Source organism: Schistosoma haematobium, chromosome 1, assembly GCF_000699445.3.
Source record: "Schistosoma haematobium chromosome 1, whole genome shotgun sequence".
In the NCBI taxonomy this organism is placed as follows: Eukaryota; Metazoa; Platyhelminthes; class Trematoda; order Strigeidida; family Schistosomatidae; genus Schistosoma; species Schistosoma haematobium.
Genome location: NC_067196.1, coordinates 12,490,031 through 12,634,209, shown reverse-complemented (window position 1 = coordinate 12,634,209; position 144,179 = coordinate 12,490,031). Strand labels below are relative to the sequence as shown.

At 35.8% G+C, this 144,179-nt stretch overlaps 8 protein-coding genes across 11 annotated transcripts in view; 4 read left to right on the top strand and 4 right to left on the bottom strand.

Annotated features, from left to right (window-relative positions):
* The window catches only part of IFT20_1 (Intraflagellar transport protein 20), a gene marked incomplete at its 5' end in the record, with an annotated part of 7,572 nt that extends 1,150 nt beyond the window's left edge, over positions 1–6,422 (bottom strand). The window contains 5 exons of one of the 2 annotated variants that reach the window (XM_051210389.1): positions 2,809–2,912; positions 2,958–3,043; positions 5,847–6,118; positions 6,176–6,352; positions 6,390–6,422. In XM_051210389.1, coding sequence (XP_051073165.1) covers positions 2,809–2,912; positions 2,958–3,043; positions 5,847–5,970 — 314 coding nt within the window. The other variant, XM_012937187.3, reaches the window with a different exon arrangement.
* Positions 6,423–8,688: 2,266 nt separating this feature from the next.
* On the top strand, positions 8,689–12,585 carry MS3_00001101 (uncharacterized protein). The gene is made up of 3 exons (XM_051208608.1): positions 8,689–9,183; positions 10,583–10,718; positions 10,760–12,585. Exons 2-3 carry the CDS (start codon positions 10,697–10,699, stop codon positions 11,614–11,616), a joined length of 879 nt encoding a protein of 292 aa, XP_051073164.1. The 5' UTR covers positions 8,689–9,183; positions 10,583–10,696; the 3' UTR covers positions 11,617–12,585.
* Positions 12,586–14,766: 2,181 nt separating this feature from the next.
* On the bottom strand, positions 14,767–22,919 carry SERPINI2 (Serpin I2; the record flags this gene model as incomplete). Its single annotated transcript, XM_012937168.2, has 6 exons — positions 14,767–15,142; positions 15,337–15,571; positions 16,425–16,585; positions 19,493–19,637; positions 20,862–21,169; positions 22,850–22,919. 6 exons carry the CDS (start codon positions 22,917–22,919, stop codon positions 14,895–14,897), a joined length of 1,167 nt encoding a protein of 388 aa, XP_012792622.2. The 3' UTR covers positions 14,767–14,894.
* Positions 22,920–29,284: 6,365 nt separating this feature from the next.
* Positions 29,285–40,286, top strand: MS3_00002743 (uncharacterized protein). 2 transcript variants are annotated; one of them, XM_051210368.1, is made up of 5 exons: positions 29,285–29,796; positions 34,935–35,064; positions 37,209–37,369; positions 38,624–38,655; positions 40,144–40,286. In XM_051210368.1, the coding sequence occupies exons 1-5, from the start codon at positions 29,591–29,593 to the stop codon at positions 40,149–40,151; spliced, it is 537 nt and encodes a 178-aa protein (XP_051073162.1). In that variant the 5' UTR covers positions 29,285–29,590; the 3' UTR covers positions 40,152–40,286. The 2 variants fall into 2 exon arrangements, with proteins under 2 accessions (XP_051073162.1, XP_051073163.1); XM_051210369.1 differs by lacking the exon at positions 38,624–38,655 and having other exon boundaries at positions 40,144–40,277.
* A 13,893-nt stretch (positions 40,287–54,179) lies between these two features.
* MED21_1 (Mediator of RNA polymerase II transcription subunit 21) lies at positions 54,180–76,197 on the bottom strand. Of its 2 annotated transcripts, XM_051210353.1 has the most exons (6): positions 76,101–76,197; positions 73,613–73,655; positions 71,045–71,234; positions 69,282–69,538; positions 59,598–60,003; positions 54,180–55,328 (listed from the first exon to the last, which is right to left on the bottom strand). In XM_051210353.1, exons 5-6 carry the CDS (start codon positions 59,985–59,987, stop codon positions 54,951–54,953), a joined length of 768 nt encoding a protein of 255 aa, XP_051073161.1. In that variant the 5' UTR covers positions 59,988–60,003; positions 69,282–69,538; positions 71,045–71,234; positions 73,613–73,655; positions 76,101–76,197; the 3' UTR covers positions 54,180–54,950. The 2 variants fall into 2 exon arrangements, with proteins under 2 accessions (XP_051073161.1, XP_051073160.1); XM_051210354.1 differs by lacking the exon at positions 54,180–55,328 and having other exon boundaries at positions 55,772–59,820; positions 71,045–73,565.
* A 5,261-nt stretch (positions 76,198–81,458) lies between these two features.
* Positions 81,459–85,108, top strand: TY3BI_9 (Transposon Ty3-I Gag-Pol polyprotein). The gene has a single exon (XM_051210339.1). It carries the CDS (start codon positions 81,559–81,561, stop codon positions 84,433–84,435), a length of 2,877 nt encoding a protein of 958 aa, XP_051073159.1. The 5' UTR covers positions 81,459–81,558; the 3' UTR covers positions 84,436–85,108.
* A 9,757-nt stretch (positions 85,109–94,865) lies between these two features.
* Positions 94,866–103,652, top strand: SSNA1_1 (Sjoegren syndrome nuclear autoantigen 1). Its single transcript, XM_051210320.1, has 4 exons — positions 94,866–95,076; positions 95,113–95,312; positions 95,348–96,151; positions 103,426–103,652. Exons 1-3 carry the CDS (start codon positions 95,025–95,027, stop codon positions 95,435–95,437), a joined length of 342 nt encoding a protein of 113 aa, XP_051073158.1. The 5' UTR covers positions 94,866–95,024; the 3' UTR covers positions 95,438–96,151; positions 103,426–103,652.
* Positions 97,989–141,427, bottom strand: EMC1 (DUF1620 super). The gene is made up of 22 exons (XM_051210307.1): positions 141,303–141,427; positions 141,140–141,267; positions 141,049–141,108; positions 140,909–141,014; positions 140,762–140,872; positions 138,970–139,200; positions 136,463–136,601; positions 134,922–135,053; positions 131,120–131,191; positions 129,506–129,616; positions 123,193–123,289; positions 121,474–121,590; positions 119,564–119,619; positions 117,921–118,334; positions 116,005–116,160; positions 111,736–111,915; positions 109,516–109,750; positions 108,644–108,870; positions 107,024–107,399; positions 104,325–104,409; positions 102,110–102,258; positions 97,989–101,022 (listed from the first exon to the last, which is right to left on the bottom strand). Exons 1-22 carry the CDS (start codon positions 141,383–141,385, stop codon positions 100,862–100,864), a joined length of 3,426 nt encoding a protein of 1,141 aa, XP_051073157.1. The 5' UTR covers positions 141,386–141,427; the 3' UTR covers positions 97,989–100,861.
* Between the last annotated feature and the right edge of the window lie 2,752 nt (positions 141,428–144,179).

The window sequence follows — 144,179 nt, the reverse complement described above, 5'->3', positions numbered from 1 at the left end:
AGTTACTTATTTCATGTATGAAGTGCAAATTAGTGTATTTAACTTTGAAATAAACCAAAAGTGTGTGGATTAGTGATGTAACTGAGTTGTGCAAGTCAAAGTAAATGGGGGAGGGCTATCAAATCTATCACAAAGTCAATAAGTTCCATTAACAATTTAATTGAGTTGATATAGTAGATAAAAAACTTGTTATTATCCGATGATCGGTACAATCCTTGCCATCATAGATCTAAATATAGTAAGCATTCGTTTAGTTTTAATGAAATGTCGTTCTTATTGATGCGACAAAACGAAGAGTGAATAAATGGTAACTTTCGAAACTGTTTTATGGAGTCTTACTGTGTATATTCTTGCCAAATAATTACACAATAACCGGAATATTGTTTCTATTTTCCGTTTATTGCAAGATTCCATTTGGAAAACTAACTACTATTACTACAGGTATTATTATTCCTAATTTATGGCTAGTCAGTTATTCACAACATTTCTGGTTTCACTTCCACTATCAGCATGTCTGTGTATCATCATAGTTTTCTACTTTATGATATCATGCAGTGAGGTATGTTTGTTCATAAACCTAAGTACGCTTGTAATATAATAGTAGGTTTGCGCTGTCTCTTACTTTATGATTGATAATTGGGAACAGAAGAAGGCGTGGGTATCGGAGGATCAGTAGGACTTAAGCTTACATTAGTTCAAGTTTTGTCGGGTCGGTTGGATTGTATCACTAGTCAAGGCTAAGAACTCTAGATCATAGAAGGAATAGATTACGATTGCAGTTATGATTGGTGGATCAAACAAGTGGGGTCGATTAATGTCTCAGACATAACACTTATAACAATATTTTCCTTTATATTGTTCTGATCAAGACTACATATAATAGCACAAATATTACTTTGCAAACAAACAGTTACAAAATCAAAGATAATTTGGGTGTCATATAGTAGAGATCCTTAGAACAGTGTTTCATATCGTTTTGCTCTTTTCATCACAATGTATTTGCAATCTTGACAGAACTGATGCTCACCGTGGAATGCATCACCCAATCTCAATTGCTTCCTATTTACCACCTCAAACTAACTAATATCAGAAAAAAATAAAGCACGCGATATCGATTAATTCACAGTAATGACTATATTCCAACTTGATGAATAAAATCCAACTAACAGTAAGGACTGGACAAGAATGTTATTAGCTTTCACCCGGTAATCAATGAATGAAAATCTAAAATTACACTATTTTTTACAAATTATACGAATTAGAATTGCACGTAGTGGGGTGGTTGAAACGACCAAGAGATATAATAGTTCAGATTATCCCGTTTTTAATATTGACTTAATTCTGACCAGTCTTAATCGATATATGTGCATTCTGCGCAGATCGCACATATCTAGCCATGATATCATAATTTTTATAGAATGAATATGATGTGGCTAACATTGGAATTCAAGACGCAGGTTTTGTCGTAAAACTGATCAAAACTCAGTAAAAATATCACCAACGGGAAAATTCAAACCACTAAAATTTAGTTAAAATTCATATCTGTTGCATGAGTGACTAGGTATCTGGACTCAAGGCTAAGTGGATAACATGACTGGTGTTTGAAGTAAAGCGTACTGAGTTTAAAAACCGGAGTGAACATCAACTCTGAGATGCAAGTGCATGAAGCTGACGACTCCTGAGTAAGACGAAACATGGGTCCTGGATTTCACTGTTAACCATATATTATTTGTTTTATAAAATCAACAAGCAATGTCTGCCACTATCTTTCTCCAAAGCCCATTATGGTACCATTTATGGATTGTAAAAGGTTGTTGAAATTATTCATATTTCATCATAGCAATCCAGAGATATTCGTTAATTGCCTTTCTCTAGTTCTTGTTATTAACCTTTTTATGATTTTAGTTTGTTCGTTTCATTATTTCCCCACATATTTTGGCATGAAGTTTTCCTGTAACAGTTTTACACTGCTTTTATTTATCTGTCAATAATATCTAAAAGCAGTTTTTCTTAAGGTAAAAACATTTAAACACTACTGAATACTTTTTTGTTAAGGATGTATAAGACATTGTATAATCATTAGTCAAGTATAAAATTTTAGGGTCAGGTGTAAGATTTAAGTACGTAGAAAATGTACGATTTAAAAGTCATCATCACGAAGATCCGCTTAACATCCACATACGTCATTTTTGACTGATCAGTTAAAGCGACTGTACAAACCCTTAGAAATAAATTCATACCTGTTGAACAAGTTAATAATTGTCTGGATTAAGTAGCAGATATAACGGCAGAAATAGGAATTATTTTCTGTTCCCACGATGTACTGCTACTACATGATAATATAAAAGGTCAGTGACCGAGATTTCTACCACCACTGGACTGGATGCTCTATTGATATGTTATCCACAGACTTAATCGTGTTAAGTCAGATATGTTTTTCATGTCCAAAAACAGAGAACTAGAATAAGGGCTAAACAATACTCTATTGAAAACAATTACAAGCAGTCTATAATCCGTGAATCCAGAGTCGAAATCAATAAAAGAAAAAAAATTAAATACTTAATAGCAAGTAAGCTGAGTCTGTTTGTTCATTCTCAGTGACCAATCACATTTTACTCTCACTAGCCACACATCAGTAGCATAATGGATAGAATATCGCATTGTGAGGTGATCAGTAATAGGTTCAAGTCTCAGTGTGAATAATAATGCAATTGTGGTTACATGCACCTAACTGGTTACAAATAGAAAAAAACGGTCATCCGAGATTCCATTGGTATCCACAATCTAAGTATAGTAAGAATAACTCACCTATCTATATCTTTCTTTTTGGCCAATATCTGGGATTCCAAGTGTTTTTGTTGTAAGTCTCTTTGCTTTTCCATAGAGGTAAGTAGGTTTCTTGAACCAATCGCCTAAATAAATGTGTATGTAAATAGTTATTTTTTATTAAAACAAACTTTTAGCTTTTGTGATTCAACTTTTTCAGCTACAGAGCTGATCAGGTTGAAAAGTTCTCCAATAATCACCTTAAAGTCGTTCATTTCTAGGAAAGAAAGAAATTCAACATGAAGTAAGAGTTCAGCATTGAGTACACTAAAATAATTTTATTCTATATTATCATCTATCAGTACTGAACTTGAGATTGAAGTAAGGAACAAGTGGAAATATAAAAGGAGTTTTGGAGTTGGTTTTCATCAAAGACGAATGTTACCTTTGAAAATATTACGGACTATAAAAAAACCGGAAATACGCTTTGTTCCAGGTTTAAACTTATTAGCGTTGCGCTTGAATCATACAGCGAATGTAACTCAGGACATATATGTTTCGTGGCTGGTATTACACAATTAGGTTAATGAGTGAGAGGTGAGTGTTTCACCTTTTCAGCCTTAGCTGATTCACATTATTACCCAATAATCGTGCATTATTGTCAATGATATCAGTCTTACTGTCAATATATTGATCATGAATCGCAATCATAAATCCAAAATTCCATCTCATATCTCCTCACTAGTAGCCACACAGTCAATAACGCATTAGGGGATTGTGGATGCTTTTTGGGTTTTAACATTAATGAAGTAAGTATTGTCGAAGAGTTTCAGAAAAGAAACAAATGTTTATAATTCTTAAGTTTCCAAAATGCTCTTGGGGTGATATTAGTCTGTTAAGAGAACGTGATTACAAACTAAATAACCCTTATCTCAAAACAAACATACTGGTGTTAAATACTAGATCGTTAAAGTACTTTCTAATTTCAAGTTATCATAGGGCTTACAAACAATGAATAATCAACATATATTTTAACTGACTTTGAAGCTGCTTTTAGAATAAGTTTACTCCAGTGAATATAGTGATATCGTATATGGTATTAAGTGTATACATGAAGTCGATTTGTCTTTTGGCAAGGAATTGTACAGATTGAACACTGACAAATCAACCGTTATCTATATCTTCATAAAGTCGATTGCAATACTATAAAATAAGTGCTGTCATCGTAACCTTTACATTTTAAATTGTTCTGGTTTTGACACGATCTTAAAACCGTGCCAATATATATATATATATATATATATATATATATATATATATATATATATATATATATATATATATATAAGTTCCGAAACATAATACATGTTTCTAAAAAGTTAGTGACTGAAAAGGCAATTCCAAAAATATTCTGAATGAAATAAAAAATTATCAGACACAAACACATTTCATAGAGTGTTTTTCTTGACAAATGTAGCTTACAACTAAATATAGACCTTAAAAGAATATCGAATGCATTTTTCTACGAACATAAAAACTTTATTTGAAACAATATTTGGTTAAACCAAGATCAAATGGAGGCTGATATATGGGGCACAATTAAGATTTTGAATTCAAGACATTGTCTTTCTATATTTTTGAGATGAAAAACGTTTTTCTGTGATTTGGCAACACATGATGAAAGATCTTCATATCATTGTCAATACGGAACAACTCAAATGAAGTTGGTATAACCCTGAACTAATTAACGAAACTTTATAAAACGTCTATAAAAATTCCAAAACACAAATTATTTGTTTATACTTATTTGTAATACAGATTCAAAACTTTGAACCAAATCTGATCTTTAAATTTAGAGATTTTCAACAACAAAATAAGTACATCTATGCAATCAAAGAGAACGTACTTTACTCATTGTTGGGTATTCGTTTAAAAGCTTGGATCTGTCACTGGCACACGCTCATCAAACGCTTGATAAAATGTCATAACAGTTTAATTTTTAGGAATACTTTTACCATTTTCTTAAAACCGTAATCTCACATATCTAATTGACCGAGCCATCCTGAGGAAAATGGATATTAGCATTTAGGGAACTTGGTGATATTTCAAGAACGTTTTATTGGTATAAGAGTAGCGGTATAACATTGGAGATCCCAACTTGCCTATAGATGTCACTCGTTATTATCAGTAATTAACCCGCCTGATATCTCGAAATTTTCTCACAAGACTATAAAAATGGGGGTAATTTTTTGAAAATAATAACTACGTTCCGCGTAGTAACATATACCATACATTTTGGTACTACTATGACAGAAAATAATACTGAAAAATAAATGATCCCGATGGTTTGTTACGCTTGAAAGCAGCATCGTTTGTTTTATTTAACTAAAGTACTTAAAAATTAAAGGTCCATCATCAACACTAATTAGTATGCTGTAACGCATATTTCTCTGTTGAAATATTAGTTTTATCTGTTCACTTGAGCGATTTTGTATTGAAGCCGTTGTATGGATTACCCCATATCTTTTTGAAGCCAATGCTAACGACGCATCTACCAATGTAAAGATATATGCATTCAAGAATATGAAGGAAAGACCAGGGTACAAGTTTTAAGATCAGGTGAGTGACTTTAAGTGTCTTAAATAATAAATAGAAATCGTTGCTTTTTACGTTACTATTGTACCAGATCATAGTATTCTGAGCCTATTCCTCCTGCATTTGAAGCCATAATATTGTTAAGTAGCGATAAAAGGACAAAAAAGACTTTCCAAGCTCCCAATTTCGGGGAGGCCGCTATAGTAAACTTTGATGAAATGGCATCAAAACCTCGAAATTTCCCCGAACCTGGGGAAATTCCCCAATATTTCCCTTTAACCTTAGTGAAACCTATTTGACTATGGAGTTTTCCCAAAATACCCTGAAATTTCCGCAAATTTGGGAGATTGTGTTCCTATCACCATCATGAGCAATATGAGTTAAGAAACGTCCCCTATAGTGCATTTCGGTTTCACATACTAATTAATGAAGAAATAAGTTAAATTATAATGATTAGAGTTTGACAGAATTAGTACAGTTCATACTTGAAAGATACTTTTCACATTCTTCCTTAAGTTCGTTTGTTTCTTGTGCGACTCTAGGATCAACTATTCGAAGTTTATAAAAATCGTCAATATATAATCCAGCTTGAGCTAACGATTCAGCCATTGAATGTATAATGTTCAACTCAGTCGGATCGTTAAAATAGCTCCAGAAGTATATCTTTTTATGAGATACAAACACGTGGCGGTTTGCTCCTACCCTGAGAGTACGTAGTGCGCTGAGGGAACGTGAAGAATAACGTGTGTACAGAAATCTGAAAGGACGAGAAAATTTTTTGTGAAGATGCGGTAGGCACATATGATCTACTTACGTTAAATGATAACAGCAACCTACAACAATTAGCAGCAAGACTGGAGTGAGGTTAAGGCAATCTAGTAGTTGTGGAGTACAATTTCAAACACGTTGTATGTATTTGCCATCTGTAACTATGCCGACCAACTATTCAATTCTTAGTTTTCCAATGTACAATACTCAATATATCCACTATCTGTATAAGGAACTAGTATAAGTCAACTGGTTTTCACCTTCATGTTTTGACGTTACGGCATGATTGAGGGTCTTCGTGATCGTACTATATAAATAGCCTAGACACTTGGACAAGTTCCTTCGTGAAGTGCAACGTTGGATTGTAAGATGTTTTATTTTAATAACTTTGAATAATCAGCATCTCGCATTTCGTTAATACATTATCCCATACTTTCCTGAACTATAGAGATTACGATCCCGGATGATGGATGTAGTGTATTTAGGATTTGTTCTCTGCTCTGATACTCAATTTATTCCATGCACCCGTACCTACTCTAAAAGATTCATACTCCCTTTATTTAAAGATGATCCAGTTATGTTGCGAGTTTCGAAAATGCAACTAGCATGAATCTTATTTGGCAGACTACAGAACCAACAGGATAGTACAGGTGAAGAGCCTTCGGTGGACTTGAAGACTGAGGTTCGGATTTCTTTGATTTGATCATTGGATTTCTATTAAACACAAGGCACAGGCAGCACAACCACAAGGATGAGTGAATAAACACAAAACAACAGTTATGCTGTGTTATTATACTGTTGGAACGTCAGTAGTCCTAGTTACAATACAAATTGCATTTTAATTGAGTCCCTGGTCATAACTAATGAAGAATACGTGATACGGTCATCATTTATGTCACTTCCTCTCCCAGAAGTAGAGTACTGAGTTTAAAATCAGTCGTTCTGTTTTCATTTAGTTGGTTACGTGTGTACCTGGAAACGGAAATCTGCATGAATGTATGACCATTGTTGTCCGATGCGGGGCCCTCATTCAGTGTTTGAATCATGTGACTGGTACTATGTTCAGATATGATTTTCGAAAAATTGGTTCTGAGTTTTAAACGAAGCTATGGAGCCTATGGAATCCGAAGAACCGTCCTTATCTCATGTTGTAGGAATCGGTGGGAGCACTAGTGATGTGCATCTTGTTTAATGAACAGAACGGCGTAAAACGATGTTTATAAAAGGATTAGTGAACACAGATTACACACGACTAGGGCCTCAGAAAAATTTAGGACGATGACCCTATCTACAAATGTTACAACAAGCGACTTCCTGATGGTTAGAGAAGCAGTTTCGCAAGTCCTTTGCTTGTAAGTGTTATAGCAAATGGATGCAAGAGTCTCTGAAACTACCAAGGGATTCACTTACGAGTCAACTAAACCTACCACATAATGATTTACTCTTGACATGATAATTGTTAAAAAGTTCGAAATTTCACTTGATATGCAGGCATGGGGAACAAAATAATTGTTTATGCTACAGTTGAATATTGGGTAGCCGGTAAGCTTTAGTTGTTAGCTAGTAACAGAGGTCATCTCAAACTAAAAGAGCTCTCGTTTGAAGAAGTCACTCGTATTTCAAATTCACTGCAGTAAAAATCCGTTCTTTATCCTATTGTATTTTCAAAAGATAAAAGTGAAGTGTTATATCTCAAGTTTAAGACCCTGCGATGATTGAGGTATAAACACTTGACAGATTGACGCTCCCCAATCAAACGACAAGTGAATGGTACAACCGAATAAGAACGTATTGATTAAGGCCGAGGATCTCCGAAAATATTGTTATTTCTACGATTGTGGAAAAAGTCCCCAGCAAAACTTCAATAATAAGGTTTTTTGAAGCCCAGTGTTCACAATTTAACCGGCGGAACAGATCGAGACTAAAACATGGGGGTCGAAATGATTAAAAAATCTGCGTTCAAGGCCAAAACAGAGCGAATGCATCAAATATCACTTTCAAGTATCTATAAAGACAATAGTTTTTAGTAACATAAGAGGCTCTGTTCACTCCAAAAACAATTCTGACGAAAGTAACATTGCTTCCTTCAACCTCATCTGTTTTCTTAACCACCCTAGAAACCATCGCTGTTAGGAGTTCAAAAGGCACTTCTTCTTTTCTATCGTCTCCGACATATGAGATAGGGACACGCTTCAACGTTAATAATTAGCCATAATGCTTAAGGTTTTCATATGAAATGCGAACTATTCCCCATGACTTAACATCACCGTTCCTGAACTTTGTGTCTGTTCACAAAGCTTGCTGCATTCACATATTTCCACAGATTTAAATCAGTAAAACTACGGGTCGTTGAAACTTTGTTCTCTCCAAGTGCTATCCATCGACTGTTTTCGTTTCCGATTACGGAAAATTGTAGAATTCATCAAAAATTTCTTATCCGTAAACTTCGCGTAGAATGGTTAACAAGCTTCGATTTATGTCCGACTATGAACATTCGCAGGTTTAAGAAATGCCTTTTTCTAGCTTCTCCTTTGTGCTTAATAACCTTAATCAGTCGACAGATGAGCACGAACGTCTTCGTCGAACCATGGAGAGTATTATCTTGAATTTAACGGTATCGATCACTCGGGCCAATACAGAATTAAAAAGTTAAAACATCATGGTTACTGTTACCTAGAGTTGGTATGTCACTAAGGTTCAGAATGTCTTCATTTTAATGAGTTAATATGGAATCAAAGAATGGTGATCATGAGTTCGAGTACCTGTTACAGGAGCTCGTAAATTGCAAGTAGATCAACATACCGTGCTTCAGTGACACGAGAGCAGAAACTTGTACGTAACGCGAAGTTCTTCGATTCCGGTTTATTTTTTTATTCCTTATACTTTTTATTTCTTTGAACGTTCACTCTGAACCAACCATTAATTCTTTTAACCGATTTACTTGGATTCCTTTCGGAATAATTTAAGTTTGACTTAATATACTTGACTTTATGGAACGAAGATACACATTGGAAACTAGAATTAAAAGGTCGAAGAAAAATACGGAAATGGAAGGTGAGATTCTTAAAGCTGTTTGTGATATGTACGCTGTTAATGATGAAATGAGTGCTACTGGTGTGGGTTCTGATCGACTTAGTTCTTTCAAACTCAAGTTAGGTATAGCGTTACTAAGGAAGAAGAAATAAGAAAAAGACTTGAATTAGAAAAGTAGCCTAAGATGTTGGATTTTGAAGAGGAAGTTGATATTGTTGAATAGCATAACGACTATGAATGATACTACTACCTGAAAATGTCTAGAAGTAAATTCAGAGATATTTTCCTTGGATGAGAAGGGATCTTTACAGATCACTAGGGCTTATACGACTAAGAGATTTCCAATCGATTATGCAGAACCCCTAACCGAACAGCAGCTGAGACTGTGAAAGCGTTTGAAAGATATAACTTTTCTAAGGTTGCAAAATAATGTGGTAGAAGTCTTGATTAGGTGCGATGCTCCGAACACACACTGGGTTCTAGAACAACGTCTGGAAGATAGGCAGGTCTTGTTCCATGCATAGTGATATGGTGAGCTACTACGAGCAGAATGATGTGTATGCACTTCAGAGTATACTTAAATTAATCGACAGAAATGCTTCATCTAAACGTAAGTATTTTATGAATATAGAAAATAAAGCTCTTTGTAGTAAAAGCCCAGAATTATCAATACTTCGGCTTTTTAAATCCCGTGTAAAGTCAAATTCCCTTGGCACGACTAAATTCTTCATAGTTAACGGAAGCATTGTTAACGACCCGAATACTATATGCGAACAATTCAGCAAGCACTTCTCGCAGTGCTACAAAACTGGAACTGAAAACTCCATCATTACATTTCCAATGCTGACATCCAGACATCTGTCGAAAATTGATTTTACACCCTTCAACATCAAGCAGGCCATAGCTGCCCTGAAAAAGTCTTATGATGGTGGACCTGACGGGATACCTTCATCATTTGTGAAATATGGAAGTAGAGAATTTCCACTATTTTATTTTAAACTTTTCAATCAATTTATGGAATATGGGACCTATCCATCTGTATGGAAAACATCCCTTATCACCCCTAGATTAAAAACAAGACCACGTGGTGATATTATTAACTATAAGCTAATTAATTTGACATCCGTGCTCTCAAGAATCATGGAAAAAATCATCCACAAACCGCTACTATCATTTTTACTTCCGGCTAGTCTGATCAGCCCATCCCAACACGGGTTTATAACTAAACGCTCATGTTTCACATCGCACCTGGAGTTTTTTGATCAAATTACCGAGAAAAGAGATGTTGGTCAGTCAGTGATAATTCTTTACTTCAATTTTAGTAAGGCTTTCGACAGTGTCTTACACAAACTTCTTCTTTTAAAACTCTCTTCACTTGGCATACAGAATCCCCTTTTATCTTGGCTCAAATCTTTTTTAGAAGAACGTAGCCAAATCATTCGCTTTGGATCTTGCTACTCTCAACCTGTGAATGTAACCAGTGGGGTTATACAAGGAAGTGTGGTTGGTCCATTACTCTTTCTCCTTTTTATCAATGACGTGTGTTCCCTCTTTCAGTATGGTAAGCCTTTCCTTTTTTCTGATGACCTGAAAGTAGTTTATTCATACTCTTCTACCACGAAAGAAAGCTATATTTCGGCGGTAATCCAAGAGGAAATAAACAAGTTGTACGAATGGACTGTTTCGTGGAATTTGCCACTTAATGTTGGCAAAAGTGGATTTATTCACATTGGTCGCTGCCTTAACTTAAATCTGACTGTACACACACATACACTCAAACCTCTCAACACTGTTCTTGACTCGGGTTTAAGATATAGCAACAGTCTGAACTTTTCTGAGCACATTATATCTCAAGTATCCAAAGCTAGAAAGCTGATGGGATTGATAATGATAAAATTTAATAATATCGAATCGAGATTGTTATTATACAGAAAATGTGTCTTACCCATTCTTGAATATGGTATTTTAGTTCACAGTAATTGCAGACATAATGACCTGATTAAAATTGAAGGTGTTCAAAGGAAGTTCACCAAAGTTGTTCTGCGGTATTCCGATAACAAAGATCATCACCAAAGATGTCAACAACTCAACTTAGAACCTCTTTGGATCAGACGTATCAAATTAAATCTTGCCTTTATCTACCGGCCTATTAACGGTATTTCCTACTCTCCGGTATCCACCCCTTCATACCTTATGATATCATCCCACAATCTACGCGATAAGGAGAATATTCTAGCGATTCCAAGAACCCACACAAACTTACGTCAGAATTTTTTCCTTATTCGCTACTCAACCATGTGGAACAGACTGCCAGTGAACCTCCGTTGCAGTGAAACTACAACCCGGTTCGAAAGTCTCCTTGATGATTTTCTTTCCGAAAGTGGATTATTTCACCTATTGAATATCAATGTATTCAACAATGATTTATACAAACAAGGTCCGTCATCCATTTAATTGCCTGAAAAGCAAAATAAAACCTTTAAATCTTTTCACGTCTATTTTATTTCTATTCATCTTAATATATGAAGTCTGCTTATGTTCGTATCTATAATTACTACTGTTATCAATATCATTATTGTTCCCCCGACACATTAGATATTCCTTTTATATCTTCTTATCCTTCTTAACATATTTAATTCCTGACTGTCCTTTGAAATTAATTGTGACTTTCATAGCATCATTCTTAATTATTATTGCACATATGTTTATACTAATATCCGGTTTCACACTGTATATTATTACATAAATCTACATGGTATTTATCCGAGTGCATTAAAGGATTTTTATTTTATTTTTCTAAATTGTTGGTTTCCTTCTGAGGTTGATATTCATTACGCAATTATTATTCTTATCATGGATGAAATTTTTCACTAGGTGTTCACTTCTTTTCTCTCTTCTTTCCCTCTAAATAAATATTCTTAAGATTACGAAGTTTGTAATTAAGACAATAACTTGTGTTACACTTAAATTAACTTCTCAGACCCGTTTTATCTTCACTATGCATATATGACTCATACATATTGATATTTTATTATCCTTTTCATTAAATTGTAACTTTCATAGCATCACTCCAAACTATGACTGCACAAACATTTATTCTAGCGTCATATCTTACTACAATAATAAGTTGTTTTTACTGAATTATTTTTTGTTACTAATTTGACGCTATATACATAGTCGTTTGTTCTTGTTTTATGTTCATAAGTACGCCAATTAAACTGTTTGCGTATTTCACGTCTCCTTTATTTCTATTCCCTTATTTTATCCATTTCCTTCTTTAAACTCAATTCAATATTCTTCTCGATTACACAGACCCGATTTATTATTATTAATATTCTACTATTATTACTCTAATTTTTTTTTAAATATGGCAAGTATAATGCTAACATTATTGAAAATTGTGTATTATTGCATTTTTTGAAGAAACCCGAAATGGTTTCTTCACAACACTTATGTACCCATAAGATGTTTGTGAATAATGATAATAATAATAACAATAACAATAATAATAATAATAATAAGTAGCCCAGTGAGAAGGCCAATTGATGGCAGTCAGAAGTGACCTGATGGATAGGTGTATTTCGTTGGCTAAGTAATGGATTAACTTGATAAGGTGTGAATTCGTATATATATACATGAATATTTGTGGATTTTGTTCGATAGCCCAATATGCTCTCCTGCTTACTCTTGTGTTCTTCCTCAACTAGTCAGTCGAGAGGTTAGCACGTAGCACATCATGGATCAGTATCATATTTCGGACATCGCACGTCACAACTATGTGTTTTACACATCCTACTTTCATGAGATTTGTTGTCAGTAATAGTTAAAGTGGTGCTGATTTTCATGAATGATGATACTCTCGGTATACGATCATGGGTTAGTTCAGGTCCTACTAAGGTTTTCAAAACTGAGCTTGACTCACTTATTCACTCTGATATCACAGTAGCTTAGTCCGGTCTGGCTGAGCTTGTCTGCACGTTGACCTCCGACTACTTGCTGCGGAAGTCTCAAGGATTTATGCAACACATCCAAAAACCACTGTGTTGTTTTCGCTACTTGATAAGCGCAAAATATGGTATACAACTACGGAAGTCAAAAGTGTAGGACCCCACAGTCTCACAAACAGAGGACAGAGGTAAGCTGGAGAAGAGTTTTTTGGATAAGAATCAAAATGTACATAAAATCATGGGTATTTATAGATATTAGCGTTAGTTATAACACCATTATAATCCAGCCAATTTTCAAAAAGGCAAGTTTTGCTGCTGTCCAACCGTAGCATGCCTCGTCGGTATTCTAGAAGGCTCCATCACGTTCTCATTGGATGGAAACCCTTCCGCTCCTTTAAGGCCTCTTTAGGCTTAGTCGTAATTCTTGGAAGCTGTCCCGACATATTTAAATTGCTTACTGTCTCACCTAAAGTGACTTTAGCTCAATTATCTTCCGAAGAACAACTAATATCGCAAGATTCCTCCCTGCGGATTCTATTCTTAGCCTCATTTCTTTTCCGCCTTCTTGCCATTCAATACTATCAAAGATCAATAAATATTTGAGGAGAAAACTTTGATATATTTAGTAAATTTGTACGGCTTGTCAATAAATCTCTTTAATTGTTGAGTTTAAATATCATTTTATGTAGAAGTTTGATCCTCTTTTGTACTCACTACCCTGCTCCTTAGCGAATAAACTTTTAGAAGGGTAGCTCGAAACTAATGATGAGGCTAACTCTCTTCTATTATTTTCGGGATCGTTGTTTATCTAACGAGTTCATAATCAGGTCACAAAATAATGTAAAAGTAACATTTAGGTTATTTAAAAGTGTTAAATTAAGTTTTTCATCCTGAAAGATTTAAAAGCTTGCAAATTTTGTCCTAAGGTATTTCGGTTGAACATAAATTTACAGATAGAATCAAATCAAAAATTAATATCGATAAAAGACAGTTTTCTCATTATACTGGATTTCTGATGAAATCGGCGTATTTGTATTTTGACAGATAAATGCATAACTATATAGCTTTTGTCAGAGAAGTTAATTATCTTCCATCTCGTGGTATAGATTACATAAGAATCAGTGATCATCAACCTGTACATTAAAACTATCCACCGATTCTTAGTTAAATTTCAACTTAATCATAGTCTGTGCACTCTTTTCATCACGATATTGTACTTTTATAAGATCCTTAGTTTATGTATGTATTTGCATGCATGTAAAAACCCCTCATATATGCACTTCATTACCAATAAATCACTGTTCCACAGTGAAGGTACCGTTACACTGTTCGAACCCTTTATTTCTATGACTCATGTTAATGTTCGGTTCAAATGAAAATGTCACCTCATTTTATTGACGATTTTGACTTAATAATCATACCTTTGTTGTTTTGTTTTTACGAACCATCTTAATTTTCTTTCACATAACCCTATATCTTGTGGGTTATTGTTTTTACATGCCTTTATTTCAGAGATACATGGATTACATCCTTTTCCACTCATAAGGGGATGTAATAGTCAGTTACATGAAACAATTATTTTCCTTATAAACTACATACACTTTGTTCAACAATTTGATACACAACTGAATAAGACTAAGAATGAAAAAAACCGAAGTACATATGTTAAAACTGATATATTTGTAGCTATGTAGCGAAAAAATTATTTGTAAATCATCAGAGCAAGTGTACAATAGTTGCTACCGTAATGGATGTTTCGTATTTTGACTACACTTCAGATTTCGTTTATTTATTGTTCGTTAAAGGTATGGGTTTAATTATGCGACCGGCAAACAAACTAGTTTTCAGTATTTTATCATAAACATAACAAACAAATGATTCACTAACGTCAAAACGAACACTAGGGGGAGGTCTAGCGCTTCTGAAACCAATACCCATTACTGTAGCAGCTGCTGCTTCCACACCATCTTCATTTACTTTTAAAGCAACACTTTGTTGAAGAACTTGTACATGTATTCTGGCATTCGTAATTCCTACAAATTAACAACAGTCAAATAAGAAAAAAACTTTTATAAATTATCACAGCATTTAACACAGTACACAGGTTGTGATAATTGAATAATGTTTGTAAGAATACTTCTTAAAAGATTGCTTACTAAAAAACAAAACCAACAAACTTCATTTTGTGTGGCATTGAATAGATATTAAAATTGTACACATTACTCACCTCCAAGATTTGCTTCATTAGAGTCAAACAAATCAGTGATATACATGTTTTTCAACGTTTCAATAAGATCAATTGAGAAATCCAATCGAAATCTCGGTAAAGATAAAGCAACTTGTTTACTTTCAAGTCTACTCACTAAATGAGGCAGTTTGATGTCACCACGTAACACTTTATCGACATATTTGAGTTTTCCCGGTTCAGTTGGCAATATCACAACAAACGAAAATCGTGAATTCTAAAATGTTCAAAACAAAATGATAAAGCCATCGTAAACTTTTGCAAACCTGAAAGGTACGTGATAAAGAACAGAGTAAATTGAGAGTATGGTATTTTTTTCAAAAAACAATAATTAATGCGTTGTTTCCTAATACTGGAACTAAATAGCATTGTGTGTGATGATTTACAGTGGAACATAAAAGAGGTCTGTCGTTTGATACGTTATCAGTATAAAGAAAAAAACTGGCTCTAGTTGAACGAGAACATTTGTATATAGATAAACGACGAGAGAAGGATGTGCAACCATCGGTAAAATTATACAAAGGTGCATGACGAATCCATGATAAAGCTAATTCAGACTGGTGTAAGTCTCTATCGAAAAGACTCCGGTTTGATAAAGGAAAAACAGTTTGCTGACTTTGAAATATTCACTAATCATATAAAGACGATGTATATATATATAATTTTTTCCGGAAAACAAGATTTTAGTTTAACCTGTTTGTGTCCTGACTGGTCATTGAGTAGTATAAAGTACATAAGGGACTTGGAACGATGGTAAATTTCCACATAATAACATACATGAGTTCAAAATCTAAGTATTATTATATTTTTATTTCAACTTGTATTAAAAATGAGTCTACATTGATTAGGCTCATTAGGAGACGTGAAGATTATTTGTACAAGTACTTTACAAGCATCAAATTCGAAAAATTTAGCAGTACATAATACCTACGAATAAACTATCACAGCTCAGTTAGCCTCCAACTCAGATTTTACAATTTTTCAAACCTACTGGACCCTTAAGTTTGTATGTTCAGTATTTACTGTTCGTAATATCACATGAGAAATATAAGCGATTTCGGCATTCTTACCATGAATGATTTACTAATCATATGAATTTTGTATTTTGGGAATGTACCATAATCAATGCTGTCGGTAATGTGCATCATCGGTATTTTTATTATGGATTGATTGTTGGGCTTAAATTTACCTTCTGTAGTCGAATAGTTGGAAAACGGTTTTTTCCATTTTCCTACAATGAATAAATTACGGAAGTAATATACATAATGTCAATACATACAATTCACATTGTCCGTTTGTTATAATAAAATGAAAATCACTGCCTGAACATTAATATACAAGATTATCTAACGATACGTATTCAAACGGATGAAATTTATAAAATGTAAAGAGACCGTTTGACTACAGGTTATTTACTCTGGTTCCATTTTTTCTGTTGTCTAATAAAGGCAGCAATGGACGCAACTGCTAGTAGAAACAATAACGACCTCTGGAGTTTGTCTGCTGGAAAAATATAAAGTTTTATGATTTCACAAAATATCGGTTAATTTGTAGATAAATTAAACTTCGACAAGATCATTAAATGATTCGTAAATCTATGATTTCCTCATGATATATAAATATAAGTGTAGGAGCTTACAGTCAGCTGTGCACAAATGGTCATTGGTATTGATTTTAAAATGCTTACATTTGTTGGATCTAGGTGATTTACATATAAATATGATTTCGTTAATAAAATAAAAAGACAAAATTTATGAACAATAATCTAAATTTCTGAACTCTTTTAATCGTAATTCAAGAATTTTCGGCTGATATCTTACATTTACTCAGACAGAGAATTGTCGAATTGTATATCGACAGTACGAATTAACACAATAAATAAACTGTATAGCATAATACACATTAATTTCATTCATGAAATCTAGCTAAATGAGTTTTTTTTCAGTCTACGTAGAATTTGTTTTGATCATCAGTTATGAACGCTAGTAAGAGGACCTGCTTGTTGAAAACTGGCACTTATCAAGCTCGAACAATTTATATTCGATTTAAATGATCTTTAAGAATGAAAGTCACTTTAAGCTCGGAGAGATCAGTGATTTATTGGAAACATGATGATATTGATATTTTAAATTGGTCATGAAAGACATTCGAATTCAACACTGGAATCAAATGTTTCTCGGTAAGTAATGCAGCTTGCTTTTAAGAAGCTTTTTTGGTTCTTACAAATATACGCTTACTAGTCCTCATGGTGAGTGAAGGTCACTCTGATAGATGAATAATAAGATGATTATGTTCACTATCAACATCAGAGTAATGGTATTTTCTGTAAGATGAATTATCAGAATTCAGAATAATTAGTAGTTAACAAAATCCATTCCTGATTATCATGTTTCCAGGAATTTTTCTCCAGTTGAGAGAAGTCGGGTTTTGTATAGTTAGGGATTTGGTTCAATACAAAAATTGATAATTGTTTAAATAAGTAGTATAGGAAGAACGAAGCGACATTGAAACCATCGCGTTACGCCTTCATTTGAAATTCACTAGTCACCATATTGTGAAGTTTGTTCATTATAATTTGCACCAATAGTAACCTAAAGTTGTGGGTTTGATTTTTAAGGTTTTTAAAATGTTATTAATATTTGTTAACATATCCTTGGTATTTTGGCAAGTGACATGTGAGCTTGTTACTACTTGCATTACTGTCATTTTAGCGAAGTGATTTCAAATGACCCATAGACCAGCTGACCTAAACAGATTTAGTGAGTTGTTATTGTTCATAAATACATTAAAAGGTTCTATTTCAATGACCAATTGTTGTGTTTGTTAAAAGTCATTACTTATTGAATCTATATAGGTGTTATATTTGAGAACCTTCTTCCAGTATTGATTAAACAACAATTCACATTTGACATTCATTCAACAACTTAATTGAAATACAACCTCACATCCACAACTTTAATTTGAAATAAATATTCACTAAATAAAGTTATAGTTCATTACTCAATAATTAAATTACAGTAATTTCAATAGCTAATATCATGAGTTAATTGAAGTTAGACCACTATAGAAAACCTGGGAGTATTGGATGGTCATTTCGTCCTATTGTGGGACACATCAGCAGTTCGCTTCCACGATCCCGCCTTGCGAGATTCGAACCCAGGACATATCGGTCTAGCGCGCGAACACTTAACCACGTCTGTCGTGAGATGGTAACTCACTGAAGACAATAATGAATTTGTCGCTCAATTTCGTGGATTAGTTGAAGTGAGATATTAACACCAATGGGTGCCGGCTCAGTGACCTAGAGATTAGGCGCTCGCACGCGAAACTGATAGGTCTTGGGTTCGGACCTCGCGGGTGGCGGGATCGTGGATGAAATCGCCCTCCAGTGCTACCAGGTTTTCCGTGGTCTAGCTTCAACTGACTCATAACATCAACTATTGAAATTACTATAATATCTACAAAAACCCCTTCTGAAATTAAACTATACTTTGTAAATAATTCGTGAACTATTAATCTAGAAATAATCAGGATAATTGATTCTTACTTTCACAACACAAAATATAGTTCAAAATCGACTAAGGAATTTGCTGAACAACTTGGCATGTTACGACAACCATCTTTTTTACAATGTTTAGCATCTAGTATTTTGGACCATTTTTCCTGTTCACACTTAGTATGTCAGTGCTGCGTATAGGTTTTATTTTCACTGAAGATTTCATTTTAATCATATCAGGTTATGCTTTCTATGAACAGGGCATCTCAACTTGTCAGATGAAAACAATAAATAAAGTGATAGAACTTGAAATGACGTTCCCAGTGAAAATTATACTTTTTTTAGACTACGATGAATCAATTAATAAACGGAAAAGTGCTAGATAGTTGTACACACATTGAACACTGGGAATCGGGTACGTTACAAATCCAAGGACATATAACCTATCCCCGTTTCTCTACAAATTGAACTTAAAATTGCTACTGATAGACATTGAAAGTTAACTACAAACAAGAAACTAGATTTGCTAAACAAGAATTCGATTACATTAAAAAAAAGCCATGACTAGAACTCATGAAGTAGTTAACAGTCATTTAGAATCATATTAGATTTCAGGAATATTCATAACAATTATTAACTTACCTTTAAAGTGTAAGGTATTGATTAAAGCAAGAACAGTAGTCGCTGGTAGTGGTTTCTCCAAAACAGTGGGAATCAATCGGCATGTTTTGTTACTAACCCATTCATTAATATTTTTTCTAGCATCTTCCACTTTGGTAAAATCTACCTAGATTTATGTTCAAAATGTTCAACATCGAGATGATGTGTCTATTAAATGTCAGTTATGTATAAGGTTACTGAATGAAGCCAATTACAGATATATATATATATATATATATATATATATATATATATATATACTCCCCGTGTATCTGTAATGAATTCCATAGTTTGAAATGTGTATCAATAGGCAAACAGTTATTTAAATAGACGATATAACAGATTCCAACCACAAAAAAGATGGGGCTATTTTGAACACATTCTCATAATGCCCATAAGTATTTACATAGTAAGTAAAACAACGTTTTATTTACTTGAAAGATTTTATGTCTGTTTTATGAGATGTATCGTTCAAAATATCTATCATTTATAGTTTGTGAAATTAAAGAAATAAACTGGACGAGTTTTGAATTAAAAAAAACTCAAATAGAACTCCATATTTAATGTAATATAACTATCATTTAAAAGAACGTAACCACATTCACGTTTCCCATGTATTTGGTGGTAAATAGTTATCCATAGTTTATAAATCCTGTTATTAGTGTGAATAGAAAGTGATCCCTGAAATACCAGTTAAATGAGTCAATTTCTTCTTCGATCACAATTTTTTTTACAAATAATCTTTGATTTAAATGTTTGCTTAAACTCGTCATTGGCACAATAGTCGCTAATAGTAAAATTTTCTGTAAAAGTCACTTGTTACTGTAATACATTTGGTTCATTTTCATAATCAAACACAATTAATGATGAAATTATTTTCAAAGTTGTCATTTATCATTTTAAAGTTGACTAATAATGTGAAAAAGCAACAGCATTCTGTAGGAGAGGACAAACCAGTTTCCAGATGAACAGGAAATTAGGAAAAGACAATGGAAGTTGATAGGATATATATTACAGAAATCACCGAACTGTATCATGAGGCAAACCCTAACTTGGAATCCTGAAGGGAAGAGGAAAAGAGGAAGGCTACAGAATACACTACTTCAGGAAATGAAAGCAGATATGAAAAAGATGAATAGCAACTGGAAACAACTGGAAAGAACTGTTCAAGACAGGAAGGGATGGAGAGTGCTGGTGGGCGGCCTGTGCTCCTCCACTAAGCGTAACAGACGTAAGTAATAACGTGAAAAAAATTATTTTATTTACAGTATGTATTGGTTTCTTGTTTTCACTCAGTCTAGTGTTGTACTTTTCAGTGTATGAATATTTTAGAATAGCTATAACTGCTTACGTTTAATACATCATTGTAGAATATATTACTCATCCTGGTCAAGAAATTCAGTTTTATATTGGTTTTATTCTGCAAAAACATTCCATTTCCTATTGAAACAATTTGTTTTCCTTCTATTTTTTCGTCTGTCAAATTATGATATAGTAAAGCGAAAATTCGTGAAGCAAATTTTTGATCTTCTTTGACGTCATCAAGTCCTAAGGCTTCAGCAATCTGAACTTTTGTATTACCCTTGGGTCCTCCTGAACCGAGAAGTGTTGTTAAAAGCAAGAACACACTTATTGGAGATGATAAATAGTCATTCGTTCCTAAAATGATGAAAATTTCCAATCGTATTAAAACATATATAGAAATGAAGAATATTTTTCACAATAAATTTTCAGAAGGGATCTTCGTGGATATTATAGTAATTTCAATTGTTAAGTTCATGAGTCAATTGAAGTTGGACCGTTATGGAAAACCTGGAATTTGCTGGAAGGCCATTTCGTCCTATTGTGGGACTCCTCAGGCGTGGCTGTGGATGCGCACTACTGAGGAATCCCACAACAAGACGAAACGGCCATCCAGTGCTTCCAGGTTTTCCATGACGATCCAGCTGCAATTGATTCATGAACTTAACAATTGAAATTACTATAATATCCACAAAAACCCCTTTCTGACATTTTAAAATCACGATTATATGACCGAAGAATATTGTTTTCAATAATTTCTCATCAGGTTCTACAATTATCAAATCCAACTTAATAATCCATATAGTTGACCAGGTCTATGGCAGAGTACATCATCTAAAATTGTAACATATGAACTAAGGATTGTTGTTTATCATATAGAATCAAATCTTCAATGTTGGGATGATGTGTTAAGTTGAATCAGTTTATAAGTGAAATGAAATTGTGAGATAAGTAATGATCAGAATAAATATGACCAACATGGAGTGTGTGAGAGAGAATAATGTAATTACAAATCGAAAATTACATAATATGTAGAATAATATGAATTAGGTACAAATTAGTAGATAGGGGTGGATGCTGAATAAATTTCTCAAAATGGTTAGCAAGGGTTATAATAATAATAATAATAATAATAATGACAATGCTAAGATATGTGGATAAGTTTGGGACATAAAACTGAACATTAACCAAATTACGTCACCATATTATAAAACTGATTATTAACTAGTTAAGCCCGAATTTGGTCAGGGTAAACGGACCGTCTGAATATATTTCTTTTGGATGCAAAACTCTGGCTTTTTGATCCGATTAGCAATTGCTTCAGTCATGTTTTAATATAATTAGATTATTTCAGTGAATAACATGTTTGAATATTTGAAACACAGATCAAAAGATAAGAGAAGAATTCAAACATTTATTGTCTATAACAAGTAAAAAGCCCTGTATTCTAACTTTTTTTTAAAAAAAATCAGTGCTCACTTGCTCATTATAATTATTGCAGAATTTTCACTTTCACGTAATCTCAATAGTTGAGTTCATGAGTCAATTAAAGCTAGACCACCATGGAAACCCTAGAAGCACTGGATGGTCGTTTCGTCCTATTGTGGGACTCTTCAACAGTGCACATCCACGGTCCAGACCATGAGACTCGATCCCTGGACCTATCAGTCTCGCGTACGAACGCTTAACCTCTAGACCACTGAGCCGGCATCCAATGGTGTTAATGTCTAACTTCAACTAATCCACGCAACTGAGTGACACAACCACCATTGTCTTCAGTGTGTTACTATCTCACAACAGACCTGGTTCAACTCCACCGGTAATTACTTCTCACTAGAACTTCAGGAAATACCTCTTGATGCCAGTCACCAGTGATCATATATTGATTAATATCAGAAGAGATTTTTTGTGGATATTATAGTAATTTCAATAGTTAAGGCAATAAGTCAATTGAAGCTGGACCACATAATGAATTTTATAATAGATGATACATTATTGTATTGTATAACAATATTATAATAAACAACTAGAACTTACCAGTTGCTGATATGTCCAATAGATCACGTGCAAATACATTATATCTTGGTTCATTAGTTGTGAAACCCATCTTATTATGAATATAATTTCTATTAGATAATGAACTTCCTTTATATAAAATAAATTTTTATAATTTCAATCAATAATTGACAGACAATTAGTTCCAAAATGAAAATCAATAACCGATGACAGGTAATTATTGACTATAGAATATTATGTATATATTTGACTAGTTCAATTTCCTGTTATTATTACTATTATTAGTTTATTTTGTTAATTGTTAACTGGGAATCTATATGACAGATGTATTCCCATTTTTTGAATATTTATAATAGAATTCAATTATTGATAATTAAAATGTATTAATCTATAGAAGTCATTAATGTTGTATTAGTAACCGTAGATATTACATAACAATGACATTGTTGTAATCAAATATCATCTAAAACATTTTGTTTAGAGGTGTAATCTAAATTTACCTAAGTACCTTTAATAATAATAAATAACATTTACAGATTGGAATCATGAATCAATTGAAGCTAGACCACCATGGAAAACCTGGAAGCACTGGACGGCTGTTTTGTTCTAGTGTAGTTTTCCATGGTGGTCTAGCTTCAATTGACTCATGATTTCAATCTCTGAAATTTCTAGAATCTCCAGAAACTCCTTCTGATAATAATAATCACCTGCTCACTAATGACTGACTTCAAGAGATACTCCTGGAGTTCTAGTGAGAAGCCGTGACCAGTGGAGTTCAACCAGGTCTGTTGTGAGATATCAGCTCACTGAAGACAATGGTGTACGGTGGCGCAACTTCGTAGATTGGTTGGAGTTAGACATTAACACCGTTGGATACCGGCCGGCTCAGTGGTCTAGTTGGTCAGGCGCCTGGCGTGAGACTGATGGGTCATGGGTTCGAATCCCGCGTGGTGCGGGATCGTGGATGCGCATACTAGAACGAGACTGCCGTTCAGTGCTTCCAGATTTTCCATAGTGGTCTAGCTTCAATTGACTCATGATTTCAATCTGTAAAATTTCTGAAATCTCCACATACCCCTTCTGAAAATAACATTTATTTATAATATTCTACATATGTTGGTAACACTTTTTTCTTGTGCATACAAAAATGACTACAAGTTAGTTAAAACGTCAGTTTAAATCAATATTGATTGATATAAATGATATTTATATATGTAAGGGGATTTATGGAGATTGTAGTAATTTCAACAGTTGAATGGATGAGTCAATGTATGATCGTTTCTTCATAGTATGGGATTCCTAGGTAGTGTACACTCACTATCCTGTATACAGGACTTGAAATCAGGAACGTCATGTACATACTATTATGACTAAATAGATGATAAGTGCATACTATATTTCGATGTTAGCAACAAACACAATAAGAGAGATGAGAACTGTTTTTATCAATAAATATTGTACTCATTTATTTGTGAAACTCATTCAAGTGACTGCACACATTTCTGATGTGAACACAAATTGATCTCAGTGGTGAATAATATCAATCATTGTTGAAATGTAAACAAACAAGAGAACAAAGATATTTTGTCTAGTTAGCTCGGTGGTAAAGTTTAAATGTCATAATATGAAGAGGAGTGTTAACATAGATGATTTTGTTTGTGAAAGATTAATTCAATAGTTCAGTTCATTTGTCATTTGAAGTCAGATAACCATGGAAAATCTGGTAGCACTGGATGGTGGTTTCATAGTCTCGTGCTCGAACGCTTAACCTGTACACTAGTGAGTTGACCGATAGTTCCTGGGTTCGAATCCCGAGAGAGGATTTTAGATGTGCACTGTTGAGCAGTCCCATACAAGGACGAAACGGCCGTCCAGTGTTTCCAGGCTTCCCATGGTGGTCTAGCTGTAACTGACTCATGAATTCAACTATTAAACTACTAATTTCTCCACAAAACCTGCTTCTGAAAATAATATTAATTTGATGAATCACTAGTTCATGGAATTCACATTTTCCTAAATGAAACTCAATTTAACCTTAGAGTTCAACAATATCAGAGTTCCTAGAGTTAAATCTTATCTTAGTATCCATTTCAATCTGAATAAACCATTTATATACTTTATTTATAGTAAAATTCAGAGAAATGATTTAGCTGCTGGTGATGTAGTTAAGTGATACTAATCTCTTAGGTTCAGATCAATATTTTAACATCAGCCAGAGATTATTCAAATGCACTTCTAACTAAATCTTTTAATCAAATTACAGAAGTGATTTATTCTTTTGAAATTGTCGTTTCCTTTGTTCGTCAAATGAAAAAACAAACTAACAGTTTAAACACTAACATAATAAGTAAAGTAAATTATAACCAATTGGGAATTGCGTGGAAATAGGGGAAATTCATCTATTTATTAATTATATATATATTCATATTGTTCATATAATGATTAAAACTAATAGAGGACTTACAATAGAAATTAACTGAGATATTAAATGTAGAGGTTTGTCAATTTTCGTGTGGCAATATCACAGTAAATGATAACAACGTTTAAATATCAGGTTTTTAATTCTGACTTCAATCTGATATAATATAACTGGTTTCCTTAATGGTAAACTGGACAAATTAAATAATGTAAGCAGTGATGGATAGTCGCTACCAGTAGAATTCAGGACGCGCCTTTCGTTCTATTTGCGACTCAGCTGGATGTACCTGCATCTGAGTTGATGTTCACTCTGGGACTCGAACCCAGTACCATTCACTTCAAACGCCATCGTGTTATCCACTCAGCTACTGAGTCCTGATAGCCACTGCTAGCCACTATCCATCATTGCTTACAAAAAGCTTATGAATTAAGGCAATATCGAGGCATACGCACAGTATGCACATATACCAATAACAGACTGATCAATTGCAGTCTTAAACCTCAATGGGTAGATACAATCCAAACAATACCATGTGAAATTAAATAATGGTTCCAGAGTTTGTACTCTTGTTATAAAAATGATGTGAAACGAGTATAACAAGTATACCAATTATGTCTTGTCAAAAGTATGAAAAGATTTCATTTTTAATAAAACCGTTTAGTTCCTTAACAAAATGTCTACAGAAACTTTATTATATTTCAGTACTGATTGAAGTTATTTGAAGTTATCTAAACAAGATGTTTTCTGTTCTTCTGTCATTTAATTAAATCTCTATACGAATGCTCTAATCTTGGTTTTCTCTAGTTTGTTTTAATTGAATTGTCCTATTCTTACATTTGATATACAATCAGCAGTTAGTTATATTTCGGATAAAGATCTGTCATTATTTCTTTAAAATGTGTCCGTAAAATGTCAACAATAATACAAGCATAGTAAATGAAAGTAATATAAGTTGAAATAAGGTTTGGTTGGAAATATGATGACACTATTCTGTTCAAAAATAGGCTAATGTCATTTTGCAACAAAGTAATTGAAAACTTGTATGAACACTACTTGGGATGTTTTTTTAATAAGGATGATTGTATTATGAAGGAAATCAATGGTTTACCAAGTTTATCACCGAAAAGCATATTCATAACTATTCAACTATAAGAAGGTATATGTTATGAAGGAGTAAATATATAACTTAGAAAATCAACTGTATTTGTAAATTAAATTAGTTTATCAGATAGGGGGTTTTGTGGAGATTTTAATAGTTTCAGTAGTTGAAATTATGAGTCAATTGAAGCTAAACCATCATAGAAAACCTGGAAGCACTGAACGGCTGTTTCGTCCTAGTATGGGATTCCCCAGCAGTGCGCATCCCGATCCCACCACCCGCGAGATCCGAACCAAGGACCTATAAGTCTCGTGCGTGAGCGCTTAACCATTAGATCACTGGGGCGGTATGCAACGGTGTTAATGTCTAACTCCAACCAATCCACAAAATTGCACCACCGTACACTATTGTCTTCAGTGAGCTGATATCTCACAACAGACCTGGTTGAACTCCACCGGTCACGGCTTCTCACTAGAACTCCAGGAAATGGCTCTTGAAGTCAGTCACTAGGAGTCCCATACTAGGGCGAAACGGCCGTCCAGTGCCTCCAGGTTTTCCATGGTGATCTAGCTTCAATTGACACATGATTTCAACTATTTAAATTAGTTTAATCTTAAAATGTTTGTGAATTTGATTCATACAGAGAGTTGTTGATTAATTAATGAACAAGTACTAATCAGATGAACCCATTTATAATCTGACTATTTATCAATATCTGATTATTTGAGGAAATGTCAAACTCATGGCAACACAATCATCCTATTGAAATTTTCGATCTTTTTATAGTGACAAAATGTCTTCAAGTATACTTAACTAATAAATAATACTATTTATATTTTAAGAAAAAAAGACAGTTAACGTTAAACCGTTTAGTTACCAGTTTTAAATATGGTCTAATGTTCAGAATTGTTCAATATAATCACCAGAAAGATTGACTAAAAATAGTAAAATATAGTTTGATTGGTAAATTGTTTACATTTTTCTGTAAGTAAATGTTAAAAAGCTGCGGTTGTTTGGTCTCTATCATAGTTTACTAAAAAAAACTAGTGATATAGAATGTCTTAATGTGTTGTGTAAATCAAAGAAACAGATTTTATCATTGGTCGTCTACGATTAAGTTATACACAGTTACACAATATACTCTTATAGGCCAGGGTAATTTTACATTGGTTTTCAGGAGAACCAGACACCATCTGGACTTTCACGTGACAACCCAAACAGTACAGCTCAATCCCGTTTAACAGGAGAGCCAGATACCGCCCAGGCTTATATTTTATAACCCGAGCAGTACAGCCCAATCTCGCTTCACAGGAGAACCAGACACCATATAGGCTTTAATGCTACAATCTGAACAGTACAGCTCAATCCTGTGGCGCAACCACATAGGTACCAAGCACCCTGGTGGACCATTCGCACGATCTATGATTAAACGTAACATTTAAAATTTCAAATTCATTTTACAAATTAAAATAAAATACGTAAAATTAATGTTTGTCTATTCACGGATTAACACTATGAGAGATTCGTTCCCTAGTTTCGCATGAAAAAGATCAGTGAGGATATGACCTAGAAGTGACTCCATCATTATAACATCAATTTGTTTACAATGTTTTATTAATGACAAAATAGACATTTATTGTACATTTCAGAAGTAATTCTTTGAGACTAACTGAGGTTAGTCCTTACTGATTTTATTTACAGATTAGCATAGTATTTACGGTGAATAAATCTCTTAATAATTGAGATAACTGAAGCTAGACCACCATGGGAAACCTGGAACCACAAATCAAAATGGTTACGTTTTTTAATAATTTTAAACGTCAGAAATGTTTTTATCTTACCATTATAGATACTGAACTTTGTTTTAATACCCTTCTTTATTCAAGAGTTCTTGACAAAACCTGATTATGGTTCCATGTTTTGTAAACATAACTATAACTGAACATTAATGAGTTTAAAGTACAGAAATGTTTACTATATATTCGAACGACCTTTTTAAAGGTGTTTTAATTTTGTTTTGAAGAATGTAAGTAATAAAAATGATAGAATGTTTTATATCATAATTTATTCTCATTGAATGATAGACTATAAAATAGCTCTCTTTACTGATTAGAGTGATCTTTCTATTGAGTGTAAACAAAATGAACTAAGCAAAGATGGATGGTGGTTAGTAGTGCAATACAAGACTCGTGTTTTGTCCTATTTAAGACTCGTCAGTTGGATGTACCTCCATACCACTGTTGAATGATCAATTACAGTCCTAAACATCAATGAGAACATTCAAATAATCAATACAAAAAGAATTAAAACTTCACCCTATTGCACAAGCTATTGGTTATCTGAACTCAATAGCTAAGTGGATTTCTCGATAGCGTTTGAAGTGAACCGTACTGGATTAGAGTCCCAGAATGAATATCAACTCTGGAATACAGATACATTCAGCTGAAGAGTCCCAAAATAGGATGAAACGCTCCTCCTGGATTTCACTGTTAATAACCATACATCTTCGTTTACAATGCTTATGGTTTAAGGTAATATCGAGGCAATCCTCATAGGATGCATATATGCCAATATGAGACTGTCCAATTTCAGTCCTAACACATCAGTGGACAGATTCAAACAACCAATACATAAATGAATCAAAATAAAATAATTTTCAAGATCATTTTGAGAAAAAATAATTACTAGAATCCTAATTTGTTTATTATTATTATTATTATTATTATTTCACTTGTTGAAATCATGAGTCAGTTGAAGCTAGACCACCATAAAAAACCTGGAAGCACTGGGCGGCTGTTTTGTCCTAGTATGGGACTCCTCAGAAGTGCGCATCCACGATCCTGCACCCCGCAGGATTCGAACTCAGGACCTATCAGTCCCGCGCCAGGAGCTTAACCAACTGGACCACTGAAGACGATGGTGTCCGGCGGTGCAATTTTGTGGATTGGTTGGAGTTAGACATTAACACCGTTGCATACCGCCCCAGTGATCTAATGGTTAAGCGCTCGCGCACGAGACTGATAGGTCATGGGTTCGGATCTCGTGGGTGGTGGGATCGTGGACGCGCACTGCTGGGGAATCCCATACTAGGACGAAACAGCCGTTCAGTGCTTCCAGGTTTTCTATGATGGTTTAGTTTCAAATTACTCATAATTTCAACTACTGAAACTATTAAATTCTCCACAAAACCCATTCTGATATTATTATTATTTTTAATTATTGTATAGAATACAATTAAATACTCATGAAACAATTATATTTCACAGTGTTATTTATACTATACGGAATAATCTATTCTGTGAAATCTACTAATGTGACAATACTTACACAACTTAAATCATTTTATTATCCATCAAGAACTACAGTTTATCATAGATGGTGTAATGAACAATATCCATATGATTACTGTTCACCACTCTTTGTTATTTGTTTAACAAAAACATCTTTGAGGTAAATTCCAAAGAAGTATTCACCATTGAATAGATTGTATAATTCAATTTATACGGTATACTTAAATGATATTTATACAATGTAAAATATTTTCCCTGTTAAGATTCTGAAATATAATTGTGGTTTTTTTGGTGCATTTGTAAATAGTGTTTAGAATTGAGTTGATTGTAGACCTCTGATTATGACCCATGATCTCAACTGTTAAAATTAATATAATATCCACAAAAACACCTTCTGATACTAATCAACATATGCTCACTAGTGACTGGCTTTAAGAGGTATTTCCTGGAGTTCTAGTGAGGAGCAGTGACCAGTCGAGTTCAACCGTGTCTGTTGTAGAGGCAGTCACTCACTGAAGACAATTATAGATGTGCCGCTCAATTTCATGGATTAATTGAAGTTAGACATTAACACCAATGGATTATGATTCAGCGGTTTAGAGATTAACCGTTCGCGCGCGAGACCGACATGTCCTGGGTTGGAATCTCGCGAGGCGGGATCGTGGATACTCACTGTTGAAGAGTCCCACAATAAGATGAAATGCTCGTCCAGTGCTTCCAGGTTTTCCACGGTGATCTAGCTTCAATTGACTCATGATCTCAACTATTGAAATTACTATAATATCCACAAAAACCCCTTCTGATCCTAATTAAATCAGGGTCAAGATAAACTAATGAACAAAATTCTTATGTTTGAAAGATGTTTCATTAAAAAAAATCAGTATTATCGTATTTTAAACATAAGCTGTAAATATTCAGAAAGTAACTGATAGGTAACCATATGCTTATTTTCGTGGTATCAATCAGTAAACATTTAATCATTACAAATGATTATCGACAGCGATAGTTTGTTTGTCATAATAAATTTTGAAGGTTTGTAAATGTTAAGTAAATTGACCAGTTATGCTTTTTTTGGTTACCAATATAAAGGGTGTTATTCACTGATCATCATAGTTTAGAATATACTCTAGAACTTCACCAGAAGTCTCACTCTTTAGATTCTAAAATTATATGAGAACTACCATTATTACTATCGACGATAATAATAATAACATTAATAAAAGTAATATATTCAATATATTCAATTTATAATAGTGTAAACGTTTATCATGCTGGGACTAGAGTACAGGTCATAAAGTGCATTTCCATTTGATCTTATTCAAATTTTCAGGATTATTCATGAACGTGAAAGTATTATTGAAAGGGAACTATCCCGTACTCTGGCTAAGGCAAGTGATCAGAAATATCGTGAGCTCTTGTGGTTCATAAGTAATCGATCATTAAGTAGTAACTACTGTCATGTTTTGAAGTCTTTATTACTCCTACTTGAATTTTATCGACCAAGTTGCAAAGTGAATAATAGTTTGAGTGACCCGATATCGCGTGTGATCTGTGGTAGTCTACAAGAAATGCTGGATACAGGTTTCGTCAGTAAAGTGTACTTTATTCTTGCGGTAATTGATGCTTACTTACTTACTTACTTACTTACTTACTTAAGCCTGTTACTCCCAATGGAGCATAGGCCGCCGACCAGCATTCTCCAACCCACTCTGTCCTGGACCTTCTTTTCTAGTTCCACCCAATTCTTGTTCATTTTTCTCATGTCTATTTCCATTTCTCGGCGTATTATGTTCTTTGGTCTTCCTCTTTTCCTTTGGCCTTCAGGATTCCATGTGAGGGCTTGTCTTGTAACGCAGTTCGGTGCTTTCCTCAATGTGTGTCCTATCCACTTCCAGCGCTTCTTCCTGATTTCTTCCTCCGCTGGGATCTGGTTTGTTCTCTCCCACAGTACGTTGTGGCTAATAGTGTCCGGCCAATGGATCTGAAGTATTTTGCGTAGACAACTGTTAATAAACACCTGTATTTTCTGGATGATGGCTTTCGTAGTTCTCCAGGTTTCTGCCCCATACAGTAGAATTGTCTTGACATTTGTATTGAAAATCCTGATCTTGGTGTTGGTTGACAGTTGCTTTGAGTTCCAGATGTTCCTCAGTTGTAAATACACTGCTCTTGCTTCGCCGATCCGCACCTTCACATCTGCATCAGATCCACCCTGTTCATCAATGATGCTGCCCAAATACGTAAAGGTTTTTACATCTTCCAAATCTTCTCCGTCAATTGTGATTGGATTGGTGCATTCTGTGTTGTATCGGAGAATCCTGCTTTTCCCTTTGTGCATATTGAGACCTACTGCTGCTTAGGCTGCTGCCACATTGGTCGTCTTCTCCTGCATTTGTTGTTGCGTTTGGGATAGAAGGGTCAGATCATCTGCGAAGTCCAGATCGTCCGACTGCATCCTAGATGTCCATTGTATCCCGTGTTTTCCTTCAGACGTTGACGTCTTCATGATCCAGTCGATCACCAGGAGAAAGAGAAAGGGTGAGAGTAAGCAACCTTGCCTGACACCGGTCTTTACTTCGAACGACTTTGTCAACTGTCCTCCATGCAAGATTTTGCAGTTTAATCCATCATATGAACTCTGTATGATATTGACTATCTTCTGAGGTACGCCATAGTGTCGAAGAAGCTTCCATAGTGCTGTTCTGTCCACGCTGTCAAATGCCTTTTCGTAGTCAATGAAGTTGATGTAGAGTGATGAATTCCATTCAATTGATTGTTCCACAATGATCCGTAGAGTTGCGATTTGGTCTGTACACGATCTATCCTTACGGAATCCTGCCTGTTGGTCACGAAGTTAGGCGTCTACGCAGTCCTTCATCTTGTTTAACAATATCCTGTTGAAGACTTTTCCCGGTATTGAGAGAAGAGTGATGCCCCTGTAGTTATCACAGTTGCTGAGATCGCCTTTCTTCGGTATTTTGACCAGAAGTCCTTCTCTCCAGTCTTTTGGTACTTGTCCTTCATCCCAAATCTTATTGAAGAGAATGTGGAGTATCCTTGCAGTTACCGCTACGTCTGCTTTTAGTGCCTCTGCTGGGATGTTGTCCGGTCCTGCTGCTTTGCCACTCTTGATTTGTCTGATAGCCATGCTGATTTCTTCAATTGTTGGTGGGCCAACATCGACTGGGAGGTCCGTGGGTGCTGCTTCGATGTTGGGTGGGTTCAGTGGAGCTGGTCGATTCAAGAGTTCTTTGAAGTGTTCTACCCACTTGTTTTGTTGCTCTTCAATGTTGGTGATTACCTCGCCTTCCTTGCTTTTCACTGGTCGTTCTGGTTTGCGGCGATTTTCCAGAGAGTTTCTTTGTCGTGTCATACAATTGTCTCATGTTTCCTTCTCTTGCAGCCTTTTCCGCCGTCGTTGCTAAATCTTTCACATATTTACGTTTGTCGGTTCGGATGCTCCGCTTCACTTGTTTGTTTACTTCTGTGTATTCAGCTTGTGCCTTGGCTTTTTCTGCTCTTGTTCGACTGGTATTGATTGCTGCCTTCTTGTTCCTCCCTTCTTGAATCTTATCCAGTGTATCAAAAGTGATCCATTCCTTGTGATCGTGCTTCTTGTGACCCAGGACCTCATGACATGTTGAAGTGATTGCTTCTTTGATCCCCTTCCAGTTGCTCTCCACAGTAGTTCCTTCTCCATTGAGTAGATCATGAAAGGCCTGGAACTTGTTGCTGAGGACTATCTTGAATTTGTTGAGTTTGGTAATACCCTGAAGAAAGGCCGTATTGAACTTTTGTGATATTGTCCGCCCGATCGTCCAGTGCTTCTTGAGTTTCAATTTCATCTTGGCGACCAGCAAGTGATGATCTGAGGCTATATCAGCTCCTCTCTTAGTTCTCATGTCCTCCATCGTCCTCCTGAACGTTTTGTTGATGCAAATATGGTCGATTTGGTTTTGCGTGGTGTGATCCGGTGAAGTCCATGCGGTTTTGTGTATGCGTTTATGTGGGAATATGGTGCCACCTATGACCAGTTTATTGAACGCACATAGGTTTGCAAATCTCTCACCATTTTCGTTCCTTTCTCCCAGTCCGTGTCGTCCCATGATGTCTTCATATCCAGTGTTGTCCGTTCCAACCTTGGCGTTGAAATCTCCCATCAGAATAGTCAGGTCCTTTGTTGGGCACTTCTCGACGATTGACTGGAGCCTATTGTAGAATTGATCTTTAGCGTCTTCATTGTAGTCGTTGGTAGGCGCATAGCATTGGATGATGTTCATTGAAATACCCTCTTTCTTTGTTTTGAACGAGGCTTTGATGATCCTTGGTCCATGAGATTCCCATCCTATAAGCGCATTTTGCGCTTGTTTGGACAGCATCAATGCAACTCCTTGTGTATGTGGTGCATTTTCATCTTCATGGCCGGAGTATAACAGGAGCTCTCCTGTAGTTAGTCGTTGTTGTCCAACTTGTGTCCAATGTGTTTCACTGATCCCAAGTACCTCCAGGTTGTATCTTCTCATTTCTTCAGCAATTTGGGAGGCTCTCCCGGTGTCCCACATTGTACGAACATTCCATGTACCTAAATAAATGGTCGCTCTGGTTGTCAGAAGGGGCATCGGCCTTGTAGCTCCTGGAGGGACTCCAGGCGGAGTTGGTAATTGATACTACTTGACAGATTCTATCCCGTCTCACCCTGCTTCACAGTTAGAGACTTAACCACTGAACTATTCAAGAAGTAACTGACTCCTGTATGGCGATAGGATCAGTTCCCTGAAGATTACAGGTAAACGTAACTGATAAGTGTCAAATATCACTAAACCTAGGTCCAGGGTTTCTTACAACCACTTTATACATGAATGAACCGTTGTAATGAATATTTTACAGTAGTGTAGTGTCAGTCAGAAATGATTAAATAAAATATGTGGTAATGTAGGATTGTGGTTAACAGTGGAATACAGAACACACTCAATCCATCATATTTACGACTGGTCATTTGAATATATCTACATTTCTGTATAAATATTCGCACTGAGATTCAAACCCGTTATCAACCTCTCAAAACGCCGCCATATAATTCAATAATTCACTGAGTCTAACCAGTCATTAACTTGTTCAACGAAAATAGATTTATTTGTCTAGGACCTTGTATCAACAACAGACAATTACAAACTCTTAAATATGATGACATAAATATTTGAAAACTTTAAATGTTATTTATATATTTAATAGTTTGTCATACTATTTATTATAAATTTATATGTTTTCATTTATTATGTTATTTGAATCTAATTGAAGACGTTGTATACAAAAGTATGAATTTGGTGGATCAGGTACGGAATATGAACATAAAAAGTTCATCACATTTCATGAAAAACTGAATGAAAATATAACTAATCCACTTGTATTTACCGTGTCAAATTGGACTGTAAGTGATTCAATTTACTGTTATATATAGTTAAGACTTAATGTAATATATAAACCTTGATATATTTCTCATACAGGCAACTGATGTTTATTGAATAAGGTTTTGTTAACTATTTATGAATCCTCGTCAGTTGAAATTAGTTCACTGTAAACTATCAGCTTACAAATTACCACTTAATAAAGAATCATTTAAGTCAGCATGAATTTAGTAAATCAGTTTACTGAATTATTGTTTATCTGATAAGAAAGAAAGTAAAAGAAACTATTTTCAATGCTGTTTATGAAGTGGGAGATTATTTATGAATTATACACATTTAGCATTGAGCTTAAGATGTAAACAAAACTTCAGTTCACATTTATCATCTACGTTGAACGGTTTAAAGAAATATTCACCATAAAAAACATCCTACATCAAATTAAGCCTTTAATTCCTTGAATAAATCCATTGAATCTTTTAAATCAAATTATGTACTTCAGCGGAAAGAAAAAAATCATGACTGATTAAATTGTATCTTTGATATTCAGACAAACGTTATGAGTTATGTATTTGTGGAAATGGCACAAATGAATATCAAAAGTCAATGACTCTGTTACTAAGTCGAATGATCTCATTATCTAAAAAGATTTAGGTATTTCTTGCTGGTGCTTGAGATTAGTGAATTGATGCCCAGATATTAAGTGAACTAATATTTTATATTTTTGTTAATGATTAATAGTGAAATCAAGGATATACGTTTGTTACGGAGTATCTTACTCGCTATAAAAAATTAGCTATTCCTTCATCTTTGAAACACTATTTTGCCATTCATTTTACTACTAATGGTCAGAATATCACTTGATTGTTGGTTAGTGATTTTCTGTACTAAGATGAAAAAACTTTACTATTAAATCAGATGGTGGTTGGAGGTAGTCAACAGGAAACCGTAGACCCGCGTTTCGTGCTACTTGGCGCTCATCAGCAAGGTGTACCTGTAATCTTGAGGGAGCACCAGTTCCCGGGTTTCCTGTTGACTACCTCCAACCACCATCTTATCTCAACATAGTCCACGCAATGTCGAGTCACCTAGACTAGTGGCTACAATGCATTTTGGTCGATAGCATTCGATCTGCACCAAGAAGGACTTGACACACATGACATTGATCACCATCCAGTGATCACTCAATTGTGCTTATTATTAAATCATTGATACTGATCAATCACGTTTGTAAGATTTATACTGTTTATTAAAACATCTCATAGGTTAATATTGCTACCAATCATCTGCTTTAAAAGCGATTGCTAGATTTCAAGTTGATCAAATACATTCAATATTTACCGTAATTCTGTTATATTCAGATGATGAGAAAACATATTTATTTACGAAGTCTAATCAAAATTCAAGTCCCAGAATAAACATCAACTCTGGGATTCAGGTACATCTAGTTAATGAGTCCAGAATAGGACGAAACGCGAGTACTGGATTCTACTGTCAGTCATCATCCACCTTTGCTTATAAATGCAAAAATTATTCATTCACGTAAACTTTGACTGTAATCAATAATTTCACAAAAACGCAGTAATAACATTGGAATCATCCTTAGTATCCTATGAATTAACTCCTTATCTTATATAAACTCTTGAATCAAACCCTTTTTACAAATACTGCTAATACAAACTCACTAACAGCTAGTTATTGAAAAATAATTCATTTACAAATATTTATTTCAATCAATCTATGAAGTTTATCCATTAGGTTAAGATGTCAGTTAGTTTATTAGTTTTACTTTCCTTAAAAATAAATTCACTTGGTGTTGTTTGCTTATATCTTCACATTGTTGTTTTGGACTGCAATTGATCAGTCTCTTTTTAGCATATGTGCATCCTGTGCAGATCACTCCGATATTGCCTGAAGCCACTAGCTTTATAAGCAAAGTCGTGAAGTGGACATCAACTCTGGGACGTAGGTACATTCAGCTGACGAGTCCCAACTACGACGAAACGCGCGTCCTGGATTCCACTGCTAGCCACTAGTCATCTCTGCTTAAAAATGAACTGATTAATGAAATTAGAAATTCTAATTTATTTATTGACGAACTTTTGTTAAGTAATTTTGAAAAAACTTTTTTATAACTTTATATTTTACCTGGAAAAAAATAAATTATTAGAATGATCTAATGTTACATGCAGCTGTATTCAATAAAGAACTTACTGTTACTTCATTAATGGGTCGATCAAGTATTGTAATAGATTGGATAAAAACACCAGGTACAAATCAAACTGAAACATGGAAACAAATTACCTTTACAGCATTTGACAGTTTAATGGAGTAAGTAATAATAATTAATGTTATTTAAAGTTTTATATCAACTCAAAGGTATACATATTTTCATAGTTTCAACTATGAGCTGACCATAGTTCAGATACCATCGAAAACCAACAACTTGACAGGTCTTTAGTCATGGTGAGGAATTTCTAAACAACGTGTATCCATGACCGTGCCACACGTAATCAAACTTGAGGCCTTCGATTTGGCGGCTGAAGGTTTAACCCCTAGATTACTTACCCAGCATTCAGCAGTGTGTATATCTTACCTCAATAAATTCATGATATTGCGCTAGCATATTTTATAACCCGTGATAGATAACTATCTCATATCCAACATTAAAAGGCCCCACTGTTCACGGCTTCCTACTAGAACTCCGGAAATTCCACCTTGAGAATGGTCACTAGTATATATATTTGTATCAAAATGTCAAGAATGTAATAAGTTCTCTTGATATCAAACAATGATTTTACTAAAAACAGTACGAACAAGATTTTACTGCATTGGTTTGCCGATAACATACATGATGTGCTCAATAAATACACAAAATGAGCTACGTAGAAAATAATAAATTTAAAGGAAATACATTAGACATAACTAAATTAGTGTGCCAACTTTAAATCCACATTAGGTATATTAGTAATGAAGTATATGATATGAATATGAATACTGGAAATTAATTAGCATTTTTTCCTTCCATTTGAATATATATCAACAATGCTTTTCGGCAAGACTATAATTAATGGACAAACCAATCAGGTATAAGATAACAGGTCTTGGATTTTGGTGAGAAATACACTACTCCATTTGGCTAAATAGAGTTTTAGCATTATAGTTTATGTCAGTTCGTGATGAAAACCCTAAATCCAATTCCTAACATTAACCATCAACTGTAGATCATAATTCGAATTCCTCACAATAATTTATAACCCTCATTTGATCCTAGTTATCAGGTGGACACTCTCAAAGTCAGTCTAGCGTCGCTCAATGGTCGTCCATAAATTATAATCCCACCTGCTTTTCTACTTCTTGTTTTTCGACAACTTTGTGGTTGTACTGGAAACAGTAAATCGTCTGTGATTCGTCATAAACACTAAAGTAGGTGATGCCTGTTGACAAGGAAAATTGCGGATAAACTATGTTAATCAGTTAAATATAGCTTAAAATATTAGAAAAATTCCTTCTTAAATGTTTTGAACTTAAAAGGTTTGCCTTTTACATTGTAACGAATACTGGAAACTCATTTCTTTTTTTCAGACTAACTGCATGGGTTAAAGTTTTTAGCTCAGGTAAGTACAACTGAATCATTATGTGTGAGGTGATTCCGATAATAATTTTATTCTAGTTCCCAAACAAAACTCAAGGAATTTCTATATGTCCTATGATTTAGTAATTACAAGTTTTGGAGTTGATGTTTAATAGGAAGTATTAAAAATCTTGTATATGTGTTCGTTTTATGAGGTTCCACCTTCATCATAATCAAACCGCTAATTTTCGTGAACAATACGTTCTGATTTTAGAATGCAAATCGAGTTGTTGTTATAAACTAGGTTAATTTTACCATCTATTTAAATCTGCTATTTATCCATTTGCAATGATGAGTAATTAAATATTAAGCCCATCCAATGTGGATTATACTGATGACAAACCAATATAAAATGTTCAGCTAGATCTTATATTAAGTTATTATAAGTTAGTGATCTAATTAAAGTCATATCAACATGAAGCACTGAGTGCATACTTAATTAGTAATGCTACAAATTTCTAAACGGTTAGTATATTTAACGAAATATCTCAAATAAAACAATACAAATCCTAGATTTCCCTGACAGTCTCCAACGAATAATTTCAGATCAAAGATTAAAAAAGCTATATAAAGGTCAATTAAGCATTTATCAGTTTAATAATTGAGCTAGATCACCATGGAAAACTTAGAAGCACTGGAAGACCGTTTCGTTTTATTGTGGGACTCCTCAACAGTGCGCATCCACGATCCCGTCTCGCGAGATTCCAACCCAGGACCTATCGGTCTAGCACGCAAACGCCTAACCTTTAGACCACTGAATCGGCATCCAAAGGTATTAATGCCTAACTTCAACTAGTCCATGAAATCGAGAGATCCATCCACCACAGTTTTAAGTGAGTTCTGGGTTTGAATCTCGCGAGGCAGGGCCGTAGATGCGCACTGCCGAGGAGTCCCACAATAGGATGAAACGACCGCCCAGTGCTTTCATGTTTTGCATGTTGGTCTAGCTTTAATTGACTCATAAATTCAATTGTCAAATTATTACAATCTCCACAAAACTCCTCTCTGATTTAGCAGTTTATTAACTGACATGGGTTTGTAGGTACTGTTGCTAAAACTGAATTTTTTACTGAATACTTGGTATAATCCTTCATTTGATTGAATATCAAGTGAATAAATACTAGAGATATTCATTCGTGTTCCCAAAATATCTAGGTATTAAAAGCAAATAACAGCTGCATTACTTACAGACATATTTCGTGTGAATTCTTGACAGGAAAAAAATTCAATTGCTCGCAATATGATAATTAGGTGAATAAAGTGACATTTTTGTGGTTAAAGAGTATGCTTAGTTTTCTATTTAAATTGATATGTTGACACATATACTTGGATCTATTTATCAAATCATTATGTCGACTATTATCTAGGGTTTAGTATAAATTTTTTGTGATTAAACTATTCACATTTTTGTGATCGTAACGTCATCAATACTTATTTTAATGTATTCTGTTGTCTACATATTCATTTTTAGAATCTTGAGAAAAGTAACAGTTCATGAAATAGATTGGCACAGTTTCATATAAAATATACATGGCACGTCAATTTACTTGGGAACTTCAATTACTCGTGTGTTTTTCTAAATAAAATCATTTTTCCCATCTACTATCTCAGTCCTCTTTATTTATTCTTTTATAAGCTGGAAGAATTAAGATCAGTTATGAGTGGTTTTATCTAATTTAATGATTAAATATTTTCTAGATTGACTGAATACATCGTGGTAACTAGATTCGAGCTATTTAATCCTTGATACTGAACTCATTTTCTCGACTTAATTAAAGTTTAGGAACTAGTCTATGATGGTACAAATATAAGGCTATCTTCTAATGTTAGCTAGTTGGAAACAAGCAACAACAAGCATTGATGTTCACTAATAGTCCACTTGCATCTAAAATTTCGGCATTTGATTTCTTCTAACATCGACGCAATGAAAAATATTTAAGCTTTTGAACAAGGTCTTACTACTGAATTAACGTTAAATATACACGTTACTGATCGTAGAGGGGTATCAAAACAAACTGAACTAAAAACTACTTGATTACGATACACAACTATTCGTGAGTTTCTTATACAGCAATTTATTGAATAATCGTAAATACCTGTCAAGTACCACAAATTTAAATGATGTTTATATACTACATAAATCATTAGCGGCATTGGAAAATTAATTAGTAAATCTCGACCTTATTTTGTTGTTGTGGGACAGCTGAGACTTATAACCCGTGAACTAACAGAAACAAGGTAAACGTAATGATCGTTATTTTTACTGTGCTAACAAATGAAGTCAATCATTTAAACAAAATAAAGCTCTAGAAGTCTTCGTTAAGTCAGGGGGAAGGGACAACCTCAAATACTGGAATAACTTACTCCATTTGAAAATGACAGAAATAGGGCAAAGTCAATCCATACAAACCCGGAAATCTCGAACAGATAGTTTGGCTTCTACAAACTGAAAGAGTGTTCAGATAAAGACTAGTAATTACAGTTGGAGTATACTCTAGCGTATATCAGGTTTGTACCAAGCAGCGTCAACTGCTGCCTAGATTCGTAAAATCTACTATGGAAAAGACTATCAGAGTCAAAAAAATGAACGGAAGAAATTTCTTAAGTTTTAATAGTATCTTGCTACTACAAAATAAGTACAATTTCGAATCTGTTTTACAGCCGGTCTCAATCTAAATGGTTTTACTCAGTAAACAACAACAAAACATAAAGAGAAATTTGTACTTGAAATATTTCAGTATTGTTTAGGTTACTAACTAGACGACCATAAAACCTCGAAGGTGTGGATGAGAAAGTGTCAAATGGAAGCAACTATCCACGAAGCAAAATGACAAAGTTTTTCAGTACCTTATATTCCTCAAAACTTCACACGTCATACCTCTAGAGATAAACAAGAAAATTTTATCTAACTTTGTAAACTACACCGATAATGTCTTTGTTCATAAGCCTCTTCTCCACGAGAGATTTTCTTTAGAAGTAGTATTAAGGAATATATCATTGACTGTTGAAAAAAACCGTGACTATTTACTGAGAGTAACATAACCTTCCAGATACAAGAAAATGAAGAGGACCAGATAAAATAAACCCTCTAGCTGTGTAAAAACTAACTTTATTATCCGCATTGTCAACTAATCTGCTGCAATCTGAAAAACTTCTATTTCCATTTCTGACCAAAAGCCAAGACCGAGAAGGAGCTCTCCGAACTGTATACGAAGTAACTAGGTGGGCATAATCGGGTAGATCTTGGTAATAATCATCCAGGGAAAACTGCTTATCCCTTTAAGAGGAAACGTCTGGCAAATGGTTAACAATCCGGCCTTCGAAATTGTCTATCATGGACTAAAACTCATCAATGCAAGTGATTACTGAGCAGTGTCCCTAGGCAACAGCCAATTATGGTATGTCAAGCCTTTTGATTTTGAAAAAGCAAACACAATTTCTACAAGTAACACATTTCCGAAACTGGAGAGTTTATGAATGGAGCTGTAGCGGTAAATAAATCCCCAAAATAAATAACCCTGTAAGTTTTCGACATTGGATGCTGACCACATTGGTCTCAATGGACTCACTTAGCTGAAGGCGCTCGGTCATGCATCCGCAACAGATCACGAGTGGGAATGCCGTGCTCAACAACCCCTACAATCGCTATCCAGATTAGATCAAACGATCCTCGATATATTGATAGCCTATCAAATATATCTTCGAACATCCCCGCTTCTGTCTTTTTATTTCACTTGGTGGGTACGATTCATATTGGAAGATGTAACTGATTGAATCGTTGTCAAACTCCGAATACATCTGGCATTTTCAGCTTGATACATTACAGTGTTTTAAAAAACATATGAACAAATGCTGAAGTACATTCTTGGAAACCAAACGATACACGGACGGCCAATAATTGGCTTCAGAGTACTATTCCACAAACTTTATTCAATCAAGGAGACTAAAGGAACAGTCAAGGATAAAGCAAACAGTTTTATTCTCAACAACCAAGTGACAGGATTACTTACAAAAAACATTAATCGCTTTCAGCATTAGTTACAGAAAAATTAGCGGATTATTGACAATAACAAATGAATTTATTAATTCGTATTTGTAACCCCTATTGTCTTCGCTTCGGCCAAGACAGACGAATTTAATCTTCATCTGAAAGCAAATGAATAAAATGAGATGAAAAAGATCGTCAGAACCCAACTTTCGTGCATACTTTATTGGCTCTTACACTTACGAAGCCCTAAATAACCTTCAAACAGCTGGTAAATAAAACGTTCAGCATTATATGCCAACAAATCATAGGACCATGCAGTAACAAAACGAATTGAGAGCAAAGAAATCATCCAGTTCACACCCGCACGTAACAAAGTTATTTGAACGACAGCTAAACATGATTGACGTTGATAACGTAATATAAATAATTGATGATCCCTGGGATTAAAACTGATCCTATAACTTTGCTTGCTGGTCGAACAATTGATGTTGTACATCTGGACATACTTCGTGTATTTCAATTTACGTATATGTTCGACATACACATGCGCGCCATGTTAAAGTGGTCAAATAAGATACCGTGTCAGTGTCCACACTGTTTGAATTTTCTCCATGAAAAGTATTGTTATGCAGTCCGCAATAGAACAATAATGAACGACTACACGGATCATTTGTTTGTGTGAAATTTCAGTCATCTGTCCACTTTTTTTAGGTCTGAAGTGAAATTTCCAAAACGCACATCATTGAAGGATGGTAGGATACCTAATAGATCAACGGTTAGTAAAAAAATGAAAAAAAATTACGTAGACTAGCAGATACGTACCAACTCTAGCAAACAGAGACACGGGTCCTTTTTTCCGCTTTATTTTGCAGCAGTTTCTGACTTCCATTTTGAGTTGTAATTAAGCTAAAATGACATTGATTTCAAACTCATTACCCTGCCTTCAAAATCCAACATAGGAAAAGGATGTAAGCAATTGCTATGTTTGATACCATTCAGACCCATGGAATAAGGAGATAGTTTAATATTTCTATAACCTGTCCAATTCATTTAATATTTAAAATGTTCGTTTCTCATAGGTCGCCCATGTACAGAACTTTTTCCATAGTATTTTTTAAGCCTTTCCAATTGTAGTAGATTTCATCTTGAACCATCAACCCTTGTCTCGTACTCATATAACCTTACGAAATCAACCTAATTTTTGTGGAGCTTAATAACAGCTCTGTCGCAAGATTTATCTTACATCATGCAGAAGTCCATTGTAATATCATAAGCGTGTCTGCGATGACGGATTTGATGGTCCTGGATCAATATGACTGTTATTTCACCAGCGACGATAAAGCTGGATACAGCCGTACAGATGGAAAACTTACATATATACAGAATTTGACAACCCAGCTATCCGAAATCTCTTTACTTAGCAATCTCAAAACCAATAAATCCAAGAGCCCACTATGAAAAGGTATGAGTGGATATTCAAATCAAAGTTCGATAGGCCAAAGTGTAAGTAACCTAAGCTAACCAGTTATCATAGGAAATGTGCAGTATAAAGCACCCAGACCTAATCTGAGACAGATGCTGAACCAGCAACCATAAATGTCCCCAGTAAAACCATTATGGTCAGGATCAGCGTCGAAGGCTAACAAAGCTATTTAATTTCGGGATTTACTTGTTAATACATATTTCAAGGCTGGTGTAAGTTAAGTTCCATTTTAAAATGGTGACATACAATCTTCTACTGTGTTATTAAAGTTCCATAAATTCATCAAACTTTGATGAATTACGGGAGAAAATTCAGTCATTCTTCACGATTATGTCTAATCTGTTTTCAGAAGCCCTGCTTAGTATGTCACATATTAGACTCTACTTTTGAGGATATGCAAGGTCGTTTTACACAAATTTACCCCTTGTAACAAGAAATCGCGACATACTACCACTTCAGACGTATTGGTGTATTTATTTAAGCACCGGTAAATATAATTCAGCTAAAACGAAGTTGCCATGATAAAGTATGTGCTTTTTAAATTGGACTGATGCTAACTTGTTTGGTTGCCAGTTTTATTTCGAAAATCTTACTACTGAGAATCAAGAACAAGTGATGGTTTAGAATATAGGCTTTATTGACCTTAGAGAAAATTGAGTGACTTTGACGATTGAGGCCTACAAAGCAGACAATTAACATTAGTAATACTCAATCCATGTAATCTGGTTTAGGAATTTCGCACATTTGTTTTTATAGTGGACATGTATGAATTATCGCATGGAGCCCCATATGATGTGATATTTCTTTTAAATATTCTATATAGTCCTTTCCTTAGATTATGTTGTCGAGGTACTAAAACGTTTTGAGCTATCAACGCACTTTCGTGAGTGACATAAACATTTACAAAAGAATAATCAATCGCTTAATAGAAGTTAAGACCTATTAATATTGATCCGCTAAAAGAAGGGATGCAATAGTTCAGCAATGACAAGGTTATAAGTAAATATTAAATGATACAGAGTTACCGAACTAAATGGAAAAAGTTTTGGAATTATTCATTTGTACCATAATTTAATTCTGAAATCGACTAAATTGTTACTGTTCAACATTTGAAAAAATGATTTGACTTCAGACATTTACCTAAGCTCAATAAAGTAACATAAAATTTCTTGATCAAATGTGCCTTTATCTTTATTTTACTACAAAACGTGAAGTTTTATAAAATAATTCATGATTTATAGACATCTAACAGTCCTAAGGGATTGACGCCAGGCCTTTAGGAACTGTACATAAGAATTAGGTTACCAGTTTAGGTCACTTGTAATACATATCGGTGTCCTGAGAAAAACAGAGACCGTTCTAACAGTGTAAGATGTTTTTGACTTTATGATGAAACTAAGACATTTTCAAAACAAATACCTAATAGGCTCTTCGCTCTTATTTCGAAAAATTCCAATGGCCAGTGAAATCAATAAATTTAATTCAGGATAATACATCTAAATGCATATTTTACAAATGATGAATGGCTAGTTTAGAATCAAAGGTTTCCACTTGCTTATAACTTTAGATATCACGTTTAGTTGCGTACGTTCACAAGATCAGTCATAGTGTAATCAGATGTTTATTTTTTATGTAGTTTTAAAGTGAACAAAATAACAGGTAGTTTAATTCAACTGAAGCATATGTTTGCTTTAATCGCCAAATATTTATGGAATATCAGATTACTTGTACCGCTCAAAATAAGATGTTTGCATCACTTCTAGAACATACATCAAAAACTAGGTAACATCGAAGGCCTGGCTGTATGAAAGCCAGAAGCAAAAAGCTTCCAGTTCTACATTATAACATAAAAACGAATGACCATATGTTATCTAACAACTTCCTTTTGAAGCCTGATGTTACTTAACTCACTAGGATATATGGTCTGGGGAGGCTGTCATAAAATCGATGGTGTTGACTTACTTTATCTATCATATGTAAGAAAGTAATACCTCATGACATTGGCTACCACTTGATAGTCATTTGAGTTACTCAGTCCACTAATGAAGCAATCAGTAAGAGTATTCAAATGGAGTTCAGAATAACTCTTGTGTAAACAGTACACACTGAAAGAACTGTATGGAAAATTTCGAGACGCCTTAATAAGTATAACATTTGAGTAAAATTTTATTAATCACTTCTGCAATAAGACCTTGAAAGCTTTGAGTTAATACGCATACGACGATACTTCCTAAGACGTTGGAACTTATGATGAACCTTATAAAGTTTTCAAAGTTCATTATAAGTATTAGTCAGTTGATAAATATGAACTGACACCATGAAAGCATATTGTCGTTGCTTACAACAATTCTTATGGTTAACTGTTTGTTAGCGATCAGATAACGCCTAGGATATTATTGAGTAATATATCTACAGTTTACTGTATTGTCCAAGAAATGTTTATGATGAAAATAATGCCAATTCTATACGCTTTCTTTTATAAACTCTGATAATTCCTCAATATATGAAAACATAAGTGGTAATTTTATTTATGAAAAAAATCAAAATGTTCCAGAAATCTACACATTCTGAGAGGTATCCAGGTTGTAAGTCAGCACATTAGTTTTAGAAGTTGGTCGCAGTTATTATAAATTCCACAAACGGTACTAATTATATTGAAAGGGAGACTTACGATAACCAATCCGTAGTTTCATTATCTATATTAATAGAGCAGATAATTTACCAACATATTTTTGGAGAAATATGATGAAAAATGTAAAATAGGACGAATCAGAATGTTTGCTGAGAGAATAAAAAAATAATAAGGTTATCTCATACTATAAAGAGACATCAGAAGAAACAGAAATAGTTTCAACTAAATAGGTTGGGAGTCTATATTCGAGTTAGTGATACCAGTAAATAGGAAGGAATAAGACAGGATACTAAAACAGGAATAATGTGACCATTTAGAAAACTAAATGTCATCAATGTAATATGGTGTGTGAGGAAGGAATGTTCAGAGAGTTGAATGTCATGGTTAAGGAACATATACAGTATTTTAAACATGTTTTTAAATCATTTGAACTTTTAAAGCTTGAAAATAGGCCAGTAATATTATCAGAAAGACTAAAAACCGGGCATAGAAATTGTTTGAAGAGATGAAAGTACTTCAGGAATTTTTTAGCTTTTTTAATGAAGAACCACCAGTTGAGGATTTGTATGTATGGGGCTCATATTTCGGTTGATATATTTTATTCATATGTACCTTCAAATCTATGAAAGACATGAACAACTAATTGTCCGTGGATGGTTACAAGGATATTTTCTACCAAATTTTTAAACAATAATAACATACAGATAGGTATGGATGCACATATGTACACTTTTTAAATAGCGAAAATTTTTTCACATGGAATTATCTCTTGATCTTAATATAGACAAAATAAATGCAATTCGACAAGCTTTTAAGCAACCTTATGAAATATATTCTTTGATAATGTTAGTTTCGTTCAGGTAACACTGATTAGTCCTGAGTTCGAGTCCCACGTTAGGCATCGCAGATGCGCACTGCTGAGGAATCCTGTACCAGGACGAAACGGCCTTCCAGGTTTTAAATGGTGTTCTAACATTGACCGATTCATGATATCAATCTAAACTTAACAAATTTAGTTTCAACTTTTTTATATAGTTAATGTTAAGTACATAAACTTATTAAATATTTGACATATCATATAAATATTGAAGATATGTCATAATGTTCTACCGTCAATAGTTAACACGGTCTAGATCCAACATCAGTCTCAATATTTATTCCTACCTAACATTATTTCAAAAATTAAATATGAAACGATTCATTTCGATGCTGAAGTGATTATTATTCTTTGTGGACTGACTAGTTACACTTCTTTATTATATCTAATTTTAAGACACTTTTCAATTTTTTTTCATTTGTAGAACATAACATATCTTCAACAGTGGTAACAACGATCAGACGATGATCTACCGTTTCCAGCGTTTTACAGACAACAGAATTTCACTTTTAAAAACAACTGTTGATTACATAATCTTTTTTCGGAAGACTTCACTTATGCCATATTTTCAATTACATTTTATGCACTATGTATGTCAAAACTTAAGGAAAATTATTGGATAAAATGCAATGAAATCAAACTATTTCCCATTTTTAAAGTTTATTCACTGTGCTAAATATTTTGTGTTAACAATGTTGTTTTTTTGCCAAGCGAACTTCCATTTTACGCAGAAACATAAAATACTGTAAACTATAGACAAATCAATAACATGGTAGATTTTGGAAATTTTGAATAGATTTTTGTTTTTAAGATAATAACTACTGACGCGTAACAAATACAGCTATATATGTGACAGTAAAAAGCGGACGAACGCCCCAAAATGGATCTCATATTAAGATGACAATCTTCTGAGTTTTACATCTAGACAATAAATAAGTATGAAACAATCCTAAATTATATAGTTGAAAACCAACTGGACTGAAAATATAAGACGTGAAGGCTCATGGTTCAGTCGCTCTTGTTTTCGTGTTCCCAAAATGCTAAGGAGACTCAGACACAGAAAAGTCTAATATATGGTGCTCTCCCTCCTAAATTATCTCTTAAATTTGTCACTCCATGGTGGAAACTCTTCGAAGTCAACTTATCCTCATACACGATGTAAATAGATGAATTTGTACTGGGTCTTCTTAACACATAATAAATGTTTCAGTGTTTTCTTATTATTTAGTTGACTGGTAGCCTTTCATATTAAATTATTTTGGAAATCTAATTGAGGTAAATATTTTGAGGATTATAAAAAAAACAATAGTAGTGATTTACTGTATTGATGGTAACCCGATCAAATCTTGTTTGTATCAAAAGTGATTGTTATCAAATGCTTACATTTCGTTAGCTTATTTTCCGACAAATACACAATACTGTCCATTTCCTCATTACTAGCCAATTCCAATTATTTTACCCTAGTATTATTTTCTGTATGTGCATTGTTTTTTTTTCTTCAAATGTATTCTTCCTTAATGTTCTACCTATTATTTTTAAGGCTATGTTACTAAATTTGTATGAACATCTGTGGCCAAATTCACATTCCCATCAGGATCAGCCACAATCATGTTAAATAAATATTGATTATTAGCGTTTGATTAAGGTGGGTGGTACAGTCCTGCAATCATCGAAGTACTTTAACAGTTTCAAAGTAACATCTGAGATTTTTTCTCAAACCGAAGTAATACTAAATGTGAGAATAGGTTTGGAGATGTTAGTTAATACAGCATATTGTGACTATATTACCTCAGATTTTGTTAAATACTTCATTCTAAACTCACCATTAAACACTATTCCAACAGACAAAAGTCTTTTTATTGGTAAATGTGCTTGCACACGATATAACTAACATTTTAACGCCAAGATCTGAAAAATACACATCCTCGGTTTCACTGTAGGCCACTATCCAAATCTACCTCATATCAAGTTCATAACATTCCTTAAACAAAATCCAGGAATAAAGACTAACCAAAAGTGAATCTTTTCTAGACATCAGTTAATTCAATACAATGTGATTTTATAAGGTCAATAATTAAAGTACTACTTCCTGTACTTTTTATAAGAACTTAGTTTTCAATATCTCTACCTTAAGTACACTGAATTAGTTTGTTTGTTTTTGAGTTGCTACTAATCATTTTTAGAAAGTACGTATCATAATGTAATGTCGCATGACTGCAGTTGTACTTTATCTTACGGAGATTTTTTATCCCAAACCCGATTAGCTGGATGTACCTGCATCCAAGAGTTGATGTTCACCTAAAGAGAACGAAATGCACGTCCTGGATTCCACTGCTAACCACTATCCATCTTCTTTTATAATGCTTGTAACTAAAGGCAATATCGAGGCAATCCGTACAGGATGCACATATGCCAATATAAACCTGATCAATTGCAGTACTGAAGTGTTATATCCTAGTGAAGATTACATCACGAGTAACGTCTGAGACCTATTAATGGACTAATATTATTTATATGTTCTTACGGTATAAATATTCAGTAACTAGATTATGCATATCTATATTCCCCTTGTTATAAGCTTTATTTTGACCTGTATATGATTATTGCACGATTTACTGTTCTTAAGCTATGTTCAGTTTATTGACTACTTCCTCCCACGTTCACAGCCACTTTTTGGCTTTATTGTGTATGAATGTTATTTCCCATTTTATGCTGCGTTGCGGTGTTTGTTTGGTATATAAACCCAGTATGTTTGAAATAAATGATTCGCATAGTGGAGGCTTTTATTGGTATTCTGGACTCAGCTGGACGGGCTAGGCAAGCAACGGACCAATAGGACGCTAGGCTGATCAGACCGGTCGAACGTCATTGGTTTAGTACAGTATGAGAACGAATGTCGTATTTTGATTGGCGAATAGATTACGTGATAACAAGCGGCTCATAAAGTCACAACAGAAAGATTCAAACAAACAATACAAAATGAACCAGTATTGATTGTCATATTGTTATAAATATACGTTGATCGATAGCTCGGGAGAGCAATTCGGTCAATCAAAATCATGGTTATTATTTACCTACTCTATCTTATACTAATCGCTAATTGTCGACCGGTAAGCTTAATATTAAGTTAAGCCGAAAACAACTCTAACTCCATTTGGTCCTTACTTCTTTTCCTGGTCTTGATTGCGAATAATACAAGACAGCAGCAAAGCTCCTACTACCATATTTCCAGCACACGATATATCGCAAACACTCATTAATTTATGTACATGAACAGAACGCAAAGCATACCAAACATGAAATCGTACTTTGCACATAATCATGAATCTTTTCCGCCACTAAATTCATTATTTATTTTTGTTGTTTTCTCACCTAACTTTTCCGCATTCATCTTCCGTTTTCTAACTTTAATCGCCATGATTACGCCAATATTTCAAATTGTTTAAAATAAACAAAATGACAAATTGATATACAAGGCTTGTAACAATAGGTTGTACATGAATCATAAATGTTATATTAAATAAATGTACCGAGTATTTACTTTCGTCAGTGTACTATTTGTATTTACCAAAACGTTTTCTGTAAACTACATGATATATATTTTTAGACTAATTAATAATTCGAAACTATTGTATGTGGTTTAACTGATTACAGGATAAAATACATGACAGATCTTAAGACTGAAACACAATTTCAAGCATAGTTAATAACTACTACATCAATGAAAATTTTAATACAGATAAGTGGTAAACTCAGTACATATGGTCACATGAATGCCTACGTTGAATGCTGGAGAACAGAAACTACCATTAAATGCAACATGAAATAAACCAATTTATTCATCAGTCCTAATCAGGTATTTAATTCGTATATGTTTAACATTTACTCGAAGATTGACTAATTCCAGTATAGAAATTTTGAGTAAAGGTATGAGAAGTAGGATGCAGGTTATCATTCTTACAAAAAATATTTAGTATTCCGACACAATTATAAAAACATAGAATTCCGGGTTTTATTAGAGCCACTGTGCTGAAGTCGTAATTAAAGAAGTAGTATGATGTAGTCTGATTATTTCTCCGAGAAGTATATCCCACAAATAGCCAGAAGCAGACAACTCAAGAGTATATATACAGAATAAAAATGTCCTTGAGAAAGGTCACAAAACAACATACTAAAAGAGACAACTAGCAGATGACATTTAGGGTCCTTCCAAGTTGGAAATACAATGTGAAGGCAAAAATGGGCACCTTTTGGCACGAAAACGAGAAATCCAAATTTATAGAATGAAATTGCAAAAACAAGGCGTACACCAAGTGAGCTGTAAGGATCCTCAACAATGACTTTCAGTAATTAATGTTGGATAAATCAGCTTTATGATAGACCGTTAAGTTTTATGACGACAAAATCGTTTCCGTGACCCTATTGAGTTTACCATCGTTATAATGTGAATGTAATAAGATCCCTCATCTGTAATAGGACTCTCTTCCAATTTATTTACTCCACTTGCTAAGTAGGCTACTACATATTATCCTTTAGCAACGTCCCCTAATTATTATGATCTTAGCGTTTTATATTTCTTCAGATCAGTCAAGTGGACATTATCGCTCTTACTTCTGATCGGTAAGTTACTCTCATTTCTCCATTCTCTTCTGACCCCTCGGTCAAGAAACAAGCTCCTTGTTATTCGAAATCCCGGATCACTTTATGATGTAATCTTTTCTATTCTAGTATAATTTTATTTTGGGTACCATTTCTTTCAAAGGAAGTTAAATTTACACTGCTACCTACTCCTTTAAATCTCTGAAATAAAAATTCACTTGCCTAACATCGCGTAGCACATCAAGGACTGTATCTGAATAGGCATTTGATCTATACCATCACTTATATTAATGGAATGAATTTTAATATATGAAATTTGAATGCACTGATAATATATGATTGTGTTAATGGGGATTGTAATTGATACAATAGTGGTGTAACCGACATCTCTAATAGTCAAAATGTCTGAACGCTTGATTTGAGGCGATCAAGTCAATCCTACCTCATTATATTTAGTGATAATAGTAAATCGGTAGTTTTCTCAACTTTCTAATCTGTATCTAATTTGTCGTACCAATCTCTTGGTTTTTAAAAAAGATTACACGTGGCAGTAAAACACATTAGATCCTCAAAAGATACTTGTTAAACTCTGTAAAGTAAAAATACATTTTCCTCTCAGAACAGTTATCGTCTCATGAGTTACGATAAAAGGAATGGAACTGAACCATAATGAAAACATTAGGCGATTCTAAGAGTGGACTTCAGATTAGTAAGTCAAACATACGATGAAACTTTGTAAAGGAAATGGATATTTCGAAAAAAAACTAGATGGAGAGTTTTGAAATACTAACATTGTAACTCCCCGACCGTTGTTGCTACCTTGACGTGGTGGTCGGGCTTGCCTATCGTGATGAAGCAACCGAGCTACACTGGCTAGAACAACCGTTCCTCAAGGTCCTACTATGTCAGACAGGTCGGTTGAAGAGCGGTAAGACTAAAAGCAACAAACCCAAGGTTCGAAGTCGTACCGCTGACTGTACACTGGTGTGACAACAGTAAGGTGTTTCCTCCAGACAACCAGCATGACAGCGATGGTGCCTTCCCACAAGGAGGGGTGGGATATCCGTCTCCGGCGGTAAGGTCTCAGCAAGTATAGAGCTAACACAAAAATTACCCATAAAAAAGTCGTGTGACTGACCTCAAGCAGTTGTCCCTTGGGCACTGCGGTCACTAAGACCTCCCCTAACCCCATTTCCTTTTCAGGTACCTCCAGAACAATCCTTCCATGGTGAGGTCAACCAGAAATTGAAAACGTCCTCATACCTCTAACAGCACTCAAGATCACTGCATTCATAATCAATCTCCCTCTTCAATTCCTATTATTCCTCCCATCTCGATTTTCAACTCTAAATTTCCTCTCTCAAATTCCTCCTCAATTGTTACCACAGCCAACGATTCTGGTGCGCGAAACACTATCCCAGGTCTACTGAAACCTCGCTCCAAACTATACATTGGAGACTTTAACGTACGCACCCTATGTCAAACCGGCCAGCAGGACTTCCTGGCTAAAACCCTGGAATTTCGTACCATTGATGTATGCTGTGTCTCTGAAACACGCATACAGGATCCTAATGTAGTCATTCACTTGACCTCACCTCGCCAAAACGAAGAGCAGACGAGACACCCTCTGTTTATTTGGTGACCTGATGGTTAGTTCTCGCGGACTGGCAGAAGTAGGGATAGCACTAAGCATGAGGGCGGAACAAGCACTGTTAGAGTGGATCCCCGTTAACAGTCGTTTATGTACTATTCGGTTGGAAGAAAGTTAGGGGCGGCCAAACCAAAACGTGGCATCAGTGCTTGAAGTCATTAACTTCCAGTCTGAGCTATGTTGGTAGATGCAGATTACTTGGTTGGGGTCCGCGTGACTGTCGTAACCAATGGTTGGAGACTTGGTGACATGGCTCAGAATCGATCACAATGGCGTCGGTGTATACACTCTCTATCTTCTCTTAAACTAAGCGATTAAAATTGCTTCAAATCTTTCTTTCTATGAACTAATTCTTTCTTCCTGTACTATATCCTTATTGCAATCTTTCTTTTACATATTACCACCTTTGAATTAGCTACTTCTATGAATCCGGTGTCCATCTTGTTGTGTTAATGAGGTATGGCAACTTAGACCAATGCACAAATGTGCCTAGTCCTACGTTGTAGCTGACTGACTGACATTGTAACTCTGTTGTTATGGACGTAACGCATCTAACCCTAAACATTCTAAACCTAAAACTCTTGGCATTCCTCTAAACAAAATACTCCTAAAACCTTATCTTTAAATTCCGTGCCTTTTCTGTATGTCATTCCCTGATCACAGCCACACAAGATTAATAGTCCAATATTCTGTAGATGTTATAAAGTTACATGATTAACCAACCTAACGAAATGCGAAATCTCACCCAAAAACATGATTGTTTTAAAAATCGCGCTTAAATTCAACAATCGCCGTCTTCGTTCTGATTGATCAATCTCATTCGTTTTAAAGCTGTCAGCAACGTTTATTTCTACCACATATAAAAAGATATATATACTATTCAACGAGTATACAAAACAATGCCAGAAAATAAATCCACCACTCATAAAACGTTAATAAACACAAATGGAATGAATAATCCTTGTTTTGTTTTGCTTTATAAGTTAACAAAAAAGAGGACTTCTATCTGCATATTTACTGAATATCAATGCTAACATTGTCAGTGATCTCAGGATGATGTATTGGGCACAGAAGTAGTGGGTACAGTAGTTGTTGTACTGTTAGTAAAATTAACACTTGAGTGTTGATTTGATTGTTGATTTTGAGACTGTTGTTGTCGTTGTAATTTATTTCCCAATTTAGATACTGCTGGTCCAATAGTTAACCGACATAAAATAATCCAACATATCACTAAAATTTTTACAGGTATATATGATATTACTTGACAGATAAAAATAGTAATATCTTTCATTGAATGATTATTTATCATGAGAGATTGTAGTGTTACCGGTGAAATTGTCTCAATTGGTGAATATGAAATTAGATAAGCCATAAATATTGCTTCGATTGCATATAATCCAACGTAGATACTGACTTGACGAACCATCTGAACCCCCCCCAAAAAAAAATTTTTTTAGAAAGAGAAATATATACATACATAGATGTTTAAATGAAAAGAGAATAAAAAAAATATGGACGTAAAATTATCACATACACCAATTAAAGTATAGTAGTACAGGGACGAGAAATTAAAGAATTCGCGACGAATTCCCAGCTAGTTTCTAGTCAAAGAGAAAATAGCTTCTATAAATGGATAGTTTACGGGAGGTGAAGCAATGATACTGCAAAGTGTAAACAGATTTTGCATAATTAATAAATCTATTAATGTCTTCTACAAGTTACTTGGCCTGTTAATCGAAAAAAACTGATATATACTAGTGAAGATTAAATTACGGGTAACTTCTGTGAACTATTAATGGACTAATATTGTATATATATTGTTATTGTATAACTAATAAGTAACTAGACTGTGTATATCTAAATTTTGACCTACAGACTATTATGATACGATTTACTATTCTTAAATTATACTCAGTTTATTAATTAAAATCTCCCATATTCACAGCCACTTTTTGGCTAAATTTTGTACAAATGCTATTTCTTATTTTATGGTGTGATGTGGTCTGTTTGGCTGCTACATAAACTAAGTATGTTACAAATAAATGACCCACATAGTGGAAGCTGTTATTGGCATTCTGGACTGAACTGGAAGGGCTAGGAGAACAAAGGACTAATAAGGACGCTAGGCTGTTTATACCGGTCGAACGTCATTGGTTTGGTACAGTACTAATACTGTAGAAGTTGCATTTTGATTGGCGAGTAAATAATGTGATAACTAGCCCGGCCTAAAGATATAGCAAAAACAACGAATCAATTTATCTATATTCTAGAACCTTTAAAATGACCCAGATAGATTTTTAAGTCCCCAGACTATTCTTGATTAGATTTGAGATTATATGTTTAGGTTACAATTTCATAACGAATTGACAATAGTTGTATTGTAAAGCTTCTCTATAGCCATATGGATGAATTAATTTTGTCAAAAATATGAGATGCTATCTGATTACTTCGTCCATAAAATATAGTCCCATGTGGTTAAGGTTTCCTTCATGACCAATGGTATAAGATGGTGGGAAAATTTTGCAGCACAGGTGGATGATTTACGTGTTATTGTTCTCTGAGCAGGATGTTTTGATCATGAAGCTTTCATTGTTTTTCTGAACAACACCGTTAGCACAAACTCCAGGTTGAAGTGAAGTGTTCGAAGTTTTCGAGGTCAACCTCGATTTTATGTGAGTCATTTGTAGAGAAATTTGAACATATCACATAGCTAAAGTCTGTGCTGATGATATTGTTCAAAAGAACAATGAAAGCTCCATGATTAAACCATCCAGCTCAGAGAACAAAACTACAACTAAATTAATGATTTAAGTTTATAATTCAGTGATAACGTCGATTTGCCTGTTATATATAATCTAAAGAGATAGATTTACGCATTTGATAAATTTAGAACTATTACTTTCAATCTATAGTTGCAAGAAATAATTTTTAGCAATCATTTTAAATATTTTGAACAACGTACAAAAGCATCTCTCTTGATCACTAAACATGATATTTAATTTCGTCCAGAAAACTAGATATCGGATTCCCGATTATGATTGAGTCATTCCTAAAGCATACTCTTTACTACACTAATCCTTTGAACTTGATAATTTGAAAAAAAAACAAGATAGGATACAAGTTCGTGAAACTGCAGTACATTTGTTCTTCAATGTTTAGTATGTGTGAGATACCTAGCTTTTTTTGTTCATTTAGTGAGTGAATGTGGCATACAAGAAAAAGTATGATTTTCACAGAGGATTTCATTCCAAGCTCTAATTTTCACTTTTATTCTGCTTTTTCATTCAGCACGTTGTGATGAGCTACAGTGGTATGTTCATAGAAGGCATGTAAAGATAGCCTTATATGATTAAAATGAAATTCCCAGTGAAAATCATGCTGTTATATACAGTATTTAATCACTAAATATATAGAAAAATGGTTAAGAATGCTAGATATTGCATTGTTGTTATTGAACGCTGAAAAAATTGTCAACCTCTACAAAATAGTCTTTCATTATGACTGATGTCAGTTATTGATGAAAGGTCCATTATTCAGTTGTAATTTTACTACATTTTTATCACTTGTTTTAGAACTAAACAAACCTTTCTTGTTGGTTGGAAAGCAGTTCAAGGTCAACCACATACTTTACCAAAAAATAAGCGGATCTGCTCTATTCAAATCGAATTCCAAATATATTACTCCGATAAAAGTGTTGAAACCTTATTCTAATTTCTGAACAGAACAATCATTTTAGTCTTTCCCGTTATCCTGTACACTATTTGTTCGAGCAGTTAAATGTATAATTAAAACACGATTGGGTTATTTTACATTTACTCTTATAGGTAATCATGAGCTCGTCGTACCTGTGTACATACACACACGAATGTTTATATACATTTGTCTGACGATCTGGTCGCGTTAGATACCGTATCTTTTATACACGTGTATGATGATCAATTTCATTTAATTTTCACATACGCTCGATCTATCCGTCCTTATTCTGCCTGCTCGCTTTATTTGAGAACAAGTTTACTTGAAATAAACCTTATCTAATACTACTACTTCATGCCGTGTGACTTATTTATTCTTAAGCCTGAAGGTAAATGTAATTGCCAACATGTTTAAGTCAACTAATCACACGAAGTAAACCTAGATAAGTTAGTGATAAGAATCAAGCAGATCAGTTATAGGAAGTGTAAACAACCCAACATACAAACCACGCGAAACAATGACAGTCAATGAACTGATATAGTAAGCATGGTTTTGCTGATTCCAATCTTTTAAATTTCTTCTAAATTAGTTATGATTGCATAAGGGAAAATTTTTAGCTAACTATATGTGAAAATTTGGATGAAAAAATTGTCAACTCTAAAAATGTGTTCATGTTGAGTAGAGTAAAAATAGCGAAAGTGGACAGCTTTGACGAACGTCACATGATGTAATCGATTTAAAAGACACTTCCCTATAAGTAGCACAAACTTGACTAAGTGTATTCGAATAAAGAGCTTTCAATATATTTATGTAATTTCTGTCAAAGCCTTTGAGTGGAAGGTGCCGTCATGAAACATGTCAATCAACAGAGCCAAATCTACATTTCAGATCAATAGAAATGACTATAGTTGAAAGTCAGAAAAATGTGTACTTTAATTTATAACCTAATCCACAGTAACTGCCAAAAGTGATTGTAGTAATGTCAACGAGGTACGGAATACAGTTCGAAGAAAACATTAAATCATGTTTCATTTCAACTATTTGTGTCTGTGAAAAAAAGAACCAATAAGAATAATTAGGTTCACCAACCAGATGAAAAGGTTTGTGCTAATCTGAGACATATTGATAGTAGATTTTATGATAATACCCTATTACTGTAACCTGAGATGAGACGGGGTTCGGACACGCGAACTATTGCTTAAACATCAAACGTTTCGATGGTTACAGTTTCTGAAGAATAAAAATATTGAATGGTTTTCAAATCAAAAGTGCCAAAAACGAGAGGTTTGACGTCAGAATACAATAGAAAGTTGAAATTGTTGATAGAGTGGCAAGAAATGTGTGTGAGAAGTGAAGGGGGACAATGGAATTTAGACTGAAACGTAAGTGTACGAAAACCCTAATTTTGGTAACCACTGTAACATTCAATAAATTGTGAACCCTGTAGATATACCAAAATTTAAACAGTGAATCGAAATTGGTTCAGTCAAATAAGTTGATTTAACACTATCACTTCTTAACAATATCTCATAATATGCAATTCTGGGGTCTATTGAACGTGACATTTCCAGATATTCTCTACATATAAAAGCACCAAACAATGTTAAAGTACTCATAACAGTCACGAAAACAGTATCTAAAAAAAACCGTAGTGCATACCCAGTGAATTATGTTGTGATGCGCAATGTTCGAGAGTTGAGATATACTTCTAAACACATGAACCTGGTTGCTCGAGAGAAAATACTGAGAGTGAAGAAAATGTATTTCGCTAAGGATAATCGATTGTATGTGAACTTATTTATTTATATATGTGCTTATCCCTTAGCAAATGAAGCCTATCAGTGGATTTTCTCATCCCTTGAAAAAGAAAGCCATTTCTTGGCTAATCGCATTTGAGATTTAGCGATTTCTCATTAACCTACTGTATTGAATTGTATTTGCCTTATAATGACTGTACGAATAGTAAGCAAACTTCAGTTAATTATTGAAACAAAAAACTTACTGATCCAACAAGAGTTTCAGGGGCCAAGGAGTTCAACTGACGTTCCAATAGTTTTATCTTTCGTTCTAGTTTCGAATAAGTAGCAAACTCATCCACCATATGTACACTTTTCAATTGAGTTCGTAAATTTCCTAGATCTTCAACACACTTAGCACGAAGTGCTCGACGTTTACGACCGGATGGTGTGGATATTGCCAAAATAAAATTAACAAGAGCATGTAATCTATCCACGATACCGAATGTAAAGCATAGTCGAAAGAATAAAATAAAAAGGAATATAATAGTTAAATAGGTGAGCCAGGAAATAGACGATGGTGGTGATGAATATATGTATTCAGGAGCCTCATAACTTGAGTCGTTGTTTAACGACAGATTAGGATTAGTTTCCATAAAATTCTCTATACACCTGTTGAAATGATAAATAAATAAAACCTATATATTAACAAAGTTACCAATTAGAGAAGTGAGTTACTTGTATGTTTTATATCTTAAGCATATTTCAGTGAAACACAAAGGAGTGTACTCAACGAAAAATGATAAATCGATGGAGAAATCAGTATTTAAGCCCTTACATAAATTTATTATACATAAAAACTTCTCCCTTTATCAGTAACAAATTGGATTTTGTGTAATGCGTTGAATTACAAGTTAACGTAGAAAAGTATGAGTTGTTAAGCGTGTGACTCGGAAGTTAAGTAATTACGTACGCATTGAGCTATATAGTTCTAATAATATACGCAAAAAGTGATAAACATTAAATGGATACGAAGAAAATTAGCATTAATGTAACGGAACCAAAACCATTTTACAAATTCAATAACAACGAATGAATAAAGTTCTGGGTATTTAGAAAAAAAAATTTTTGTATTATTTAATTAACTTAACAAGACAGTGAGTCATATGTCTTTGTTGTTCAGCATAATGAGTCTTAAATTTGCTTTATGTACTTATACATAACGAAGAATAAACCTGATGTAGCATTGTGAACTGACAACTTATTTAACATAGGTCAACACACAAACTTAGTTATAATAAGTTTTGAGACAAATATACATTGGATATAATCCATCTGGATTACAAATATTACAACTTTCTAAAAAACAACCCATCATAAATGAAACCCATTTCTTTTTATTTCACAGTTGAAACGGGGACAGCCAACTTTTGAACATATTTGGAAAAAATTTGAGAAGCTATAGTTCCATTTAATTTAAGTTTTCTCCTATTACTTACTTACGCCTGCTACCCCTCGTGGAGCATAGGTTACCGACCAGGATAGTAACTTACAATAACTAGTAAATAAATATGCAAGTTAACTGACAGGCAAAGGACAGGTAAAAGTGATTAGGAGTTTTATCTTCACTCGCTTGGTGGACACAGGTCATCAAGTTGAGTTGAATAAAGTTTTCAAGGTTATCCCCCATATCCCATCAAATTCATCACACGGTTTACGAGTTCGTCTTCTGCACATTGCTGAAGTAATTGGAATTGATGTTCACAACCGTAACCTTTTCATCCAAAATAATTTTGTACAACCACTCTCACTACCTTGGCCATCTGTATAGGAGTGAGTTTTTAGCAACTTTCATTAAACCTTTTCCTTTAAAAATATTTAAATTACTTTCTCATTTTGTTATATCCGGTGAAGATTAAACTACAGGTAAATTCCAAGGACTATTCATGGACTAATATTCTATAAATATTCTTATTGTATAACTACGCAACAATTACACTATGGATATTTATATTCCTTTTATGATAAGCTTTATTTTGACCTATAATTTATTATTGTACGATTTACGGTCCTTAAGTTATGTTCAGTTTATTAACTACTGCCTCCTTCATTCACAGCCACTTTTTGGCTTATTTGTGTACAAATATTATTTCCTATTTTATGGTACGTTGCGGTCTGTATGATTGATATATAAACCAAGTATGCCTGAAATAAACGATCTGCTCTGATTCGGAAGCTGGTATCTTGTTCTGGACTCAAGTGGAAGGGCTCGTAGGACATAGGACCAATAAGGACGCTAAACTGCCCACACCGGTTGAACGTCATTGGTTGGCCTAGTGTGAAGATTCGTATAAGTCGTATTCGGATTGGTAGATAGATCGTGTGATCGAAAAGTCAGACATCCAAGGTCATAACAATTGGCGACGGGGATTTTGGCAAAAACAAAATAATTGGGAGACGCAAGGTCATAACAATTGGCGACGGGGAATTTGGCAACAAAGAAATAATAATAATACAAGTGGTGACTCAGATTTTGGAAATAAATTAGCTGTAATAAGTTGCCGGTGATTTTTGGATTAATATTATTATTAGCAGTAAAATTTTTATTTTAAAAAAAAAAAAATGTCAGATTCTTCAGAACAATTGCAGTTATTATTACAGCAGCAGCATCAAATGTTAGCTTCGCAACAACAACTATTGGAGGCACTTTTGGGTAAACTATCTATTCAACAAGGTAATCCAGATTATAGAAGTATAGAATCATATCTCAATCCAATTCCAGAATTTATATTTGATGCAGACAGCGGTCACACTTTTGAAGCATGGTTCGGCAGAGTAGAAGATATTTTTCGAGTAGAATTTGCTACTATGGATGATGCAAAGAAAGTCCGGCTGCTATTACAGAAACTTGGTCCTAATGAGCATCAAAAGTATAAAAACCATATTCTGCCTAAACATCCGCGAGAAGTTAATTTCGATGAAACTGTTAACATCCTAAATAAAACGTTTTGTGAACAGTCATCTTTATTCCGTATCCGGTATAACTGTCTACAGCTGACTAAAGAGGCTGATGAAGATTATACTACGTACGCCGGAAGAGTAAATTTACAAGCAGAACGATTTAAATTAAATGTATTAACCAGTGATCAATTTAAATGCTTATTATTTATTTCTGGTCTGAACTCTCCTGTTGATGCCGACTTTCGCATGAAGTTGTTATCCCGTATGGAACATGATGATGAAATGACGTTACAAACTATCACCACTGAATGTCAACGATTAATAAATTTAAAACAAGATACAGCTATGCTGGAAACCAAAAGTGCTGCTCCATCGAATTCTGTTCATGCTGTTAAGACAGGTCAAAGACGAAATAGTACCAAAAGTCATAAATATCACTCGAAAAGCCCTAAACCTGCAACTAAATGTTGGTATTGTGGTGCGTGGCATTTCTCAAGATTTTGCCGGTTTAGAAATCATAGATGCACTATATGCAATAAAGTTGGCCACAAAGAATTAGTCTGCCGAACTAGAGAAAGTTTAAGATCAAAACGAACCAGACGTCCGCACCAGTACGAAAATAAGTATATAAACAGCGTATATTCTACACTGGCTCTAAGCGTAGCGGATAAAAGAAGATATGTGGAATTAATTGTTAATGGTGTTCATATTCGATTGCAACTGGACACGGCGTCAGATATCACACTAATCTCGAAACGAACGTGGTATTTAATTGGGTGTCCGAAAGTATTACCAACAGAGCACACTGCACGGAATGCGTCCGGAGATATATTGAAACTTGTGGGAATGATAAAATGCTCTGTTAAATTCCGAGGTAATTACTTTACAGGAAATTGCTACTTAACGAACAGACATGAGTTAGACCTTATTGGTATAGACTGGATAGATAAACTAAATTTATGGGATGTACCATTAAATGAAATATGCACAATGAAAGGCGCAAATAATCCTAGAGATCCACCCGCAGTTCATGTAACCAAGAAAGTCGTAACGATAGAAGATCTTTTGCAGAAACATAAAAACTTGTTCCAGAATAAATTGGGATGCTGCACAATTGAGAAGGCAAAATTATACCTACGACAGGATGTAAAACCTGTTTTCCGTCCAAAGCGTCAAGTTCCATATGCAGCTATTGACAAAGTCGACAAAGAATTAGACCGACTAGAGGAACTCGGTGTTATACAATCTGTTAATTATTCGGCATGGGCAGCACCAATTGTAGTAGTTCAGAAAGCGAGCGGAGCTATTCGCCTTTGTGCAGACTTTTCAACAGGATTAAATGACGCTTTACAAAATCATTCATATCCATTACCTTTGCCAGAGGATTTATTTATTAAACTAAACGGTGGACGTTATTTTTCTAAACTTGATTTGTCTGAAGCTTACTTACAGGTGGAAGTTGACGAAGATTCAAAGGAGTTATTAACCATTAATACCCACCGTGGACTTTATCGTTTTAACCGATTACCGTTTGGTGTTAAACCAGCTCCAGCAATTTTCCAGCAGATAATGGATACCATTTTGTCTAACGTCGAAGGTGTAGCAGTTTACTTGGATGATATTATAGTTGTTGGCTCTTCCGCGCAGGAATTAGTGCGTCGGTTAGATGTGGTGCTCACTAAAATATCACAAGCTGGGTTTCAGTTACAAAAGAAAAGTGTGAATTTCTGCTCGAGTCTGTTAAATACCTGGGATATATATTTGATAAAGATGGTCGTCGACCGGATCCAGACAATATAAATGCTATCAAAAATATGCCCAAACCGACTGAGGTTACAACCCTTCGTTCATTCTTGGGGATGATTAGTTATTATAGTATGTTCGTACCCCAGATGTATAAATTGCGACAACCATTAAATCAGCTCTTGATGGCTAATACAACATGGCACTGGACGAAAGAATGCCAAGATTCTTTCGATGAAATAAAAAGGATTTTATCTTCTAAACTATTGCTGACTCATTATAATCCAAAGCTTGAAATAATTGTAGCCGCCGATGCTTCAAACTATGGAATTGGAGCCGTTATCAGTCATCGTTTTCCTGATGGTAAAGAAAAGCCAATTGCTCATGCATCCCGAACTCTTAACTCAGCCGAACGAAAATATAGTCAGATTGAGAAGGAAGGATTAGCTTTAGTTTTTGCAGTAAAGAAATTTCATAAAATGATTTATGGTCGTCGATTTACGCTTTTAACAGACCACAAGCCGCTTTTATCTATATTTGGATCAAAGTCAGGTATTCCTGCTTATACAGCGAATCGGTTACAACGCTGGGCTATTACGTTGCTTGCTTATGATTTCCAAATCCTATATAAATCAACTGAAAAGTTTGGACAAGCCGATGCTTTATCTAGATTAATTGCTAATCAGAAGCAGAAAAGTGAAGATTCTATTATTGCAACGATATCGTTGGAGAATGATGTTCACCATATACTACAAGTTGCCATAAAAGCAACACCGTTATCCTGTGAAGACATTAAACGTTATACTCAAGAAGATGATGAATTGAAGCAAATTATTAGATACCTCGAACATGGTTGGCCTGCCCATATACACGACAAAAATATTGAACAGTATTCCCACCGTCGGAATTCCTATCACTTGTGGATGGATGCTTGATGTTTGGGAGTCGAGTAATCGTACCCATAAATTTACGCCGTAAGGTGATGTCACAATTGCATGCCGCACACCCAGGAGTAGCAAGGATGAAGGCACTTGCACGTGGATATGTATATTGGCCGAATATTGACGCTCAGATCAAAGAGTATGTTGAGACATGTTCTGCGTGTGCAAAAGCTACCAAAGCCCCTCGTAAGACAGAAATGCAGAGTTGGGGGACACCAACAAATCCATGGTCAAGAGTACACGTAGATTTCGCCGGTCCCATAAACGGAAAACAGTACTTAGTGATGGTTGATGCTTTCTCAAAATGGCCAGAAATCCACTACGTAAAGTCTCTTTCTACAAAAGCTACTATTGAAAAACTGAGACAAGTATTTAGCTGTTTTGGGTGTCCAGATGTATTAGTATCCGATAATGGACCACAGTTCACCTCCGCCGAATTCTCGAAGTTCTGCGCCGCCAACGCTGTTAGACATATAAAGACACCCCATATCATCCACAGTCAAACGGTCTAGTTGAGAGGTTCGTAGATACATTTAAAAGAGCACTACTTAAAGCTGAGGGAGAAGGTGAAATAGACGAGATGATTCAAAGATTTCTACAGACATACCGAGCAACACCAAACCCAACAACAAATAATCAAGAAAGCCCAGCAGAAGCAATTTTTGGGAGAAAGATTAGAATACCTATGGAGCAAATGAAACCAAAGCTTAGAGCCAACCTCCGAAAGAACAAACGAATGGAACAGCAATTCAACAAGCGGCACGGTGCATTGCCCAGAAGGTTTAAGGTGGGACAAGCGGTAATAACAAGAGATTTCACGGGAGTAAAGCCAACTTGGAAGTTTGGCATAATAATACGAAAAAAAGGGAAAGTTATCTACGAAGTAAAAGTTGGAAAAAAGATATGGGTGAGACATGCAAACCACATACAGCCAACCAGACAAGAACGAGAGACAGGAAATGCTACAAAGTCGAATATACCAATAGATATATTAACTGAGTTGAATAATGAAATTAAAAATTATCCGAATAATAACGAGACGTGTGAAACACTCCCAAGGAGGTCGCAGCGCATCAGACGAAAACCCAATCGGATAAAAATAAATCCTAAGGATCATTATTATCTCTAATGCTTCAAAAAAAAAGGGGAGGTGTTATATCCGGTGAAGATTAAACTACAGGTAAATTCCAAGGACTATTCATGGACTAATATTCTATAAATATTCTTATTGTATAACTACGCAACAATTACACTATGGATATTTATATTCCTTTTATGATAAGCTTTATTTTGACCTATAATTTATTATTGTACGATTTACGGTCCTTAAGTTATGTTCAGTTTATTAACTACTGCCTCCTTCATTCACAGCCACTTTTTGGCTTATTTGTGTACAAATATTATTTCCTATTTTATGGTACGTTGCGGTCTGTATGATTGATATATAAACCAAGTATGCCTGAAATAAACGATCTGCTCTGATTCGGAAGCTGGTATCTTGTTCTGGACTCAAGTGGAAGGGCTCGTAGGACATAGGACCAATAAGGACGCTAAACTGCCCACACCGGTTGAACGTCATTGGTTGGCCTAGTGTGAAGATTCGTATAAGTCGTATTCGGATTGGTAGATAGATCGTGTGATCGAAAAGTCAGACATCCAAGGTCATAACAATTGGCGACGGGGATTTTGGCAAAAACAAAATAATTGGGAGACGCAAGGTCATAACACATTTCTTCTACTTTTGTATTTTACATATTTTCAACTATTATCATCGATTCTTACATAACTACAATAATGCTGACCTTTCATCAAAATATTTTGTTAGTTCTGTCTATATATTATGCAATGTAGCAACTGGTTGATTTTCCGAATAATTACGCTGATTATTAAATCCTATTTCTTTCAATTACTCAATATTATTTCATAATCTACCTGTCATTATACATAGATTTTACCTGAGTAAGACACTTAAAAGCATTACAAGTGGTTTGATTTTCTCATCTATCATAATTGTTATGACTTGTGACCTTGTTAACATATCACGTGATACGATAGCCAATTAGACACCGATTTATACAACGAGACTAATCACGTATAAACTTGCTCGAGTGACCTAGAGTTCTTTTTAGTCCTCTGAAATAATAGCCTCTCGCCTAAACCTAGCCGGTTCAGTCCAGAACACCAATATCAGCCCCCGATATATCAATCAGGTATTTCAGACATACGCAGTTTATATACAAACAAATCAGACGGTATCATAACATAAAATCGAAAATAATAATTACACAAAATCAGGCTAAAAAGTGGCTATGGGAGACTGTAGCTAATACCTTGGAAATAACTCAGGAATAGTATATCATATAATAGTAGTCAATAGGTCAAACGGAAGCTTATAATAAAAAGAACATGAATATACAGATAATGTAGTTACTTGATGGCTATACAATAATACATGTAATGACGGTCCATACATAGATCCTAACAGTTACTAATCATTATTCTTCGTCCAGATATAAAAATAATAACAGGTTTTTCTACACCAAGCATCATAGCATTCCAAACTATTCAAAAGCACTTATCTATTTAACCGAATATAACCTAACATAAACTTTTTAGTAAAATAGTTTATTAACTATATTAAATGGGAAATAGCGAAATACTTTAAAGTATTTATTCAACAATATCGGTTATAATGGAGCGGATCTATACGTTATTATTCTTCCTCGCGATTTTGAGTTTTGATATTCAATCGATTTATCCACTTTCTTCGAGGGTTTTTTTTCAAATTACTCTTTATGCTTAGTAGTTCCTTATTGTTAATTGACATTAATATTATTTTGGTAACTTTGATTTCCACCTTCCAAAAATCCCATTCACTTTGTGCATGTATAAATCGTTGAAACTTTGGTTGTGCCACGCCTTATTTTCCACTAACAGGTCACAACATTGATGATTTACTGAAGTTAAGAGAGAACACTAGTTTCTTGGTATAGTAAGTAAATTACCACAGCTCAAAGTAACCCATAGATACAATTTCCACCCAACCAAACATAATCCAAAAACCAGTAAAGAGAACAGCAACCTATAAGTACGTAAGATCGAATGAAATTCAGCGAGATATTCAACATAACATAACGAATAGAAAGTAACCGAGTGAACATTTTGTTATAGTGAATCAAATGTTTATATTCATAGTTTAAATCACGAATTGATCATGACTAGACCACTGCTGAAGACCTGGACGGTCGTTTTTTCTTAATATGGTACTCCACATCAGTGAACATTCAAGACTCCACCACAGGATTGAATACATGATCTTCAGTCTCACACACGAATCCTTAACCTCTAGACCACAAGGCCAGAATTCACAGCAGGCAAAGCATGACGATTGCACAATATCGTGAGGTTAGATTAACACCATTATTCCCGACTTAGTGGTATAGAGGTTGTGTTCACGAGTGAGACCGAAGGTCCTGTGTCCGGTTCTTGGTTGTGGGCCCGTAGATGCTCACTGATGAGGAGTACCATACTAAGACAAAATGACCGTCCAATGCTTCTAGACCTTTAGCGTTGCTCTAGCTTAGACTAGTTCGTGATTTAAACTATGAGAATTCTATAATCTCCACAAATCCCTCTATACTAAAAGTAACTATGTTTTATTTATCGCATATGGGAGCTCAACCTGAAATAAGAAGCATTTATGATTATTACAATTACTATTATTATTGTCATCATAATAATACCCTAATCTCAAATCACTATCATCAAAAATTCTTAGTTGAACGAACGACAGCAACATACTGACTTCATTTTCCATGTGGTAGAACGAGTTAAGTACATCTATATGACATTTTGAAGGTGAGTTTGTTTTGAAAAGCGTGTTTCATACTTTTACATTTTCCCTACTATGGTGCTTAGTGTTTGATAACCTAAGATATTTATAGCAAATCAGTTGGTGGAGCAAAGACTTATAATGTTTCCCAATGTGGAAGAACTTAAATTCCAGACAGATCTACCTTTTTATCAAAGGTGTATGAGAATGAGTGGGTCTAACTCATGTGAGCATGTGATAAATATACGGGGAACGTAGTTACTAGGAGTATAGGTGAATCTTAAATACATATTGTATATATTTAGTTAAGCTTTAATGTACAGAGTATTACTTCGATAAATTCATGACGTTAAGAACTGATGATTTATCATTAGAACTACGAAAAATAACGATCGTGCTGGTAGTAACAATGAAACTAAACGAATGAAAAACTCGCAACCCATCAAATGTGAGATATTAGAGACTAAAAATACCTCTGATTCTAGTGATTGGGTAGTGAGTTGTGTTTGAGCAATAGCTGTTAAGCAGCGACGTACATCAGCCAACCTTGACTCAAGTTTAGTTGTGATACGCGCAAGTTTCGCTCCTTCAGATCTATAAGCTTCTAAAAGTTTGTGAACAGTAGCACGTTGAATATCTGCGCTGGCTTCTTCTTCAGGCAGAGCTCCAATCAATGCATCCAGTTGCTTTGCAGTAGCGGAAATTGCAACAGCAAAACTCCGAGCAATATCTAAAGCCAACAAAAATACTGGATCAATCAAAGCATTTTGTGGAATGTCTGAATAAGTTTATTAACAGGACAATGAGAGTTACTATCCAGGACTTAGGCATAGTTGCTGAAGTAACTACAAAGTTCTAAATTGCTAATAAAGATGGCCGTTTTACTACACAAACTTAAGAATTACAGTGGGTTTAAAAAGTTATGTATTAGGTTAAACTATTTACTCTTAGTTTCGGTTTCAAGATTGTCTTAATTTGAGATTTGTGTTATAGCTGATTGTGATTTATTGCTTTCCTTAATAAATATAAGTGCACTGTGTGCGCATTCTGGGTTGTCGAGTCATCTATTATTTTGTTCTTCTCTTTCCTAGCTCGCTATTTACGCTACTGTGCATGCTCCCCTAGTAAACAAAGTACCTTCTAGCTGTATGAGAACCGTTATACCAAATACTGCATTTTATAAGGGCTTGGATCAGGTGATTCCGGTGATCATGGGTATGCATTAGTCTTGGGAATATCTGAAACACTAAAAAAAATCTAGGACCATAAACAAACAAATGGACAGCCAAGATGTTACAAAGAACAGTATCATGTTTCAGTAAATACATGTTAATAATGTCATACTATTTGTTCTTTACCATATAAACACTAATTTGCGCAGTTACCATTTCCTTATAAAGATGCTGTCTTCTGTGTGGTTTCCAAACGTTCAGAATGTACACGTATCTTCCAGAAATTATTAAAAACTGGCACTTTGTCAAAAGTTGGTATGAGATTTCTATGCCACCGGGAAACTATGCCATAAGGGGGTTGCTAATTAGAACTAATAATATGCAATAACTGAAAGATAAGAGTACTACATGTGTGAAATCCGAAACTAAACATCAAAAGCTAACGATGAAAGTATTTACTTTGCTGAATGTGTAGTGAACAAAAACACAAGTGGGGACAACTGAATGTATTTGAACACAAAATTACAGAAAATCTTAGTAAAATATGAGAACCATACAGTAAATAATTAATTAGCAAAATCCCAATCAATTGTTTCAAAATTGATTGTTCTTTTTGCAAATACCAGTCAATTGTCTCAGACTTCATTGTTCTGTCGTTTCCACACCAACCATTCTTTGTTCTCTTTCCTTTGATCTTTTTAACCTTCTGCCGCCAGGAATTTCACTTTCGATTGATGATATGTACTACTTATATCTGTTGACATCAGTAGCACACATCACAAGTGTACTCAAATCGACGGAGTAGGCTTGTACTGTAACTTAAAACAACAGAACCAAGGCAAAGATAATGTTGATTTCACTACAATGAATACTAACAGTAACTACTGAACTATGAAACATTCAAAATAAACTAGCATGTTTAAATCTATGTGCAGACCAGTGCCGGACGCTTACGTTATCCTATATCTTGGTTTTGTTTTTGGCCTATGTTCACTGTATTTGAAGAATTTGTTTTCTGAATACTAATAAAAAACACTGCATAATAGTCACATATATACACTAACCGTCAGTTGGTTGAGCTTGGATAAATGCCTGGTATTCTGGTTTAGCAGACCTAGAAGCCCAATTAAAGTCAGAAAAGAAACTGGGCTGAGCGACTTGTTGTATTACACCGATTGCGTTGCACAAATTTTCAGCTTGTAAATTAATTGCGTCTTGTAACTCAGTAAGTCTATCTGCCATCCAAGTTGGGAGCTGAAAATAATAAAATGTAGATAAGTACATTTTATGAAATTGAAGTCCATGTTAGTTAGGAAGAATTATTATATCCCGATAAGAATAATGAATGGTAACTTTTGGGATCCATTTATGGACCAATAATATGCGCATATTTTTATAGTACAATTGTTAAATAACTAGACTATTCATATTCATGTCCCTTTATGAGCTTTATTTTAACCTATGAACTGTTATTATACGATTTACCATTCTTGAATTATGCCGTGTCTACCAATTACTATCGCCCTTACAGCCACATTTGGTTAAATCTTGTACAAATGTTCTTTCCTATTTTATGGTGCGACATGACATGTTTGGTTGGTATATATACCCCGTACGTTTGAAATAAATGATTCATATTGCAAAGGCTGAGACTGGTGTTCTGAACTTAACTGGATGGGCCAGGCGGAAAGCAGGACCAATAAGGACTCTAGACTGCTCGTACGAGTTTTATGTGTCACTGGTCCGACCGACAATTCACTGCTCTCTAATTGACGGTATCATCACGTTATACATTAACAGGGCACTCAGGCCACAAGTTATAACAAGAATGATTAGTAAAAAGCAACAAAAAACGAGTCGAATATCAAGTCAAATTACGTAACAGTTTTAGGTCGCCATATTTATTTCAGACAAGTGAAAAAAACTTAACGAAACCACGACCAGTTGACGTGCAGTAAACAGCCGACATAGGTTACTAAGATGTTTTATTTTTATCCAATCATATCAGGAATGAAGGATGAGGGGAATAGCAACGATTTTGATTAGTAAGATTATAATTAAATTCGAAATGTGCTTTTCTACTATTTGCTTTAACCGAGCATCGATTAAGCATTAACTTATCATGGAAACCTTGAGACCTTGTTAGTCAAGTTGAATCCTCTACACTTGCCACAAGGGGATTTCCTCGCAGAAACCGAGATGATCAGAGATCGAAACACCAGTCCAATGGAATTACGTTCAGACCTCAAATTACAATATCCAGTTTCACACTGCCATTCCTAAAGGAATGGCCAGTAGTTTTCTCTCACCTCAAGTTATTTACAAGAGCCAGAATATCGTTAAAAAGAACCACGACAGGAATTTTTTTGTGATTCGTTAACAATGAGCAACTACACCGCAGTCATTTACTAGTTCAACTGTCATTAGCTCCGGTTACCTGACTCCAGTAGAACACCTAACTATCTAGTCCCACAGCAGTTTAGCTAACTATTAACTATATGAGTGATATTCCCGACAGACTTTAATAGAGCTCGATTTTCAAGCACTAAACCTAAGCTTCGAATTCCACCTCACCCACTTCGGTTTGGGAAACAGGATGGTATCGCTAGCCCTTACACTTGGAGTGTCGCTTATACTCAAGTACCTGCTGAATGAATTAATTTTGTTTTTTTTTTATTATTATCATATCCGGATGATGTTTCTTTAACGATTCAATTGCTTAATGATTATTAATCGGTCATCAACATACAGCCTAACAAGAATTACACTGGCCCAAGCAACCATATCACACAAACAATATGAATAACAAGAGATCGAAATAATACACCAGCAAGGATAATGAGAAAGCCTAAACATCAGAAATATAATTCGAAAAGACAGAGTGGGAAGGTTTTTTACAAAGGAATAATTGCAATAACCGATAGGAAGATAGAGTTGAATCCAGCTGCGCCACTGTGACATATTATGTACACCTCCTATTAGCCAACGGTTCAAACCCATTTTGTTATTCATATTGGCAGTCAATAGAAACTAATTTTCGAGCATCTAATCATTCCGAAGTTATCAGCTAGATATTCATACATGAAGGGTAAAACATGTGTCGACGCTGTTGAGACTGTTGATAATAAAATACCCAAATCATTAATGCATATTGTGAAAGATATAAAAGATAGTAAATTTGTTGATGAAGCTATAAGCTTTCATAGACGACTTATGGGGAGATGCAAGTACAACATCCATCCCAGACACAGGCTATCTCTATGTCCAATGTTAACTGGCATAAGAGCATGCTAGACGACGACTGAGTGATCAAATCAATGCATGATATTAGTCTATAAAATCAGGGGGGGGTTGAAAAAGACACTAAAACGCACTGCAGACGAATGGTGTATTCATGCCCTAAGAAAAAGCAAAACGCTATAGAACTGTGACATAAGAACATGCTTTGAAACACTACGGACTACAAAACTGTGTATTTATCACACGGCATCTTCAAAATAATCAAATGACCTAATAATTTTGGTTCTGTGCCAACCCAGTCTGTATTTAAGTACAGATAAGTAATAATCCAGAAACATCCTAGCTCTAAAAAATGAACACAAACAATAATGGAGGAATGGAGGACGACTTACCAATTAGCTTCCCTGTGAGTTTTACTGAGATCAATTTAAGATCCTGAAATACCAAAGAGAAAACTCAATTACAAAGTCTAGTATATATAAGTTCCCTGCCCACTTAAATAGGGCTGTCACACAGAGAGGTTACGGTTATACATGTGTCTCAAAGGGGAGATATCGATTCCTCGTGTACGAACACTGCAGATCTACCCAACAAAATAAATGGGTTGAGAAATAACATGTAGTGTTCATCCGATAGGCTTTTATTTCAGAATGAGGAAAAACGGGTTAGGAAGTGGGGTCAGTGGATCTACTCAGTAAGGCTTCTCTTCATCACAAAGTGTCTGATTTGGACTGTCTTTAAAAAGCCTGCTGCCGACACCTATTTTGAAAATTTGATACTGGTGATTTAGCAGTTCTCTTAGATTAGGATGTATATATTGGTCTCCCAGATGGTTATAATCTTTCTTCGATTACAATGAACTTACAATGTAGAGGATGAATCCATCGAAGCTCGAATTTCTAACCCTATAGGACTACGATTATTTGAAGCAAGGAACTTGTCTGAGAAAGAGCCAGGGATTGTCGCGCTTAAAATTCACTTATGAAGAATTTTTATTTGATAACCTAGGACTGCATGATACCCCCGTGGTCCCATTAGTGTCAAATACTAGGATATTTGCCCCCAAGTACCCGAGGGTGGGGAAAGTTAGCTTTCCCACTCGAAATGCTCTCACATAGCCACGCGTATACAGCCACTGCCAGGGAAGTCCTACTCACTGGCTTCTCACGGCATTACTGTTGTTTACGAAATTGGGAGGACAAAAAGCGAATATACGGCACTTTAACCGTGAGTATGGGAGATCCACTTAGGAGAGTTGGAAAACCCTGAGCCCAAACCAATGATGCACATGGGCTTCAGGATCCTAAGGGAACAAATTGCGTATAAAGCAATGATTGGTCATTGGCCACCATGAGACTGCATGTCCTGACGTTGCTCCACTGCCTTGTAGACCAGACCTTTAGGTCGAAGTCTCCGGGTGTAGCCCCCTAAGAAAACCATGTGCTACGGTCTGGGCACTCGGACAGTGTCACAGCCCACACACAAACCAAGTGACTTATGTGGTGCGTATGCATTCGGTGCTCCTTTGTACCTATATTTGTTTTCAAATAATAAATTCGCCCTTTTTGGTTTATATAAACCATCCTTAGTACATATTTAAAATATTACCTTTGCTTATGAAGGGCTTTTAGAAGTACACACCAGAAGGAAAGATTAGTGCCTCAGGCAATCTGATCCAAGTTCAAATTCGGATGGTCAACAGCAGACAAACTCCCAACTAGTCAGAATAAAATAGTCTAACCGCAGCACGATGCTAACCTCAAATACAACCGAATTAACTTTGAATATTCTCCGCTGAAAAAAACGCTAGTCAAAAAAGATTTAGAAGTTTTAGTTCCCTACCAATTTAAATCATATGCTGTGGGAAATATCTACTTAGATTCAACCTGGCACTAGTGACACACTTTTGGATAGTTTAGCGGTAGAGGTTTTCAACTAATTTTAACGTTTCAATCTGCCTTACATATAGTATAAACTCTAAGTGAGTTCACAAGGAGATAGCCCTTCTCCACATCAAAAGAATAACAATTTGAAGAACATTGAGAGGCACAAAATTAGTCCGCGGTCTTCTGTCCAAACACTGAATATCTACCACTTGCAAATAAGCAACACAGAAGCGACCTTATAATGATCTAAAACATACAAAACACTCCTCAAGACCATCTAGGACAGTCATCTGTTTAATCATACTGCATACCCCGGAGGGGATACTCAGAAATCAGATATACAACATGGTAAGTTGAACTTAATCCACACCCACTCTTTAAGATGACTTGAGTTTTGGAATTCCCCACGACCGAAGGGAACCAACTAACATGTCTTTAGTCTTCTGATAGCAAGCTTGATGTGTCTTCAAATACTCAGAACAGTATATTATACTAAATCACTAAGAACTATATTTCTGCTTTTTTTCATACGTAGTATGCAACTCAATCAGATGACTGGAATTGCCGTTGAAAGAAGTTCCCAATGAGAAGCAAACTTTAAATCTGATGAAGGTTTAACCGTAATCACTCAATGAGTAGTATTGACCCAACTAATAATTCAATAACTTATTGATCAAAAGCCAGTCTTATTATCAACAATATTGGTAACTACCAATATTACAAACATACCTAGGTGTTAGTGATTTACTGCTACTAGACATAATATATTGCTAGTGGAAGGATTCCCTATTCCGCCCAGAGCCGTTAGAATCACATGAATTCCGCAAGTAGGATGACTAATTAATCATATATATGATTAATTAGTATACTGTATACTGTTCATTATTGACCATTATTGGTGAGCAAACATACGTTTAACCACCGTGGTGTGTAATAGAGCTCACCGGTCATAAACAATAGAGACGACAGATAGCTGCCCATACGAACAACTTACCAAACAAGACAAGAAACTGCAAGTAGCGTGCACACAATGTGTACACCTCCGATGTCCAATATGTCAAAAATCACCGTGCATGTTGCCAAAATGAAAAAAATTCCTATCAACATCTTAATCAACAATAAGCGTGAAACTCAGTGTGTTTTTAAGCTTAGTGAGGAAGTATTTCGTATACACAAATAATTTTAATGAAGTTAATGGTTAGGTACTTCATGGCCAGTGAAATCTCACTGAGCCCTAGCCAAATCATCCGGCAGTTAGGTTAAAGCGTTTTCAAACCATAAATACCTGTGGCATCTTCAGTACATAGATGTTCGAACGGTCATGTGGTAGTGAGTGGTCTAGAAGAAGCCTTTACCTAGTGAGCTTCCATGTGTGGTAGAAGTAGATCTCCTAGTCCTCCAGATAGGGACCTAGGTATGTGAAGTGCATAGCAGAGAATTATTAGTGGCTTCAGGTGGCATATTGCTCAGAGTCCTTAAGAATCCACCAATCTTCATCGTGAACGATACCCGTAAAGTTGATTTGACCACCTTAACAAATAGAAATTTCCAAGACCAAACTATTCGTATGGAGAATAATATATCCCGATTTTCTAAGAGTTTCTCTAATTTCCGAGGGTTTGGAGCAAGGGTTTATGTTGGGACTGTACCTAAGTAGGTATTTTAGATGTCAAAGATTGCTTAAAAAGTCGCTAACGAATCGCCTATACTCTCGTAAATAAAGACCTAACGGTCTTAGGCTCTCTTTATTAAACTTGAATTTAACCCTCCCCTGAGCCGTTTTAATAGTTTATCTACGAATTTGCTTCCTAGTGTTCTTACTCTTCTGGAGTTAAGGAGAAAACATTGTCTCCAAACTCTTATTCTAGTCAAGTAAAACTAATAAAAATTCAATAAGAAGTCCTACCGTCAAACATCGTAAATACAATGTTAAATTTGCCGGAGTACGATTTTCTCTAAAGGTGTTTTTAGCACAGATAGGGAAAGATTTTAGATAACCGGTGAACAATGAACCTAAATATCTCCCAAATGTCTCAGATGAACTACTTTACACTTCACAGTGTTTTAAATAAGTCCATTATAATTCGCTCAACTTTAAACCAAAGTCTGATCATTCTGAACTGCCGGGTTATCATCTTAGTTGCGAGCCTTTCTGTGAAACTCAGAGTCATCAGCGAAAATTAACATATTAGAACATATTTTCTGAAGAACGTTATTTATATAAAGCGGAAGAGGAAACGTCTCATTACTGAACCCTATAGGGCCCCCTTAGGCTCTCTGTATCCAGTGACAATGGGTCATCAATCCTGTCCTTAAAGACCCAATTATTTAGGTGTAACGTAAACCTGCCGACCGGCGGGAACTCAGTATCTTTAATTTTCAGCTTAGCAATAAGTTACGTATGATCAACCCTATCAAAAGCTCCTGAAAAATCAATGTGTATTTTAAATGCCCTACTCATAACGTCATGAATGATTGTCCATCCATACATCACTCTCAACAGAATAGTTACCTAAAAGTTACTTTTCCCTAAACGATACCATAGCGATGATAAACAATTGATGGACATAGAATAATTTTATGGCTGAAATAAATCGGGAATATCAAAGCTTTGAAGCTTTTGAAAGAGGTCCCTCCAGTTTGTATGCTCATTAAAGCTGAAGAAAGATTAAAATCATCCAAGAGACTAATATGTACGTCCTAATCTAAGAGAACTGCTAACTCACCAGTATCAGCTGTTTAAAATGGGTGTCGGCAGCAGAGTTTTTGAAGACAGTTCAAATCAGACACTTTGTGATGAAGAGAAACCTTACTGAGTAGCGAGAAGATTCACCGACTCCACTTCATATCCAGCAAACTCTTGAATGTATCCCCGCTGCGTTACCGAGGTTCTGTAACACTTTTATAGTCGGAAGATAACAATTTATTCGAATCATTAGTCAGGAATGGATGGGTTCGAAGAAATGTTTGGAAAGTTGATGATGTGTTTAGATGTGTTTGATCTAAGCTGACTAATTGTCGTACGAACTGAGTAGCATATTGTACCGACTAATGATCTGCTATGGATGATTGACTGAACTCAGTCCTCGGAAGTTTATCCAGAAAAGCAAATGAGGCCAGCATCACTGACGAAGACCTGAAGACGTATTTATTATGGGGACTCATTTACTTACATACTATCATTACAGAATAAAGAAATTGTCTATTTTTTTGTAACCTCCATCAGATGAGCGTTATTTCTACTTCGTGATCAGTGTGACCGATTCATTTTTTCGAATAAACGCGTGGCGTTCATATTTAAGGTGCTTCTATTTGGATCACATATTTCTCCTTGTTCTTCCTTTCTGTAGTAGCCTTATGAAAGCAATCACGAAACATGGCTATACAGTGATTTCCGACCAGTCTGTCTCTGTCCCTCATGTTCTTCGTTCATAGTTATTCACAAGTGAGACAACCGATTCCCATTTCTTTTGTTTTAAGTCTCATAATCTCGAAGCCTGTTCGAATGGGTCTTGATTTCAGCTGGTTATCAGCACCCATCAGTACGAAATGACTGGAGAGTGGTATCCATCAATTTAAATATAGTGGAGATTACTTCTGTCAGCCGTACCACTCACTCTATTACTTCTGGGTTGAACGCGGAGCTTGTTGAGCCAAGATATCTTTAAGTTTTAGGTTACCATTTGGTGAACTCCCACACTTGAACATAGCAGACTCCCTTTTTAAAGCTGGTCGATTCTGAGAGGGAATTTTGAGCTTCTTATTTACATCTCCCTGCAATATCCTTTTGTTTTTGTTCTAAAGATTAAGAGGAAGATCCGAGCGGTTTTTCGTTTATTAATATTTATTAATATATATATCAGAAGCCTTTGCATGTTTCTCGGAGTTTTGACATGTTACGCAAAACGTCTATGTTTGTAGTGTCTATACTGAAAGATACGAGTTTATTGAAAGAAACTAACACCACTAATTTTATTTCAGTACTGAGCTAAAATGAGATATAAATTTGCGTTCTCTAATTTTTTAATAATCGTTGTTTCGCAATTCACTCGTCACCTTTGGAGGAGGGTGAACCAGTCCGTCCACGATTTTGGACTTTTGCCGACAGTATAAAGGGAGTTAAACGGTTTTAGGAATCATACATTTATGCGTGTTTAAACATAATAATAATAGTTTATCCTCAAATAACAGTTTGTTACATTAAGCATCCCAGTTTACAGGCAATATCAAATTGTTACAAATGATACAATATCCACTGTAGTAAATTACTCAGCTGGGTTAATAATTTATAAGATATGAATGTAGATGGTTTTAGTCAGTATCACAGTTGGCGCGCTTTATGAAAGTTGCGTCGCGACGTGCAACTGATGGTCAAGGATAAATCCAATGAACGTGGAAGCTTCTAGAGATCGCAACCTTATATCCCTTTGGAATATCTGGGGCTTTAAGGACGGTGCAGGATGAAGTCACCCATTCCATATCTCAAGGGGGCTGAAAAAGGGAACAAGTAAAAGAAAGGGTGAGAGGCAGAGCAGCCAATGTTCATGAAAGAAAATTTATCGTACCGCTACTCAGTCTAATTTTCTTTTATTAGAGTACTTTCTTAGCAAGAGCATTCTAATAGGCTAAAAAAAATAAATACTATTTACATCAGTGTTCATAAGGAATTTAATCCATCGTTCCAAAAGTTAGGGATTTAACAAGGGGAAAGTAAATAAATGATGTTACAGAATCTCTATATAAGGAATATTTATACACATCTAAGTAAGTACAACAAAGATTTTATACCAATTATCACCAGAGGTTTTATGCATTCGAAAGCTAACATATTGTCTGCAACAGTGAATTCTTATTTTAATCACACTGTAGCGGTAAATAAATCCCCAAAATAAATGGCATTAAGTTTTCGACATTGGATGCTGACCATATGTTTTAGTGGACTCATCTAGCTGAAGGAGCTCGGTCAGGCATCCGCACCAGATCACGTGTGGTAACGCCGTGCTCAACATCAACCGCAATCGCTAGCCAGATTAGATCAGAGAATTCCGATATATTGGTCATCGCCAAATATACTCTTCCGGTCTCCTCGACTCTGTCTTTTGATTTCTCTGGGTGGGAACGAAATATATTAGAAGGTGTTACTGGTAGAAGCGTTGTCAAACACTGAATACCTGTGACATCATCATTGGTGAACCCGACGTGATCTGGTACACCTAATTGCAACTGTGAGTCTGTTCCTTTTTGGGATTTTTATATATCATTGCCTTATTTTTTACTTTTTTTAAACATTGTGATTTTTTTTCGTGTTTTTACTTGGATATATATATATTTTCCCCTCGTTCATTATCGTACTTCATACTTCATCATGACTGAACAGACACCTAAAGTACTCAAGCTTAAGACTTTGTCCCCACCCTCGTTTCAACTGATGCCTTTCTGGCCCGACAACATCGAAGCCTGGTTTTGCTACGCAGAAGCCGACTTCTCCGAGCACGGCGTGATCGACACACGTGCACAATTCCTCGCAGTAGTCAAGGCACTACCGCGCGAATTCAACAGGTACGTAACACCTAGTATGTTTACTAGTGATGTTTCCGATCCTTACGAAATCTTAAAACGCTCGATTCTTAAACGAGGAGATCTAACCGATCGACAAAGGTTAGATCAACTCTTCAATAACATCGACCTGCAACACGGTTCTGCGACAGACATGTTGCAACGGATGAGAGAGGTTATAGGCCTAAGAACTTTCGACGAAGGTCTATTCAAACAACTCTTCTTGTCAAAACTTCCCCAACAGGTGCAAGCAGTTCTGGTCTCGTTCCAGAACAACGGCTTAGACGAGCTAGCTGCATCTGCCGACCGCATTCTAGAAATTACGAAACCTTCTACTACCGAGGTATTTTCAGTCAAAGAAAGGCCTCACACGACTCAGAATGATATAACCGACTTATGTCACACACTCACGCGTTATCTTAGTCTTCGTACCGACCGTAAGAGATCGCGCACACCACCTAGAAGCATTTCTCGTAAGCGATCTGTCTCTAGACCACGAGAGACAGATAACCCCGACTGGTGCTGGTATCATAACCAGTATGGAAAGCTTACAGAAATTGCAGAAAACCCTGCAATTTTCCCAACACGAAACCGACTGATTCGAAAAACAATTCGGGAAACTTCCAAGCCGGCACGCGTTAACGGCAACCGTAGCCGGCGAACAAAGCCGTCTGTTATTCGTCACAGATGTGACAACGAGAGTTCGCTACCTCGTCGACACTGGCGCAGAAGTTAGCGTTCTCCCAGCAAATCCTAACGACCGACTACACGAATCGACCCTAAACTTACAGGCGGCAAACGGAAAACCGATCGCTACGTATGGCAAAAGGTACGTTTACCTTAACGTGGGTTTACGCAAACCCATCCACTGGATTTTCGTTATTGCAGATGTCTCTATGCCAATCATTGGTATGGATCTTCTACAACACCATAATCTGATCATCGACACGCGCAAACGGAGGCTAGTAGACGGGAACACTAATTTGTCCGTTTGCGTAACTTCTTTTACTGGTTGTAGAGTATCCCCAGTCACAGTTAAACATATGATAGACCCACTCTATCAACCACTACTCGATAAGTACCCTGGGATACAACAAACTCAACCGAAACTACCGTGTGTAACCAGCAACGTTACACATCACATCACGACTACAGGACCACCTGTATTCTCTAAAGCACGACGACTAGCTCCTGAAAAGCTAAGGTTAGCGAAAAACGAATTCGATCACATGATGGACTTAGGAATCATACGACCGTCAAGTAGCCCATATGCATCTCCGTTGCACATGGTCCCTAAAAAGGACAGCAACGATTGGCGTCCAACTGGTGACTATCGGCGATTGAACGCGAAAACCATTCCCGATCGTTACCCGTTGCCTCACATTCACGATTTGACAGCTACCTTGAAAGGTACAACTGTCTTTTCGAAAATCGACTTGGTTAAAGCGTATAACCAAATCCCTATGGCTACTGACGACATACCGAAAACAGCTATCATAACTCCTTTCGGACTCTATGAATTTTTGCGAATGCCTTTCGATCTAAAAAACGCTGCTCAAACATTCCAAAGATTCATAGACGACGTTTTTCGAGGTCTCAACTTCGTACACGCGTATGTTGATGACTGTCTAATCGCAAGTCCGGACAGAGAAACACATCTCAAGCATCCGGATCTTGTTTTCGAACGACTTCAAAAACATGGCATTACTGTAAACGTTCAGAAATGCCAATTCGGAACCGACTCGTTAGACTTTCTGGGACACACTATCGATGCTCAAGGCATTCGACCTCTTAGGACCAAAGTGGCGGCCATTCTGGATTACCCAGAACCGACCACCGTCAAGCAATTACGCACGTTCAACGGCCTCGTAAGTTTCTATAGACGTTTCATACCCAAATGCGCATTACTTATGAAACCTCTGACCGACCAACTTCGTGGAAATGCGAAATCCATTAATTTGGACGACACCGCACGAAAAGCATTCTCCACAGTTAAGGAACTGATCGCTAAAGCAACAATGCTCGCACATCAGGACACCCGAGCACCCATTAGCATCGCAGTAGACGCATCCGACTCAGCAATCGGAGGAGTCTTACAACAATGGGTTAACAACTCCTGGCAAACCTTGGCATTTTTCTCTAGAAGGTTGCTAGACACCGAATCGAGGTACAGCACATTCGGTAGGGAACTCCTAGCTATGTATTGTGCTGTACGGCATTTCCAACACTATATCGAAGGTCGTGAATTCACTCTTTTCACGGACCATAAACCGCTCACTTTCTCGTTAAGCTCTCCTTCTGACAAGTACTCTCCTCGTGAGTCTCGACAACTGGACTACATTTCGCAGTTTACTTCAGATATTCAACACATCTCTGGAGCAAACAATGTAGTTGCAGACGCTTTATCTCGTATAACTTCCTTGAACAGTTTCCAAGGAATCGACCTTCTTAAACTCGCCGAGCTTCAAAAAGAAGACAGTGATCTTCAGCACGAGTTATCGTCCACAACACTTAAACTACGCATCAAACAGATGGGAACAGGTAAAGAAACCTTACTTTGTGACACATCTACAGGTAGGGATCTCCCAATCGTGCCGAAACATTATCGACGCAATGTCTTCAACACATTGCACAAACTTTCGCATCCAGGTGTTCGTGCAACCATCAAGCTTATAGCAGAAAGGTTTTGCTGGCCTGGAATGAATAAAGACGTGAGGGAGTGGGCGCGCTCCTGTGTAAGCTGCCAAAAATCTAAGGTTATCAGACACAATAAATGTCCCTTAGGCTCATTTAAAACTCCCGATGCTCGTTTCGACCATGTTCATCTGGATTTGGTAGGACCCTTACCAGATTCAAATGGATACTCTTATCTCTTAACCTGCGTAGACCGTCTCACTCGATGGCCAGAAGCAGTACCTATCAAGGACATCACTGCTGAAACAGTGGCTCGCACCTTCGTCGAACGATGGGTAGCAAACTTCGGCTGCCCTTCAACCATCACTACAGACCGCGGACGCCAGTTTGAATCTGATCTTTTCCGTCGTCTGACCACACTTTTAGGAATCACTCGCTTCCGAACGACCGCCTACCATCCACAAGCAAACGGGTTGGTAGAACGTTTTCACCGACAACTGAAAGCTTCGCTATCAGCAGCAAACGTTTCACAGTGGACCGACGCTCTTCCACTAGTCTTACTAGGTATCCGCAATGCAGTGAAAGCTGACATTGGATACACTGCGTCTCAACTCGTTTATGGAACGACACTTCGACTTCCAGGAGAATTCGTGGATCCTTCATCCTCTTCAATGAACATGGATCTAACCTCCTACACGAACAGGCTTACAAACGCAATGCGTTCAGTTAAACCTGCTTTCACTCGACCTCAATCAACTGATGTTTTCGTTCAACCTGGCTTACGATATAGTACACACGTTTTCATTCGTCGAGACTCGCATCGACGACCATTCGAATCAGCATACGAAGGACCCTTCAAAGTTCTTCAACGTGAATCTAAGTACTATATAGTCGATAAGAACGGAACAAACGATAGCATCAGCATCGATCGCTTAAAAGCAGCGTATTTAGAAGGAAATCCTATCCACGTCGATTTTCCTTCGGTACAATCGAACGACACGACTCCGACACTTACAATACCTCATCCGACAACCAACACACACGATGATACTTCGACAGTATCCGAAAATAAACTTAAAACAACGAGTTCTGGAAGAAGGGTGAGATTTCCAGAACATTTAAACGACTATTGCACGTAAGGCACTTCTCGACATTTTATATTATTTTTTAAAAAAAAACAATTTTAATATGCTTATATATTTTTATTTCTATTTAAAAAAAACAAAAGAAAAAAAACAATTTTTTTAATGCTATTACGTGTTCATGAGTTTATTTTCCATTTTTTCCGCCGACATTGTGTTTTTACGCACATACGAGTGTATTTCGACATGCACTTACATTTTCTTTTTCTTTTCCAGGACGGCTGGAAAAGAACGATGACGTTTATGAGGATCCGAAATTTTCATTGTACATTTCCTTTTTTTACTATGTTGTACCTCCGTCCCATATAGTAAGGAAAGACGACCAGACGCTGCTAAATTTAGTAAGCTATCAGAAGAGTGTTTACCAACGACAAACTCGTTGGGTTTAAACTTCTGGCTGGCCACGTCTTAGGGTCGTCACTGCCCCACTAGGGGGGGAGTGATCTGTAGCGGTAAATAAATCCCCAAAATAAATGGCATTAAGTTTTCGACATTGGATGCTGACCATATGTTTTAGTGGACTCATCTAGCTGAAGGCGCTCGGTCAGGCATCCGCACCAGATCACGTGTGGTAACGCTGTGCTCAAGATCAACCTCATTCGCTAGCCAGATTAGATCAGAGAATTCCGATATATTGGTCATCGCCAAATATACTCTTCCGGTCTCCTCGACTCTGTCTTTTGATTTCTCTGGGTGGGAACGAAATATATTAGAAGGTGTTACTGGTAGAAGCGTTGTCAAACACTGAATACCTGTGACATCATCAACACGTTCTTAACTACCTGGCTAGTAAACACTTATGAAGTTTCGCGTGTCCACAGCGACAACAAATTTCCTCCGTCGTAGAGTAGGCATCTTACCACGACCAACTCCTTTGAACAACACATAATAATAATATATTTCTGCATGTGCAGGTACACACCGTTTTTACAGGCATGATCTATAAATTACAACATTTGTTGGTTCACAAAATGTTTCCCAACTTATTAAGTTTATAGTTGTTATAAAGTGAAATCGTAGAGCGCTTGCTGTAAACTATGACCTTGAGAGGACGCGTACGTCAAGTTTGTTCCAAACGTCAGAAGTTTCATAGTTGTGCTCTCAGAGCAAGATTCTGAAGAAGAAAAAAAGTGAAACAGAAGAGTAGCAAGGCACTTGAATATTAACGCCAAACGTTGCTTAACATTGTGTAGTAGAACGGACAGAGGTATAATAAATTAGAATAAATTCATATTATGTCTTGTTAAAGTGAAATGAAGTCCTGGGTCCGAAACAGAGGTCTAGCGTGGCATATCAGTGGGCAATTGTTCTGATGTTTGTTCGAGTGATTTATTAGTTTACACTGATTCACTGCTGATGGCAGTACTATCCAAATAATTTGGAACTTTATGTTTCCTTGATTGAATATCGGAATAATATTTTCAAAAACGTCAGTACTAAGTGATCTAGATATAAATTACATGCAGAAGAAGAATATTATATGAGAACCAAGTTTGGAAGACCTATCTGATTATTGTCTCCAGTTTGCAATGTTTACTATTCGAAATTTAGATTGACGATGCCACGGGTATTCGGAGTTTTACAACGCTTTAATCAGTTACACCTTCTAATATGAAGTGTTCCCACCAAGTGAAATCAAAAGACAGAAGCGAGGAGGTTCGAAGACATATTTGATAGGCTATCAATATATCGAGGATTGTCTGATCTAACCTGGGTAGCGATTGCAGGGGTCGTTGATCATGGCGTTCCCACCCGTGATCTGGTGCAGATGCATGACCTAGCGCCTTCAGCTTAGTGAGTCAATTGAAGCTAATGTAGTCAGCATCTAATGTCGAAAGCTTACAGGTTTATTTATTTTGGGAGATTTATTTACCGCCATAAGATTATTTGTCCCTGTTTTGAACTGAATTTATTGACTCAGTGTGTGACTATTGGGTCAAATAATAATTAATGTACTATTGTCACAAGGAGTTGTGAGTTTAGGCTCATATCTCTCATATAGCAGATTATAAATTCATAATAATCGCTACCGTAAAGGAATTTATGCCTCCTACAGAATCACCTTGACTGAAAACAACATCATATTTACATGCCCAGTCAGAATATAATTTTGAGTATACTAAAAATACAACTTAAACTTACGTTAGTTTTATTTTGGTCATCTATTCAAGTGCATCGAAGAGGTCATTTACATTAATTCACAAAACGTCATAAACACAGATTTCCAATCAATGTGATATCACAAAATATGCTTAATGCTCGACTAATGCTAAATCACGAAGTCCAAGCTTTTTATTGATACCTATGTACCTCTCATATTAATGCTGTGATTCTACGATTATACGTCTTTTGTGTGCTAGTGTATATGTTTGTACACTTATTATTTCATCAAATGCCATCAGGCATTTACCACTTTGAGTTATATTAGCATTTGTAATGAGTAATATTTAGAGTTGTCACGTTTAACTTTCTTCACATTTCCTTCCATCTTGATATTTGTCTTAGTAAATCAATACCTGGAAAAATTCAATTAAGTTTAATCCCTATTCGGCTTTTCATAACTGTCATTTCCTGAATGAGGTTAGCCTACTTATAATATACATGATCGAAAAGAGAATTCATCTCCTTAGTTTATAATAATCTTTCATGGTAAAGTTGGAGTGCAAAGATCACGAGTGTTGAGTCCGAATCCAAATAAAACATAATCTCTCAAAACCCCGCGAGGACAAAGCACTATTCCCAATTCATAGCATCGACAAACTGACTCATTTCAGATTTGTAAATCAGATGAAGACAGCCAAATTATCGCACCTGACTTGCAACTGCATCAAGTCCCACCTCTCCAGGAGTCTCGCCGTTAAATGCGACTGAATCCGTGCTCATAGTGTTGTATTTTATGATCGTGCTTCTTCTCCCGTAAATGTTGAGATATACTGCTCTGGAAGCCCATACCACGTTGGCTGCCTTGACCTGCATTTGTTGCTATGCTCAGTATCGAAAAGATTGGCCGTCAGCAAAGTGCAAATAGTCTGACTGCACCCGAGCTGTTCATCATATTCTGCGCTGCCCATGGAATGTCGAGGTCTCCCAATCCAACCGATGACCATAAGAAAGAGGAATGGTGACAGTAAGTAGTCTTCTCTGACGCCGGTATTCACACTGTATGCATCTGTGAGAGTCCTCCACTGAACAACTTCGGGGTGTAGTTTGTCGTGGGAATTCGGTGACGGTCTTAGGTGCGCCATATTGCGGAGAAAGGTTCCATAATGTTCCTCTTATGAAGAAAGAGGATGCACTGTGATGTGTCCCATTCTATTGACTGTTCAACTATGATCTACTGTTTGGAGATGTCATTAGCGCATGATAGATCCCCATGGAATCCAACCAGTTGGTTTAGACGTTAAAGAGGTCTATAAATACTGTCTTGATCTACGTTGGGTTTAGTGAGGCTATTCTATTCAAAAGCTCTTCGAAGTTTTTTATACATCTGTTCCTCCGCTATTGAATCTCAGTGGTTGACTGTCATTGTTTGTTTCTGACTGGGCATTCTGGTTCACCACAATGCCTGCTACCTCCATTGTATCATATAGTTGTCCCACGTCTCATTCTCCTGAAGCTTTTTCCGCTTATGTTGCCAGGTCTTCTACATATTTACGCTTATCACCTATGATACTTATAATCAATCTAGTATCTGCTCCTGTGTACTGGACGTGTTTAAATTTTTCTGCTATCGTTTGACTGCTGTTGATTCATGTCTTCATGTTCTTCCTTTCCTGAATCGTGATTTTCACTCTTTTCTGGTTCTAATTGTGGCCCAGAACCCGCTGATGTGTTGAAACCGATGATTTTGTAGTTGCTCTGCTATTGTCTGCCATAAAGAATTCCTCTTCCCTGAGTAGATCTTGTAAGGGTTGGGATCTGTTACTGAGAGCTATCTTGAATTTGTTGAGTTCGTTGTTATCTCGAAGGAAGGCTGTATTAAACTTTCTCTAGTTGTACAATGTTTCGGTAAGTTCAATTTCATATTGGCCACCAGCAGGTGGAGATCTGAATATATTTCCACATCTTTCTTTGTCCTCGAATCTTCAAGGGACATCCCTTACCTTTTATTATTCGAAATCTGATAACTCCGGTTCTCTGTAGTGTGATCCAGTGAAATCCATGTGGCTTCATGTATGTGATTCTGATAGAAAATGGTGTCCTCTTTCACTACTTTCTTCAAAGCACAGAGGTTCTCAAGTCGTTCGCCATTTTCGTTCCTTTCTCTCAGCCCGTGTCGTATCATGAAGCTGACCTTTTCCGTTCAGACTGAGTTCAACGGGCTACAGTTGTTCTCGTCACCACCAACCTGTACTTTGCTAGTTCTATATGTATCATTACCAAGGTTTGATTTGATAATTTCGAATAAATTGAGCACTGGGTTGATTGTTACAAATATATTATTTTTATTTCTAGTTCTATAGATATTTGGCCAGTTCTTCACGTCTCCTGTAAATTTTATGTACCCACACCAATTCTTGCTCTGATTGTCAGAAGAGACATCTACCTAGTGATTTCTGAAGGCTCTTGGCCTTCGACACGAAGCGTCATAGCTTCACTAAACAAAGACTCTTCGACTTCAGGGAAGGAGTTAGCGTTCTTACTAAAGTGATTTTCCGCGGTATAGGGTTGCTTACTCTATATACAACTCTTCTCCTTTGTTCAGATTTGGGACAGGAAAAATCTAGGGAGGGCTCTATGTGGAGTTAAACGATTTATGATACACCTGTTTCGAAGGTTGCACAAGCACCGCCATTTCCCGCTAAACATGCAATTCGATTTTTAATGAGAAAACTACAATCGTATGTGCGTATACACAAGCAAACTACACATGCATATCGTTGGTCCTCCATGAAATTGAAAACATTTGTATCGATTTCTGCATGTACATGCGACATTTTTTAATTTATAGCAAGAACGTTAGTTATCTAAGTGTAGAGCCCAACCATTTCAGTAAAATATTCTCTTGGTTCACTTGTCAGTCGAAAAGTATTAAAGACTTCCTGTCGTGAGCTACAGCCCGAAAATATAATAGTATGATATTAAGGACATACGTGGTCTTGAACTCTAGTTGTAATGTCTCCAAAATGACAGAAAACTATTGATTGGCTCCTGTATGACTAACTGCTACTAACCTGCCTGTCGTTGCTCCCACTCTCATACTTTCCACATCGTTTAGCGTCGTTTTTCTTTAATTCTGGGTCTTCATATGATCTATTGAATACTGCGATAACGAACACTGAAGAACTGGCATCGAACTTTCTTTTTCTTCAGATGGCAATAGGTCATAAACCATCGGTAAATCATGATACGGACAATTGTGGATCGTTTCACAAGAAAGTAATGAATATCCTACTGAATAAAAAAACACGAAATATTTAGCATATTTTTAGGAAAAAATGAACTTAAAATGGTGCGATCTAAGTATTCCAAAACGAGAAATTCGTATTGGCTTACACATTTCAGATACATAACGACGCCTGTGAATCAAATCGCTAAAGAACTTTGAAACGAATGAGAGTGAGATATGACCCTAACCTACCTTGTCATTCCTCGAGATTGGCTCACGTTACAATGTATCCACACACTATGTATCTCTGTTCTCTTTATGATTAAATAAACAATTTATGGGATAAGGTTCTTTTTATCTCATACACAGCCAAAGAAGCAGCACTAAGTGGCCACTGCAAAAGGACATAAATGACTGTGGATTTGGGGTATGATAGGTAGTCACACTATCTCTCTTTGGCTCAAGTAGACCTACCGTATCCAGTTAAAGTACTGAAACTCATTTGAAAGAGGTAGTTAGACATGTTTTATCTATCTTCGACCACTATTATTATTATTATTATCATTCACAAACATCTTATGGATACATAAGTGTTGTGAAGAAACCATTTCGGGTTTCTTCAAAAAAATGCAATAATACACAATTTTCAATAATGTCAACATTCTACTTGCATTAAAAAAATTTTTTGAGCAATAATAGTAGAATATTAATAATAATAAATCGAGTGTGTGTAATTGACAATATTGAATCGAGTCTAAAGGAGGAAATGCAGAAAATAAGGGAATAGAAATAAAGGAGACGTGAAATACGCAAACATTCTAATAGGCGTGCTTACGAACACAGAACAAGAATAAACGTCTGTGTGTATCGTTAAATTAGTAACAAATAATAATTAAGAAAAAATAACTTATAATTGCAGTGAGATATGACGCTAGAATAAATGTTTGTGTAGTTATAGTTTAGAGTGATGCTATGAAAGTTACAATTAAATGAAAAGGGTAATAAAATATCAATATGTATGAGTCATATATGCATAGTGAAGATAAAACGGGTCTGAGAATTTAATTTAAGTGTAACACAAGTTATTGTCTTAATTACAAACTTCGTAATCTTAAGAATATTTATTTAGAGGGAAAGAACGGAGTGAAAAGAAGTGAACACCTAGTGAAAAGTTTTGATCCATGATAAGAATAATAATTGCGTAATGAGTATCAACCTCAGAAGGAAACCAACAATTTAGAAAAATAAAATAAAAATCCTTCAATGCACTTGGATGAATACATTTAGATTTATGTAATAGTATACAGAGTGAAACCAAATATTAGTATAAATATTTGTGCAATAATAATTAAGATTGATGCTATGAAAGTCAAAATTGATTTTAAAGGACAATCTGGAGTTAAATATGTTTAGAAGGATAAGAAGATACAAAAAGAATATCTAATGTGTCAGGGAACTAATAATGATATTAATAACGGAAATAATGATAAACACGAACATAAGCAGATATCATATATTAAGATAAGTAGAAATAAAATAAAATAGATGTGGAAAGATTTGAAGGTTTTATTTTGCTTTTCAAGCAATTAAATGGATGACGGACCTTGTTTGTATAAATCATTGTTGAATACATTGATATTCAATAGGTGACATAATCCACTTTCGGAAAGAAAATCGTCAAGGAGACTTTTGAACCGGGTTGTAGTTTCACTGCAACGGAGGTTCACTGGGAGTCTGTTCCACATGGTTGAGTAGCGAATAAGGAAAAAATTCTGACGTAAGTTTGTGTAGGTTCTTGGAATCGCTAGAATATTCTCCTTATTGCGTAGATTGTGGGATGATATCATAAGGCATGAAGGGGTGGATACCGGAGAGTAGGAAATACCGTTAATAAGCCGGTAGATAAAGACAAGATTTAATTTGATACGTCTGATCCAAAGAGGTTCTAAGTTGAGTTGTTGACATCTTTGGTGATAGTCTTTGTTATCGGAATACCGCAGAACAACTTTGGTGAACTTTCTTCGAACACCTTCAATTCTAATCAGGTCATTATGTCTACAATTACTGTAAACTAAAATACTATATTCAAGAATGGGTAAGACACATTTTCTGTGTAATAACAGTCTCGATTCGATATTATTGAAGTTTATCATCATCAATCCGATCAGCTTTCTAGCTTTGGATACTTGAGATATGATGTGTTCAGAAAAGTTCAGACTGTTGCTATATCTTAAACCCAGGTCACAAACAGTGTTAAGAGGTGTGAGTGTATGTGTCTGTACAGTCAGATTTAGGTTAAGACAGCGACCAATGTGAATAAATCCACTTTTGTCAACGTTAAGTGGCAAATTCCACGAAATAGTCCATTCGTACAACTTGTTTATTTCCTCTTGGATTACCGCCAAAATATAGCTTTCTTTCGTGAGAGAAGAGAATGAATAAACTACTTTCAGGTCATCAGCAAAAAGAAAAGGCTTAACATACTGAAAGAGGGAACACACATCATTGATAAAAAAGAGAAAGAGTAATGGACCAACCACACTTCCTTGTATAACCCCACTGGTTACATTCACAGGTTGAGAGTAGCAAGATCCAAAGCGAACGATTTGGCTACGTTCTTCTAAAAAAGATTTGAGCCAAGATAAAAGGGGATTCTGTATGCCAAATGAAGAGAGTTTTAAAAGAAGAAGTTTGTGTAAGACACTGTCGAAAGCCTTACTAAAATTGAAGTAAAGAATTATCACTGACTGACCAACATCTCTTTTCTCGGTAATTTGATCAAGAAACTCCAGGTGCGATGTGAAACATGAGCGTTTAGTTATAAACCCGTGTTGGGATGGGCTGATCAGACTAGCCGGAAGTAAAAATGATAATAGCGGTTTGTGGATGATTTTTTCCATGGTTCTTGAGAGCACGGATGTCAAATTAATTAGCTTATAGTTAATAATATCACCACGTGGTCTTGTTTTTAATCTAGGGGTGATAAGGGATGTTTTCCATACAGATGGATAGGTCCCATATTCCATAGATAGATTGAAAAGTTTCAAACAAAATAGTGGAAATTCTTTACTTCCATATTTCACAAATGATGTAGGTATCCCGTCAGGTCCACCATCATAAGACTTTTTCAGGGCAGTTATGGCCTGCTTGATGTTGGAGGGTGTGAAATCAATTTTCGACAGATGTCTGGATGTTAGCAGTGGAAATGTAATGGTAGGGCTTTCAGTTCCAGTTTTGTAGCACTGCGAGAAGTGCTTGCTGAATTGTTCGCATATAGTATTCGGGTCGTTAACAATGCTTCCGTTAACTATGAAGAATTTTGTCGTGCCAAGGGAATTTGACTTTACACGGGATTTAAAAAGCCGAAGTATTGATAATTCTGGGCTTTTACTACAAAGAGCTTTATTTTCTATATTCACTATATTCACTATCTAGCTTGACGCACGATGGCCGGTGTAGGGAAAGTTAGACATAGGCAAGGGATGACCAAAAATGCATCAACAGTCTATGGAGTTGCTGACTGCTGGACTGAGCCATGTTAGCAGACTCAGGCATATTTGGGGTCTGTGCTGTCATCGTAACCAGCTGTCGCGGATTGTCGTAAAATGACTCAGTATCGGTAATATTCGCATGAATGAATTCAGTCTTTCTTTTTTTAAGATCTTAAAATTTTTGTTCTTCTAGTCCATATTTTCTTCTAGAACCATCTATTTGGCATTTATTTTTTCTTTTAATACTAATTCTGTTGATAATCTTACTAATCTTGCATATCACCATATAAATGTCATATATCAGCTTAAACTCATCCATGTATATGTCAGGTTCTACGTTCTGTGGGAATGACTGGCTAGGTCGGTTAACTTCAGATCCTAATCGTGAATGATGTTCTCACATTTAATGGTCATGCCTGCAATACATTTTTTCACCATAATTGTTATGACCAATCGATTGGCCACCAAGTAACAGGATTACAGCTAGTTCCAGTAACTTCACTTTCTTTCAGGCCATGGAATGTCCTAGTACGGTCAGTATTGGGGCCTCTTCTTTTCTTGATTTGTATAAATGATTTTCCACAATAGGTATCGTCTGCCTTATTACTTTTGGCCGACGATGTGCAACTTTGGAGAGGGGGAGAAATACTCAACCATGAGAATATACTGGCACTTCTGGAGGATCTGACTCGGCTTCAAAGTTGGGGAGATGGCAATGGATTTACGTTTAACACTTTAAAGTGTAAAGTAGTCCATCTGAGACAAGTTGCGGACTACAGATACAACGTAGGAGACTCCTGTACAGAAGTCTCCCACGTTGAAAAATGTTTAGGAGTGCTGGTACCCTACGGTTTGAAGTTTTACTTTAACTGTGACAAAAATATCTTTCGGGCAAACATTATACCGGTCACATTGAAGCGTATTTTTGTCCAGTTCGACGGGAGAACTTTCCACATAATCTTCAATAGTCTCATTTGTCCCCATCTAGAGTTCGGAAACCTAGTATTTCCGGCCTTACTCCAAAAAGGATAAGGATACTTTGGAGCGTATCCAACAATGAGACATGAAATCAGTTGGGCGACTCAAATCCAAGACTTATTAAGAGCGCCTCCATTCACTAAACATTTGCCTATTGAATTATAGGCGTCTTATAGGTGGTCTTCTAATGACTTACAATATCTTTAACACTTTAACATACTTAAGTTTAGCTCCAACACAAACCTAAAAGGTAACACCCAGAAACTGGAGACGCAACACAGCAGAATGGACTGTAGACACAACTTCCACTCCTTAAAAGTTGTCAAATGCTGAAATTTGCTGTCTGCTGAGCTAGTCAAAGCGACTCCCCAGGAGCCCTTTAAGAGGAAACTTGACCTATACTTAAGGACTTAGGATAATATCTCACCATGATATACCCATTTCTTTTTCCTCTATCATCGTTAATATGCCAAGGTTCCTGCCTGGAGGTATTGGTGATCCACTGCTACTAGACAAGGAAGCCGATTAAACGAAAGCTTCTTCTATCCAATCCACAACCATTTGAACTTAGGTAAACATATATTCTTTAACACCAGACACAATCCTCAAATAAATATTGAAAATATTTGGATTAGTACATTTAGTGAATTCACAACACCCACTGGACAATTTGAGGATCAAGAACGCCGCCTTATCCTCAAATACATAATACCAGTTTGTGGGAAAGATATTGGATATTGAGAAACATTAGCACGGATCCTAGCACCAAAAGCACAACAATTTCGAAAATGGCACATGACGCACAAATTCTTCAGCAACACAACACTGAACTTGTAAAACGTAATATCAATTTTCTGAATGCTTGATATAGTTAAGTGATAGAAGATTTGTGTCAGAAAAGAGATCAGTTACAGAAAGCAATTATTGAGGAAGATGATGAAAAAAACCGTCTACAGCATGACATGAGGATTATTTCGGAGAAACTTGCGAAAATAAATGATTCACTAAGCAAGAAGCTAGTCGTTCGAAATTCTTATGATAAGGCAATTGCCGAATCACAACAAGCCTACTCGAAAGTATTATGTAATCATAATACGTATGAATTTTATAGTTATTAGAAAACTCTTATGGGTTGCTGAATATCTTGAAATGCAATCAAGAAAAAATGAAAGATAAGTTCGCTAAAACATGTAATTCCTAACATCTAAAGATAAGACTCGATTGCTACTATCTAACCTTACAAACGGTTTTTTAAGCCAATCAATTCCTTACAGTATATTAAAATGCTGATACACATAGATTATCTGGTTCATGGTCTACAAAATAATGTCTGAGACATTTTTTATTCGTCCCCATAGACTATATCTCTGTAACAGGGTATTTTTATTAAACAGTTAGTCTTCAGTCTGCATTAAAATAACTAATGTTTGTCAATTCGTCTTGTTATTTATTTTTACTATTCAAAGGTCTAGGTGATCTGTGTTTTAGACAAGTGTCCTCATCTGGCTTTTCCTCAGAAACAATTAAATAAAGTAGAAGCTCACAACGCATCGACTTTGTCGACGACAACAAGGATCTGGACCGTCTAAGTGCTACATATTATAACCATTAATTCAGGTCAACTGGGCTATTATCTTCATTCTAAGAGACTGATCACACACATCAAAGTAACTAAAACGATGCATAATCAGAAGCCCGAAATTAGCTCTAGTCTTAGAATGTTCAATGTGTATCTGCAATTATTCACCCATCTTTAAATCTCCGATAAATAACAATCTAAATAAGAAGTTAATTGACCGTCAAAGATTACTTGCTTTATCAATTATGATTGCCTGTTTTGACTACATCAAGAAGTTATCTGATCACAACCTTTATGCGTTGATCAGCAGAAATCAGTAACCTTAACATTGCTCAAGTAAGCATGACGTTTTCGGTAAGAATATGAATAATTACGTCAATATATGAGAATATGGAGAGCGAAAAGCACTTGTCATTTCAGAAATTTGGCTTTCACGACCACGATTGTGTTTAAAGTGTGGATATTATTAAAGCAGTTTGTCACTATATTTTTAATCACAATAAATCATGGTATTTCACTCATGTTGATCAGATATTCACACTACGTCAGGTTCTAGAACACAGACACACATTCAGACGCCCCACAATGGTAGTATTTCTCGACCTTAAGGCGGCATTCGACTCTGTTGATTGTGAGGTTCTATGGCAGTGTTTGTCACTGAAAGGAGTACCAAAGAAGTACATTAACCTGATAAAGGCTCTCTACTCGAACACAACTGGTAGAGTGAGAGCTTATGGCGAATTGTCATCAGAATTGATCACCTCAAGTGGTGTTCGTCAGGCCTGTCCACTCTCCCCATTCTTGTTCAACTTTGTGGTTGACGTACTTTTAGAGATAACACTTTCCTCGTCTAGATTTCCAGTGGTTGAACTTCTACCGGGAGGTTCACTTGTTGACTTAGAATATGCTGATAACATAGTTTTATTTGGTGAAGACGCTGACAAAATGCAGAGTCTTCTGACCACTCTAAGCAACAATGTAAGCATGTTCGGGATGCGATTCTCTCCCTCGAAATGCAAAATGTTGCTTCAGGATTGGGTTACATCGACACCCGAACTAGTGATAGGGAGTGAAGTAGTTGAGTGTGTCGACCGCTTCACTTGTCTTGGAAGTCTCATCAGACCTTGTGGTTTAGTGTGTGACGAAATCTCAGCACGGATACAGAAGGCTCGACTAGCTTTTACCAACTTGCGTCATTTATGGCGTAGGCGAGATATCCGTCTATCAACCAAAGGACGTGTTTACTGCACAGCAGTTCGTTCCGTCCTACTTTATGGCAGTGAAACATGGCCGGTAAGAGTAGAGGATATCCGTAGGTTACTAGTATTTGATCATAGGTGTCTTCGAAACATTGCTCGTATATCCTGGGACCATCGAGTAAGTAACACAGTTGTTAGGAAACGGGTACGAGGTAAAGATGGCAAATCAATTGATGACGTAGTGAAACTTCATCAGTTGAGATGGCTGGGACATGTGTTACGTATGCCCAACGACCGACTGCCTCGACGTGCGATGTTCAGTGGTATAGGAGTAGGTTGGAAGAAAGCTAGGGGCGGCCAAACCAAAACATGGCACAAGTCCATAAAGTCACTGACAAGTGGACTGAGTCATGTTGGTAGGTGTAGACTACCTGGTTGGGGACCGCGAGATGACAGCAACCGATGGTTAGAGACCCTGAATGACATGGCTCAAAATCGTTTGCAATGGCGCAGGTGCATCCACTCTCTGTGTTCTCCCAAATTCTAATCTTCTGAATTCTTCATGTCCCTTTTTTCCTCTTTCCAAATTTATTTCACTGGATTATACTCTTTAAATAACATCTCCAAACCCTAATCTTCCCGATTACTGCTTATATTCTTATTACCTCTACCACTACGGGATTTGAATCGACAAGTGCATCTCTGTGCTAATGTGGTGTGGCAACTCGAACTGATGTACGTACGTACGAAGTTCTACGTTGTTACTGACTGACATGTTGACCAAAGAACACGTCAACTGGCGTACGTAATATCTTCAAGTGCAGTTATATAAAAACTTAGTTGTCTTCTGTTTGTTTGTAGACACCAAGAGGGCTTTACCCCACACTTGTTCTTCGTGCAGCAATACAAAGAAAATTTAACTAACTTAGAAAAATACCTACGGAGGAATAATAATAAGACATTGAGTTAGTTTTAGGGTTTATTGCTTTAAAGCAGGTAGTCCAAACACACGAGATACTATGATAGAGAATAAGTGACACCTCGTACCAACGAACACGAAGGACAAAAGTTGCCAGGTGCAGTTTCGGTGGTTTGTGTTCCCATACAGTAATCAGTATCACCCATTTACTTTAGATAGGATATGTTCATCACAAACTCTGTAAGGGCTGTTTTCAAAATGTTACAGATAAAAGCTGGGCAACACTGTGTAATCGCTGTCAGTTTGTAACAATGAAGAGTAGGGGATGTATATTGCCATCTTCCCAAAAAAAGTTTTGTAAACGAATTCTTCAGATAATCACACTTCTGTTGTAGACAACTTCAAGATAGTACTGCGCAATAAATCGGAAATAGCTACAAAGTCCGAAATACTGTTATTGAACCTCAATAACCATTACAGTCCTCAGTCATTTAGAGATGAAGATGTAATAAACATATCTACCCCTCTTCCACATAAGTCTACCTACTAATTAGTGGACATAAGATGAGAAGTCAAACTTTAGATGTGAGGAAGTGGCAGAAATACAGCCTGACGACTGTGAAATAGTGGGAAGACTCATTTTTAAAATATTTTGATCCGCAGCAAAAAAAACACATTCGGCCTGCATCATATTTTCATATGAGCCAAATAGTTAAATGATCACGATAATTTACTCAGTATCACAGGTACAATTTACAAAAGAAATCTTCAGTTGGTATGTCTTGTAAACCGCTGATTTCCACTGTACTAAGAAATATGAAAATGGTGTGAAATCACATAAAGCTGTCTTTAATACAAAAAGGATCCTGTTGCACTTGAGCTATTTTTTATGTGTAATGCTTGCATTCTTCAGATACTGTAATCTGAAAAGTCCAGCTTTGCGAAGTACTTCTCCCTATTTAGTTTTGCGAATAAGTCTTCCGGTAAGGGCGAAAAGTACTGGTGAGCTTCTAGTGCTTCGTATAGTCCTGTCGAATAATCTGAACATAGTCGGATGCTCCCATAAGGGTGTCCCTGTGTACACTGGACCGCCTGCAACGATGAGCAACTGCACTGCTGGGCTATGATCTCAAGATAAAGTATACACCAACAACGGATTTCGGACAGACGTATGCCCTTTCAAGATTAATTGGCTTCTGTACAAAACGAGCTGCTTGCAGAAGCTGAAGTTCACAGTGTTGACAGACGCAGTTATAGGACTGCCGGTCACGTTCGAAGCCATTAAAGCTAGTGAAAAGGATAATACACTGAGGACCGTTCGCCGTTGTATACTTAACTAGCGGCGTTCACTTCGACGAGACTTTCTGGGAACTGTCGATTTGTGCACCATGTTTGACCACCGTATTGTTATTCTCAGAATTATTCGACAGCAAGTTCTAAAACAGTTCCACAGTGGGAACCGGGAATAAGTAAGATGAAGTCACTGACTCGGAGTTACGCATACTGGCCGTCAATGGACTTTGATATAGAACAAAAGTGTCGTAGCTGTTGGTCCTGTCTAGAAGTCGCAAAGAATCTCATGGTCGAAACCCGACGGGCCTTGGCAAATACACGCTAATTTCGTTAATCCAATACACGGCAGAAACTAGTTGGCTGTTATGGATGCTTTCACGAAGTGGCCGGAATTATACGATATGCCGAACGTGACGTCAGAGGACACAACAGATTGTCAAGGTTTTTGTTTAGTGTTTCCAGAGATCTTAATAAATGACAATGGCACTCAGTTCAAGTCATCCTCTTTCAAACGGTTCTGCAGTGAAAATGGGATCACGCATCACGGTCTCCTTCGTATCACCCGTAATCGAATGACCAAGTAGAAAGATTTGTGGGTACGATAAAAAGGACTCTGATAAAATGAAGATGAGGTGTTCTAGTTCGTGTCCTGCAAAGTCACACCCAATCTGAAAGTGCCGGGAAGTTCGGACAACCTTTACTATGTTGCCACCCAGGACGACGAATAAACTCACAAACGAATATTAGACGGTCAATCGCAGCTTTCAGGTGGGCGAAAGGGCACTTATCAAGGTAATAGAAAGTGGGAACCGGGTGTCATTGAATGTCAGGTTGAAAAAATACTGTATTTAGTTCGCACAAGTTTCGGGACCTCTACAAGACGTGTCAATTAAATCTAAAGGGATAGTAGATTAACGATTACACAAAGATGACGTTTCAAATGCATGTTCACTTATTTAAAAAAGACCTGAGGAGAACAAAAGCCGAAGACATAGGTGACGAAAGGGCGAAACAGTACAACCTTCAAGAGGAGTGTGATTGAGAAGTCTCAAGTGAACCCAAGCGGAAAGATTTACATAAGACACTTTAAAGAGGGGAGGTGTGGAAACGGCTCCCGGTGAACTCAAGTTCCGAAAAAACCGGAGACAGTCCATCTAATCATCGTTTAGAAGAGCATTCCAGAATCTTGACGTGTAGCTTCCTCATTAGACAAATGCTAAAAACCACTTTGTGTGGATTGGATGATTGTTATGATTTCATTTTACTAAAAGCTATGAATACCCAAGTGTTTTTGTACCATATTTGACAGTGGTTGGAATGAGATTTCTTTCCACTGGTCTTCTGTCTTTTAACTTGCGACTTAGATGGTTCAAGCGTTCTAGTGCTTAAGTTGTTCAATGTAGAGCGAAAATTCAAGATCTGGATATAACAAAAACCATTAACTGAACAGAATTCATATGAATGAGAACACATTGATTTATACATACATAACATTGACAAAAGTATACAAAATATTACAAATGTAAAGAAGAATTATACTGGTCAAATAAATCATACATAGATGAAAAAACTATTTTTCATAAGCATACAAAAAGAAAAAACAAAAAAATCAAATAAATCTACATGAACTAGAAATTAAGCCCAAGCTCTAAGAATTGCCCGTCTTGTGGCTAAACGACATGATACGATGGAAGCAATTATCATTCCTAATGTGACAGTAGCTATTGCAGTATAATCGAAATCTTCTTTAAGTAAATCATATGTTTGTGAAGGTGATATTCGAGTGAAAAACAAATCTGAAATATGAGAAAGAAAACAATATTGAATAAGGGAGTTCAAATTGAGAAGTTTCCCAACATCATCGTCACCGTCATGTTATAATGAAGAAAAAATAGACAAATTTTGTATAAGAATAATCATCGATGGTCGCCAGTAGTCTACAGTGAGGCTAAGTTTTGAACGATAGGTGGGATTTAAGGTAAACTTATAGAAAGATCTTGTACAATGTTTCAGTCGGAATTTCAAAAGATTATGTATGTAAGGTGGGATGAGGAATGCAAATTTGCATGTAATTCGTATCCTGTTGAATTTTTTCAACCAACATACACAAGTTAACGTTGTGTTAATTTAAAACACACTAACGTACCACTACTAGTATTCAGTCAATCAGTAAGCTACAACGTAGGACCAGGTACATATATACATCGGTCAACGTTGCCGCACTTCATTAGCGCAAGATGATCACCAAATTGATAGAAGTGGTTACTTCAATGGTAGTAAAAAATTGCATATAAGGATATGATACAGAGTAAGAGAACTGGTTCGCAGAAAGAAAAGTATGAAGTAATTTTAATCTCACTGTTAGTTTAAGGACAGACAAAAAGTGTATACACCTACATCATTGTGACCGATTCTGATACATGTCATCCGGATCTCCAACCAATGACTAAGATAATAGCGCGGACACCAAACTAGTAGTCTGTATCTACCAACATGGCTCAGACCAGAAGTTAGTGACTTTATGAACTGATGCCATGTTTTGGCCTGGTTGCCACTAACTTTCTTTTATTCGCCTTTAACACTAAACCTCATTGCGCGCCGTGGTAGTTGGGCATGCGTAATATGTGGCACAGCCATCTCAGTCGATCTACCTACCTATATTAGTAGTAATAAGATTAAGGACATGCTAACGAAACTCATTTACACAAGAGATTAGACCTGATTCATTACAAGCAAACTCTTCACATCAAGTGTCACTCTACAAATTCAACAGTTTAATTATATAGCTAAAACAAAATTAAACGTTTTCAATTAGTATAAAAGTGGAAGGAGAACACTTACAAAAAAAGCTACCGACTTACTAAGAATATATTTCATACTTACCTAATCCGTATGCAAATACTAATCCCGTGGACTCTAAACCGGTAGGTGCTGTACGAATAGCTCGAATTCGCATAATTGACTGATTATATGTAATCATAGCTTGATCGGAAAATGGTAGCACAGGAGCATAAGGGTGAACACCTTCTTCCCTGGAACATTAAAAAAAAAATTAGCATTTACAAAAAGGGCATTAAATTCAATACGTACTCTCGTATTGTCACGTTATTAATGAATTTTGATGTTGCGTTATCACCCTTTCAGAAAATACATAATCATTTTAATCACTAAAAGGAGTACAGTCACGTAATAGGGAAAGAAAGCTATGAATAATGAAAAGATCAAGAACAAAGATTCTAGCAGAATAGCATGAATTCATTTTATTTCGTAGGTTATCATCAGCTGCTTACAACCTGTGATATTTAAAAATCATAACTGCATAATGGATTTAAATTGCTTACTGAATATTGTAAATATATACCTAATGTGAAAGAATATTCTACAACATTAATTGTGACAACAGTTCAAAAATGGGTTAGAAACAATTGACTACACAATGAATAAACATTGATAGGAATATAGTGATTAGAGTTCAGTTGAAGGATTATTAATTTGAAAGATAGTTGAAAAAATAAAATAGAATCAATGATGTAATAAATGCAACAGAAAAAAGAAAAAAATTTTAAGGTTCAGTGAAGGAATATTTGTCACCAGGGCAAGGAAAGATTAACCACCGTCTGGTTTTGAATACATAGGTCAGGTTTTTGACGCCTGATGGCAATGGCTTCAGCAAACTTCAGAAGACTGGAGTTTGGCTGCTTACTTATCACCCTAAAGGATTGTAAGGTATCTACTTGATGTCCTGTATCAAAGAGATGTTTGGTGATTGCACTGTTCAGAGTCTTTCTTTCCCTTGTTCTAAGACTTTTTGGAACATGTTCAAAGAATCTAAGATATGCTCTTCTTTCAGTTCGGCCGATGTAGCTGCTTTGGCAGGTACACGTAAGTTTATAAATACAGTTGGCGGTAACATGAAAGGGTTGCTTGTCGATCTTTGATTGGGTTATTGAACATGTTGTTTTATAGAGAATTAAAAGTTTAGCAGCCGGATAAGTTCTGGCTAGCGCTGTATTCAGTCTCTTGTTGATAATTTGTGCGACGTCATCACCTTTAAAGTTAAGATTTATATATACTGGCTTTTTATTCACCATAGTTATTTCCGTCTTCTTTTCTTTGGGCCTTTTATATTTGTCAATAAACTTTTGTGGATAAAAGTTATCTTTTAGACATTTTCCTACGTTCATTAATTCTTCTTCCAGTTTGTCGGTGGTGCATATCTTTTGTGCCCTGTAAAAGTGTTTTAACCAACGCCTTCTTGTAACTAATTGGACAAAAACTATTGAAATTCAGGTAGAGGCCATTCCAATTACTTTTTCTATGAATTGAACGTTGGACTGTCTCGTCTCCCCTGCGTTTTATGGCAACATCAAGAAAGTGGAACATATCGTTCTGTTTGTACTCCATGGTAAAATGTATGTTATTATGAGCGTTATTGAAGAGTTTGAGCAGGCGGATTGCATGTTGTTTATTATTACAGATAATAAATGTGTCGTCCACATATCTGGAGTATTCCGTTGTTTCACTAATTGCCTGTTTAAGTATCGTGTTTTCAAGATACCCCATAAAAATATCTGCCATAATTGGACCTAGTGGACCACCCATTGCTACGCCATCGACTTGGCGATATATGGTGTCGTTAAATTGGAATTGAACATCTGTTTTTTGAATTCTGGGGCTGGTAAAGGTAGCTATGAATAAGACGTTTTGCTATGAAGTATTTAACCGATTATAAGTAGATACTTAGAAGGGTTATTAGAAGGTAACAAAGCAGTTGAATATTTAAAAAAGAGAGTAATTAGTTTTTTTTAGCCGATTCATTACGAGAAATTTTTAACTTCTACGTTGTATTATTCAAATGTAGGTAGAACTTAAGCATCATCTTCAACACATGTTCTTGAATGCAATTTTAAAAACATATTTCGTAGACCCGTAGTCCTGCATCTTTAAACAAAAATCTTATTGGGAAACAAAATAAAAACGGTTGAAAATTTGATCTCAACCACTTGAACAACAACATATGGTATCGTTGAATAATACAAACCACATTATCTCCAAACTAATAACACGGCACAGTAATACAAAATTCTACAGTACTTACATTAGTTCAGATGTCATATCCAAACTACGACGGGGATCGAAAAATGATTTCGGGAGTTCAATTAGACTATTTCTCTGTAAAGCCACTGAAAAATTAAAAGAAAATTTTTCAGCGACATTATTGCGAACATATTTTTAAAAAAAGTCAAAATAAGTGAAAATCGAGAGAAAGCCTAATTCTAGGACTCAATATGCATCACCTGATTTCACAGTCTCATATTATTTAAATAAACCAGAGATACTGTCTCAGTTTGCGAATCTAGGTAACGCAAGTCGAGTCCCACTGTCATTAAAATTTCAGGTATACCTCACTGACACGTCTTTACAACTACGAAAACTAAGTCTACGGCTTCCTATCAACTTCCTCAACCATATCTCGATAAATTTTCTAGAAATAGATTAACACATCTGCTTTAAGTGTGGAAATAAATGAAGAAAAAAGGATCAGATTAACTAAACTTCATTATCAATCTGATTTTTTTGAAATATACTTGCATACCAGACTTGATATGGAATTAATCTTTGAGAATTAACAAATTTAGTGGTTTTGGCTTAAAAAAACGGAAGCAACATCCAACATAAGAAACAGGGTCAATAATCGAAGATAACATAAATTTATTCAGTAATTCTAGGAAAAGAATGAAAGTTCAAGTGTTCTCGAAAAATATATATATGAAAAGGTCACAATTATACACCATCTATCTTTCAAGCAACCTAGAGACTAAAATAAAGCTTGATTCAAGATAACTTCTTGAAATATTCTCTTCTTTAAAATACAATTTTAAGTAGATATAAATGAGTGATTTTTTTTTACTGTCAACGAAATCAAGATTTTAGTATTTTTGTAAAAAAATAAATTTACATGCATCACTCTTCAAAGTACACTATTGTTTATATTTTCCAGAGTTTATTTAAGACTAATTATATCTACTACTTTTCAACCTAATTTGAAAATATAATGCGTAAATATTAAAACTAAACTATGCTTTTAGATAACAAATAAATGGATAATGTTTAAAATGTTTAAAATAAATGATTTATATTGCAGAGGCTGAGATTGGTGTTCTGGACTTAACTGGATGGGCTAGGTGGAAAGCAGGACCAATAAGGACTCTAAACTGCTCGTACGGGTTTTACGCGTCCTTGGTCCGATCGATAATTCACTGCTCTCTAATTGGCGGTATCGTTAAGTTATGCAATAAACAAGTCACATGTTATAACAGGTACTTACAAAATATTCCCAGTCAAAATCATAATTTATGGATAATCAATGCTAAAAACAACATGATACAATGAGAATATTATGTCTTTCTGTATAACTTCATGGGAAATTTGTAGGAAAAGAAAACAAGTCACTTGCAAATTTTTTGCATGACCTAAATACTTGTCTTGAAGACATGTTACATTGGAAAATGATCTTCATGTATAAGCGCTAGAGAATATTAAATGCGAAGATTAATTTACTACTGTTGTAACACAAGGGAATATTAAAGTAAGTGTAATTCTTGAGATCAAATTACGAATTATTACATTTCTTTATTACTTGTATTTTAATCTTCCATGGAACCTATCAACTACTTCTATACAATTGATTATTTTTTTATTATTGTTGACCAATTATGTATCATTTGCTCTGTTCTCTAGCATTAACGGCATGATTGTATGTAAAGAATGACTTTTTATGTGGGGTGTGTTGTGATCTGATAATTCACATGTACGAACGAACAAGTGCTTGAGGGTGGAAGTATGGTATACCGATGGTTAATCCGAGTTACGATAGTAGCTTATAAATTTTTGGTTGAAATCTAAAGCGCAGCAAAAGATAACTTGTTTTTATTAACGATGCGAAAATAGCTAATATTCAGTTTATAGAATAGGTGAAATTGATACATATATCTTTTATGCAACCAATCGATGAATGACATTGTGCTGATGCTAAATCACAATAAACCCTTGCTCTTGATAAAATTTTCATGTTGGAGCACTTTATGTATTTGTATTTTTAGTTAAGGTTGTTTGAGTAACTTAGCAGTATTCTCCTACGCTAACTCCTAACTCCGAATCTCAACATTAGATTTCTTAAGTTTGTAAATAAAAGAATGACGAAACATCATTGTATTATAGTTGATGTAAGTTGGAGACAAAAACCTCACAGGGTTACAACCCTAAATCGTAACATTAACCCGAAATTTAATAATATAAATTTAGCCTTCTTTTATTACAATAATAAGTGATTCAACACGTTAAGGTTAATTATTCATGACAAAACTTTTTGTCACTTATTTTCTTTCCCCTAATTATTAATTGTTTCCTGATAGACAAATAAGTCTCTCAAGGTCGTCAGTACAGTTTGCTTTTACCATGTTTGAAACAGATATATTGGATGACTGGAACGTAAGAAACAAAGCTTGACTGTTGTCTTCTCTTCTTCCAACTCAGGACTGGGGATTAACAAACCGATAGAAGTTAAGCTTAGGTTAACCCCAGCTTATGGTTAATCGTGCCGCTCCGAACATATCATCGGTCAAAGCTAAGGGGTTTAAACTATAGATAGACCGAACAGGATACGCGGAGGTAGAGGAATAGTAGTCAGAATTTCAATCGGTGAATCTAGCAAATAATATCGATTAACGCCCCAGAGACAACTAAAATAATGTAGACTTTAAATAAAGAATCGAAACAAAACCCATTTTTACTCACGAATTATATTCTTAGCGGTAATTCCTCTCTCAGTAACTGAAACAGTCACTGCTCCACTACGTGGTGGAGTGTTCAGTATGTAAGATTGTTGTAGAACTTGAGGTATTAAAGAATTTTCACCAGTTGAACCACAAAAACCATCAACATCACTAGCACGAAACAAAGATGAGAAACGTGAAAAACCCGATAAATCACCAGATCCTTTTGATGAACTTGGATTAGATAACAGCCATGAAGGAATAAGATTGCTGAGAAATAATTGCCAAGGGCTTGGAATTGACTGACTAGCACATAATTCCCCGGATAATTTAGTCGGTTCATATAATTCAATAACAGTAGCTTCATTGCGTAATGATTTATGATTATAATAAGTATACTTTAAAGAAATTTGAAGGGAAAAAACATCACAACAATGTACTGGAAAAAAGTATGGATAAAAAATTTTGCATGGTATTTTAAACAAAACAGTAATATTGAAATAATAAGACATTTAAAGTTTCATCGACTAATTATAAGACGTTTCCTAACAAGATAAAACCTTCATTAGTCAAGTAAAATCACTAATTATTCACATAGTATTGCTTGTCAGAACGTGTAGCTATACATAACTGCAAACAAGTCATAATGTATAATCAGTACTGTTCGTGTTTAAGTCGTTCAGCTAGTAAGGTCCACATGTTAAAATCTTGATTTCTATTTAGGCATCCAAGCAAGGTATCAACAGCCGCTAGACAGATAAAGATGGTTCAAAGCTAAGTATATGAATACGTACTTGTGTAATGAATTATATTACTGATTTAAAAAATGGATTACATTGGTATGTAACAATTTCACATTCCGTTACCTAGATATTTTGGTGAGATAAGCCGAGAAAATTATCGATCATAGCAATAATATAACGTATAAAATTTTATAAAGCTTCTTTATACAATTTTCTTTTAATACAAAATAGTACTCCGTAAACAGGAAAACAAACTTAGCGAATTAACAAGTAGTGTCTATAAAGAACAGTGTTGTTTGTAGCTAGAGGTGGCCAAACTAAAACATCGTACCACTACACGAAGTCATTGACTATTGGACTCAATATCGTTGAATGGCGTAAGATACCTAGTTGGAGTCCATGTGGTTATCAAAACTAATGGATGACACAGCTCAGAATTGCTCACAATTAAGTAGATGCATTTTGGGATTCAGATTCTAAGAGAAGAGAAAAATGAATGCATCTCCATCATTTCAAACCCTAAGTCTCTAACTACTGATTATGATAATCAAACGAACCTAAATCAAGTAGTTTAAATCCGTTAACATGATTAAATCCAATTGTCAGTGATAGATTGGTACCAACATCTTGGTTTGGTTACCCATAGCTTACTTTCAACCTACTCCTACACCGGACAGTAACGCTTGTTAACGTCAGCAATGGTTGAATATACGTACAATATGTCTCAACTACTTCAGTTGATGTAGATTTACGTTATCAATCAACTTCTTGTATTTAATTAGTACACTATACATAAACCTAACCATTGCTCACTGGGCAGTCCCAAAAATAAACAAGCGTACAAAGGATATATTCAAAATAATATAGAATATCTGGCAAACAGTACTTGTTCAACTTACAATAATCCAATTCTCTGAATGCACTAGACTAATAGGTTCAGAACATCGACGATGTACAGCACTATACAATATTCGACCAGCTACAACATCAATTAAATAAATTACCAGAGTATTTGTATGACTGCTGATATCACCACCAATAGTAAGTACTGCAATGAGATTAGGATTTAAATATTTATAAAGAACACTTCTATCACCCAATACTCGACCAACTGAATAAATATGTTCTGAAACATAAAATAAAATAAAATTTGATGAAAACAAAAACATAAGGAAACTATGAATAGTGTAAATTTGAATTTATGACTAAATTATGATTTGACAAAAATCTAGATGTTTCAACAAGACCTAATCAGATGATGAATAACACGCTTAAAATGAACATTTTATCAATGCTAGTGAAGACACTCAATGGATTATTTGATCATGCTAAAAACTAGATTTTTGTGCAAATTGATTATTGTTGTGGGGACTTAAGCCAATGCACAACTTTTTATGCCAGAATCTACGCCGACATTCAACTGACTGATTGAGATAATCAGTGTTTAATAATTAGATAGCTAAGAGGTGAACTATGAAAAAAAAGCAGAACATTAAACAAATCTGAATCGATTATGGTCCCTATATTTCACACCGGCACATCAAAATGACATGAATAAGACACAAAATGTAATGAAGACAATGACAATACACCAACAGTAATGGAAAAACAATAATGTTAAGCTTGTAAAACTATTTACTTGGATATTTTTCCACTTAAAAAAAGTGAATAAACTCATTACTCAAATAAGAGAATGTGTAAAAAAACTCGTAAACAATGAAATGTCGTAAAAAATAAAAAGTAATTGAAATATATAAATGTAAAATCATACCAGAAGGTGGACGTGAAGCTGCAGAGACAATGATGTGCTTGTTAACCGGACTAGAATCAGGACTCAATAACATTCGCCAGACACGTGTAGCTTTTAAAGATTTACCATCTGAAGATACCGGATCTATCCGATAACCGGTAAGACGAGCTTGTTCACTTTCAATAGTAAAAATATATAAAGGCTGTGAATCCGATGATGAATATGTAGCAGCACAAGTAGATGGATAAACTTCAACCTGTAATAGTCAGATGGATTTTTCAAGATCATTGAATCAATAATTAATTATTACTGTGTAGTATTGAGATCACAAACCAACTTAAGTTAGATAACCATTAAAAACAGAAATACACGACAGCTGTTTTGTTTTAGTATAGGACTCCTCGTAAGTGAGCATCCACGACCCCACTTGGGATTGAAGCAATGACATTCAGAAATCACTGAGAATGTTAACTTTCATATATCTGGCCCAGCATCCAGTGTTATTAAACATGTACACCACTATATTATAAATTTAAAATTTATTATTTACAGAAAAAGGAAGATTGTAAAGATGACATTTGTTCATGTGAAAAACTTTACAAACAAATTACGATATTGAAAAGATTTTATTAATGAATTCAGGTATAAAAACACAGGATTTATAACAATTTTAATGAATCTACATTAGAAACGGTTTTTTTACTGCGATTTATACTAACTGTCTAGACAATCAACGGAATTGTTATCGTCAACCACTAGTTCATAAGGTCCTTCAATCCCCAAAAATGGTTTAAAGGAAAATGAAAAGCAGTAAGTCCTACCAATAACTTTATTGAGATCTAGTGGCCATAAACAAGAAGTAAATGTTAGTATGGGGTCGTGGAGACTGTTGAATTTAACTGAAATCATGAACCTATCTAAGTTATACAGCTATTGGAAATCTGGAAGTACTGGACGGCCGATTCGTCCTAGTGTGGGACTTTTCGGCAGTACTCACCTACGACCTTGCAAACGGAGATCGAACCCATGGCTCTAGAGCACTGAGCCGAGATACAAAGGCCTAGAAGTCTGACTTCAATCAACCTACATTGAGCGACCATCTTCTATTGTCTTCAGTGAGCACCTTACACCTGACACAGCAGCCTCGGTGTATCTAGCAATAATCCGTCTTAAAGGTTAACGCTACAAAACTGATAAATCTGAAAGCTTTTAGGACTAGTGATTAAAGATAGTTTACTTAGACTGATTAAAGTACTCAATACAGTTGAGCAGTTGGACATCTCTACATTTAGGTGATCGCGATCACTCAATGTAACAAACACAGAGAAATCAACTCATATCATATAACCGTTAATTAAAGCATAGAAACAGAACGTTCAGTCAATTAAGCAAATAAAGTAGAGCTGGGATCATTGTGCATCATCCCAAATTGCCATATCATATAAGTTTATCGGAATGCAATGGACAGAAGGGATATCAAGAGAGTCGAAATAATAGTAGTACTCATAACAATCAGTAAGAATTAGCATTAGAGAATACGGGAAAGTATGAAATTATATTAAGGTTGAAGATTAAGGGGGAAAAAAGAATACATGTATTTGGACAATGGTCACTGATCCTGTGTTATGTTACTCAAGATTAACAATCAATCGCCTTTACTTCGAGTATCAAAACCAAATAATTTCCACCTACCAACAAAGTCCTCTCCAACAGTCAGTAATTTCATACAATGGCATGTGGGGCATCCCAGTTCCCTTCCAAACAATTTCGACTCCAGCCAAAATTTCTCGCCGAGATATATGCCCAAAGTCGATGAAGATCAATAGTCTCGAAAATCGATTCGTCAAAGTAAATATCTTACCCCTAACATCAACGTTGATTATTCAGTTGTTTTATTAAGCTTGCGAAACGCCTATGATTAAGTATCTGAAGTCTACGTGCATCTTCTACTTTATAGGCCACGTTTCTCAGTCAAAATAGCAATAAAAAAGAGTGGGGACAAAAAACTGAGAAAGACCGATTTCTGTTGTGTACAACAGTGTATAGACCCAATTGATTATTGGTTCAGTTGTGGAATCGCTTTAATCATGAGACCTAAAAGTCCTACGATTGATTCTGAATAGGAATTACTAGTGCGTTAATACCAATTTTTGTCCATTATTATTTTTAAAAGTCTTTCTTTTTTAATACCTGTCATAACGTATTGTGCAAAAGAATGTTTGAAGTTCAAAGTTGACTTACGTCTAAATCGGCCCTCAACAACAACAAAGGTCTAATAAATTCACATCGTTCGCTTAAAGAACCAGGTTCCAAGACCGTTTGAATAATATCCGATTTCAATGCATACAAATCCATACCTTTTTCATGTGATGGAACACCAGTAATTGGATTGAATGGGAAAAGTACCCGTCGATTTGTAATCTACGAATAAACAATTTAATGGGATAATGTGAAAATTTTAAGAGTCAACAAATGTCATGGGAAAAGAGATAAACAATGAGTATAAAATTTTAACAGAGAAAATTTACACTAAAAGTTTGATAGGAACAAATGTTCTACACTCTCTTGGGAGGATGGGCAGTGAACATACTTGATTTTATTGGCGATAAACACTGCGAGTTCCACTTTCAGTGAACAACCACAGTGGAATCAAATGGACTACGTACTATCTAATATTGCTAGTCCATAAACACTATTCGTAATTTACAAACCCCTTGTGTTATTGAGTAAGATAGTTTAGATAGCGCTATCTACGAGAGTTAGTTACAAAACAAGATGAAAAAGGTTTGCAAATTATGTTATTATTATTATTAATGGTTTTATTCAATATTATATTTTGGTACAATATAGAATTCTCAGCACAGGGTATTTCAACAAGTTTCTTACACAAAAAACAGAAACAAAGACAAAAAGGGGGGAAAAAGGTTTCAAAGAAAATCTGAAAAAAACTACAACTTTTCAGATTAGAGACATGTTAAGAATGCAGATCATTAACTAGGTTAACTCTAACAACCTGTTCATCACAGAGTATATTTGCTATGTAAGATATTAAAGAACTTTTATACTTTTGCGTGCGTGCATGGATTTTAATGTAATTACGTCTCGTTCTACCAGAAGATATACAAGGAGAAAGATAAGAGTGAAGGTGATGGTTAGTATCTGATAAAATAACACCTGCCAGAAGTTTGCATGATTTTAAATGTCTATCCACAACCATATTAATTATGACTTCGAAAGATTCACCACACACCTTGCTAACTGCCTTCAGCACTCTCCGCAATACAGCAAAGTCTTTTCTCAAAAGCCCGGGAAAGAAAAATGGAGAACAGTAAAGGATAATAGGTAATATGCAAGAATTGATAAATTGTAAGAGTAAATGACGAGTAATTCCAAGAGCATTCAATCTCTTTATGTAGTAGGTCAGACGGAAAACCTTCTTCGATAACAATAAAACGTGGGAAGACCAAGAGAGATCAGAGGAAAAGGTAACACCAAGGTAATTGACCTTCGACATTGAGTCTATCAAACAGTCTCCGATGGTACAAGCACTATGGGATCTCAAAATAGTGTTTATATTCCGTTCATGTCTCACACTAAAGTTAACAGCTTGACATTTAGATGGATTAAGTATGAGACCATTACCAACAGACCAACAATCAATACGAGACAAAAACTCATTCATTTCTATGGGATGTAAAAAGGAAAAGATAGGCATACATACAGTGAGATCATCCGCATACTTCACAAAAGTGTTTTCTGTGAAAGGTGGCAGATCATGAAGAACAAAAGAGAAAAGAAGAGGTGAAAGAACAGCTCCTTGTGATAAACCTTCATGAGACAGTAGAGACTCTGAACACTTTCCTCCAAACACAGTGTACGTTTCCCTTCCAGAGAGGTAGGAACATAGCCAGTTGGTTATCCAGATGTCAGTGTTGACGCTGATTAACTTGTTGAGTAAACGTTGTCTTGGTATAGAATCAAAAGTTGAAGTATAGTCCAGAAAAGCACATCGAACGTACTTCTTACCCTTTTCTAAGCTGAACACTATGTTGTGATGCAGAACAGCAACGGCATCTAAGGTGCTTCTTTTGCATCTGTAAGCAAACTGATATGAATCAATATGCTCTTCTATCGCATGCTGGAATGGGAGTATTAATAATTTTTCCATTGTTTTGAGGAAGGGTGAAGTTATTACAATAGGTCTAAATTTTACATTCTTATCACCAGAAGCTTTCTTGGGTACAGGAATTATCTTCATCTTTCTCCACAGTTTCGGTATGAGATTAGATGAGAAGGATCTGTTAAAGATAGTCGTGAATGGATAACATAGGACGTCAGCACACTTTTCAAAAAGGAGGTTAGGGATACCATCAGGTCCCAAACATCGGGATGAATTAAGTGACTGGAGATATCTTCGGACATCAGTTTCAGTGAAACCAGGAACACAGCTATTCTTTAAACCTGTGGATGAAGGGAGCATTACATCAGATGACTGACGTACAAAAGACTTATTTAAGTCACGAACATTCAGCTGGTTATCGCTCCTAAACTGTTTGTCACCTGTGAGTTCTTTAAAGAGTTTCCACATACTTGGAGAGTTTTTGCAAGACAAGAGTTTCTGAGTAAACATACAGTTGAGACGTATAATCTCTAGGTTTATCAGACCATTTAGCTTACGAACTTCATTAGAGTTCTTCTCCTTGTACATTCTTTCTTTCACCCTCCGTAGTCGTTTTAGTTGTGAAGATGTAAGTCGATCAAAACTTACAAAAATGGTTTCAGTGGGACAACAAATATCAAAACAGAATTTAAGGTAACAAGTGATAACATCAGTAGTGATTTCCAGTGAGTCATCTGTAAAAAATTCGCAGTTAGTCGTATGAAACATGTTTTTTCAGATTTCGGATATTTTCTTCTGAGTAATTCCTATATTTGACTTTCTTGGTTTGATGTAAGAGTGTACTCTTCCCATACTTCTCATATACTTTAGGTAGAACACGAATTATACAGTGATCCGAGCTAGACAATGGAGCACGTTTACGAGTCGCATATATACACACATCATTAATGAAAACGAAGTCTAAATGAGCATCCAAACGGGTAGGAAAATCTACTACATTTTGGTGACCTAGTGACGTAAGGAAGCTACAGTCACACGAATTGAAATCAACACATACAACTGAAAGTGAATCATTGAAGGCAGTAACAGCGAACTCAGTGAATTCACCAGCGAAAACAGATAGCGCAGATGGTGTGCAGTCTGGAGTCACGTAGATATTGGTAACGTAAACATATTTGTATTTATTCAGATGTTTTGGACGACATCTCAGAGTTAGACAGTCGATAAAGTCATTTGAAAACTTGAAACATGCAAACGAAGATCGACACCAGTTCACGTTTACAAACGTAGCTACATCGCCGCTACACCTCTTTTTATTGTTTGATCGATCCTGACGATAAATTTTGAAATCACGCAGTCGTCTTGTAAATCATTTAACCAAGATTCTTGAATTGTGATGACACCACAATAAAGATACATATTTTGACTTAGTAGGAATTGAAGATAGTCCACTTTGTTGATTAGTGATCGGCAGTTAGAATTTAGCAGCTCGGGAATAGACATACGATTAATGTTCATTCTCTTTAACGCATATTGCCAACCACCACGATGTCTTTTATAGTACTTTTTTGTAACTTATGCAGCGAAAGGTAGTAGGCTTTTCATAAACGCGCCTGTATAGTTTATGCGATTAATGGACATAATGAGACGTTAAAACAAAATGAAAAAACAGACTTGTTGAAATAATTAGATGGCAGAAACAGGTAGCCCAGATATTCAAGCAGGCCGCCGTTGAGACTATGTGTCACTTAGTGCTTTGATTACATTTTTGAACGAGACTAATTACATAATCTGTATCTAATCCTTAATCCCTAACAAATTCTATTGAGCAAGCTGTAATAGGGTCATCAGTCTAAGTAACTTAACATCGGGTTCATTATGTTTAGAAGCTGAGTGTTTAGAGGAAATAGGAAGAATGCCTTTGATCAAGGTATCGCGTCAGTTCCCACTTATCATCAAGATTTATCTATACTTTTAATGAAAATTGATGCTGTCCATAAGGTTTGAATCAACCAGTATCCATCAAAAACTTTACCATTGATTTATTCAAGTCTTGATTGACCTCTTATAGGACTGAGATTCTTACAACTAATGTACCACCGATTAGTAACCGATGAAATGATTTTTAGTGTTGATGACCGATTTCCCGTTAACATTATAGACATGGCTTTCTGACGAGTGGTAAGTAGTATGAAACCTAGGTCCATAGCATTCTGTAGATTGCCGCCAAACACTTAAAAATAACAAAAATATCAATGACTTTATTCATGTATTTAAACACATAAAAATTGGTATACTGATATATACATAGTTTTGTTCTCATGAAATTGTGATCCATACATTAAACTATATATATATATATAATTAAAAAAAGCAGAATTAAAGCATACCTTTGATCGAAATAAAAGTGACATGATAGGTGGTAAAGGAAAATGAGCCAAATTACGCTGTTGGAAGAGGGCAAGCTTTCCATTAGCTAAAAGTTTTGCAGATGGGACAAAATAATCCCAAACAATACGACCACGTTCACTTTCTAAACCAAACAGCTAAAAAATAGTTTAAGATGACAAGTAAAAAAGATTATGGTCACGAAATCTTCATTGTTTAAAAAAGCTGGAGAAAAGAACTATGCCATAATGAGGATACATATCATTTAAAACACGATAAAGAATAAACAAAATGATGTTTAAAGTCCGTTTTATTTGTCTCAACACGCCAATAGCGAAGCTTGCCCAGTTTAATATACAGTTGAGAATAACAGATAGGGCTTTTGTAATCTCACATACAATATCTTGGTTCACAAAATCCTGAATCAAGAAATTTGACGGATGCCAAAGTAGAGAATGTTAGGATGATATGCAAGGTCAGAGAGTGACATCTGAGGACTTCCAAAGATGATCTGAACAATGATAATCGTGATAGAAAAAGTGTATTGAGGTTAAATGAGAAGTAATTTGAAAAAGATGGGATTGTTGTGCATTAAATTTGATAAAATAGTTTACATGACCTTAATTCATGTACTTACTAAATAAACGACCTACATATATATATAACGTAAGAATATTTTAGGTTTACAAATTGTAGGTTATTTGTTGAAACGTAGTGAGCATTGAAGACAATCGAACTTTTGAGACGAATTATCATTATGTTTTAATTATATGATTATTGGATAACTAGATTATTATTTTTCTATATACCATGCATGTTATACTTCCAATGGGAGCACACATAGATATTGGTACGAGGAAGCACCAAATACATATGCGCCACATAAATCTCATTCAATATGTGTGAGGGCTGTGACACTGCCCGGGTGCCCAAACCGAAGCAGGACCTATTAACTAGTGTTATACGACTTATTTTTAATTATTGTCAAATAATTCTGTACTGTTGCTCTGCACCGCTATATTAATTATATTAAAAGTATAATTCCTCATTCAGGGTGAGTTGTCGTCTGATAATTCATGCATATAAACTAATGAGTGTTTGAGATAAATAATACTGGGTGCCTGAAATGTTTTCCTACTGTATTTTCTTGTTCATACTCAAGCCTGGGAATAGAAGACGTGTTTATTGGTGAACGAACAAGAGCTAAAAGGATTCCCATCTTAATTCAAGGTGAATCGTGACCGTTCAAAGCTCAGGACAATAACGTGCATGAAAATTTCCAAGATTCTTATTGGTGATGAAACTTATCAAGTGATATGGACTAACGTTTTCGCAGTCAAAACAGTCAGGGTGCTAAATGTACTCCAAACAATCCAGAGTAATATAAATATATACATTCTAAACGAGGAATAATAAATAGAAATGATTATTTTAAGAAGATAAGAACAAATTGCTGCGTCTGAGATATGGTCCGTAGTCTAAAATATAGGGTGATCATGCCAATCAGAGCGTATAGTTGGTCAAAGCTGTGTACGCGGGCAACTTTGACTGATAACACGACATGATATTCAAGAAAATTATTTTTAGAAATCGTTTAGAGAAATTTGGATAACTATACTAAGTTTTACAGTCAATAATGAATTCAGTGACACTTACTGTAGAAAATAAAACTAACAAAAAGCGATACTTAAATTCGACAGATCTCGTTATCAACTAATGGGTTTTTTAGTTTTACTACAATATCATTAAATATGACAAGTGTAGATCAAAGTACAATACATTATTCACTCAGTATGCAGTATGGTGTACTGATGACGTTTTGACAGTCAGTTAATATTGACCATTAGGAAGAAAAACAGTTTCCATAAAATCTCTAGAAATGATAACTCACAATTAAGTAAGTAATCAGAACACTTACTTTTCCAACTGAAGTAGCTACAACCAACATTTTATGAACATTGAAATTATCACGTGTAAGTTTTTCATCCCATGACGTTATTTTGGGATCTATTTCAGATGATTTATAAAAATTTAGCTTATCGCCATCTACATTGTCAATAGTATTATCACTGTTAGTAGAATTATTGATGTGTAAAGAAGGAATATGTGATGAAAATTGCCATCTAGGTGGAAAACTATGTGAAAAACTTGACAAAGATGATGGATCATTTGATGAATAGTCATGTGAAGAAGGAGATGATGATGGTAGTATTCTACGTTTTGATAGATCACCATTGGGTGAATACTTGAAAAGTGAAGTGGTTAATTTCGATGACGACAGTATAGTCATGAATAAATTTGGCATGTTAGAAATCCAATGCTTCGTCCATACCTAAATATGTTCGATAAAATAAATATAGTATGGACATACACATATTTCACAAGCCGTCGGAAGCATCAACAAACAAGTACACAACTCATGCGCGTATATACAGTACAAACCTGCCCTTAAAAAATGTCACAAAATAGAGTACTAAAAAAGGAGATGAATCAATGATATTTAAGGTTCTTCCAAGTGTGAAATACAATCTGAAGATAAAAATGAGTGCTTTCACGTGGAAAGGAGAAATCCACACCTCCAAAATGAGACTTTTGTCAAGTGATTTCTGGGTATCTAGCATCTTCAACATTATTAACGTGAGTAGTATTATAAATATCACAAAGCTTTTTACTTGTCATGATAGAGTAAATAAACGAAAATGGAAAACTTTGCAAGCTACTATTTATCATTTTAGTCAGGCAATTTAATTATTGATATTCTGGTAATGTCCTACTAATTTAGACAAAGGTTTTTTCCACCTAGAGACATACAACTCAATAAATAACTTGAAATAAAAAGCTAAATTTAGAATTATTTTGAAAGCCGGTAAAAATTAAATATGGTAGCATTAATTCTCCAAACTATTTAACTCTCTAAAATAAGTTAAAAGAGAAAACAATTCACAAGATTAATTATATTATTATTACATGTTATGCGATGGGACAAAGAACAGGTCCGGTATGGAACTCCTCAGAGATACAAATCCATGATCCCACACAGAGGAGTCAAACTAGGGGCGTGCAAATTCCTAGCTTCTAGACCACCGTTGGATGGCAGCTGAATGGCCAAGAGGTTAGGCGTGCGTACGCGGGACTAAAGACCTCAGTTCGATCACCATGTGCGGAATCGTGGATTTGCCACTGCCGAGGAGTCCCATACTAGAATGAAACGACCGCACTTCCATGTTTTCAACGTTTGTCTAACATAGATCAATATATGATTTTATTGAAATCCAACAACCTCTTCCAGTTCATACTGAAGAAAAAACTAACAATGGTTTCTGGTAGAAAAGTTTCGGAAGTTCGGCTAAGCTCAATATTCGCCATGTACTAGAAATGTGATAATCATTTTGTTTTTTGCTATCGGAACATAAGATACATGAAAATCCATTAATTGTTTAGAGCTTAACCCTAAAAAGGAAACAGTTGATTAATCATGGTAAATTAAAACTTTTTATTTTGAGTATTATATACAAAAAATCAAACAAACTATAGATAAAGTAACAGAAATCAATAACTTACAACTAATTGAGACATTTGTGTTTTTAAGCGTTGAATAAACATTTCCAGAATGTTGTCTTTTGAAACAAAACAGGAAAAAATGGAGAACATAATTCGAAGCTCTCCCACAGTATCAGAACACCAATTACAACAGGTAAATTACTTTTAACAACTAGTTTAACACCAATATAACGAACCAAACCCAAGTTCAACAACTAATGAAAACCAGAAAGCACTGGACAGCTAATTCTTTTATTATGTGAACACTAGTAACTAGCTTCAAGATGCAATTCCTGAAGTTCTAATAAGAAGCTGTGACCAGCGGAGTCTAACTATGTCAGGTCTGGAGACAGTCATTCACCGCAGACAATGGATGAGGAATGCGCAATATCGTGAAATGGTTGAGGTCAGATATGCACCCCAGTGGATCCCGGCTCAGTGGTCGATAGGTTAAGTGCTCACACGCGAGACTGGAGCTCCTTAACTCGACCCCCGGTGGTGGGGTCATAAAGACGCAATACTGAGGAAGTCTACACTAGTAAGGGACAGCTATGATACTTCTCCAAGCTTTCATTGACTGTCTAACCTAATTCAGTCCCTGAACTCAGTAAAATTGAGCAATCTCTACAATCTCTTCATAGATAAGACGTAATAACTGATCGTAACGTTTCTACACTCACTTTTTTTCTAAATGTAACACTTGTGACCTTGGCAAAGAATACCTACCACCTTTTTACCAGAGGTTCGTTTGATTTACATCAATATGTATTCACTAGTAAACTGCATTTTGAAATTTTCGTGCACCATTATATTATATCTAGGATTTAGTTCTTTTGTAATGCCTAATTACGAATAATTGGGACTCTTCGCATACGAAGAGGGATGAATGGAAACTCCATAGTACGATGAATGACACGCACAACTTCTCGTTCATAGGCGAGATCGAAGGTTCTAGGTTTGACTCTCATATATCTGGTCATGAATGAGAATTGTTAAAGAGTCTTATACTGGGACGAAATCGTCATCCAATCCTTTCAGGTTCTTAATGATGGTTTATCTAAGATTATTTCGTGATTCAAACTATTAAAAATACTACAATTTATACACTTCCTCCGATACTAATATTAGATGAATTCCAAACATTGTCCATAACTAATTAGTTACATGTTATATGATCGCGATGATGTATAATTTTTTCGTATATTTTTTCCATGTGTTTTTGATTCATGAGATTAAAAAAGTACGAAACAAAATAACATGGTCAAAAGTCCAATCTTTAAATTTAGGGACTGTTAGTGAACTTATTACATTAATAGATTTCTTATTCGGACAAGTTGTATCGTCTTGTACTTTCAACTAATCTGCGTTTTGCTGAAGAAAGAGTTTAACAATTCAACTGCCGTTAGAGACTATCTATACGCTTTTTAATTTGCAGTAAATGTGCAGTATCTAATATTTTCGGCTATACTGAGGTAGCCTAAAGTTGGGTTGTTGAAAACATTTTCTTAATTGGACATGTTTATTTTGTTTAATCGCGCAATAGGAAGATGGTCGCGCGATTTCGTGGATTGGTTGATGTTAGACACAAACACCATTGGATGCCGGCTCAGTGGTCCAGTAGATTAAGCGTTCGCGTGCGAGACTGAATGTCGTGGGTTCGAATCCCGAGAGCGGGATCATGGGTGCGCACTGCTGGGGAGTCCCAAAATAGGACGAAACGGTTGTCCAGTGCTTCCAGGTTTCCAACTGTGGTCTAACACCAATCGGTTCATGATCTCAATAGGTTTGTTCCGGTGGTTATAGTAGTATAGCATAGTCTTTCAGTGGTATACTTTTAAAAAAAGAAAAAAATATGGGAGATAAAAAGAAGGAAAACAAGTCAAATAGCCTGTTCATATAGTCTACTGACTGGTAGAAACAAGTTAACTTACTGCTTGCATGATTAAACTCTTCTTCAATTTTCGCTTGAAACTCTGAAACAGGCAAATCGATTACTTCAACAGCAACTATGTTTGCTAACGCCTCTTCACGAATCCATTGTTGTTTACCTAAAAAAACAAAACATTGGAGCTGCTGTTTAAAAAATTACAGACAACATATTGTCAACAATACCCTTGATGAAACCATATAAAAATATTGAGAGTTATATCAAAAGCTTAGTGTTCGGCACATTTATGAAATACTTTAAATATCTTGCCTATAAGCTTTTTCGTGATGCATAAGCTGTTGTTAGATCTTATACTTTCATTAAATTACTGTCAATTTGATGATGGACCTATCACTCATTTCTCTTCCACTTATGGTGTGATTATGCTGATATTGTAATCTTCTAATAACGTTGTTGTGTGGTCAAAATTTTACTTGTTAATATTATATGAGTGAGTCATAAATCTGAACTGCGGAGTTTAAAGTTTCCTCACTGCCTTGTTGTGTTCTATCTTGGCTATTAAGCGAACAAGGGTGGCAAAACTGCATTCTGGACTAATTGTCGTCGTATTTTACCCTCAGTTGTAAGCAAATTACTATCGTGTTATTGGTACCCGATAGTCTAGATGAATAAATTCATGCTCGATCTAGATCAACACAATTTCTCTCCTGTAATTACGGTCTGATTTCACGGACCCAAACAACAATACAAGAAACCTATTTTCTCATCATATAAAAACAAGGTATCCATTACATTGTTTTAATAAACAGGGTCAATCTACAATTTTTTATGAAACTTGAGAACTCGATAGATATTTAAGAAACACTAGAATGACCGTCGACCTCCTACGTTGATGAAAGCATTGTGTATACGTGATTCCATTGTGTATAATGCAATAATTATTAGGTAAGACAATTGAATATAACAAATTCCAACAATAAAGCACAAGTGTCTTGAAAATAGAGTAATTTTATTATCCGAAACCTTCAGATATGACCTATTTTCATAAAGATAGTTCAGTCAATCAGTAACAACGTAGAATTTCGTACGTACGTACATCAGTTTGAGTTGCCACATCACATTAGCACAGAGATGCAGTGGTCGATTCAAATCCCGTAGTGCTAGATGTAATAAAATTATAAGCTGTAATCAGAAAAATTAGGGCCTGGAAATGTTATTTAAGGAGTATAATACAGTGAAATAAATTTGGGAAGAAAAAAAAGAAAGGGACATGAAGAATTCAGGAGATTAGAATTCGAGAGAACACAAAGAGTGTATGCACCTGCGCCATTGCAAACGATTTTGAGCCATGTCATTCAGGCTCTCTAACCACCGGTTACTATCATCTCGCGGTCCCCAACCAGGTAGTCTACACCTACCAACATGACTCAGTCCACTTGTCAGTGACTTCATGGAGTTGTGCCCATAAGGATAGTTTACAATAATTATCTGGTGAATAGTTCACACTTTCTCATAAGGATAGTTAATGAGAAAGTGTGAACAATTCACCAGATAATTATTGTAAAATTAAGCAGTGAGGAAAGAATTATTAAGACTGAAGAGAAATCCATAGATTCTTAAAACATATAGAGAAGAGGAAACAAACTAGCGGTCTAACACTAAAGAGTTAGCACATATTGCTGAATCCATTCTTAATACGAAAAACGAGAAGTCATTAATGTAATGATGTTAAGCTTAAGAACTACAAAAAATGAACTATTACCATTTTGTCGGATTAGTTGTACAGCATCATCTTCTGTATGTAGTAATAATCGAAAACTCGGAGCACCAGTAGCATCAGTAAACATGATAACAGATATCTGTCGAACAAAAAACAATTAAGCAACAAAATACTTCTATAATACAAATATTTGGTAGACAAACTTTTCATTGATGATAAATACATAAGAATGAATTAGAATTAAATCAAAAATAAAACACAGCGTAACATAAGATTTCGGTACAGACTAATTATATGATCAAAGAAATGTAAATAGTTTGACAGACCTAACTATAATAAAAGTGAATACATGCATCCACTGGAAAGCGTCATGCAGAAAATTTTACTCAGCTTACGTAAGAAGCTTGCATTTTGTTGGCTTATTAGAGGACAATGGAAAATTAAAGTCACTCACTGAGCATAAAATCAATAATTCGTAGGAAGCTTGCAATAAATCGAGTGAGAAACTGTTTGTATCATAATTGAAATTATCTAACACAGCCAGAATAGATAAAATGAAAGTAAGTGGGTTGAATTTACCCTCAGTTCACATTTTATTATCAATATTTTTATTTAAAATAGATCAAATGTGGCTGGTAGTAACATCTATGATGCGTGTCCAACTCTGGAGTAGGACCCAGTACCGTTCACTTCAGATTCCATTGCATAATTAACTTAGCTCTTGAGTTCAGAGTGTACAGGTTCGCATCCTGGAGTGAACATTAACTCTGGGATGCAGGTACATTCAACTATAATAAGAGAAACATGTGTCTTAGATTTCTCTGATAGCCACGTTCCATCGACTCTGCATAAACTTGTATCATAATGTCTATATCGAGGCAACCCGCACAGAATGCACATATGTCAATCAAGACGGACCAAATTTCAGTCAAAATATCAACAACGGGATGATCCAAACCATTTCAAAAAGTATTGTCATCAATATCATTATCTCACTGACAGATACATATTCGTGTGTTGAGCTTTAAGTCACACTTTAAATGAGAGTTAATGATATCAACTGACTATCTAAACCGAAATAAGCAGTGAGGGAAGTTCTAACGTGCGACTTAACAGCTGAAAGTGGATTCTTATTCATGCAACATTTAAAACACAATCTAACTATAAACATATCAAAAATACCAGATTTCCAGAAAATGACTAATAAACACTGTACATCACACACTTCAAAATCAATGAACTTAACAGGTAAAACTATGAAGAAAAGCAAAATTAGGTTAATATACATTATTCATAAATTAAGAGAACAAATAATGTTAGGATATCTATATGCCCACAAATGCCCTGGTACTGACGAGGGTGAGGAGAGTCCGCTCTCACATGGCCACGCGTATACAGCCACTGCCATGGAGGTCTCACTCACTGTCTTCTCGCGGCATTACTGTTGTTTATGAGATTGAGAGGATGAAATGCGAATGTCTGGCACTTTAACCGGGTTGGTGGATATGGGGAGTCTACCTAGGGGAGTTGGAGAACCCTGATTTCAAACCAAAGGTGCACATGGGCTCCAGGATCCTGAAGGAACAGATGGCGTATGAACCTATTGTTAGTCACCGGCCACCATTGGACTGCATTTCCTGACGTTGCTCCACTGCCTAGTGGATTAGACCTTCAGGCCAAAGGCTCCGGGTATGGTCCCCTAAGAAAACCACATTCTTTGGTCTGGACACCCGAACAGTACCACAGACCTCACACAAACCAATGATAACTACTACTTGCCTGACTGTTATTGTGTGACGCATATATATTTGGTGCCCTCTTGTATCGATGCTTATGTGTTCAAATATATATAAGAGGATCTTGTTTTTTCTCTTCACAGTCGTTAATAGCAAACAACGTTGATATACACGATTATCAGTGCATAAGGTTTGTAAAGACATATAAATTTTTATAGTTTATATCAAAGATTAACTTTAGCTGAACAATCATGGAGCAACTAAACAGCACTGAACTGTTGTTTCAATTTAGAATAGGATTACACAGCGATAGTCAGTTATATACATCGTAAAACTTAGCACATATATTCATCAGTTCAAATTGTCATAACACATTAGCACAGTGAGATGAAATTATCATAACAAATTCAAGAGTAATTAAAGTAACAATATCAGTAGTAGTAGAAATTAGACAGAGAAAAAACGGTGTGAAGAAATTTCGGGACTCAGGTTATAGGAAAAGGCAAAGAGTGAATGTAGCTCCGTCATCGCAAATGATTCTAAGCCATTACACCTAGGCAAGAATGAACCGATACTCAGTCAGTCAGTCAGCTACAACGTAGGACCAGGCACATATATGCATCGGTCCAAGTTGCCATACCTCATTAACACAACAGGATGGACACTGGATTCATATAAGTGGTTAATTCAAAGGCGGTAATATATAAAAGAAAGATTGCAATAAGGATATAGTACAGGAAGAAAGAATTAGTTCGTAGAAAGAAAGATATGAAGCAATTTTAATCTCTTAGTTTAAGAGAAGACAGAGAGTGTATACACCGACACCATTGTGACCGATTCTGAGCCATGTCACCAAGAGTTTCCAACCATTGGTTACGACAGTCACGCAGACCCCAACCAAGTAGTCTGCATCTACCAACATAGCTCAGACTGGAAGTTAATGACTTCAAGCACTGATGCCAGGTTTTGGTTTGGCCGCCACTAACCTTCTTCCAACCATCTCCAACACCGGTTAGCATTGCACGTCGTGGTAATCGGTGTTCGGGCATACGTAACACGTGACCCAACCATCTCAGTCGATGAAGATCAACAAACTCATCAACTGATTTGCCATCATTCCCTAATACCCTGCGTCTAACCTCACTATTACTTACCCGGTGATCCCAGCAGACACCAGCAATATTTCCAAGGCATCTGTGGTCAAATACTAGTAGCTTACGAGTGTCTCCTACTCTTAGAGGCCATGTTCCGCTGCCGTAAAGTAAAACAGAACGGACTGCCGCGCAGTATACTCGTCCTTTCATAGATAGACGGACATCTCGCCTTCGCCAAAGGTGACGTAAGTTGGCAAAAGCCAAACGAGCTTTTCGAATCCGTGCTGAGATTTCGTCAGACACCAACCCATTAGGGCTGATCAGACTTCCAAGATATGTGAGGTTGTCAACGCGTTCAACTACTTCACTCCCTATCCTTAGTTCAGGTGTTGACGCAGACCAGTCCTGAAGCAACAACTTGCATTTCGAGGGAGAGAAGCGCATTCCAAACATCCTGGCATTGTTGCTTAGTGCTACCAGAAGACTCTGCATTTTATCAGCGTCTTCAACAAACAGGACTATATCATCTGCGTATTCTAAGTCGATAAGTGGACCTTCTGGTAGGAGATCAATACCCGAGAATTCAGTCGACGAGAATGTTATTTCCATCAATAGGTCTATGATGAAGTTAAACAAAAATGGAGAAAGTGGACAGCCTTGACGGACACCACTTGAGGTTGCAGAAGCAGATGACAGTTCGCCATAAGCCCTGACTCGACTAGTAGTGTTCGAGTAAAGAGCCTTTACAAGGTTTATGTACTTCTGGGGTACGCCTTTCAATGACAGACACTGCCACAGAGTCTCGCGGTCTACAGAGTCAAATGCTGCTTTTAAGTCAAGAAAGACCACCATTGTCGGACGCCGATAAGTATGCCTATATTCTAGAACCTGACGAATGGTGAATATGTGGTCGATGCAGCCATGACCAGGTCTGAAGCCAGCTTGGTTCTCTCGTGTTTGCAGTTCACGAGTCTTAGTTAGGCGTCTGATAATTATCGAGGCTAGTATTTTAGATACTATATTTGTTAAACTAATCCCTCTGTGGTTGTCACAAGATGATTTTGACCCTTTCTTATATATTGGGACGATAAGTGATTGCAACCAGTCAGATGGGATAACGTCTGACTCCCAGATCTTAGCTAAAATATTAGTCAACCTAATCGCTAAAATTGGACCACCATCCTTAAAGACTTCTGGAGCCAATCCATCTGGACCAGCCGCCTTTCCTCGTTTCAGATTAACTATAGCCTTTTGAACTTCTGCTAGAGTTGGGGGACCTACTTCAATGTTCCATTCACATTGTCTGGGAATGGAGGGTAGTTGTAGAGTAGCTGAAGGCCAGCTGAACTGTTCTCTGAAATGTTCCGCCCATCGTTCTAAACGTTTGGATTGGGAGCAGATGAGAGTGTCGCATTTTTCCGAAATAGTCTGACTTACACTTGACTTATTAATTCTAGTTTCTTTTATTAGTCTGTAGAGCTGTCTTGTTTTCCATATAGCCTCCGCCTTTTCCATCTCTTTTGCTTTCGTTGCCCACCACTGCTCACGGTCGTTCCTTAGACTTTTGGTTAACCTAGATCTGATTTGTTTACGCTCTTCATTGTGTTCAGAAAATAATGGGATGAGTTTGCGAGGATCCATCAGTGCAATAGACCTTGAAGAAATCCATTGGTTCTTCGTAACCCTGTGGTTTAAGTTACTGATAGTTGTCTTTGCTGTTTCCACAGCTGTTTGTATATCTTTCTAAGCAACATCTGGGTCAGCCTCGTTTTCATAACTACCTAAGTGTGACCTCAGTTGTTCCTGGAACCTACTTTTGGTTTTCTCGTTACTCAACTCAGTTCTAATGGGTCTTTTTAAAATGTGGCTTTTTTGCGTCCAGTGAGGCGCAAGCAGATGCGTCCCCGTATTAGGGCGTGGTCGGAGTCCAAGCAGGTACTCCAGAATGAGCGACAATCTTCTACCGACCCTCTCCAACGATGACTGATGGCAATATGGTCTATTTGAGTCCATCGTTGGTTTGGTGTAGGGGTCGCCATGTTAGACTATGTCTGTCCTTATGCTTAAAATTTGTGTTTGCTAAACATAAACGATTGTCTGAGCATAGTTGTAGCAGACGATCACCATTATCTGTTCGTTGTGCCGGAATACTAAAATAACCACCTAAATTCCTTTCTGTTTGATTTAAACTACCTATCTGGGCATTAAAGTCACCTGCTACGAGTACTTTGTCTGGACGTTTAGCTTTCTGAAGAAGTTCAGATAGCTCTCTGTAAAATTCATCTTTCACTTCATCTGAGCTGCAGTCGGTGGGAGCGTAGGCAGAAACGACAAAAAGGCAACGACGTGTGTCCCTATCCTTCCGAGTTCTTACGGAGCCGTTTAGCCGAACAGCACATAAACGACTGTTAACGGGGATCCACTCTAACAGTGCTTGTTCCGCCCTCATGCTTAGTGCCATCCCTACTCCTGCCAGTCCACGAGAACTGGCCGTCGGGTCACCAGATACACGGAGGGTGTATCTCGTTGGCTCTCCGTGTTGCCAAGGTGAGGTCAAGTGAATGACCACACTGGGATCCTGTATGCGTGTTTCAGAGACACAGCATACATCAATGGTACGAGATTCTAGGGTTCTAGCCAAGGAAGCCTGTTGACCGATTTGACATAGAGTGCGTACGTTGAAGGCTCCAATGTGTAGTTTGGAGTGAGGTTTCAGTGGACCTGGGACAGTGTTTTGAGCACTAGAACCGTTGGCTATGGTGACACTTGAGGGGGAAGCCGAAAAAGGAAGTTTAGAGGTGAAAGTCGATTTAGGAGGAATAATAGGAATTGAGGAGGGAGGTTGATTATGAATACAGTGGTCTTGAGTGCTGTTAGAGGTATGAGGGCGGTCATCACTTCCCGGTTGCCCACACCGTGGAAGGGTTGTTCTGAAGGTACCTGAAAAGGAAATAGAGTTAGAGGTGGTCTTAGTGACCTGGGAGCGTGACCGCAGTGCCCAAGGGACAACTGCTTGAGGTCGGTCACACACGACCTTTTATGGGCAATTTTGTGTTAGCTCCGTACTTGTTGAGACCTTACCGCCGGAGACGGATATCCGTGGGATAAGGTGAGGTGTGCATTTTTAGGGTCGACCTTTTCTAACCCCACCCCTCCTTGTGGGAAGGCAGCATCGCTGTCATGCTGGTTGTCTGAAGGAAACACCTTACTGCTGTCACACCTCTGTACAGTCAGCAGTACGACTTCGCCTTCGGACCTTGGGTTTGTTGCATTTAGTCTTACCGCTCTTCAACCGACCTGTCTGACATGGTAGGACCTTGAGGAACGGTTGTTCCAGCCAGTGTAGCTCGGTTGCTTCATCACGATAGGCAAGCCCGACCACCACGTCAAGGCAGCAACAACGGTCGGGTGAACCGATACTATTTAACTAAGAATGAGATCTACATACAAAGATACCGATTATCTTCGCAGTAGTTACTTAGAGTAAAACTATAAACAAAATCTATCTAAAACTGGTGAACCCACTGATTCAATTGTACCATGATGGCCAGCGAGAGTGAAATGACGAGGTGGTAGTTCTTTGGATAATTCACCAGATTCTAAATCATAGATGTTCAGAGCCAGATTCTTAAAATCCTATCAAAACGATAAATAATGGAAAAAGTATTAATTAAAATTACTAGTAAAAAACAAAGATCCTAAAAATTTAGACAGGGTTTGATGCAGATGAGTTAAGTAAAATAAAGCGGTGGAGATACTTGTATTTACCCTTAGGATAACAAGAAAAAGACACTCATCGCTTAATGTTTCCAACTAATGGTGATCACTGTTAAGTATCAAAAATGATTTTCCAAGTGAACTGTTTAGCTTATTGGTAAGAGACCGCGTCGAAGTCCTCATATATTATAAACATGTATAGATAATTCACTCATCCACCAGGTACTTAAGTGTATGAGCTACAATCTGAGTGTGAGAGTTAATACTACTCAGTTGCTCATTCCGAAATAAATAGAGCGACGATTGAACTTTGGACTTAGTAACTGAAAGCCCAACGTCCTAATCACCAAGCTACCGTCTCATAATCAATGACTGCATTATTACGCTTAGTTGTTTGAAGCAGAATTGGCTAATCTATAGAAACCTACCCTGTTTATATTCAAATTATCCGCATCTCATCTTCAAATTAGGAGTATGACGTAGACGTAAGTATATCTCATTAATTTCACAATCAGATCGGGAAGAATAATTTGATTTAGATCACATGATACTCTGTGATTTTTCTGTTTCCTAGATGGTTGACTTTTCCACGCAAACAACCATGAGTACTAGTCATTATATTTTGGCAAATTCATTTGACACATCATCGAAAAGTTACTAAGATAAGCCAAACAGATTTTATAAAATCCAAGTGCTTACGTTTAGAACTCAACATATATCTAATGTGAAAGTCCTAAGTCTTGCAACACTGAAGACTGTGAAAATTTTCACGCACACAATCAGTTGCATAAGACTGTAGATAACATTTTGAAGATGTAACATTAAATTAATCTCAAGCCAATAACAAAGTACAAATCAACAAAAGTCATCTATGGACAAATGAAACTAATTATTTGCACAGAGTATAACAGCTGAGGAGGTCATGAATCGATGAACTAACTGTTATAAACCAATTCCTTGGAACACTCAGTCATCATGTTAGTATAATAGGACAGATAAGTTGTATAGAAGATTGTTGACCGTACACTTCTTTATTAACGGCGGACTAAGTGAAGACATCCGAGTTATTACCGTCAACACCACCTATAGTGAATGATAAACTTATTATACTAAACATATATGTCACAGACATCTTTCGGTGAACCTTATCTAGCAATGATTTTAAGTATTGTCACACCAGTGTGATTATGGCAATAGGTATAAATATCCAAGATACTATCAGTTAGTTTATTCGATGCAGAAATGGAACGCTATAAATGCATCCAGATAACACCAACTATATAAACAATCAAATAAAAGTCTTACAATGAAAGCTATGAATATTCAAAACATTTTAGCTTATTTTGAGCAGGTAGTGTTAGGTAGTCGTAGAAGAAACTGCAATAATTTAAGTTAATGTAAGATGAAAAATGATATCATTACCTGAATTGAATTGTGATGAAGTGTAAATAAATACGATCGACCATTTAGCGTTCCCAAACATCCAATCATAGCCTATAATAATAATAATAATAATAATAATAATAATAATAATAATAATAATAATAATAATAATAATAATAATAATAAATAATAATAATAATAATAATAATAATAGTAATAATAATAATAATAATAATAATAATTTAAAACAATTAGTTCCTTTGATAAATTTCGATAATGATATTAGAAGACGAAGATTATCAGAACTATGTGATATATTAGCGCAATACATTTCGAACAATCTGGTCACACATATACTTGTTAAGAGCATTTATATATATAAAAATAAAAGATCAACTAGACAGGAAACGGGGTAAGAGGAGATAAGGATAATAATATGATTAGGTTTCGTTTTGTGTTCACATTATTATTATTATTATTATTATTATTATTATTATTATTATTATTACTCTTATTATTATCCTTATCTCCTCTTACCCCGTTTCCTGTCTAGTTGACCTTTTATTTTTTATATATATAAATGCTCTTAACAAGTATATGTGACCAGATTGTTCGAAATGTATTGCGCTAATATATCACATAGTTCTGATAATCTTCGTCTTCTAATATCATTATCGAAATAATAATAATAATAGTAGCAGCAACAATTTAGGTGTTCATTCTTTGCGTTGGATGGTTTGTTCATGGAGCTTTCATTGTTTTATTGGACATCATCATCTTGTCGACAGGACAAGCTGTGAGTAATATGTGGAGAAATTTGAACACTTCAATTCTACCTGAAGTTTGTACTGATGATGTTATTCAGAAGAATAATGAAAGCTACACGACCAAACCATCCAGCTCAGAGAACAAAAACACCTAAATCATGCACCTGAGCTGCGAATCTCAATAACAATAATAATAATAACAGTAATAGTAATAATAAACTAACCAGGTGCATTTATTCTTATCAAAGAAATGAAGCTGCATCTGTTATGACGGAGAGAGTATAGAAGACATTGGAACTTCTAAGACTATTTTATGTGTTACTATTTTTATTTATATTTCTACTGTATAATTATTAGAAGACTGAATTATTACGTTTACATATCCTCCATATTGTAAGATTCCAATGGACTTGATAACTACTGCCGTATACGTTTTATTAGTCCTTAATTATGACTAATTATTCATTCACTTTTTTCCCGGAGTTGTCTTCCATTTTTGGTGTAGTCATACTTACTATGCCATTGCATGGTCATGTTGATTTGAGATCCGTAAATTTGATCCATATTATTGTATGAGTTCATTTACACAAAATATACAACTGTACCACTGGTTGCAGTATTCTGTCATGGGACTGTAAACGGCTAACAGAAAATACGTTCAGGACCACTGGGGGTTATGATTGTTCTTGGTTTCAACTAAAGGTTAACCTTGCCAGTAAAAACGAAGTAGTATAATATATATGTGGGGTAGAAAAATATTACAGGACTATTATTGGTGAATAGTTTCTCTAGATATCAACCAACCTGAAGTCATGATAAAAAGTGTAAGATAAACAAAGTTCTGACAATTACTGAAGCTTGTAATACGAAATTACTCCGGGGAAATTTCATAAAAAACAGTGTGATAAGAATTCTAAGAACATTAACCTTATAAAGGCTCTCTACTCGAACACAACTGGTAGAGTGAGAGCTTATGGCGAACTGTCATCAGAATTGATTGGTGTTCGTCAGGGCTGTCCACTCTCCCCATTCTTGTCCAACTTTGTCGTTGACATACTTTTAGAGATAACACTTTCCTCGTCTAGATTTCCAGTGGTTGAACTTCTACCGGGAGGTTCACTTGTTGACTTAGAATATGCTGATAACATAGTTTTATTTGGTGAAGACGCTGACAAAATGCAGAGTCTTCTGACCACTCTAAGCAACAATGTAAGCATGTTCGGGATGCGATTCTCTCCCTCGAAATGCAAAATGTTGCTTCAGGATTGGGTTACATCGACACCCGAACTAGTGATAGGGAGTGAAGTAGTTGAGTGTGTCGACCGCTTCACTTGTCTTGGAAGTCTCATCAGACCTTGTGGTTTAGTGTGTGACGAAATCTCAGCACGGATACAGAAGGCTCGACTAGCTTTTACCAACTTGCGTCATTTATGGCGTAGGCGAGATATCCGTCTACCAACCAAAGGACGTGTTTACTGCACAGCAGTTCGTTCCGTCCTACTTTATGGCAGTGAAACATGGCCGGTAAGAGTAGAGGATATCCGTAGGCTACTAGTATTTGATCATAGGTGTCTTCGAAACATTGCTCGTATATCCTGGGACCATCGAGTAAGTAACACAGTTGTTAGGAAACGGGTACTAGGTAAGGATGGCAAATCAATTGATGACGTAGTGAAACTTCATCATTTGAGATGGCTTGGACACGTGTTACGTATGCCCAACGACCGACTGCCTCGACGTGCGATGTTCAGTGGTATAGGAGTAGGTTGGAAGAAAGCTAGGGGTGGCCAGACCAAAACATAGCACAAGTCCATAAAGTCACTGACAAGTGGACTGAGTCATGTTGGTAGGTGTAGACTACCTGGTTGGGGACCGCGAGATGATAGTAACCGGTGGTTAGAGAGCCTGAATGACATGGCTCAAAATCGTTTGCAATGGCGCAGGTGCATACACTCTTTGTGTTCTCTCGAATTCTAATCTCCTGAATTCTTCATGTCCCTTTCTTTTTTTTCTTCCCAAATTTATTTCACTGTATTATACTCCTTAAATAACATTTCCAGGCCCTAATTTTTCTGATTACAGCTTATAATTTTATTACATCTAGCACTACGGGATTTGAATCGACCACTGCATCTCTGTGCTAATGTGGTGTGGCAACTCAAACTGATGTACGTACGTAGGAAATTCTACGTTGTTACTGACTGACTGACTGTACAAGTAAAATGTCATTTTTGATGCCCGGGTACCCAAACCAAAGCAAAGCCTAACATAGAAGTGAGCTTTTGTCTTCGTAGCACTGCTGAAGCATTTACTATAAACTGGAAAAGTCCAGAACTATGTATACACAATAAATTTATTCGACCTCTTATTCTAAAATGATCATAATCCCTAGTTTTTCAAAAGCCATCCTAATACTCTTACTTGTCTCCTTCTTTATTAACCTCTTACTTTCCCTCAACAGACTTATTTTTATTTTCTTCTATACTCTTTCTGTTTAAATTTCATCGCATTGTTACATAATTCTTCATCATCAAGGAAAAAAAGATAAAAACAGTTGAAAGAGTAAAAGTATGAGGTAAATAAATGTCTAGAACTAGATGGAAGATAGTAGATCAAGTCATTTTCAAAAGTGAGTCCATTATTGTGAAACGAAACCAAGAAGTATTTAAAAAACCTCCCTAAACAATTTATGTTAACAGTCAAAGACTGATATTATAACCTGATACATCTCTATATCTATTTTTAAACCATTCCTACATCAGTTAATCATATCTCTCTTATCGACAAAAGATTATTAACTAATTGGTAATAAATTCCAAAATTTCAATTCTCTTTAAAATTTTTACTGGAAAAGTTATTGAGAAAGAATCGAAGACTTTACAAGTAAACCATTTAGAAAAAATACCCCAATACTAACGAAATACTTTCGTTCTAAGTTATAAACATTATGCACTATATTAGTGATAACTTAATACGTCACAGGCGTGTATTAAAAGTTAGAAAAAAGGAAATATCGTAGTAATTTGGGGATAATAAAAACTAATAATTGAAAAACTGACACTGACTGTACTCACGTTATTGACAAAGTATTTTACAACTGGAATACCAGAGGGATCTAAATGATATACGGCCCCAGTGGTAGGCTCCAACGATGAAGAGGTTAACAGAAAATCATTGTCTGTCAGCTTAACCATATTTTCAAAGGTCTGAAGCATCAAAAAGACACAAAACGTGAAAAACGCCGATAAATAACTAGATATACGTTTTGACACCACACTATAATGACATACAAATTAACATCTGCAAATCCAAATTGAGACTAAAAATTTGAGAAATCAGTTGTATGCTATCATAAAGAGTAAAGTTATGACGAATAATAACAGTCTAGTATTACCAAAAGTTGGGATTCTTTTTGCTATCCATCTGCTTAGTAAGGACTGGGTGTACTGTACAGCAATCCGCTTCATATCACTCTACGGGTGTGAAACATGGTCTATGAAAATAGAAGATATGCGTAGGCTGCAGATTTTTGATAATAATTGTCATTGAAGGATTCCTCACGTACGGTACAATATAACTAAGTAACCAATACTGAGGTTATGCTTATGGTAACGGGAAAAGATAGTAATCATTTGACTAAATTATTGACCTATTATCGACTGAGGTGGCCGGGATATATGTTACATATGCTAATCATCATCCACCTCGGCAAGCAATGTCGGTTGAAGTAGCAGTTTAGAAAAAAATTGTGACGCCGAAACCAAGACATGGTATCAGTATATAGGGTCATTGTTTGACTCAGTCGTTTTAGTAAGTAAAAACTACCTAGTTAGTGTCCGTGATATAACCACGATTAGTAGTCGGAAACGTTGGGTGACGTGAATTAAAATCGATCATAGTGATAAAGATGCATTTACTCTTTACCATTACTTTTAGTCCTCGATTTCATCTTTTCTTTTAAATCAGTATCCTTTCGTGTCTATACTCCCTCACTATCACTGATTTGAACTAATGCCAATCTTCATGTCATCTTCATACGACAATGAAAAAGGCTAAAGAACATTTGTGCCAGGCTCCATGTTGATCATGATTGACTGATATCTACGGTAGTAAACTTACGATAAAGCAGAATATGACATGAGTATGCATCATTTCAAGTTGTCACACTACATATGAACAGATAAAGAGATGAAATTCTCAAGGTGGAAAGTAGACGAGAAAGAGATAGTTCAAGAGAAATGAGTGATATGTAGATCCAAAAAGTACGTAATAACATGAAACCCTAAAGTTATAGGTAAATAAAAATCGGATGTAGCTGGGCCGTTTCGACCGATCTACACAAAAGAAACCAAAAACGTAAAAACGATGAGGATAGTATAGTACAAATTGATCAGTACAAATCTTGAGTTTACTTAGTATTACCTAGTAGTAAAATCAATCTTTAAGTACAAGTAACGGAAAATCGTTCTTGTATCTACTTCATCACAGGCAAACAGAACATAAAAGCTAACAATGAAACTACACTACTTAGGGATTATCATATATAAATCCAGTTATTTGTATACGAGAAAATTTACTCCGTGCTTTAAGTCAAAATACAAAAAAATAAGCTTACGCTTTTCACTGTGATAACGTCCCAATTCGACGATGAAACAGATGAAAATCTAAGCACGCTTCCCTGTCTACCACGCCCCGACGATAAACACACAACAACGGCATCAGTTGGTATGTTATGTAACCCGAATATATTGCACCTAGAAGGTTAGGATGGTTGTGAATATAATCGAAATTGTCATTTTTTAAATATACAAATTACATTGTGAGAAGCGCATTTTGTTGTGTTAAATGCGGTTTGGATTATCAAGACGAGAATTCTTACTATTTCACGCTTCTTATAAATAAGTTAATGAAATGTGTACGAGATGCCAGAAGAAAAACTGCGAATTGAACTAGTACACTGGAACAGAACTTATTCTAGTCTTAGACTTTAAAAAACATCGAGCATGTGGAATTTATTTTCGCCATAGACATTCTATTAGAAATGATGCGTTTCTCGTCTAACTTTTCAGTAATTGATTTACATATGAATTTACTCATGGGCCTAGAGTATATATAAATGACATGGCTCTGTCTGGTAAAAGACATTGACATAGTCCAATCTTTGAAAGACTAAATAGCAGTGTAAAAATACGTGGAATGCGTTTCTAAATGTGAAATGTTGTTGAACGACTGGTCTAAGTTAATGTCTGATTTTACCACTGTGAGTGAGATAGCTGAACGCATCGACTACATCTGGAAATGTTGTCAGCATCGGAAGCTTATAGTTAACAAAATTCCAGTTGGCTTTCGAGAACTTTTGCCATTCGTTGTGTAAATAAGGCACACATTTACCCTTCAAATGTTCAGTCTAGTGCACAGTGGTCCGCTCTGTTTAACTCCATGGCTATAATATGTGACAACTGAAAGTATAGGACATTCCCAAATTACTGGTATTTGACTACAAATGCTTTTGAAGCATTTCTCGTGTATGGTGGAACAGCAGAGTGAACAATAGTGAAGTCGGAAGCAGGAGTATTAGTCGTATATATATATATATATATATATATATATATATATATATACCTTTTATCATAAGCTTTCATTTGATCTGTTAGCTACTGCAATACGATTTACCATTCTTAACTTATCCCCAATTTATTAGTTATAGTATCCCACACTCACAGCCACTTTTGGCTTGATCTCGTACAATAATTATTTTCGACTTTATGATTTGATGCGGTCTAGTCTACTTGTATATAAACCAAGTATGTCTGAAATACACGATTTTGACAGCGGAGGCTGATATTTGTGATTTGAACTGAACAGGTTGAACTAGGCGAGAAGTTGCTACGCAGAGGATCATTAAGGGCTGAGCGTTGACTCAAGACTGCTAGAATTGTTTGATGCATTATTGTTTTAGCACAGGGACAATGTCATAGAAGTCGGTATTCTGATTGGCGATTTTGTCAAGTGATATCGGACAGACCATAGGACATAACAAAACAGGCTGGTTAGGATGTGCATCTTCATCGGCTAAAGTCTGTGACATATGCTGCGCATCCCCAACCAACGCCTATCTCGAAAAAAAGTGCTAGTTGAACCAGAAGTGGCGGACTTTAAGAAAGCTGAAGATGGACAAACCAAGACGCCACATCACTTCATGAAGTCATCGTTGGACTGACCAGCGTTGGTAAGCGCAGACTTTATGGTTACGGTTAGTCAGGTAACCGCGATTAGTGATTGGGAATGTAAGGTGCGATAGTTCGAAAATGACTAATGATCCAAATGTATTCACTATTCACTCCCCTGGATTTTAAGCTCCAAGATTATTTAGAACGTTTAATTCTAAAAACTGATTAATTCGCTTTGAACCCCATTATTTATTCTGTATTTCGCTTTCACTAATAACTTTTATGTTCATTACTTTGCCATTCACCTTGTCAATTTCATCTGGCTGTGCTGATGTGACATGACAATCACCAAATCCCATGTTGACTAAGACTAACTAACAGAACGGAGATTGGAGCAACAATATCTACTCAATTACTTTAATGTCACTAGGCTTGTCAGTTTTCAAACTCGTTAGTCCCTGGGGAAGATGTTGATGACTATAACCTGAAAGTTACTAAGCTAACGAACAATGTGGACAAGTGAGCGTGTTACAAGATTTCTAGTTGTATTTGAGTCTAAGAACGGTTCACAAACCACCAGGTTCTAACCAACTCTGATTGCCTGCCCACCTTTCGTTAAATTACTCAAGATTCAGTAAATGACTTATCAGCGATACAGTTGAGGATCGAGATCGTATGGATTTACGATCCTTTAGCACATCAAATAAATAATAACACCTTTCAATACTCAACCTAATATAATTGATGGATACGTTAATCGTATTATAATGGTGATATGCACAACTGCGTTGGAAATCTCACCAAATGAGAAGAAACAAATCGCGTAAACTGAAGAATCAAGTGGAAAATTTTCTTGGGTGGAGAAAAGCTAAATAACTGTTGCCTCAGAACAGCAAACTTAATTTTATTTTTTTTACATAAAGGCAAGGTTACTGCAGCAAAATTCACTTACGAGTGTTGGTTATAAACAGACGACTGAATCGTATGGTTCTTTATGACCATAGGGGTTAATTGCAATCCAGAACTTGAAATTGGATATGTTCTGATAATTATATAAGATAATTCAGGTGTATCAATATCCAGATGATCACTCTTATCCAGATATTTTTCGACTAGTGAGATTGTCGAACTGGATTCAGTTTTCCCAGAAACTATATTTATTTGAATAGGAGAACTTGAATTCCTACAAATGTTCCAAAAACCAATGGTACAAACTCAAGAAAGGTATCACAGGAGAGTAATAATCAATTAACCAAAATATTAACAAACGTATAAAAGTGAAAGCAGGGTTATGACGCTTTTCCATGAAAATAAACTTAACTCGGGCAATTGGCCTTAAGAATGCACAGATCTGCTTAAGATTCCTCTCGAACGCTACCATATGGAAAAGGAAAGTTGATAACATTTAGATGGGATGAAACAAAACAAATATAAACAGCGGAAGTGGTTGTGATAAGATAACTTAGTTTTAGTGTGCGCAGAAACATCACTTAAACGTTTGGCAAATGCATTCAGTGAAAGCACCAAAGAAATGGCTCTACTTACAACCTTCCTATTCTTGTCATAAGACAAATAGTATGATTGTAGGTCCATGTGAGAAGTCTGGATAGAAACCGACATATTTTAAGGTATCTTGTCGACATTTGAATGCAATTAAAATTAAGCGGGATACCGACATAGGTGTTATCAATGGGCTGGAATACCAAGCAAAGAATGTAGAATATGGACAGTGACAAGCTTCGAACGTTTCGCTAACCATTGCTCATTGAAACCATGCTCCTAAGGGCTATTCTGAGATTTTAGATTCTCGACTTACTTGGGGCAAATAATGTTACGGTAGGACTGAATAGTTACAAGGAAGAACTTGTTCCTGAAACGAGATAAGAATTCTCGCAGCTAATCCATATGCTGCGATAGAAAACGAAATTCAATGACACTTAAGAAACGCCATCGCTACAAAAGCATATCTTTGGTACATAATGTTATCTTGATTTTGGAGTCAACACATTCTTAGTTTCCGTCTAAACATCCACAGAGTTTATCCAAATAAAATTTTCATGTTTCATAAGTCTCCTCTCCGTCAATAACTGCTTATTTAAAACGAAGTGGTTAAATTTAGTCCAACCGGAATTACCAATTGCATTCAACAAACACATGCCAAGCTGTTATCACACTAGTCAAGTCGGATGTACAGTATGTTAGCGAACCGTTGTGGAGTCATGTAGTGTAACGCACTCAAAATCTTGCTCTACTAACTGCTAATTTTCCGATCGTAGCACTATTTTGATCTATTTTCCACTGTTAATTGCTGACATTTTTGAGTGTAAGTGTATTGAATGTGCTCACCGAAATGTTATCTCCTCGTGTTCTCTTCAGCAGATTTATTCACACGTTACTATTTATGCTCCCACTATTAAATGATATACCTTCAAGCTAAACTCAAACTGCTACATATTTGCATCACTTCAAGGAATCAACTCCTAAAGTCATTACACTCATCTGATTTAACTACCCACTAAAGCAGAACGATATGGTTTTGAAAAACAACGAGTACATATGTAGTTCATTAAACTTAATATCATCCTGAAAACCCAGAAATTATCGGTCGCATTTTATCGGGTTCGCTAAGTTTGAAGATGCGACTTTTTATTTTACTTGCTTTAATGTTAACTTAGAAAAAAGTATTTACAAAAAGTGGTTGTAAGAGAATATTTAAGAGCAACGCTTATGGATATAATACTTACATATTTCTATCAGACAGAAGCTTTTCACCTGTTTGAAGACGATAGGTATCCACTCCTTTATCGTAAGCAACAACCAAAATTCCCGAGTTTTCATCACACCAAATGTCTCCACTGTTGACAAGCATAAGCAACAAGTATTTATATTACCTGGATGATTCAGAAGAATCTATTAAAATCTCCCATAAAACACCACCAAACTTAATGTCCCAAGCACGCAGCTTAGTCCCATGCTTGGAGGAAAGAGAAAACAACTCTAAATGTATGTACGCATATTTTTAAAGACTTACTATTGCCACACAATTCAAATCCAGTTAATTCACCGTCCTCGTCAAGTACCTGTCGCCAAACTACAAGCAAATATACAACCCCAAAGCATACCAATTGACCCATCCTTCAAATTAATAGAGCTAATAACGTTGAGTTCAGAACCCACAAAATAGTTTTTAGGGGTAGTCCCATCAAACTTTAATTTTGAATACTTTACTTTCCCCACGAACTTTTGATTCCTTAAAAAGAGCATCAGTAAACTAATAAGACATACCAATCTAGAACGTCAACCTGATCTTCATATATGGCATTAACGCTGAGTGCAAGTAAAGCCAGCAGCCATAGGTCTGAAATCATGTCACTGAGTACCGCAAGAATCTAATGACCCGCAGTTCAACTAACGTCCTCTGATGACAAAACCACAAACCTTCCAAACATTAAAAGGAAAAAACTTGATATTCATTGAGACATATCTATAACGTATCAGATGTTGTTCTTAAGCATGAATACACCATCCATCATAGAAAATAATTCGTGCATTCCCTTGTTCTACGATTCATGCTCTTCTCGCTTCCATTGTGAACCTCACCAGTCACAGGTCAACATGCTAGGAATTTTTTAAAACATCAAGTAGACTTAGCTTCGAATCATTTTTAACCAAAGTTGGTGCATTCATCGCCTCTTGTCTTAACTTCCCTTTTTAGGATGACTTCAAATATGAGTAATCACTAACCAGGTCAAACTCAGGCAGCTCAGCCGGACCTCAATGTTCATAAAGCCTTGTCTAAGGGCTAGACATCATTTTTATGGTATTTCTCTCAAAATTATGTAAGCTACACAAGTAAACTTCAAAGATTGTTCACTCACATTCCCTATCTATATATTCATTCAAAAAAAGTTACGGTTCACATCTCTTAACCTGGAGGGCTGTCATATAATGAAAGATATGAAGAATAAGCCAAACTATATGTTCTCGCGTACAGGCCACGTGTTGTCGAGTATTTTGGATGCCTTTATTTATCAGCTGTGAACAGCGTTTTAGCTGTTACATGTGAATTTTTGCGATGTTTGTGCTCGTTGCATAGTTTTTATCCTAGTTTATCAGTAGTTTGATGTATTTGTTATTGACTACCTGGATGAATGTCAAGTCAACTTTAACATGGTTATTTTTATCAATCTAAACTCAATCAAGTGCAAAGCATTTTTTATCACGTCAGAGATAGACTACTGTCAGACTGTTTAATCAAAAACGGGCTCTAAAAACCTTTAGCATTTGATTTAGTACCCCAACGGATGCTCATAAACATGGATGTCCGGTGGTTGCTTAGTGAATACATGTTGGGGCAGTTCTGTGTAGAACTATTTCTGAACATTATACGATTTTGTAGTGTATAATCACAAAGAATTCTAACTATTATCTGTATCACCACTTTTGACAGGACTGACATAGTGATATGTAAATTTCTTCAAGCTTTTGAAGGAGCCCTAGAATTAAACTTTTTTCATATCTTGCCAGTCAGACTTTAATATCGCTAAATTCCTAGGTAGAAACTTCAAAGTGACCGCTTACATTGGAAACTTGTCTGAAGTTGAAGTCGAGTGTACCCTGTGGAGTCCAAAAGGATATCCCTAGTCTGATATGCATTTTCACTAACCAAGTGTAAAATCCACTTGCACTTTCCCATAAAAACATGTAGGAAAATTTCACCATGTGTTTCCCCTATAACTAATTACTTGTCTTTCTTAGTGTGTACCGTTTCTTCAGTTGTTGTTGGTATCTATGCATATTCTTTTTCTATTTGAGTTTATTTGCGGTTGATATTACCATATCGTTTGTCATTTCTGAACCTATGTTTAATCTTGGTTGCTGTTACTGATGTGTCTTCAAAATGACGTTTCACTTTCGATTTCTGAAAAATCTCGAATTACGACAGCTACCATATCTGTCCTTGGTGAGATAGATGTTCGACTTTTTAACTATTAACAAAGTTTATTGGTTGAACAGTTAAACGTTGAGGTTATTTACTTGAGGTTCGGACAGTATTCCTTTGTCATCAAGATCCTCTTCACTTTTGTTAAGTACTTATTGTATACCCGCAATATTTAACTGTCTAATGTCCCTAATAGACCTTACAAGTCTATTGGTGTAGCACCAACAGTACCTCCTTTGCAGGTACGGTTGAAGTATATCCTGTTTTATTTGTAATTGTACCAATCCACTTGATACAAGTCGTCTTTATTATGTTGTACAGTTTTGTGAGTTTTTATGCAGAAATTATAATCCATTATCGACCTTATACTCAACTTCAATGCACCATTACTTTTTTCCAAGTCAGGTCTATTTGTATTGCAGCAACTTTCGAAATTCTTGCCTGCCTATGGGTCTTAAATTCTTTATGATAAGGAGATAATGCACTAATACTTGTAGATTATCAAAAGAGGCGATCTAGTTGGATGACTACTGATCTGGACGAGTTGAAAGGGAGAGGTGTGACCTCCTAGGTTACTTCGTATTTACGTTCACCAGTTAGTACTTAACCTGAATTATGCTATCGTGACAGTTGCATGCGTCTCCTCGTGGCGTGCAACTGAATGATGCTCGTCAACCTTCCTTTACTTTTACGTGGATAGAAAAACTGTTCTACACTCACTAATCTTCCTGTTGGATGATATTAGCTTGTTCTCAGTGGCTCCACAGATTAATTTACCAATATGACCGCCACCCGTGTACAACTTTCGAAGAATCAACTATGGCCCTGTTAGAGAAGGGTTCGAAACGGTATCCTGGTCCATTGAAGACTCTGCATTTGCGTTGCATTTATTTGCCTTCGAATAGCAATAGTGAAGCAATCGTTAGTCATGTGCAACGTAGAACCTGGTGGTTTAGCTGTAACCAACCGGATTATCTGAACCTACGTATATGGCTCAATATAACAACGAATGGCTTGGTAGTGTGGTTTGTGTGTATTAAGGAGTATTATTTCAACAGTGCTTTATTAATAACGTATTTCAGTATTAAAAGGTCGTCGGTACATCGTTAACTTACCAATAAGTAGATGAGCTGATACAATCACAAATATCTTTCTGAAGCCAATCTTTTAAGTGAGAACTCGTTATCAGGGGCACGGTTTAAACGTTAGGTCCCGTCGAA

Bases quoted from the DNA above. Each gene is read 5' to 3' on its own strand.
- MED21_1 (XM_051210353.1), bottom strand. From the start codon at position 59,987: ATGGAAACTAATCCTAATCTGTCGTTAAACAACGACTCAAGTTATGAG. The intron at 55,329-59,597 runs GTAAGTTTTTTG...GGGGGGGTTCAG, and splicing joins CTGAAACTCTTGTTGGATCA to ATGGTTCGTCAAGTCAGTAT.
- EMC1 (XM_051210307.1), bottom strand. From the start codon at position 141,385: ATGATTTCAGACCTATGGCTGCTGGCTTTACTTGCACTCAGCGTTAAT. The intron at 136,602-138,969 runs GTAAGTGAATTT...CTAACCTTCTAG, and splicing joins TCTGTTTATAACCAACACTC to GTGCAATATATTCGGGTTAC. The intron at 135,054-136,462 runs GTAAGCTTATTT...TTGATGCTTCAG, and splicing joins ACGTTATCACAGTGAAAAGC to ACCTTTGAAAATATGGTTAA.
- TY3BI_9 (XM_051210339.1), top strand. From the start codon at position 81,559: ATGCCAATCATTGGTATGGATCTTCTACAACACCATAATCTGATCATC.
- MS3_00001101 (XM_051208608.1), top strand. From the start codon at position 10,697: ATGACGTGTGTTCCCTCTTTCA. The intron at 10,719-10,759 runs GTATGGTAAGCC...ACCTGAAAGTAG, and splicing joins GACGTGTGTTCCCTCTTTCA to TTTATTCATACTCTTCTACC.
- SSNA1_1 (XM_051210320.1), top strand. From the start codon at position 95,025: ATGGCACATGACGCACAAATTCTTCAGCAACACAACACTGAACTTGTA. The intron at 95,077-95,112 runs GTAATATCAATT...GATATAGTTAAG, and splicing joins CAACACTGAACTTGTAAAAC to TGATAGAAGATTTGTGTCAG. The intron at 95,313-95,347 runs GTATTATGTAAT...TGAATTTTATAG, and splicing joins CACAACAAGCCTACTCGAAA to TTATTAGAAAACTCTTATGG.
- MS3_00002743 (XM_051210369.1), top strand. From the start codon at position 29,591: ATGAAACAATTATATTTCACAGTGTTATTTATACTATACGGAATAATC. The intron at 29,797-34,934 runs GTAAATTCCAAA...ATCTAATTGAAG, and splicing joins TTAACAAAAACATCTTTGAG to ACGTTGTATACAAAAGTATG. The intron at 37,370-40,143 runs GTAAGTAATAAT...ATTCATTTTTAG, and splicing joins GCATTTGACAGTTTAATGGA to AATCTTGAGAAAAGTAACAG.